The sequence below is a fragment of the Halichoerus grypus genome, chromosome 2 (assembly GCF_964656455.1).
Source record: "Halichoerus grypus chromosome 2, mHalGry1.hap1.1, whole genome shotgun sequence".
Taxonomy (NCBI): Eukaryota; Metazoa; Chordata; class Mammalia; order Carnivora; family Phocidae; genus Halichoerus; species Halichoerus grypus.
The window spans coordinates 63,124,271-63,246,166 of NC_135713.1; the positions used below are offsets into that span (position 1 = coordinate 63,124,271).

Genomic DNA, 121,896 nt, shown 5'->3' on the forward strand with positions numbered 1-121,896 from the left:
GCTGTTGAACTTTGAACAAATTCTTTCACCTCTCTGAGCCTGGAGATGGAGATGACACTTGCCTACCAGCATGCTTCCTCTGTGGCCCCTACTAACAGAGCCCCAATTTTATTCAGGTATCTACTACGCCCCTAGGTAGCCATGAGCTTCATGGAAGCTGATCCCAGCTCCAGAGGTGGCTTAATTGCCTTTCTCCCTTGCCAATGAGTTGTCCAGGAGAAGATGATAAACCAGTGTTGGCCACTGAGGCATGAGAGACATTTTTCGACTTCTAAGAGAGAGTCACTATAAATAATGTGCCTTTGTATTTGCCTGGATATTATTGAGTCCTGATGTGGTTCCTGGAACCACTGTAGCCAGTTGCCTCTGATGAAGCCTATGCTAATATAAGAGAAATGATAGATGGACAGACCCCTGGCTTGATGATGTTGTCGAGCTGCTGAATCAACCAACCCCGATGCTAACCCTACCTCTGTAAGTGAAATATGTGGGATTATAAATGTCCTTATTGTTTAAGCCTGTTAGAGATGTGGTTTCTATCACGTGCAATCAAAAGAATCCTAACTGATACAAACATTGGTATTTTATGTTAAGTAGCTACATTAATACATCCGCAAAGCAGTCTACTTGGTTTGTGATACAATCCTTTGCACATAAGCATCTGCAACAGAGGCTGTCATTTGCCAGCCTAGGTTCCTTCCCCCATTCTTCCTTGCAAACAAAACCCACACTTTATTCAGGGTAGCAATGTGCCCAGTTAAAAGACTACATTTCCCATCCTCCCCTTGCAGGTAGGTGTAACCACATGACTGAGTTCTGGCCAATGATGTGCAAATGGAAGCAAATTGTAAGCATTCCAGGAAGACTGCCTAAAGGGCATTGACTCAGCCAAAGTACACTCCTTTCAGCCCTTCCTCTCTTCTTCTTGGGCCTCCAGTGGAGTTGTTGAGTCCGGTTGTGATTCCTGGAACCACTGTAGCCAGCTGCCTGTGATGAAGCCAATGCTAATATAAGAGAATTGGAGCTCCAGGAGTCTTCTTGGGCCATTTGGTGGCCTTGAGGACAGAAGCTTTGTGGAGCAGAGCATAAAGATGGAAGGAACCTGGGTCCTTAATGAATTCCTGGAGCATCCATACCAGCCCTGCACGACTTTTATGCAATAAAGTAAACTCTGTATGTTTAAGCCTCTGTTTGGGATTTCCATCACACACAGCAACATCTAATCCTAACTGATAGTGTATCTAATTGGAAATTCCTTGTTCTTTATCAAAAGGCTGATGTCTGCAAATATATAAAGGTGTGCCTAGAATAACTTTCAGATACACAAAAGACCTAAGATTTAATATGATCTTTATTGACACTTGGATTCTCAAAAGAAACTTAGAGTTGGTGGGAGAATAAAAACAGGTCATTTATATAATACACTTAACTCAGAATCTAGTCCATGCAAAGCACCCAAATAACAATGACTTCTAGATTATTCTTATCAATTAGTCCAACCCTGTGATTTGACATGTGCAGAAATGGAGGTCCAGAGAGGAGAAGTCATGTAGCCACTCAGCAGTGCAGGCAAGACTAGAACTCTCATTTCTTCACTTTTGCCTGTGATCATTCCTGATCCCTTCTGCAAGGCAGTGAGGAAGTGGTCAGGAGGCCCTGGCTGACCACACCCCCTCTAGGAGCCTGCCTCTGGCAGCGATCCTTTGTCTTAGTCCATCTGGGCTGCTGTAACCAAATACCACAGACTGGGTGGCTTATAAACAATAAAAATTTATTTCTCCAGTTCTGGAGCCTGAAAGTCCAAGTTCAGGGTGCCAGCCTGGTCAAGTGAGGGCCCTCTTCTGGGTCACAGTGTTCTTGCTCTGTTCTCACATGGAAGAAGAGGATGAGGGAGCTCTCTGGGGTCTCTTTTGTACGAGCACTAATCCCCCAATCATGACAGCTAAGCCCTCACTGACCGAACCGCTTTCCAAAGGCCCCACCTTCCAATACAATCACCTTGGGGATTAGGATTTCCACCTATGACTTTAGGGTGGACACACACCTTCAAACCACAGCATCCCTCTCATGGGCAGCCATCTCAGTCAAACGGTCTCTCGGTTCTCTTCCAAGTTCAGGATGCCCTAACTTGTTCAGGGCCAGAATGAAGGGGAAGGATTGGGAGTCCTGTCCTCTTCCATCTCTGTGCCCCCTGTTGCTGTTCCTGTGATGTCTGCAAGTATAGTGATGCATAATAGAAATGAGGACAAAAGTGGGGAAAGGAAACAGTCTGAGCCTCTAAATTGTATTCAAACCTAGAACACGTGTAGGGGGTTTTACAGCTTTCTTCTTTCCTTCTTAAGGGTCTTTGTGTGCAGTCCTTTCAGCTGCCCTGTCTCCTGTAGGGAAGGTGGGAGCCATGAGACATCAGGGTGGCTAACACAGCCATGGAAGAGGGTCTAGAGGAGTCTAACCTTGCTGGAAGACCAAAAGGGAAGATTGGAAGTCTCCAGAAACCATTGTGATGCTGCCTCCCTGCCAGAGAAGTATCTGTTATTGGAAGAACCTTATCAACATTTTCTTAGTGCTGTTATTAAGACAGCCAACTTTCCCTAAGCTGATGAATTTTGAAAGAAGCATAAAAAAAAAAAAAAAAAACCTTGAAGCCGAAAGAGTAATGAATGTTTAAAAGCTTGGCTCATTTGAAGCTTCTCTCTGGAGCAGATTAACCCATTCACTGATTACAGCTTCCAAAAAAAAAAAAAAAGATTATTAGCAGATTCCAAGAACCATGTTAGATATTAAAATATCTCTCTGACCATTTAATCCTTAAAAGAACCCCATGATGCAGACATTGGTGTCATGCCCCCCCACCCAGCCACAACCAGGGGAGCTGGCCTGTGAGACCGTGGCAGCTCACACCCTGGCCTCCACGCTGGGCCCAGCCACGCTCCAATCCTCCACCGAGGTCCACCCTGGGACTCAGCCAGGACAGATGGCCCACTTAGCCTACCCAAGGACAACCTCTCATGCTTGCCTGCCAGCTCTCAAACCTTCCGGCCTGGCCAACAAGGTCAGAAAGCTCTTTAGGGGGGCAGGGGGAGGGGATGCTGCTTGGGCCATCTCCTCTGTTCTGGTTCTCCTTGGCTCAGAAGAGAAGGCCGCTAAGCAAGAAAGTGGAGGGGAAGCTGCTCCTGGTAGCCCTGAGGCAGAACTGGAGACCCCAGGGAGGAAGCCCACACCGAGAGAGGCAAGTGTGAACTCCACAGAAGATCGGCTGCTAGCAGAGCTTCCAACTCAATAGGAATGAGTTTCCTGTCACTAGAAGTATGCAAGCTGAAGCCAAACAACCACCTTCCAGGAATTCGGTGTGAGGAATCCCTGCCTTGGGTGGTTCTGGTGCTCAATGGCATGGAAATAATCCTTATTCCAGGAGCACTTACTACAACCGACATCATGTTAGCATGCACCAAGGGCCCGCTCCAGGTGCCCACCCAACCCCAACAGTTCTGCAGGTGGGGATCGTTAGCCCCATTTTCCAGATGTTCAGAGGTCAGCGGCTTCTCCGGGGTCACACAGCTTGACCCATATCCAGCTGCTCCCACACCTGTGCTTTTGTCACTCCGAATCTTGCCTGAAGTCAATCTGATTTGTGGAAAGCAATCTTCCCAGAAGGAATGAGGAGCTCCTCTGCATAATACCAAAAATCACTTTTACTGAAAGTTTGCTCTGTGCCAGGCACTCCTTTATGCACTTTTTTGCAGATATTACTGAATTTAATCCATCCAGAGCAACTTTCCCCTTCACTGTATGAAGAAACTAACCTGCAAAGGTGAAGTCACTTGCCCAGGGTGGCGGAGCCAGTCAGTGGTGGGGCAAGCTTTCTTGTTTCTTTGAGGTACTTACTGTCAGGGGGGCAGACCCAGCCACAAAGCATGTGGGAGAAGAGGACAGTGAGAAAGAAGAGGGAGTAGGTGTTGTCTAGGGCTGCCCTGTGAAAGAGTAGCATGCATAAAGGGAAGCTGGGGAGGACCCTTCCAGCAAAGGGGTTTGATGGCAGACAAGGGAGGCTGTCCCAAACCCGGGTGGTTTGTATGGATGGTTGTATGGCCTTAGTCAAGTCACTGCCCCTCTCTGAGCTTAAGATAGACCATGGCTTAAAGCAGATCTCTAAGTCCAGCAGGGATGAGAGGACAGTTGGAGAAACTGAGGCAAACAGACAGAGTTAGTTAAAGTTATGATTCCATAAGCCCAGATGCTGCCCGCCTACCCACCAGTTTCCTGGGCCGCGAGTGTTCATTTACTCCCCCCGCTCTGGGGGGAATTGAGAATGGAGATCCCACCACTCGAAAATTATTCGGTCCCCACTATTCGTAGAAGGAGCAGGGGTGGCTCTTGCAGGTGCTATCCCAGCCTCTTGCGTTCTCAGATCCCATTCACACCCTTTTCCTCTTCCAACCAGGACCTGCAAGGGGTCCGTCTCCAGCCAGATTCCAGGGAGCTGATCCTATAGGTCTCCTTCTTTCATTCGTTTATTCACTTAACAAACATTTATTGGGCGTCAGCCATGTCCCATCCTGGAGCTGGGCACTTTCAGGCCCATACCTTTGCTAGTCTGGGGCGGGGCTAATGACCCACCATGGGCCAGGAGAAAGGAAGAAATTCAGCCGTGGTCACACAGCTAAGAAGGAGTCGCATCCACACGCGAGCCTGCAGCCTTGCGGCCACACCCGCCCAGCTTGGCCCACTATGTCTGAGATAAACCCACAACTCAGGCCCTGCTGCCCGCACCATGTGTGTGCCTGTCTGAAGGTCCCGGATTTCCCACCGTCCTGGCACCTGTCACAGTTTAGCAGGTTACCATGGTATCGCTTCCCAGCACCCCGGGCAGCAGGGACCACCATCTGTTTACACGGCTGTCAGAGGAATTGATGTCATGCGAAATTGTCAGCTCAGCAGGATGGGAGGAGGAAGAGTGGGCGGCTCTGAAAGTTTCCAAGCCATCAACACTCATCTCGATCAAAGCCTGACCAAATCGCTGCTCCCCTGGGAGGAACGGAGAAGGGGGATTGAGAAAAGAATACCTCCTGAGAGGAAGAAGCAGGTGGCAATAGTAATAATATTATTATTTCCATTTTTATCATCATTTACAAGTCACAAGCTCATTTCAGCCTCTCGCAGCCTGGAAGGTCAGCATCACCATTAGCTCCATTTTACAGATGTTCCAAACTGCGAAACTGAGGCTCAGAAACATGAAAAGCCGGCTCAAGGTCAGAGGCAAACAGGATGGCAGGTCCTGTAGGAAACCGCGCCTGGTCCTCAGGCTAGGAGGCAGGGAGCTGCTTTTGGCCAGGATGGGAGGCAAGTGTGCCCCCGGTGGCCCTGCCCAGAGACGCCAGCACAGGGCAGTTTGTCCGCTGACCATGGGCGCAGAAAGTGGGAGGGAAAGGACATGAAGAGCACTGGGCTGAGAGCCGGGAGCCGCGGGTTCTAAGTTACAGCTCTGACACTAGCTACAAGAAGGGACAAGCAGCCGGCGTTCGCCACAGCCAGGGCACAACTAGGGGGCACTTAAATATCCCTGGAACTATCACTGGAGGGTGGAAATCCATTACTTGCCTGCTCAGCATCCATCCCCTTTTTCAGTAAGCCTACAGAGTCTCTCCTGGGGAGCCAAAACCCCTCTAGCCTCACTCCACGGGGGTATTGGAGTCACCCAAAGACCAATCGCCCACTGGTCACCCCAGATGACCTGGATCTAATCCAACCAGTGTATCTCAACTCCCAGCCATGATGATTGGCTCAGGCATGGGCACATGACCCAATAGGAGCCAATGAGTCAGGAAAGAGAATCTCGGGGGGGACCTGCGTGGCTCAGTCGGTTAGGCGTCTCAAGTCATGATCCCGGGGTCCTGGGATTGAGGCCCATGTGGGGCTCCCTGCTCAGCAGGGAGCCTGGTTCTCCCTTTCCCTCTGCAGCTCTCTTGTTCTCTCTCTCTCGATTCTCAAATAAATAAATTAAAAAAAAAAAAAAGGAAAGAGAATCTCTCCTGCTGGGCTCATAAAAGGAGAGCATACAGGCCAGAACTTGGCCACCATCTTGCACCATGAGGGCAGAGCCTGCCTGAGAAGGGAGCTGGCATCAGGGAAAGCAAGGCCAGGAAGGGGAGAACAACATATTTCCCCTGGATCCAGCCAATCCTGAAGGAAAATCTACTGGACTCACATCAACCAATAAATTTCCCTTTTTGTCATTGAATTTTCTGTCATTGAATTTTCTGTCAGTGCCACTTGAAATAGTCCTGGTTGGTTCACCCCAACTCATCTCAGGGAAAGAACCCTATGGAGTTCGGAGGAATCACTGAAGAAGCTGCCTGGGTTAAAAGTGAGACACCCCCTCACACACAAGGGCAAACTGAATAACAACAGATGGTGGCTGAACTGCCCTCAAAGGAGAGTGGGCGGGTTAACTGCAGGGTTTGGTTCTGCTGGGTGGGTTGTGCAAATTGGTACCGGAACAGAATTTCAAGAATAGGGACCAGGCTGAGGCTGCCACAAGAGTCTCTTCTCTCCATTCTTCCCCCTGCAGTACCCAGCCTCACCTCTAAATAAATGTTGACCAACTATTTAGAAAATATTGGCTCGAAAGGACCCAGAGTATTAGCCTGCCAAAGTGACCCACTTGTCTCTACCTAGCCCATGTACTATAAAACCTCGTAACCTTGGACAAATCCTGCTCCTCTCTGAGCCTCAGTTTTCTCATCTCTGAAGTGGGGATCAGGTTTGTATTAGCCATGAGGAAAGGGAAGCAGTGAGGGACAGGCCTTGCTTGACATGCACCGTGGAAGGGCCAGGAAGAGCTTGGAGTGTCTCATCCTGTGCTGTAAGACCAGTTCCCCATTTTCAAATAAGCAAAAGTCTCCAGTTGGGAAGGTTTTCTCCATTCAAAAATCTGTCTCTCCTTACTTCTTAAAAACACAAACTGAAATATTTATGGATGAAGTGCTACGATGCCTGGGATTTGCTTCAAGATAATATGGAAGGGAGAGAGTAGGTGGAGATATAGATTAAACAGAATTGGCTGGGAGCTGTCAGAACAGGGATGACGGACACAGGAAGGTTTATTATACTATTTCTCTACTTCTGTATAAGTTTGAACTTTCCATCATAAAATGTTAAAACAGGAAAACAAGAGCCCTGGCTTGCCATCAGTGTGGGCTGCCCTGACAGGTTTCAATGCGCTGCACCCAGAGCCTGGGACGGTCTCAGCCCCAGCGGGGAGAAGTGTCCCCGGATGACTGATGTAGATAATCATTTGAGCTTTGCATTTGTTGTGTTTTTTCTCTTCCTGCATCTCAAATGAGGTGGCAACTTCATGTTCCCTGACTTGCAGGAAGGCTGAGGCTGGGCAGGAAGGCAAAGATGCTTAAGTCTCCAGTGAAGAGCTGGGAGAGCTGAGAACAGTATGGAAATCACCAGTTCTGCTGGAGCTGGGACTGGGAACATCTCTGTGGGGACCAGTAGGCACTGCCCATGTCCGGTGATGGAGGGAACCTCTCGGAGGCTTTGGCAGGGCCTGAGAATGTGCGGCCTTTGCCTTAACTTGGAGGGGAGGCTACTTCCGTCATGGCTGACCCTGCCCTTCTGGTCTGTCAGGTCTGGATTTTGATTTAAGCCAATTTAAAGAAAATGAAGAACTATACATTGGTGGCCACATGACAGGGATGGCAAAATAATGTAGGAGGCTCTGGAGTCCAAAGAGCCACATCCCGGTCCTGGTTTTGCTCCTTAGAAGTTGTGAGACCCTGGACACGTCATTTCATCTCCTCAGACTCGGCTTCTCCGTTCGTCAGGTGAGGATGACAGAACCTACGTGAAGGACTCGCCGGGAGAGCGGGGATGAGGAAATGTCCTGCACAGCACACGGCCCTTCCGTTTCCTACTGTCTCTCCATCCTACCCACCCGCCACCACCCTGAGTTTAGGAAAAAGCTATTTAAATAGAACTGTAATTGATATGCAGTCAGCAGAGGCTAATTAAGAATTTATTTTTGCTCCTTGATTAAATGACAGTTTCAAGTCTGGTTTCTTATTTTCTTGGTTGGCTACATGGAGTCCCCTGGAGTCTTCTGCACATAGTGAGGAGGCCTGCATTAAATCTACACACAGGAGTAGGTCATCTCTAGAGCAGACAGCCCAGTACAGGATCACCTGGCCCGTTGGCCCCCGCCGTGCAGAGAGAATGAGACTCCCACTGGCAATTCTTGATTTCCTCCAAGCTCACTCTTCTCCTGGTCTACTCCAACTCAAGAAATGGAACCCCACCCCCCTGGACTATCCTTCATTGTCTCCATTCCTCACATCTCCCAGCCCATCCATCACTGAGACTGCTGGATCCATCCTGCCCCCGCCCTCTGCCCACTTCCCTCCACTTCCACAAGACCTCTCAATTCAGAGCACCATTTTCTCTTACCCAGAGCTTCCTCACTGGTATCCCTACTTTCCTTGCCCCCCACTCATCCTCTCTCCACATGACAGCCTGAATTTTTCCAAATATAAACCAGAATATTTAAAATATTAATCAAAATCCTCCAATGGCTTTGTACTGGGCTTAGAATAGAAATCCACTCCTTATTCTGGCATAGCAGCATCATCTGGCCCCGGCCCCCACCGCACCTCACCAATCCAGTCCCAGCTCTGCTCACTCTGCTCCAGCCCCTCTGGCCTCCTTCAGTCTCATGAACACACACGCTAAGCTTTTCCCACTTCCAAAGCCTTTGTACCTTCCCACAGCTGTCCCCTTGTCGTTCCTCTAGTGTCAGCTCAAATGTCACCTCTTCAGAGAAGCTCTCCCTTACTGTTCCATCTAAAGTAGTCCTCTCCCCACCCCCCATAATTCTTTGTTATATCAGTGACCCAACGATGCCCTTGTATATTGGCTCCTAGGTCATTTCTTCGCGGCTGGCTGAGACTCATTAGCCCAAAAGCCTGCCAGAGTCAAACTCAAATTTTACAGTAGTCTAAACAGGCAGATTTTTAGTCACTTAGGGCCTGCCTGTTTTGCATACCCCACAAAACCACATGCAACATTCGCAGGCCATGGGTGATAGAAGCCTGGGGTTATAAGACCCAGAGCTACTACTGCTCTTCAGAGTTCTCACCCAGTCTCCCTTCTGTGCTGCTGTGGGACACCACTTACACATGGAAGTGTCATCTCCGGGCCCCCACATCCTCCACCTCTGGATGCGGCCCCCTCCCCATAAGCCTCTGGACAGACTCACGCTCTGAGGGACCTCCCCCCTCACACAACCCTGGCACCACCCAATAAAACTTATGTGTTACTACCTCTCGCGGCCATATTTTGTTCTTTGATGAGCCCCAAATCCCTTGATCCCCCTATACTCTTACCCACTGCTTTGTTTTATTTTCTTCAGACTACTTATCATTCTTTAAAATTACCTGGCTAATTTGTTTGCTTGCTTTGTGCCCCTCTTCCTCATTAGAATGTAAAATCCATGTAATCAGTCAATAAGTCCATGGAAAGAATATTTGCCCTCACTAGTAATCAAAGAAATTGCAGCATTAAGCAATGAAATGTTATTTTTTCACCAAGTTGGCAAAAATTTTTAAATTTGACAATGGTACAGATTCAGGAGTATGGTGAGGGGGAGGACACACTCATACCCTGCTAGTGGGAGTACAAATTGGCATTTTGGAGGGTAATTCAAAACTTAAAAGACACATAACCTGTGACAGAGAAATCACTATTCAGTATCTACCTTAGAAATTCGTTTCCAGGTCTGCACAAGGAGGAATGTTAAATAAATCAATAAAAGAGGATTTGCATCTCCAGGAAAATGGAGTACAAGCACTTTTCCCTTGGTGTCATATATATGTGTAAGATAACATACATTATATATAACGTACATGAAAAGATTCTGAAAGGTGGAGAGAAGAAGGCAGAGTGGTGAGAGACCTCAGGACCCAAGGAACAACAGAGTGATGAGTTCCCAGGTTTTCTTTTAGCCTCATATATCCCAGACTTGGAGCTGAAGAACCCACCAACCAAAAACAAAACAAAAGTCCAACAAAAGCTTGCTTTTTCTAGCCAAAGGATCAGGAAATAGGCAACCTAGAAAGACAGAGAACTTTTAGATAATAACCAGTCTATTCCATAAACACTGTAGTCCTACCCTCACCCACACCAGCAAAGGCCAAGTAGGGAGCCTAGAGCTCCATTGTCACCAGTTTAGAAGAAGGTGTCCAACCCTCCCCCCATCACCCACCTTGATGTCAGAGAAGGCCACACAGGGAGCAGATAAGAGCCCCCTGTCTGCCCACGGTTCAGCGGAGGTGTCATGGAGACCGCATCGGGAGCCAGAAATCCCAAACCCACCCAACAGTAATGGGGAGTTCCCCCCACCTTGGGCATCAAAGGAAGCTGGATGGGGAATCTGAATTTCTACTCCCATCTGACATTAACAAGGCAGCACCCATCCCTTGCCAGAGAATCTTCGGAAGGCAGCTAAAATAGAAGGTTTAAATAAGATGCAGAGTCTCATAACATGATACCCAAAATTTCTAGGTTTCAATCAAATTATTTGTCATACCAAAAACCAGGAAGATCTAAAATTGAGAGGAAAGATGTCAACAGATGCCAACATTAACATGGCATAGATGTTAAAATCCTATGGCAAGGATTTTATAGCAGCTATCCTAAAAATGCTTCAACAAGCAATCATGAACATGCTTGAAGCAAATGAAAAAATAGAAAGTTGAGCAAAGAAATAGAAAGCCCTAGCAAAGAGATTAAAAGTACAAAAGAACCCAACACAATCAAGTGGAAATTTTTGAACTGAAAAACACAATAACTGAAATTTTAAAACTCAGTGAATGGGTTAACAGAATTTAAAATACAGAGGAAAGAGTCAGAGAACTTGAAAATATAATATAAATTACCTAATCTGAAGAATAAGGAGAAAATAGATTGAAAAATAATTAAGGGAACCTCAGGGACATACGGAACTATACACAAAGATTGAATATTTATATCATCTGTGCCCCAGAAGGTGAAGAAAAAGAAGGCAGGGCTGAAAAAGTACTAGAAGAAATAATGACTAAAAATTATGCAAATTCGGCAAGACACATAAACCTACAGTTTCAAGAAGCTGACCAAACCCCAAATAAGACACAGGAATGAAATCAGGGATATCACTTTACCTATAGAGGAGAAACAATTTTAAGGACAGTATATTTCTCATCAGAAACCACGAATTCCAGAAAGAAGTAGCACAACAGTGCTGAAGGAAAACTATGTGCATCAAAAATATTCTTCAGGAATGAAAGGGAAATCAAGACATTCTCAGATAAAGAAAAACTAAGGGAAATTGCCTCCAGCAAAACTACCCTAAAAGAATGGCTAAAGGTAGTTCCCTAAACAGAGAGAAAATGATATGGGGTGCCTGGGTGGCTCAGTCATTAGGCGTCTGCCTTCGGCTCAGGTCATGGTCCCAGGGCACTGGGATCGAACCCCGCATCGGGCTCCCTGCTCGGCAGGAAGCCTGCTTCTCCCTCCCCTGCTCCCCCTGCTTGTGTTCCCTCTCTCGCTGTGTCTCTCTGTCAAATAAATAAATAAAATCTTTAAAAAAAAAAAAAAAAAAGAGAGGAAATGATAAAAGAAATCTTGAAATATCAGGAAGGAAGAACAGGGTAAGCAAAACTATGGGTAAATACAATATAGTTTCCTTCTCCTGTCAAGTTTTCTAAGTTAAGCAAGAGTGGTAGTAGTAATAACAGGCAAAGTGACTTTGGAACAAAGAAAATTACCAGAGACAGAGAAGGATATTCTATGATGATAAAAGAGTAAGTCCACCAAGAAGATGGCAATTTTAAATGTGATGCACCAAAAAACACAACTGCAAAGCAAAACATAATAGAACTGAAGGGAGAAAAAAAATAAATCCACAATTATATTTGGCGACTTTAACATACCCTCTCAATAACTGATAAAACAACTACACAGAAAAGCAGCGAGGACATTAAAGAATATCACCAACAACAAAGAAGATCTAATCAACATTTATAGAACACTCTACTCAGTAACAGCAGAATATGCATTCAAGTGCCCACAAAACATATACTAATGCAGCCCATATTCTGGGCCATTAAAAAAAACCAACAGATTTTAAACAATTGAAATCATACAGAGTATGCGCTCCAAACATAATGGAGTAAAAATAGAAATCAATTACAGAAAGTTAGCAGAAAAATCTCTAAACATTTGGAAACTAAGCAGCACACTTCTAAATAACCCATGGGTCAAAGAGATAGTCTCAAGGGATATCAAAAAATGCACCGAGCTGAGTGAAGTTGGAAATAGAATATATCAAATTTGGGGGCACAATGAAAGCAGTGCTAAGAGAGAAATTTATAGCATTAAATGCATACCTTAGAAAAGAAGAAAAGTCTTAAATCAATGATCCGAAGCTCCTACCCCAAGAACTTAGCAAAAGGAGAGCAAAATAAACCCAAAGCATGGAAATAAAAGAAATAATAAGCACGAGAGCAGGAATCAATGAAATTGAAAACAGTAAAACAATAAATAAAAATCGGTGAAACAAAGAATAGGTTCCTTGGAAAGATCAATAAAATTGACAAACCTCTGGCAAGATTAACAAAGGAAAACTGAAAGAAGATACACATTACTAACAACAGGATATCCCAGACCCTGCAGATATCAAAAGGATAATAAAAGACTACAACAACTCTACACACATACATTTGACAACTTAGATAAAATGGATCAACTCCTTAGAAAACCCAAACTCCCCCCAACTCACCAAATATGAAATAGGCCATTTGAATAGCCCTAAAACTACCCTAAGGACATTTATTTCATAATTTTGAAACTTCCAAAAAATAAATCTCCATGCCCAGATAGCCACCAAATGTTTAAAGAATAAACTCCAATCTTACACAATGTCCTCCAGAAAATAGAAAAGGAGGAAAGACTCTACGATTTGTTTTACAAAGTCAATATTACCCTGATACCAACATCAAATAAAGACAATACAAAAGCAAAAACAGGGCGCCTGGATGGCTCAGTTGGTTAAGCGACTGCCTTCGGCTCAGGTCATGACCCTGGAGTCCCAGGATCGAGTCCCACATCGGGCTCCCTGATGAGCAGGGAGTCTGCTTCTCCCTCTGACCCTCCCCCCCCTCATGTGCTCTCTCTCTGTCGCATTCTCTCTCTCAAATAAATAAATAAAATCTTAAAAAGAAAAAAAAAGCAAAAACAAAAAAGTACAGACCAATATCTCCTATGAATATAGACACAAAAATTTTAATGAAATATTAGCAAGTAGAATCTGCGATCTATGCAAAGAATTAAACACCATGACCACATATTAGTCTAATATTTGAAAAATCAATCAATGAAACCCACCATATTAATAGACTAAAGAAGAAAAATCACATGATGTATCAATTGCTGCAAAAAAAAAAAAAAAATAGGTATTTGACAAAATTCAATACCCTTTCATAGTCAAAACTACCAGAAAAATAGGAATGAGGAATATCCTCAACTTGATAAAAACATCAACACAAAATCTACAGCTAACAGTATAACTAATAGTAAAAGGCCACTGAATGTTTTCCCCTAAGATCAAGAAAAAAACAAAGATGTCTGACCTCATCACTCTTATTCAACATAGTGCTGGAAGTTCTAGCCAGTGCAACAAAGAAAAAAAAAAAGGAAACAAAAGGCATACAGACCAGAAAGGAATAAATAACACTGTCAGTATTTGTAGATGGTATGATTGCATATGTAAAAAATTCTAAGTAACCTACAAAAACAAAACAAACAAAAAACCCTAGAACTAATATGTGAGTTCAGCAAGACCATAGGACATAAGGTAAACATAAACATGCAGAAGTTAATTGTATTTCTATATACTAGCAATGCACACATGGATGATGAAATTGAAAATACAATAATATTTAAAAGCACTCAAAAAAAGAGAGAAATACTTAGGTATAAATCTAATAAAACATGTATGGGATTTGCATGCCAAAACCTACAAAATACTGATGATAGAAATCAAAGATGATCTAAATAAATGGAAAGACATGCTCTCTTCATGGATTGGAAGACTCAGCATAGTAAAGAGGTCAATTTGTCCCCAAATTAATATATAGATTTAACACTATTACTTTCAAAATCCAAGCAATGCTTTTTGTAAATATAGATAAGATTATCCTAAATTTTATATGGAAGGACAAAAGAACTAGAATAGATGATGCAATTTTGAAAAAAAAGAGGAAGAAAGTGAGACAAATCAGTCTACCTGATTTCAAGAATTATTATAGAACTATAGGGGCGCCTGGGGGGCTCAGTTGTTAAGCGTCTGCCTTTAGCTCAGGTCATGATCCCAGGGTCCTGGGATCGAGCCCCGCATCAGGCTCCCTGCTCTGCAGGAAGCCTGCTTCTCCCTCTCCCACACACCCTGCATGTGTTCCCTCTCTGGCTGTCTTTCTCTCTGTCAAATAAATAAAACCTTTAAAAAAAAATTATTATAGAGCTACAGTAATCAAGACTGTGTGGGATTGGTGGAGGGATAGATACATGGATCTATGGAGCAGAATAAAGGACCCAGAAATAGACCCATACAAATCCACCTAGGTGATTTTTGACAAAGGTGCAAAAGCAATTCAATGAATTTCAACATATGGTGCTGAAGCAACTGAACATCCACAGGCAAAGAAAGAGAGAGAGGGGGAGGGAGGGAGGGAGGAAGAAAGATCATGGAGTTAAAAATAAAATTTAAAACTAACACTGTTTGGAAAAAAAAAATAGAAGAAAATCTTCAGGGTCCAGAGCTAGCTAAGCATTCTTAGACTTAATGCAAAAGTCCAATCCATAAAAGGGAAATTTGATAAATTGGACCTCATTAAAATTTAAAAAGTTTTTCTCCATGAAAGACCCTGTTACTGGGATGAAAAGACAAGTACAGACTAGGAGTAAATATGGCAAACCACGTATTCAACAATGTACACATGGTATATGTACATTCTAGTGTGTGTGTGTGCGTTCTTAGAATTTCTCAAATTCATTATGCTAAGTGAAAGAAACCAGACTCAAAATGTTGCATACTCTATGATTCCACTTATATGGCTTTTAGGAAAAGGCAAAAGCAAAATTATATGGGTAGAAAATGGATCAGTGGTTGCTGGGAGTGGGGTTAACTAAAAAGGGGAATTTGGGGGGTGATGGAACGTTTTATATATTGATTGTGGTAGTGATGGTTAGGTGATTGTATGCATTTGTCAAAGTTCATCAACCGTACACCTAAAAAGAGAATTTTTATAATCTGTAAATTTAACCTCAGTAAACCTAACCAAAAAAACCTCAGAAATTACCAGTAAAATTAAAAAAAAAAAAAAAAGAACTTACCAGTAAAATAATAAACAATCCAACTAGAAAAGAGTCAAAAGACATGAAGAGTGGTTTCACCAAAGAGGACATACAGATAGGCAACAAGCACATGAAACAATGAAACAATGTTTGACACTAGCCATCAGGGGATTACAGATGAAACCCGCAGCGAGGTATCACTAAACACCTCTCAGAACGGCTAAAATAAAAATGGTGACAATACCAAATGCTGACGAGGATGTAAAGAAACTGGATCACTCATTCACTGCTAGTGGCAATGTATGATGGCTCAGCCACTGTGGAAAACGGTTGGGCAATTTCTTTTCATAAACTAAACATACAACTACCATATGACTCAGCAATCACGCTCCTAGGCATTTACCCTGCAGAAATGAAAACTTACACTTGCACACAAACCCATACATGAATGTTTATTGCAGCTTTGTTCATAAAAGTCAACACTTGAAAACAACCCAGATACCCCTCCATAGGTGATTGGTTAAACCGACTGTGTTCCATACATTCCATGCAAAACTATCAGCGATAAAAAGGAACCAACTACACATACACTGATAAATCTCCAGAGTATTTTGCAGAGTGCAAAAGGTCAATCCCAAAAGACTTCATCCTGTATGCTCCCATTTATATCACATCTTTGGAATGAGAAATGCTATAAATAGGGAACAGTTTCTTGATTGCCAAGGGTTAAGGTAGGGTGGGGTAGCAAGGAAGTGGGTGTAGCCATAAAAGGACTGGTAGTAATGGAATGTTCTGTATCACAACTGTATTAATGTCAACATCCTGGTTTTGATACTGTATTGTAATTTTGCAAGAGAGTTACCCTTGGGGGAACTGGGTAAAGGATACATGATATCTCTCTGTATTGTTTCTTACAAGTGCATGTGAATCTACAATTATCTCAAAATAAATAGTTTAATTTAAAAAAGTAATGTGTTTGCAGCATTGCTCGTATTCAGGGGAAAAACTTGGAAACAGCCTACATGTTCTTAAGTAGGAGAATGGTTGATTATAATGCCAGCTCCATAAAATGCAGTAGTGTGCAGAACCAAAAGAAAAAGGGAAAAAAACTACTTCTGACTTGCAAAGCCATGTTGCAGAACCCTTTATGCAAGGTGGTACCATTAATGTTAAAATGCACACACACAGAGTGTAGTTCCTGGGTAAGGGCCCGCACCCCACATCCTCAATGGTGGTGACATGGCCTCCAAGTGGTAGAAAATTGATTCTTCAAGGCCTAAGAAATCTTGCCCTTCTTGTGTATAAAGCACAGGTATACACAGAGTACATAAGCAAATAAACAATATGTATATAGTATTAAAATACCTCAGGGGGACTGTGTTTAGGAAAAAAATTATCTGAAAAGACTCTTTAGGAAGGCAGTATTGATGGGAAAAAAAGGTTAAGAACTCCTCGACCAAAATTTCTCCATTTCTGTACTGTTAGCATTTGGGACTAGATAACTCTTTGCTGGGGGGGTGGGGGAGGGGGCTGTCCTGTGCTGTGGAGGATGTTCAGCAGCATCCCTGGCCTCTACCTCCTGGATGCCAATATCACCAGTTCCCGGTTGTGACCATCAAAAATGTCTCCGTCATTGCTAAATGTCCCTGGAAGGCAAACTCACTCCCAGTCGCGCGCCGCCAGACAAAGGACTAGAAGTAATACACCAAACCCCAGCCATGGGATGGGCTGCACAGCGGGAGTGATGGATCCCTAGTGCTTTCATTTTTGACAAGGAGAATATATTCAGGGCTTACTTGTGTCATTAAAAATTAATTTTTCGAAAATTGCTCTAGCTGGGAAATTCAGTCCTGGAATAGGGAAGAGACCCGGCTGGCCCCAGGCACTAGGGTCTAATCCCAGGCCTTTCCCTGTCCTCTGTCTGCTCTCGGACCACCAGCAAGCCCCCTCCATCCCTCAGTGGGCCTCTATTTTTCCCCTTCCTCTTGTACCCATATCCCCACCCTGACACCCCACTATCGCCTCCATTCTCCACGCTTTGCTCCCAACCCTTTGTGCTCAGGCAGCTCTCTGTCAGGGACGCTGTTCGCCTCTCCTCTGCCTGGAAAACTCTTACTCATCCCTGGACACCAATGCCCTGTCCTCCAGGAAGCCCTCACCACCTCCCACCCCCATTTAAAGGGCCCTCCACTGTACTTCCCCAGAGTTGTCCCTCCGGGGCAGCACGCGGACACCACACTCACCTGTCTACAGGACAGGCTGCCTAGTCCGCGTTTACCGCCCTCCTCACCCACCCCTCCCTCCCTCGCTCTCAGCCGCACTCCTTCACCCTCTGAATCCGGTTGGCTCAGCGCATGTCAGGCAGCAGCGAAGGATGAAACGGGGGAGAGTGAGATGGGGGTTGAGTCCTGGCTTCCGCCCTGCTGGGCCCCCCCTTAGGCAGCACCTCACTTCCTCTCCCGAAGGAAGCTTCTGTGGGCAGCCTCCCTCCGCGACCGCAGCTCTGGCAGGGCTCCAGTAACCGGGTGTCCTTCGTCCCCAGAGGGCAGTGAGAGCTTCCTTGCTGCCACACCACCGCCCGTCAGCACCTTGGCCTGGTCCCCGCCTTGGAAACGCTGCGTTAGCCAAGCCCTCCCCAGCTCTTCCTGGGGGGCTCCTGACAGGGCCCTGGTGTGACACACACATCTGTCCCTGCCACCCAAATATGAGGTCCTTGAGCGCCAGAGCTGTGTGCCTTTATGTCGTTTGGTTTTGTTTTTAATCTCAGAACCCCGGGGCTCAGCGCTGACAGGACCTGGAGCACGGATGGGCAGGGCTGAGTGAAAGCTCACTGAGTACATGGGTGAATGAACAAAGAATAGATAGATGGCAGGACAGATGGCAGGTGGACAGATGGATGAACACGGGGACGGTTAGATGATGGGTAGACGTACAGACTCTGATTTGCCAGGACTGATAACAGCTGCAGTTGCTGCGCACTGTCTGCTTGTCAGGCATGGCAGCGAGCCCTTCATCGGTACAGTCACCCGACGTCCATGCCCAGCCCGTGAGGCAGCTACGCCATTAGGAGTAAGGAGGACCTCAGGAGCGCTAACGCACTCGCTCAAGGCCACAGTTCAGAGGCTATCGGCCTCTAGAGCCTGCCATCCTGATAACATGGGGGTGGAACTGGATGAGTCCAGGACCCCAAGATCCACACTACCACGGGGGATGCTCTCCTGGGGCCTCTCCTGTCCCACGCCCCGTTCCCCCAAGGTCCTGGGTGGCCCTTGCTCTTTTCACAGTGGGCCTAGCTTCTGCACACTTCCCCCCGAGGCCACCGCCCCATCCACCCCGAGTGTCTCTGAGGATGTCTGCTTTACATGTGTGGGGCCCGGGGAGGCACCAGGCTCCTCTTGCTCCAAATCCAGAAACCCTTGTTTATCTCCTGAGCTGGCAGGAGCTCTGCAGGTCTGAGGGTTTCTGCTCAAAAGGAAAAGCTGCTCCCTGGGAGAATAGCTGGGCTTGTGAAGAACAGCCTCGGGGCCCTGCACTCCGTGGGTTTCCCCCACATGGGAAAGAGCGTCGGCTTTAGAGACGCGAGGTATGGCCCACAATCCCAGCTCTGGTATGTTCCGGGTCGTGTCCCCTCCAAGCCTCAGTGGAGGGACTGCTAGTGCTTCCGTGTTCTGGCGAGGGGCACCTGCCACGTCACCTAGCGAAGCTGCAGGTAGTCACCCGTCCTCACGGCACGCCCTCCACCTGCCTGCTCCACCTTCTCACATTCTCCCCAGCACTGGCTTTGGCCATCTCTGTGCTGTCAACTGCTTTTCTCCTCCTCTGGCAAATTAGGAAATCGGAGCACAGAGCGCTTAAGAGGCCTTCCGGAGGTCACACAGCAGGACAGAAGCAGGGCTGGGCTCAGACCCTGGGAAATCTCTGCATCTTCCCAGCCCTGTGGCCCCCGTCCTCAGTCCCCATCCCCAGTCCCCGTCCCCCACCGCACTGCCCGGGGCTCCAGCTTTGTTGTGGAAGCTGTAGGCGTTATTTAGTTCCTTCAATTATTTATGCACAGCACGTTTGGAACAGGGCCCTTGATGATTAAAGCGCCTGGGGACAGAAAAGCCAAGCTGAAACATTCGTGAAAATACAGAAAGGAAAACAAAGCTACAGCATCAACAGGGACATCCAGGGGGGGAGCGCAGGAGTGCTGCTGAGGACACGAACTCATCCCAGTGCCCCGGTGGCGGTGGTGACTGCTTCCTAGTGGGCCCCCCTTCTGTATTCCAGGTACCCCAGGACCAGCGCACCCATTCGCCGTCATTATCAACAAGAGAAGCATCATCCCTAGAGTTTGGGGGTCAGGCACACCTGGCTTACATCCCCGCCCTTCGAGTTCTGGCTGTGTGACCTTGGACAGGTAACTAGCCTCTCTGGGCTGCAGTGTGCTGGGCTCTGGTTCCCAGGACAGCTGGGGAGTATATGGAATGAAGTATGTGAAGCCACAGAGGAAGACCTGGCACCTTAGAGTCCTAATAAGCAATAGATTTCTGTTCTTCCATGACATTCTAAAAAGCCCTTCTATATACATTATACTGTAAGGTGAGCATCCAGACTCTGGAGCAGACTGTTGGCAACACGGCCCGGCTCCAACCGTGACTACCTGTGATTAGGGAGAAAGTTATAGAACATCTTAAAGCTGCATTTCCACGTCTTTCAGAGGGGGCTAACCGTAACCTCTTCCCCTAGGTGTGTGTGAAGTTTAAACGGGGTACTACATGCAGGGACTTATCACAGTAACTGACACAGGACAAGTGCTCCCTAATGGTCATTATTAATATTTGCCATCTTTCCAACATGCCTCCTTGGTAGTCAGGATATGCGTCATTGCCTGGTTTTACAGATGCTGGAAGTGAGTCTCAGAGAGGTAAAATGACTTGACCAAGGTCACTCGGCCAGACAATGGCAGAGCTGGGACCTCTGCACTGGGCCCCTGATTCTAAGTCAGGGCTCTGTCCAGTACAAGAGTCCTAAGGTTGTTCATTCAACAGGACCCTGTGGTCTTGCTAGCTCTGCCCAAACAGAAGGGACTGGAGGACATCTCGTGAAAAAGCTTCAGGCAGATCTGGGTTTCTAACCCTCTTCCTAGCTGTGTGACCTTGCCTGGAATTCAGCCTCTCTGGGCTTCAGTTCTCATACATAACCTGGCAGCACAATCACTGTCTTCCTGCTCGGAGTCAACGTGAGCAGGAAATGAGGATGGGTGTGAAAGTGCCCAGCACCGAGCCCAAAACACGGCAAGTGCTCAGAAAATGCCACCGTCCCCTCCCCTGCCCTGTCAGTGCATCTGTCATTGCCTCCCCAAGGGATCCTGGCACCAGCTTCGTTCCCAGTCAGAGGAAGCTGAGTGACTGACGGCTCCTGACATTCTGGCTGATAGAGCTGCTTTGTCTCCATCAGCCTGGCCCCGCTTCCCAGGCACCTGACACCCAGAGCTAATAAGGCCACTAGGGGGTGGGACAGGCCCAGGCCACTCCCACCAGCTCCTGCCTTTGTCCTTTGCTCTCCCCATCCTTCTTCCAATCCTGACTCCTTCTCTCTCCTTCCCCTCATCACCCCTGATGCTTTCAAGGAAGCAGCCAAGGCCTCTGACCAGGATCCCAAAAGTACCAACATCAAAAAAGTACAAGGTGATTTAATTCTACAAACTCATGCATTCTTACTCTGATTCAGGGGTGCAGAGAATGCAAGGTTGAACAAGATGCGGACCTGCCCTGGGGGAATCTCCAGAGGAAATTGAGGCATCAACAGAAATGTACCAAATAATAGGATGTTTCATAGTAAATGAGAATCACAAAGGCTGCCATTTATTTGTTTGGCACTTTACATGTGCTTCTGTTGAAGGTCATAGCTCAGGTTCAGAGAGGTCATGAGTCTTGCCCAAGGTCACACAGTCAAAACAGGATATAGCTGAGATTCAAACCCAAGGTTGTCTGCTCTCAAAACTTGGGCTCCTTCTACTTCATCAAGTTTACCTCTGCTGGGAAAGTTCAAAACTTAAAAAAAAAAAAAAAAAGTTACTATGCAATGTGAAAAGTTAAATAAAAAACACAAATTCCAGAGTGAATGACTTTGCCTGGGGAAGGGGCAGGAAAAATTTCACAGAGAATCCTTGTGAGCTGGATAGGGAAGGATGGTGATTATGTATGTAGAGATCCATACCTATACTTCTACTTCTTTCTCGGTCTCTGCAGACCTATGTCTGTAACCATCACCTGGTCTCCCCACTCCCAGACTCCTTGAACAGAACTGTCGCCCTACCCTGCACTATGTATGGTGATTATAATTGAATGCATACTGTTGGGGTTAACTGGTTAATCAAAAAAGTCAGGGACTCCTGGGTGGCTCAGTCGGTTAAGCGTCTGCCTTCGGCTCAGGTCATGATCCCAGGGTCCTGGGATTGAGCCCCGCATCAGGCTCCCTGCTCAGCGGGGAGCCTGCTTCTCCCTCTCCCTCCACAGCTCCATCCCACCTGTGCTCTCTCTCTCAAATAAATAAATAAAATCTTTTTTTAAAAAAAGTCAGTTAAAGTAGGAAGTGATTTCAATAATGAAATATATACAGGCTGTCTTAATCCATCCGAGCTGCTATAAGAAAATACCACAGACTGGGTAGCTTATGAAGAATAGAAATTTATTTCTCACAGCCTGGAAGCTGCAAAGTCCAAGATCAGGGTGCCGACAAGGTCAGCAAGGTCACCTCCCGGTGAGGGCCCACTCCCTGATTCATAGCCAGCCCTTTCTCGCTGTGTCCTCACTCAGTGGAAGGGGGCAAAGGAGCTCTCTGGGATCTCTTTTATAAGAACACAAATCCCATTCATGAGGGTTCCACATCCATGACCTAACATTACCCCGAAGACCCCATCTTCTAACACCATCACCTTGGGCATGAGGATTTCAACATATGAATCTGGTGGGGACAGAGATATTCAGAACATAGCATTGCTTAAACATCGTACTCTAACATAAAGCACATTAATGTGCATGCATCTGAGCAATATTTAGACAGAAGCCTCCAAGGCCTTTAAGAATGGGTCTGTTGATGGAATTCTGCATTCTCTTTTTTCCATAAACCATAGCCCTAAGACGTCTAACATTTACACTTCAGGCATCTTCAAAGTAGAGCAAGAAAACGCAGCCCGAGTGCAGAATCCTTCTGGATTTTTATGCTCATTTTCCTAATACTTTAGAGGTCTTTCATCCACACATAATTGGACAGAATTTTTTTTTAACATTGACCTTTATGGTGTGTCTTCAAAGTATTCAACTCAGTTCGCAGAAATAGAACTTTCTTTCCTGCATTTCACTTGTATTGAACTCATTATTATAATTACGTTATTTAGTTAAATATGATGAGAACTGATGAAACATGAGCATAAAAAAGAGAAGGTGGTTGTTCTGCTGAAAGCTCAGCTGAGTGCTTTGGAAATATCCCATACAAATGAGATCCTGCAAGATAACAAACATAACTGATGACTGTTCCCCGCAGCACAGGTGACAGGGCGTAAACACTGTGTCACCTCGACCGGGGAGTAACCTGCCGGCCTTGTCTTCCGCCGGCTACTGGCAGCAGGGAACGAGGAAAGGAGTCATTTACCAGGACAGGCAGGTAAGTGGAGGCCACACAGAGACAATTTTATATTTCTGAGCGCCCTCCCACAGTGTCCATGAGGGGTGGGGACCTGTCCATGTTCTAGCCCCTTCTCGTTCTCCCAAAAGGAAGGAAGGAACTAACTAGCAAGATCCTAGGACTCCGAACAGACTGTTTTTACTAGTGGGCAGGGTCGCTGTGCCAGAAAGGGACAGCTCATTGTCACAGCCCGTGGCTCTCTTCTCTCACGTCCAGTGGCTCTCAGCTCGTCTCGTGTCTCGTACCGGTGGCAGGAAGTTGTAAGAACATTCGCTGTGTGGGGATGGCAAGAGAGGAGGGTCCCGTAGACCACATGGCTGTGCAGGGGGCAGGCGTCAGTGTGTGAAGATCCTGGACTCTGGGCTGAGGCATTCAGACTTTATCCTACAGGCAAGGAGGAGTGGTTGAGGTTGAATCTGTGCTCCGGAAAACTCACTCGGGCAGTCCACAGAGAACGGATGCAGGGAGACCATGGAGGAGGCTGCTGCAGTCACCTGGGCACCAAGGTGGGGAGTGGGCGGGAACCCAGACCTCACAGTGGAGTAGACATGAGGAGTGAGGAAGAAGGGGTCTCTGATGATGCTTAGCTTTGTGTCCTGGCCCCACACTGTGAGCCAGGGAAGACAGGAGTGCGAGCAGGCTGGGGGCCAGGAAGCTGAAGTCCTTGGTGTTGGTCATTTGAGTTTGTGTCTCCAGAAGGAGAATTCCAGGAGCCCAGAGACATTCAGACCAACTGAGGGGATGGCATCTTGGAAACGGAGCTGCTCTTGCTGTTTGAATCAGGTGAAGAGCACCCTCTGCCCCGAGGATGTCTGATGGTTCTCGCTCGAATCAATAATTGGCAGCCGAGCAGGTCAGGTGGAAAAACCCAGGGCTTTGAGATCATCCCGATCTGGGCAGAAATTCCTAACTCTGCTGGGATGCATTCTGTGTGGCTCTGGATGTGTGGTTTAATGTCTAAGAGCCTCTGTTTCTTTACCTGTGAAGTGGAAATACATAAAAACACGTTCTCCGTGCACTATACTGAGAATCGAACGAGACAGGGGAGGGAAGCGGGAAGGTAGCGCCTGACACATAGTAGGTGCTCAGTAAATGACGCGGACTAGCACTAGCCAGGGTATCGGATGTGTAATTTATACAATACCAGCTAGTATTTTATTAATCCTACAGAAACCAAAGACTTATAATTCTAGAGTGGAAGGTCTCGTGACTCCAGGGGATTTGAGAGACAGATATTTCTTAATCTCACTTCAACAAGAATTTCCTGGGCTCTCCTGGGTGCTCAGGCCTGTGATAAGTGCTGGGAATTTAGGAGGCGCTTCCAGAGTTTGCCATGCTTCTCCCCCTCCTCCACCCCAAGCAGACAGTCACGATCACCAAGCGGGGGGGTGGGTCCCCCAATTGCGTAGGAGCTCTGAAGAGCTGACTTAAACAGACATTCCATGCTGGGCACCGGGCACATAGAGAAAAGTTGCGCCAACCCTGTGCCCTGGGGACCTAGAGCCCAGTGCTGGGCATCAGTGAGTCTTGAATGAGCTTTTTCTCCAGGAACCAGTGTCCACCCCCGCCCCAGGCTCCCTGCCCAGGCCCAAGGCTGCCAGCCCATCTGTGTCCTTGAGAACATGCTGGGCTCCTGACCCAGGCAGCAGCTGGTCCACTACCCACTGCCCCCGACCCGGCACCTGTCCAACTGCGAGGCAGGGAGGACAGAGAGAATCTGAGAGCTGGGAAGGAATGTGGCCCTCATCCAGGGCAGGGAATGTGCAACTCACTGAACCTGGAACCAGAGCAAGGCTTGATTTTCCGTGAGCTTGGCCCTCTGCTACCTGTGGGGGTTGCTGCCACTTTTCACTCTGAACCTCAGTTTCCTGATCTGTACAAGAGCGATAACAAATGTCTACCTCAAGGGTTTATTGTAAGGATTGTGTAGGAGATACACGATTAGGACGCTTTTGATTGAAAATGACAGACATTCACTGAACACCAGCTTAAGGGGAAAAGAATAAGGGGGCATTTATTGGTTCGAGGTGTGACTGAGAATTTGTGAGTGGATCTAACTTCAGAAACCAGGGGCTCAAACATCATCAGAAATCTGCCCCCCTTCCCTCTCCCTCTCCCGCTGTCCCACTCTCTTCCGCTGTCCTCCAGAATTGCTTTATTTTCAGGTAAACCTTCCTTTGAAGCAGCCTTCGGCTTATATTCTACTTCAGCAGAAAGAGAGGGCTTCTTTACCAATGGTCTACCGATAAGACTGCCTGGAAATGGGCTTTGCTTGGCCCCCTTTAGGTTACACGTCCGCTCCTCAGCCAATCACTGTGGTCAGGGAGATACCCTATTCCACTGGCCAAGTTGGACCACGCATCCATGTTTAGAATCCTGGATTCCATACCTCAATATCATAAAAGCCATCTATGAAAAACCTACAGCGAATATCATTCTCAATGGGGAAAAACTGAGAGCTTTCCCCCTAAGGTCAGGAACGCGGCAGGGATGTCCACTATCACCACTGCTATTCAACATAGTATTGGAAGTCCTAGCCACAGCAATCAGACAACAAAAAGAAATCAAAGGCATCCAAATTGGCAAAGAAGAAGTGAAACTCTCACTCTTTGCAGATGATATGATACTTTATGTGGAAAATCCCAAAGACTCCACCCCAAAACTGCTAGAACTCATACAGGAATTCAGTCAAGTGGCAGGATATAAAATCAATGCACAGAAGTCAGTGGCATTCCTATACACCAACAACAAGTCAGAAGAAAGAGAAATTAAGGAGTCGATCCCATTTACAATTGCACCCAAAACCATAAGATACCTAGGAATAAATCTAACCAAAGAGGCAAAGGATCTGTACTCAGAAAACTATAAAATACTCATGAAAGAAATTGAGGAAGACACAAAGAAATGGAAAAACGTTCCATGCTCATGGATTGGAAGAACAAATATTGTGAAGATGTCAATCCTACCTAGAGCAATCTACACATTCAAAGCAATCCCCATCAAAATACCATCCACTTTCTTCAAAGAAATGGAACAAATAATCCTAAAATTTGTATGGAACCAGAAAAGACCCCGCATAGCCAGAGGAATGTTGAAAAAGAAAAGCAAAGCTGGCGGCATCACAATTCCAGACTTCCAGCTCTACTACAAAGCTGTCATCATCAAGACAGTATGGTACTGGCACAAAAACAGACACATAGATCAATGGAACAGAATAGAGAGCCCAGAAATGGACCCTCAACTCTATGGTCAACTAATCTTCGACAAAGCAGGAAAGAATGTCCAATGGAAAAAAGACAGTCTCTTCAACAAATGGTGTTGGGAAAATTGGACAGCCACATGCAGAAGAATGAAACTGGACCATTTCCTTACACCACACACAAAAATAGACTCCAAATGGTTGAAAGACCTCAATGTGAGACAGGAGTCCATCAAAATCCTAAAGGAGAACACAGGCAGCAACCTCTTCGACCTCAGCCGCAGCAACTTCTTCCTAGAAACATCGCCAAAGGCAAGGGAAGCAAGGGCAAAAATGAACTATTGGGACTTCATCAAGATAAAAAGTTTTTGCAAAGCAAAGGAAACAGTCAACAAAACCAAAAGACAACTGACAGAATGGGAGAAGATATTTGCAAATGACATATCAGATAAAGGGCTAGTATCCAAAATCTATAAAGAACTCATCAAACTCAACACCAAAAGAACAAATAATCCAATCAAGAAATGGGCAGAAGACATGAACAGACATTTCTCCAAAGAAGACATCCAAATGGCCAACAGACACATGAAAAAGTGTTCAATATCGCTCGGCATCAGGGAAATCCAAATCAAAACCTCAATGAGATACCACCTCACACCAGTCAGAATGGCTAAAATTAACAAGTCAGGAAATGACAGATGTTGGCGGGGATGCGGAGAAAGGGGAACCCTCCTACACTGTTGGTGGGAATGCAAGCTGGTGCAGCCACTCTGGAAAACAGTATGGAGGTTCCTCAAAAAGTTGAAAATAGAGCTACCATATGATCCAGCAATTGCACTACTGGGTATTTACCCCAAAGATACAAAAGTAGGGACCCGAAAGGCTACGTGCACCCCGATGTTTATAGCAGCAATGTCCACAATAGCCAAACTGTGGAAAGAGCCAAGATGTCCATCAACAGATGAATGGATAAAGAAGATGTGGTATATATATACAATGGAATATTATGCGGCCATCAAAAGGAATAAGATCTTGCCATTTGCAACGACGTGGATGGAACTGGAGGGTATTATGCTGAGCGAAATAAGTCAAACAGAGAAAGACATGTATCATATGACCTCACTGATATGAGGAATTCTTAATCTCAGGAAACAAACTGAGGGTTGCTGGAGTGGGGGGTGGGGTGGGAGGGATGGGGTGACTGGGTGATGGACACTGGGGAGGGTATGTGTTCTGGTAAGCGCTGTGAATTGTGCAAGACTGTTGAATCTCAGATCTGTACCTCTGAAACAAATAATGCAATATATGTTAAGAAAGAAAAAAAGAAGAAGAAGAATGTAGCAGGAGGGGAAGAATGAAGGGGGGGAAATCGGAGGGGGAGAAGAACCATGAGAGACGATGGACTCTGAAAAACAAACTGAGGGTTCTAGAGGGGAGGGGGTTGGGAGGATGGGTTAGCCTGGTGATGGGTATTGAGGAGGGCACGTTCTGCATGGAGCACTGGGTGTTATGCATAAACAATAAATCATGGAACACTATATCTAAAACTAATGATGTAATGTATGGGGATTAACATAACAATAAAAAAATTTAAAGACAAAAAAAAAAAAAAGAATCCTGGATTCCAGTTTGGCTCACCCCCACCCAGATAACAAGGACTGATTGTGGAGAAAGAAGTATCCAAAGGAAAATCCAGATGCTATTACAGATAAAAAGGGGAATGGATACTGGGCATGTCAAAACAACATCCTAAGCATTATCAACACGCCTGTGATCACCATCATCCTCACAGGCGAGGAATAAATCTCACCTGTGTGTTCCTGTGAGCCACTGCTCCCTGTGGGGACCCCTTCCACAGCCATTCTGTGCCTATAGGCGAGGACTCTTGGCACTCAGTTGGGGTCTCTGAGAGCCCGAGGCTCCCCTGCTTGCCTGCTCCCCGAAATTGTCCAGCCCCTGCCTTTATCCTCTCTCTGCGTCCTGAGATGGACCTGCCCCGGTCATGGTCTCTGCTCTCACCCAGCATCAGACCCCCAGCCTTTACACTCTTCATCCTTTATAGCTAAGGCCTCCTGACCACCACTCTTTGGACCCAGCTCTGCTCCAATTCTGGACAAAATCAGGAAGTCTGAAAGAACTCCAGCCCTATTCTTTAAAACCCATCACGCAGAGTACCACACTTCTGCCCCTGACCTTAGGACCTGTTTTCATCTCTGGAATTTATCCTTGGCCCAATATCCTGCGTTCCTATCTGGCTATCTGCATTGGATGAGTATATCAGCAAACTTTTGGTTGCAAATAACAGAGAACCTCACTCAAATTGACTTTTAAAAACAAAAGAAATGTATTGGCTGATGGGCACAGAAAAAAAATCCAGAAGTAGTTCAGGCTTCAGGCAAAGCTAGATTTAGCAACTCAATGACATCTCCAAGGATCTGGTTTCTTCCCCCTGTTAACTCTGTCTTCTCAGTGTTGACCTCATCCCAAGGCTGTTTCCCTAGTGTTCCCAAGATAGATCCAAGTAGCTCCCAGGCTATACGTTTCCACTTTTATAGCCAGCAGGAAAGAATAGCTCTTTGTCCCAGAATTCCTAGCATAATTCTAACAGATTAATTCTGATTGAACCAGCTTAAGTTTTGGAGTGGTCTATTATGTAGCAAAAGTAACTGGAACACCATGCAAATGGATGCAAAGGCACTTCAAAAGAGAATAATTTTGATATCAAAGTATTAAGAGACACTCTTGGGGAAAATTTTTTAATCCATGAATATTTTTTCAAAAGAAGCCTCTTGATAAATGTATTGCAAAAGTCAAATGAAAAATAACAAATGTTGTAATGAGCTGTCCAATTTTACTGGGAAAAAAATACACTCTTAAGAAATTAAATACTTCATTCAATTCCTGTTTGTCCTTAAAATCAGTACATAGTTTCAATTATGACCCATGTTTTGTTAAATATAGGTTAATCATCAATTTTATTTCATTTTAAAACTCTTGACAAAGTCCAAATCAAAGTTACTAACTTGCATTTATGACAAAATTATAGTCCCTCCTTAAAGTGGTTCATACTGAGTGGGACTTTTTTCCTGATCCCCAATTAGTGTTAGGAAACTAAGATTCTCTTCTGTATGTCTGGACCATAACACGTCAATGTTGTATCCTTTGGCTGCTGGTCTTGCATTTTCCTTAGCACCAGAAGAAAGGAATGTTCCCCAACCTTGGAGAATCTCCTCCCACCCCATCCTGCCCCTCCTGTGGTAAATTCTCAGCTTCTCCTTGCACCCACTGAGAAAGGGCATCAAGGGTTACTGCCTCTTTCCACCGCCCCAGCAGGCCTGGACTACCTCGTTCTCCCTCCCACTGTGCTTTTCCAGGCTCTCCACCTCCTTGCTTTTCATCTTCATCTCCTTCCCTTTGCTGTCCTCAGCTCTCCTCTTCATGCCAGATGAATACTTGGATTTTCTCAGCCTCTTCCGGGAAATAACCCAGACCAATTCTATTCAGTCCCTGACACTAGCTCATGATGCTGGTGTTTCTGCCAGACTGGCCTCATTTGTCACCAAGAGAAAAAAGCAGCTGTTAACCATCCATTCTCAAAGAAAACTGAGATTGACAAACGTCACACTGCTTTGGGGCTGGGTCTTGGGGCAGGAAGCTTGGGGATGGGACTACACATCAGGAAATTTCAAATCCAACCTTTTCTTCATCGAACTTTGGGGCTCAGAAACCACTATATAGTGGTTAGAATTCCTTATGTCCAAAGTATCAGAACATCCAACTCAAACCAGTTGAAGCACTAAAGGGAATTTGTTACCTCATATAACTGCAAAGGGCAGAGGCAGGCCTAGCTTCAGGTAAGGTTTGCTCCAGACACTCATCTGATGCCACCAAGAATCCAATTTCATTCCATCCCTCCTCTCTGCCTACCTCTCCTCATTCTAAAGCTGGCTCCTCTCTTGGTCTCAGGACATCTGTCAGACTCTCCAAAGGTTACTGAAGTCCACTCACCAAGAGCTCAACACAAGTCTCGGCAATGAGTCGTTATCATTATATTAATTCAGTCTTATCAGAGGGGCCATGATCCTTCCCCCAATACTCTCTGCCCCCCCCCGTCCTGGCCCCCAGCATATGTGCACACATTCCCTGAAAAGCAAAATATAAACATCTGTCCCACCCTTCAGACAATCCTGATATATTAGTGTGTTTTTTCAGCCTTTTAAAAAGTATCTATATGTTTATATCTGTATGTGCTAGATATGGAGAAAGATTGATTATATGTATATATGTTTATACATAAAAATGTCATAGGTAGTTTATACTTCTCTAATTGAAGTATGGTTGACACACAATGTTACATTAGTTTCAAGTGTATACATATTTACACTTGAAAAAATGTTGACCACACACACTCCCTTCGAACTTCTCTCCATGTGAATTAATACTCTTTTACAATACAATTTCTAATGGTAGCATCTAAGAACAACCTAAGGCTACATCAGCATTTCTTTCAGGCTTCCCAACTGCCAGTGATTTTTATTTGGAATTCCGAGCCAATGCTTCAGTCTGCTACTGTCAAAAAAAAAAGAAAAAAAGAAAAACCTTTATAAAATTATTGTTAATTTAATCAGTTGTAATAATGACATTATGGTTTATTTAAAAGGAAGAAAAAGTCCTTATTGGTTAAGAAGTACTTACTGACAAGTCAAATGTGAAGATATTTGGGACTTGCTTTAAAATATTCCAGGAATAGGGGAGCCTGGGTGGCTCAGTCATTAAGCGTCTGCTTTCGGTTCGGGTCATGGTCCCAGGGTCCTGGGATCGAGCCCCACATCGGGCTCCCTGCTCCACGGGAAGCCTGCTTCTCCCTCTCCCACTCCCCCTGCTTGTGTTCCCTCTCTCGCTGTGTCTCTCTGTGTCAAATAAATTAATAAGATCTTTAAAAAAAAAAACTTTATAAAATTATTGTTAATCAGTTGTAATAATGACATTATGGTTTATTTAAAAGGAAGAAAAAGTCCTTATTGGTTAAGATGTACCCACTGACAAGTCAAATGTGAAGATATTTGGGACTTGCTTTAAAATATTCCAGGAATAGGGCCGCCTGGGTGGCTCAGTCAATTAAGTGTCTGCCTTGGGCTCAGGTCATGATCCTGGGGTCCTGGGATCGAGCCCCTCATCAGGCTCCCTGCTCAGTGGGGAGCCTGCTTCTTCCTTTCCCTCTGCCCTTCCTCCCCACTTGTTTTCATGCTCTCTCTCTCTGTCTCTCTCCCTCTTTCTCTCTCTCAAATAAATAAATAAAATATTTTTTAAAATAAATAAAATAAAATAGGGGTGCCTGGGTGGCTCAGTCGGTTAAGCATCTGCCTTTGGTTCAGGTCATGATCCTGGGGTCCTGGGATCGAACCCCTCGTTGGGCTCCCTGCTCAGCGGAGAGCCTGCTTCTTCCGCTCCCTCTACCCCTCCCCCCTGCTTGTGCTCTCTCTCTCTGTCAAATAAATAAATAAAAATAAATAAAAAATCTTTAAAATAAAATAAAATACTCCAGGAATAAATAAAAGTGGGGAGCAGGGGGTGTGATTGCTGAACAAGAAAGACAAAAAAAAATTGAGTCTAGGGGTGGCACTTGGCTGGCTCAGTCGGTGAAGTGTGCAACTCCTGATCTCGGGGTTGTGAATTCAAGCCCCATGTCAGGTGTGGAGATTACTTAAAAATAAAATCTTAAAAAAAAACAAACAAACTGAGTCTAATTGGCCCTGATTAGCTGGCGTGGATTATGTCGTTGGCTGATCCTCATGCAATCTCTGTGACGGGAGAGATGAGAGACACTATCTGGTTCAAGCTAGTTGGGCTCACTCTTTGGGGTTGGAGTCAATGCCAACTAAGCCACATGGATGAGAAATGCAAGCTACTCTTAGGAAGGCAGACATGGTTGTTGGAAGGCTAAAAATTAACTCCAGACCACAAGTCCCACATCCTTCTTGGATGGAGGGCAAGTTAACGTACCTAACTGTCCCCAAACCGGCAATAACAATATATGTCTGCACACCTTTCCACAATTTGCCAAGTTCCTTTCCATTCATTACCTCCTTCAAGCCTCATATTTTCTCTGAAAGGTAAATACTAGTAACCCTGATGTCCAGATAAGCAAACTGAGAGTCAGGCCAAGAACACATAACTGGTCAGTGGCAGAGACGTGACTTGAACTCCTAAATTCTGTATTTCTTCATGATAATGCCACTGACTTCTTAGGAGATGAGTTTCTAGAAAACCACATTCAAAGCTGCCCCCAAATAGCAAAACATGGTCTGAGCCCCAGTTCTTGATCCCTTACCCAGTACACAAATAGGCCCACCAGGATAGCCTGTTTTATGATGTTCTTGGTTCTGGAAATCCTGAATTCTACCATCTGTAAGCCTAAGGGATGACATTGCCCACCCTCAGGCCCTGTGACAGCACTATTGTTTCCCATCGGGCAGAGTCCCGGGTTGTATCCAAGGCAGCTCCATGGGACTCGAAGTCCTTTCCTCTTGGACTCTCTTCATCCAATGTGTGTCAAATAACTACTAAAGCTCAAAGTCCTCGCCATAGCTGTCAAGCTCCCCTACCTGTTTCTCTGACCTCCCCTCCAACCATTCTCCCCTCACTCACTCCACTTCCTTCAAGTTTCTGCTTAAATATCACCTTATCGTGGGGTCTTTGCTAACCTTCAAAAAAAATATCAATGTCCCCAGCACTTGTCAGTTCCATCTCTGTTTCAACTGTTTCCATAATAATTATACAACAAATGTCTTACACATTTACATCTGTATTGTGTGTCTCCCTTTCCACGAGAAGGTGAGCACCTCAGTCTTATCTGGTTTTGTTCATTGATGAATTCTGAGAATCTGGTACTGTTCTTGGCACGTAGCAGGTGTTCAATAAATATTTGTGAAATAATGAATGCTAGCAACACAGCCAACTAGCCATACTCTCTTGCCTTTAGAGTTTTCCAGACATGGGTGACACCAGCCTAAGTGCCCTCCAATGTCAGAAGACTCAGATGAGGTTTCCCAGGGGAATGTCCTCAGAGTCCTTCTCATTCTTAAGGTGTTCCTCTCCCCCTGACCCTCCATGACCGTGGGAGGCTGGGGTGAAAACCAGAACACCAGTAACTTCAAAGAAACCCTTTCTCCTTCTCTTTAACTTCAACCTCTTAGGCCCTCAGGGCTGGTCAAGCTAACTTCAAAATTGATAAGTAAATCCTTCATGGGTGGAATGGAGCCTCACTTTACCGAAGGGTACTTGGCACCTCTACTTTCTTTCTGGCTTCTGTGGCCTTAGCCGACACCGAGATAGAAACAATCCATTGAACCCTGCTGCACATATGTCATATCACTGAATGTTCGCGGTGCCCTGATGTGTTTATCTCTGTTGTGCAGGTAGGGAAACGAAGTCTCAGAGAATCCTTCTTCCCTGGCCTCTGAGGCTGGAGAAATGCTCACAAAGTACTTGTCTCTCGGGTGCCCCAGAGAGCTACGGGTATTGTTGTTCTCCGCCCCTGGATGCCACCCCCAGATAGTGAGTCAGGGTCTGGTCATCTGCTATTTGCTCTGTAGGACTCTGCTTCCCACCCAACTGTTAGAACATGCTCTACCCCCAACCAGCCAGCACCCACAGAAGCTGCTGACCCTGATCAGCTGGACCTCTGGTCCACTGCTGCGATAAGCAGCTTGGTGGGGAGATAAATGGATGTGATGATTAGCCTCAAATGAGGTCTAGGGATTATCCGTGGATTTTCTCTATCCTTGTGGCAGACACAATGAAGAGGGGAGGGGTTATGATTTCAGAACCCAGAGAAAGGAACCAAGCGTATTCATGAGTTGAATCGAATCGTACCAAATCTTAAGAATCAAATGGGTTCTGGTTTTGATCTATGTTCCATGACCTTGGACAAGTCACTTCACCTCTCTGAACCTGTTACCTCTCTCTGTACAAGAAATTAGAGACATGCTAAGAATGTTCTTCCACATCAGAAGAGGATCACTCTCCAAAGTTCTGGTTTGAAGGATCCTACATGCAGCCGCAAAGCTCTATGTCAATTTCCTCTAAGCACCTTATCTCCTATCGCATCTCCTCAGCAACATCTTGAAGGAGCAAACTGAATTGCCAGCTAAAACAACAACACTGATTCTAGCAGCCAACATTTGCCCAGCTTCTTCTATGCAAGCACTTCACTAGCATGTGACTATTTAATCCTCTCAAGAATCCTAAAAAATAGATTCTACTTCCTTCTCACTTTCCAGATGAGTAAATTGGGCCTCATGTGGCCTGCCCCATGTCACAAAGTTGGTGAGGGGTAAGACCTGGCCTAGAACCCAAGTTCTATTCCCCAAAGCCAATATTTAAATATCTCAATATACTAAAACACTCTGCTAAATGCCTCGATTGCACATACCATGATTTCTGTACACTGTTCTGCTAGAGGCTCGAACTGGCTTCATGAGAGTGATCTTTATGCATCTGATTGAACTACTTGGATGAGCACATACCATACTTGCCTCCTGCATCCCTGTTTTTTCATCTGTAAACTGGGGATGATAACACTTCCCTTTGAATGGCTGTTTTAAGGATTGAATGAAATATCATAAAAGTTCAAGAACTATCAGTTTTCCTTCTTTTCCCCTCAAAAATTAATATAAATTGACTTGCTGATATAATGACAGCTGGGATTTTTAAGAACATCAATAAAAACAGGAAAATAAGTCGGGTATGAAATTGATAATGTTGGAATTGTCTACCTACCTATCCAGCATGTGACATAATGCTCCAACTCTGGAGACGCTGTGCGTGCTGACGCTGAGAGCCAGATGACGCAGAAAACAGGGTGGAGAGGCTCTCATTCTCACTGATTCACTTTCTTTTCCCAGCCCTGCGGTTTCAGAGAAAAACACAATCGACATAGTCCTTGCTTTCATGGAGATTACATTCTGGTGAGAGAAGCAGAGAATAACAAATAAATAAGATGTTTCGAAGAGCAGCAAGTCTTATCAAAACTAAAGCAAGGTAATCATCTAGAGTGTAACTTGGGAAGAGAAGGGGCTATTTTAGGGAATGTGGGCAGATCAGCCTTCTGTGAGAACACATTTGTACAAAAGCCCGAAAGCACAGAGCTGAGGCCTCTGGCTGGGAATGAGAAGTGCATACTTAAGGAATGAAAAGAAACTTTGTGGCTGGTGTGGAATGAGCAACAGGCTAAGTGGTGGAATAATACCATCCGATAGATAGGTGGGGCCAGACCAGGCAAAAGCCTTAAGGAAGTTTGAGTTTTATTCTGAGTTCAACAGGAAAGATGCCATGAGAGGTTTAGCAGACCAATAACTTGATCGGTTTTATACTTTGAAAAGTCACATTGGACCCAAACACATATGGACACTTGGTATATAACAATGATAGCGTGCAGAACAATGCAGGGGGGGAAATGGCTTTTTTTTTCATTAAATGGTGCTGTGTCAATAGAGTAGCCATATAGGGGTTAATCTTAACCCCTATTCCACACCATACACTAAAATCAATTCTTTGTGGATTGTATATCTAAATATAAAAGGTAAAACAATAAGGATTCTGAAAGATACCAACAAGGATGTTTTCTTGAGCTTGAATGAACAAAAATCTCTTAAACAGAACACAAAAAGCACTAACTATAAAGGGAAAAAATGATAAATTGAACTATGATAAAATCAGCAACTTTTGTTCATCAAATGACACTAACAACAAAGGAAAAGAGCAAGCTACAGCCTGGGGGAAGATATTTACAATATATGTGCTTTCACGGCGCCTGGGTGTCTCGGTCGGCTGAGTGTCAGGTTTCCATTCAGGTCATAATCTCAGGGTCGTGGAATCGAGCCCCACACGTTGGGCTCCCCACTCAGCAAAGAGTCTGCTTGAGATTCTCTCCCTCTGCCCCTCCCCATGCTCACCCACCTGTGCACTCTCTCTCAAATAAATAAATAAATCTTTAAAATATATATATATTATATGTACATATTATATGTGTGTGTGTGTTTATATATATATATGTATGTATATGTATGTGTGTATGTGTATATATATATATGGTGGTTTGTGGCCCAAGTGTCTGGGCAGATGTGGAACCACTGGTTCAGATGAGGAAGACCAGGAAAGGAAGCAGCAACAGTTAGATGCCTTCATATGTGACCTCATCTATTTCCCCCAGCAAACTTTTTTGGTAGCTATTTTTATCCCCATTTTACAGCAAAAGAAACTGAGGCTCTTAGAGATTAAATTAGTTATCCAGGCTTACACGGGTTGGGGAGGAACCAGAATGGGAAAATTTTATCCAGGAGGCAGCCAGGGATAGTGTTGGAACCCGCAGCCTCAAGTCAGGCAGCCAAGGTTTAAACCTGCATCTGTCAGCACGCAGCTTTGGGCAAGTCTCTTCTTGTCTTTATCTGTAAAGCAGGGATAAGAGTTATACCCTCTTCATAGGGTTAATATATGTCAAGAGATTTAAAGGAGCCTGATGCAAGTCAGCCGTCTCTAAGTTAGCCATATCAGGGTCCATGTGGACTTCCCAGAGGGGTGGAGAAACAGAAGGTGGATTTTAGTTCTTGAGCCAAGACTGAGTTTCATTAGCATGGTGATGGCCCCTAAAAACACTGAAACAAATGATGGCATATAATGTTATTGCTACATAATAGAGACCATCGGGACAAAAATCCAGGAGCCAAAAGACATAAAGTGCATACAAAGGAGGGAATCCTGGCTTGGCTGGGTGTTGGCCACGTGGGTGCCAAAATGTTTTTCTGTATGTTGGAGAGGAAAATTGTTGCAATTACTCAGAACCATTTTGGAGGGCTAAATTCCAGCTTCCCCAAGGTGCTCCAAGGTAGAGGGCCATAGTGTTTACTTTCCAGAGTCAGGAGTCAAAGAATTCTGCACTCTTGGTTTAAGTGATGCTTCTCATCACTTCTCTCTTATTTCAATTATTGCAGCAGCCTCTAAACTAGACTCCTCCGATTTCTTTCCCAACAACAAATACTTCCTGAGCACCCACATTGTTCCAGGCGTCATTGCGAGGTGCTAGGGAACAATACCAACGAACCCACAGGTATGATGCCCTCATGGAGCTTTGGGTCCACATCACTCCAGAGTGATATTTCTGTGAGTAGAAAGCACCTTACACATTGTAAAGGACTGATCCAGTGTTGCTACTGTAGGATGATCAGGGTAATGATGGCAAGTGTTAAAGCAGAGCTCTTGCTTTTCAATGTGGCTCTCCACTGCCTTCAGGATAAAAGGCATAAGCCAAGTCCAACCTGGATTCCAGCCTCACTTCCCAGCCCCTATCCCTTCCATCAGCCTAACACTCCAACCACACCAAAACACTAGCAGTCCCTTTATTTCCACACCCCAAGGCCCTTGAATATTCCTCTGTCTGAAATACTCTTCACCTACTGTCTGCCTGGAAACTCCCACTTACTCCTTCAAGAGCCAATCCCAACCTCCCGTAACTCTGCCCCACAGGTAGGTTCATCCCTCCCGCGTCTCCTTTTGCAGCATTCTCTATATGGTTGTTTCTCAGTAGGCGTTAAGATATAACAGAACAGCCTGAGAATCAGCTTCAAATCTTGGGCCAACCCTGCTCACCAGTCATTGGGATTCAGCATATCTGGGGCGCATAATGGCTAAGAACCCAGGGCTCAGGTCAAACAAATTCAGGTTAAGCCCAAGCTTCGCTCTTTACAAGCCTCATGACCTTGGCCGGGTTACTTAACCTCCTTAAGGTTCTGTTAACTCCATAAATCGGGAATAGAAATAGGCAGGAATGATTCATTGCGACAAAGTACGTAAAACACTTAACACAGTAGCTGACACCTAGGAAATGCTGAACAAATTGTAATGGTTACTGAAAGAATTTTGGTTTATTCTGCCCCAGGCAGCCTATCCATTTCTTCCCCACCCCACCCATCTCCGGGTTTGAGAATCAAATTGTATTATGATCCATTGTTTATGTGCCTGTGTCTCTTACTAATATGAAACCCTGGAGGGCAGGAGACATGTTTTAGTTCTAGGTGCCCCGCACATAGCACAGTTCTGGGAAGAGCATCACCATTGGCAAGCTGTGTAATCTTGGTCAAGTCCGTCTGCCTCTTGTGGCCTCAGAGATTTTCAATGTTGGGGAGAATAATGCTTGCCTGAATAAGGTTGTTATGAGTACCAAATGAGATTATGGATGGGAAAGTGTTTTGTGTGTTGTGAGGTGAGTTGTCATTACCGTTATGCCATCCAGGGCGAGAAGGGGCTGTGATTTCACAGCCACGTGTCTGTGGCCCTCCATTTCCTCTTCTTTCTCATCCCATGGAACATCAGTGTGACCCTTTCTCCTCAAACATTCTCACTCACATTATACCAAACAGAAGATCCCACAATGACCTGCACAGTAGGTCCAGCCTTCCCAGGGAGAGAGAGACTACAGATGCCCTGGTATGAGGTAAGTCCCTGCGGCAAGCCGGACAGATGTGATCCCTGCCCCAGGAGAGTTGTAATGCTAGTTGAAGGAAAGCCGATGATAAACAAGTAAATCTATAAATAAAATCATTTCAGAGAGTAATAATTACTAAGAAAAATGAAGTAGAAAATGTTACAGAGTAATTGGGGGAGCGGACATTATACAGAGTGGCTAAAGGTCTTTTGAGGAGGTGACATTTGAGCCCAAATTCAAAAGACAAGAAGGATTCAGCCATGTGAAGATCAAGGTTAAAAGGGCTCCAAGCAGAGAAACAGGAAAAAAAAAAAAATGTTTAAAGCAACTTGGTACAAAATGGAGGTTACTGTAGGTGGAATTACTGAGTCAGGAGAGAGTTGGTGGTGATGAGGCAGGAGGGGTAGACAGGGAGGCCACCACGTGTGGCTTTACAGGCTGTGATTAAAAGAGAGACGGAGAGACAGAGAGATTGACAGAAATCAAATGAACAATCAAGGGAAAGGAAGTTACTTTGATCTCTGCTTCTCCTATGTGCATACAATTCCACATCTCTTGTGTGGGGGCGCCTGGGTGGCTCAGTCAGTTAAGCATCTGTCTGCCTTCGGCTCAGGTCATGATCCCGGCATCCCGGGATCGAGTCCCACATCGGGCTCCCGGCTCAGTGGGGAGCCTGCTTCTCCTTCTGCCCGCTGTTCTCCCTGCTTGTGCTCTCTCTCTCGCTCGCTCTCTCTGACAAATAAATAAATAAAAGCTTTAAAAAGAAACATCTCTTGTGTGTCAGTCCTCGTGTTAGAAGATGGAGATACAAAGAAAAATAAAATATGGAACCCGTTTTTAGGAGCCTGGTAACTGAGAATATAGATGCGTAAGTAACTATAATACAATATGAGAAGTCTCCTAGAGGGATGTAAACGCTGAAGGAGCTTAAGGAGGGAGTGATTGACTGTGCCTTAGGGATCAGGAAGTTCTCATTGAGAATGAGGACACTTGCAAATAAAGTGTAAATAGTAAGGGGAAAGAATGTTCCAGCCAAAGGGAGCAGCACATGCTAAGGCACTGGGGTGAACTTGCTCAGAATGAGTGGATATCTGTTCCGATGGGAACACACCTGGAAAGGAGACCCTGGATCTTGCTGGTGAAGGACCTTCAGTGCCACACCAAAGAGTTTGCATTTTATTATGGATGCACTGTATATATAGAAGGTTTGGAAAGCTCTCTCTAGGACTGGAATGAGATATTAGAGGCACTCACCAGAGGTACTGCAACAGAGCAAGTACAAGACCTGCATGTGGTTGTTGGTCACGGAAATGGGGGGGGGGGTGGCGGGGGGAGTAGACTTCCAAGGCAGGCTGCCCTTTGTCCTCTAAGTAACAGGACCCTGTGTTCTCAAACTTCAAGGCAGAACTGACTCTATGGGGAACTCCCCCCATGTCTCTTCTTGGTTTCACTGCTGGCGCCCTCTCTCGTCCCCGTCGCCAGCCCCCGCCTCCTATCTCAGGAAGCTTGGGTCTCCCTGGGAGCGGGTCTGCCCTTGGGGGAGGCCTCTCGGCTTTGTGCCCTGCAGCTTGGCTGACACTCGGGGTGGACCGAAGAGGGGCTGGGCGCCCCCCGCGTGCACATGTGCTAGCCCAGGCAGGAGGGAGCGCCTCAGCGGAGGAGTGCAGAAAGGGGGAAGGAGACGCGCGCCAGAATCTCGGTCCCGGGCGCCCTGGTCGGCCGCGGAGGAGCTGCAGCCTCCAACAGGTTCGTAGAACGCACGCTCGCTCTCTGTTGCTGAGCCGCCACCTCCTCGGCTGGAGCAGGTTCGCCGGAGAGACCCTAGCCATAGGCCCCGCGCCGCCGAGCTCCCTGAGGGTGGCTTCCTCCGGCCCTCCTTCCTTCTCCCGGTAGCTCTCAGCCGCCACCGGCTCTTCCGGGGAGAGGCGGAGGGCGCCACGGGCTCCTTCTCGCTTCAGCACCAGCTCGGGGACAGCTCCCGCGCCCGGCCGGGTCCTCTCGCCGGGTCAGCACTGCACCGGCAGACGACGGCCATCCGCCGGCTCCTCTCCTCCTTGGGTCCGGGTTCAGTGCCACGGCCTCCGAGGACAGTCCCTCGTCCCCGCGGACTCCGCTCCCCGCGTCAACACCGCGGCGGCAGGCAGCTCTTGCCTGCTGCCTGCTTCCTGGCGAGCCGCGAACAAAGCCGATGGGCTGGGGCCTCCCGCGTTCCTCGCGGGTGGGTGGTTGCATCCATCGGGGATTTCGGCTTCCCCCAGAGCAGTGTCTGGGGCTAGCTGGGGAGGGGAGCCCAGTCACAATCGCGCGTCTCTGGCTTGGGTCTGCAGTTCGCCAAGGCCTGGCTGTGCAATGGCGGGTCCCAGCTGGAAGTCGGAAAGAGGGTGGAAGGGCGGACGGGCACAGAAGGGTCTGGAGTCCAGTGGGGCGGGCTGGGCCTAGGCTAGAAGGGAGGAGTGCTCTGCCCCCTCCTCCCTCCAGACCCCCACATCCACCCTAGCTCAGGACAACGGACTTCCTTCGGAGAGCCTAACACAGATGCCCGAGGCTGACAGCTGCAATCACTGACTCAGGCTGTCCCTGGAACATCCCTAGAAAGTGTGAGGCTGAGTTTCCGTGGGGGGAGGGGGCCGAGAAACTGCGGGGAAGTCTCAGGAACCCGGCAGATACTTGCTTTCCCCTCCCTCCTGACCAGGGTTCCGCCCCCACCTCCGGAGCGTTGCCCGAGAGGAAGGAAGGGGGAAGGGAGGGACCCGGGCAGCAGGTTGTGAACGCCGGCTTGGCTCGCGGAAGCGGCAATTAGTAAGAAAAGAGGTTGAAGGAGCATGAGAAGCTGGGAGGTTCCCAAACTGGGAAGCCAGCTCCGCGGCAGAAAACCAAATGTGTAAGAGGAAAACCTTTCTCTGGGAGCTGAAGCTGGGAGGGCCCTTGCCTCACGTGACCCTCTCAATTACTGATAGTCTCTCCTGAGGAGTCGGCATAGGGGGCAGAGGTGATTTGCCCAAGGTCACTCAGCAATTTAGTAGCAGAAATGGGCCTAAAGCTCGGGCTCCCCCAAATCCTGGGCCTGTTGTGTAGCATTCATGGAGAAGTGTTTTAAAACCCCAGATGCAGGGAGAAGAGCAGAGTTGTTTCCATTCTGAGTCCAGATCTCAGCTCTGTCACTTACTAGCATGTGACCTTGGGACAGTGATGAGAAGACAGGTTAATAGTACCCACTTGTGGTGAGGATTTAATAAAATACCTATATAATGAGCTTAGGGCAGTGTCTGGCACATAATAAGTACTCAGAATATGAGCTATCCTTTCTGCTATTATTCCCTCTGCAAACATGCACTGAAGATCTCTTATGTGCACTGGCTGTGCACTGGGGAGACAGAGAAGTGTCCCGGGGAGGGCACAGGCCAGCAGAGGAAGCAGAAAAGAAATCAGTTGCAATATGATGTGATAAGTGCTGTAATCAAGGTGAGTACACAGGGCGAAGAGATCTCAGAGGCAGGAGTGATGAGCCCAGCCATAGGGATAGAAGGGGAAAGGTACCTCAAACACATGGAACTGTGTGGAAAGACCAAAAGGAGTGAGATCAGAGCCACCAGGGTGATGTCACTGTGCTGGAGGGTCCTCGAGATGGGGACTGTGAAATGAGAGTAGAGAGAAAAGCTGGAGCCAGTCTCCAAAGGGTCTTCTGTGATGAAATATTTCAAACCTATTTTAAAAAAATAGAAAGAATAGTATAATAAACCCCCACGTACCCATCATCAAGCTTCAACAGTTGGCCAATTTTGTTTCATCTATACCCACACCCACTCTCATCACACTCACTCACACACACACACACACACACAGATTTATTTTGAAGCAAACCCAAGACATCATATCATCTAGTGCAGAAGGATTTTAACATCAACAACAACACCCTGCCATTCAAATGTTCTTCTACCTTGGAAGTCTCTAACTCAAACTATGACTTTCCTTCGACAATCTGTTCTGAACATTCCTGTCCTTAGCAGAAAGTTTTGAGACAGGTTCATCCTATGGTCATGAGCCATGTGCATTATTAGAGAAACTATTTCAGAACAAATGGAGGGTACATCAGCTTCAGCAGATTTCACCAAGCCAGAATTGTTTATCTCCACTACCTACACTGTGGCCAGAGGCCAGTAACTATTTGCAAGGCTGACCCAAAGACAAATTGAGCTCCATCAAGAAAAAGACAAAAGTAAGAGCTTCCCTTTCAAACTAACCTGAACCATAAGCTTATGAGGACAGAAGGCTCGAAGTCATGAAATCCTTGACTTGGAAATCGTCAAACCCAGCAGCCTTTTTACAGATAAGGAAGACAAGGGTCAGACATAGAGAGGAATTTACCCATAGTTCCACAGTGCTGAGACCAGAGCCAAGACCTTTGAACTCATAATCAAGAGTTCTTGTCAGTTCACCATTCTGCCTGAAAGATTAGGTCTTAGAGTTTCTCAGCCCATAAACCTGGGATGCCATTTCCTTCCCAAGCTCAAAGTGCTGGAAGGAGGAGGGGGAAGTGGGGCAAGAAATGTCCTTTCTGGTTCTCAAGAGGAAGAGGATGACTATATATAGCAGTTGGTCTGTGAGACACGTTGACACGTGTTCCTTCCGTATCCTCCTGAAGAAAGTCTATGACTGTGGTGCCTGTATTCTGGCTACCGTGTGCATCTCCTGCCTCGTGCCCTGGTTCTCATTGACAAATATCTGTGGTCAGACACCCAGACCTCATTTCTGCAGGTTTTTGCCCACCCCGTTTGTCTCAGCCAGATGCATGTGAAGCCTCGCTTTTTCCATTTGCCCCAAACTGGGCTGCACATCCCTCTCAGCTACAGACCGCCATTCCTCTGATGTACGAGTAGTGTTTGGCCCAGGTCCTGGCAGGACTCAGAGCTCTTGTGCCTTTCTAGAGCATGAAGTCTCTCCTGTTACTGATGAAATGCAATGACTGTGACAGGTATGTGTGCTCCCATCAGGCTCTAGGCACTTCACAAGTCAGCATTTTGCTTTTCAGGGGTGTCCCTGCCTGCAAAATGGGGAAGGCAGTATCTCATAAGTTTCCCTGAGTCTTAGGTGGACAAACTAAAGCACATGTAAGGAGTTCTAAGCATCCCTGGTGAAGAGAAGTCAGCAGAGAATGGTCAATAAAATTACCTCACTTCTGGGAGTATGACTACAGGTGAGACGTAGGAAGGTGATAAAGATAGTGAATTTCAACTTGTGAAATTATCCCAGCTTTTAGCCTCAGATGAGACCAATTCAAATATATTATAATACATATATTACATTATTAGATTAGATTAGATTTTATTATGATGATATAGATTTTCCCCACTATCTGAAAGTTCACTTTATGTCACATCACTTTTACAGAAGACCTACATTAGTAGGTCACTTCACTAACCAAAAGAAATTTGAAGAGGATTTCACTTTTACAAAATGGTAATTGCTTCTTTGCTTTGCACCATTTTGGTTTACAAAAGGTTTCATAAGAACGCTCTACTTTCAGATAGAAGGGGAAAGCTGTATTATATTATACTGTCTGGGCCTAGTTGAATTGCAATAGGTAGGATCAATTCCAAAGGGACCTTGATGAACATTTATTCTTCCTCCAACATTTACTCACTGAGTGGCTATTCGGCGTCAGGCATGGTTCCAGGTATGGAACAAGACACCTCAGATCCCTGCTCCCATGGGGCTTACAGACTTGCAGTAGACACAGTCATTAATAACAATTAAAAAGTAAATATGAAAACATTTAAGTAGACAGACAGACAGATAAGGAGTTTCTGTCTGAAATGGCGACATGAAACTCAGGCCCCAATAACAAGAAGTCAGTCAGGAGAGGATGTGGGGCCACACATTCCAGCCAAAGGAAATAGCTCAGGAAGAGGCCCCAAATGTGAGCCTGGTCTCTTTGGGGGACAGGCAGAAGGCCAATGTGGCTGGAGCAGGGAGCGAGGGGAAAAGTGGCAGCAGAGGAGAACGGAGAGGGGGCAGGCACCAGTCCCTCGTGCAGAGCCTTCTAAGCCATGGTCAAGATTTGGGATTTTATTCTAAATGCCAAATGTAAATCACTGGATGATTTTAAGCAGGAGAGTGATATAAACTGATTTTGCTTTAAAAAGATGCCTCTGGTTACTGCATGGAGAATGGATAATATGAACACGCTGGGCTGGGCACAGAGCAGGCAGAGAAGGTGACACACAGCTTCAGCCCTTGAGGTGTTCAGCATCCAGCAGAGGAGACAGGACACAAACCAGAATAGCAGGACCCTGTGGGAAGGGCTGCCGTGGGGAGGGATGTGCAAGGCATTAACACAGAGCTAAGAAGAACCCATTCAGCCTGGGAGGCATCAGGGAGGGCTTCATGGACGTGGGCAATGGCTGTTGGAGTGCACCTGGGAAAGGAGAGAGTAGAGCTGGTGCCAAGGACAGAGAAAGGTAATTTAGCAGCAGTGGACTGCACGAGCTGGGAGCCAGGCCGCCCGGGTTCGGATCCCAGCCACACCATTTAGTACTGTGTGGACGCACACAAGTTGCTTACTTTTCTGTGTCCCAGTGTCCTCATCTCGAAAATGGAGATGATGAGAATCACAAAACTTATTTCAAGGGAGTTCTGTGAGGATCAAGCAAGTTAAATGTTGTGAAGCATTTAGACAGTGCCTGGAAAGTACCTAGAAAGTGATGTATGAGTGTTGGTTAAATAAAAACGGAGCAAATGGGAGTGGGGGAGCAGAAGCCTGTGCTGGAAGAGGTCAAGTAGAGCCCAGCTCTGAGGGACCTTGAAGGCCAGACCAGAGATGCCCATCTTTCTGTAAGCAACAGGGGGCTATCAAAGGCCTTTAAGCAGGGGGACCAGGGAGGAGAGTAAGCTAAACCCCAACAGCCTCGAGAGGGAAAGGAACCTACCCACAGTCACGCAGCCAGTTACGGGCGGGACACTGTCATCCGTTTCCCTACTGGTCCAGTATTGTAGGAAGGTAAGGGCCGGATATATTTTGTTCTCCCATTGCATGCTCAGGGTGAGAAGGATGCCTAGGAAACTCTCAGTAAGTATTTGTGAAACACACTGCTAAATCAACAGCCAAATCACGCAGGGAGTGTCAGAAACTTTGAATCCTCAAGAAGGTCAGTGCGTTTCCGACAGCGGAGAAACTGCTCTCAGGAAAATCAACCAAACTCCTAGAGATGTTCACTTGGGGGCCTCAAGCCCTCTAAACCCCAGCTCCTCTTGTGACAGAAGACAGTGCCATCCACGCTGCCTCAGACACCCACTCAAGCTGCAACGAGCATCGCTGCATAGGTTCAGAAGTTAATCTTGGTGAAGTGCCTGGAAGATGAAAAACGTTCCCCAGACATCCAGCGGAGTAATTGCCAATGCGGAGAAAATGTATCTCTACATTTGCAAGAGGCAGGCCTTTGTATTCCACAAGAAAACAGCCATTAGATTTCCTGTCTCTGACTCGTCAGGAAGCTGTGACAGCCTGGCGGGCAAGGAGGGTCTTGCAGTTCAAGCCGCAGATGGCAAGAGACTCAGAGGAACTCGGATCCAGCCATCCCATTCCTGAACGGCCGCTCCGGGCAGGGCGTGGGGCCGGGCGCTTCTCTGAACTGGAGAGAGCCCCAGCCCACGTATTTCCTGGTGTGACTTGAGGGAAGTCCCATCTTTCTCTGAGCTTCACGTTCAGCAGCTAAACAACGGGGATAATACCACTGGCCCCCAAACTGGGTCATTTTCCTTTTGATCCTGACCAGGTGGGGTTCAGGCTGCAATCCCATTTCGCAAATGTGGAAACTCAGGCTCACTGATGCCTCAACACTCACTGAACACCCACGGTGGGCCAATAACTGTTTGAGAGCTGGAAAGCCAATGAAGAGTAAGACAGACAAGATGAGGTCCATGCTCTCCCTGAGCTCACGTTCTAGTGGGGAGACAGAAAACAAGCAAGTAAACAATAAAATAATTTCACCAAGTTATGTAAGTGCTAGGAAGGAAATAAAAGAGGGGTGTGTCAAGGAGGCGGGGGTGGTTTGTGTAAGGCAGGTAGGGCTTGAAGAACCCGGCACTGAAGCTGACATCTGGACAGGGAGAAGCAGCTAGCCATGAGACAAGTGTCCGGGGAGAAAGTGCAAAGGTCCTGAGGTAGGAAGAAGCCTGACAAAGTTGCATGACAGGAGCTGAGGGAGGGAGGGAGGGAGGGAGGGAGGGGGGTGGTAGAGATAAGGACAGATGGGTTAACAGGAGCCAGAGCAGGCAGGGCCTTGAAGACTGGCTGAAGCAGAGGGGGGGCAATCGAAATTGTAGTGAAGTCCCTTTTTTCCCTCTCCTCACTGGTAAAGGGCCTGCTGGGGCAAAGCCCACATCAGAGTGATCACCCAGACCCCCGTCAGGCTCACAGTTCCTGCTGCCTTCGCTAGAGCAGGGCGGCCAAAAGGCAAGCCAAGTGATGGATCCCCCTGCTGGGAAATAAATGTATCGGCCGGCCAGCGGCTGGGTGGGCACCGTGGCACTTGGCAGGCAGCGTCAATGAGGCAGGAGGGGGCCAGAGAAGACATAGGGCTGGCGGGGACTGGGCTGAGGCAAGGGCCAGAGGCACCTGCCTCAGGTGCAAAATGTAAAGGGGTGCTAAAAAGCTCAGTCATCAAAATCAAGAACATTTTGTGCAATATTTTTTAAAAACAAAATTAGTGACCCCAAAACCCATGGTGAATGAAACATTAAAATTTTCAAATAAGGACAGGATTCCAAAAGAGCCAGGCTGGGGGTAGGACATACAGGGCGAGTCATACATGTGCAGGATCCCATACTGATCCTAAGATGTCCACTCAACGGCAGGGACACTTCCTGGGCCAGTGCCCTGTTCCCACTGGAAGCCAGCACCCAAAACTGGCCTGCTTGTGACAAACTGAAAGTAAGAAACAGGTCCTAGTAGGCGTCTCAGAGACCACTCTCTGCCTTGGCTATGGAGACAGAAGCCCAAGCAGGGACCACACAGCCAGGAGGTAAGGCTTGGCACATAACCCCTGGCAGTGCATACTCCCAGGTGGACAGAAGTTCAAACTCACCCCTTGTATGCTGTGGGACCCTGAGTCAGGTACATTGCCTCTCAAGCCTCAGTTGCCCCCATCTGTGACCCCCAAGCTAAAAAGACTTAGTCCCCAGGATTCAAGAAGATAATACTTGAAATCCTTTAGCACTTGGCTACTCAAAGTGTGGTCCCCAGGCCATCAACATCAGCATCTCCTAGGAACGCATTAGAAATGCAGAATCTCAACTGCATCTCAGACCCACTACATCAGAATCTGCATTTTAATGAGACCCCCCAAGGGATTGGCATGCAGGGAAAAGCCTGAGAAGCTGGTCAATTCTTGGCACTTTGAAGAGATGCTCAGTAAATGAGAGTGCTGCCCCTTTGCCCACCAAACTCTGAGTGAGGTCCTGACTTAGGGCAAGAGGAAAAACCCGAAATAGGGAGAAGAGATCTGAGGGGGCCACCCCATTACATTTTAAACGGTCAAGTTTTAAAGCCAGGGAATCTGGCTGAGCTCCTTCTATACAAAATCATATCGGCCCTCCTTTGTTCATCTGGAAAATGGGAATAATAATAGCAAATCCCTTACGTGGTTGTGGCGAAGACAAAATAACATGAGTAAAACCTCGGCACAATGCTTGGCACATAGTAAGTGTTCAATAAATGCTTGCTGTTGTTGCTGGTGGTGGGAGGGCCGGGGTGCGTTCAATAAATGGTTACTGAGCACAGCCCATGTGATGAAATAGATCACGCTTGCATAGCTTTTTGCCACTTATAAAGCACTTTCATTTACACCATCTCAACTGACTGTTCTCATAACCCCCTGGGTAAGATAGCATGAAATTCATTTTAAGGAGGGAAAAAACCTAGGCTCAGAGAGGTAGAATGATTTGGCCAAGCAAACCAGGATTTTTTTAAAGTAATTTATCTATTTGAGAGAGAGAGAGAAAATGCGAGTGGTGGGGGGAGGAGCAGAAGGAGACGGAGGGAGAGGGAGAGAAGCAGACTCCCCGTTGAGCCCCATGCAGGGCTTCATCTCATGACCCTGAAATCATGACCTGAGCAAAAACCAAGAGACGGAGGCTTAACTGACTGAGCCACCCAGGCGCCCTGCAAACTAGGATTTAAACCCCTAGAGTCTGACACTAAAATCTGTGCCAGCAACAGAGCATCCAACCAATAACCATAGGAAAAGGTCAAAAACGGAATAAGATAATATTAGACTCTAGAGATGGCGTTGTTCAACCTCCTTATTTTACGACAGGGAAAACTGAGGCCCAGGGAGGGGAAGAGACTTGTTCAAGGTCACTCAGACAGAGCGTCAGCCCTGGGGTCAGAACCCAGCTCACAAGGCTGCGAGTCCAGACTCCTGTCCTGAGTCCAGACCCACATCCTGCATCTGATTGGCCAGCCTCCACCTGATGAACCCAGGGCTGCGGGCTGTGGGTGGCCCAGGCTGGTTCCCTGAGCAGGTCTAGTGGACAGGAGGCATTCTAGCTAGGCATTCAAATGCACTTCCTTTCCAGCCCAATCAGGAAGAGCATGCAGAAGCTGGCGTTGCCAAGGTGAGGGCTGTGAGGTTGCTAGGACACAGTTTGGGAGCAGCCAGGTGGCAGAGGAGGGCTTCACTGGGGCCGGGGCTGGGGCAGAGACTAGGATCTGCCACAGAGATCTTCTTGGCTGGGGGAGGACCTCCAACTCCACACAGTGGCTCAGCCAATGGGAGAGAGTTGACTCTCATAGACCCTCCATCTCTATGCACCACCCAAGCTAGGAGGCAGAGTCCGATTCTCCCTCCACCCCAGACCTCATCAAGCACAAGTCCTCCTATCTAGCCTCCCATCCCCCCCACTCCTGCCCCTGCCCCTGGAAGGAGCCCTCTAGAGCATGAAGCTGTGCCTTGCAGTGGCTCTCCATCGTCCTCCAGCCTCTATAAAGCTCCTTATAAGGGGCCCCGACAACCTCCCAGCTTCATCTTTCTCCCCAAAGATCTGGCCAAACCACATTCCTCCAAGTGGAACCATGCTCCCCCCACACCTTTGCAGATGCTGCTCCCTCTGCCTGGAAAGCCCTTCCTGCTCCTCTGTCCTCTAAGCCTCAGCTCAAGACTCACCTTCTCAGGGAAGCCCTCCCTGATGCCTCCCAGCAGTGAGGCATCTACGACAAATGCACTTCTGGGGATGTCACACTGGATTTTAACTATCCTCTTTCCTGTTTGGGTCCCCATTAGACTGTGGGCTTTTTACATCTCACTCCTAGAGTGAGACCCAGGTTCCAACTGTGCAAGATCAAGCCTCCTCTGAGCCTCTGTGCCCTCCTCTGTGTGATGGGGATGGTGACCTTGGCCTTGCCAGGTGGATGGGGGTAGTAGAGAAGGTGGATGTGAAGGGCCTGACACATCACAGATACACTGAAAACACGGAGCATGCCCGCCCTGTTGTTTGCCCTGCTGTTGCCCTGTTGTTTGTGTGAATACCACTAGCGTCCAGCGCAGCGTGCTCGCTCATACATGTGTGTTCCGTGTCCTCCTCCCCTGCACGGGGAGAACAGTAACTGCCGTGTGAATGGGCTCTGAGAACAGCGAAGCCCCGTCAAGTGGACGTCGTAATAATTCTGAGAGTTAGCACTCTTGATTACCACCAGCCCCTAGACCTGAGTCATCCTGACACACTCTGCCCACCCAGTGAACAAATGGCTTCATTCACTGAACAAAAGTTTAAGATCTACTCTGTGCCAGGCAGCGTGCTAGCGGTCGGGGACTCGGCAGGTAGACGTTAAATACATAATTGCACCACCTTTCTTTCCTGGCCTTCTTAAAGGTCAGCCTCCCCACTCGGGGCACAGATGGCCCTGCCTGAGGCCAGGGAGGCCGCCTCTGGCTCCAGGGTGCTCCCCAGGGCAGTCAGCAGGTTCGCAAACATCCCCTCCCCACTTCCCCACCTGGCCAGTCGGGGAACAGTAACATCTGCCCTCTTTCCAATTCAGTTGCTAGTTTTAAATTAACATACTGTCAGCTCCCAGAGAGCCAGAGCATGCTTGCCCTTTTCCCTGCGGTGTCCCCAGGATTTAGAACACGGCCTGACACAGTCATTCAGCCACTATTTACTCGTTCATTCACTCACCCAACAGATATTTATCGAGTCCTGCTAAGTGCCGGGCTCTGGGGAATGGGCCCTGCCGAGCTCAGCTCTGAGTCTAGTGGTGGGACTGGGGCGGGAGGAGATTGCAGGAGGAGGTAAGAGTGCCTTGGAGCAGTGGAGACCGAGGGGTTAGGTGCTGTGCTCCCAGGGTGGTCCCAGAACACCACCCGTCCCGGGAAGGGGCTTGAGTCGGCTGATCGATTGGAATCCTTGCTTCCCCCAAACCGTGTCTATCATCCAGAGCACCTCCTCGGTCCCCAGCTCTGGAAAGGACCAGGATGTCCCCTTTCTTGAGTCACAGCAGGACTGTGGTTACCGGATGAAGGGAAACAGTGGGGGAGGCGGCACCAGGTTGGACGCAGGTGGCTACGGTTGCTGGGGCTTTGGGGTCCAGTCAGGAGAGGCCCTGACTGCAGGGCTGGGGGGGGTGGGGGTGGGGAGGCAGAGCGGGGACTGTGGGTTCTTATCCAGTCCATACTCGCCCCTGTGGGAAGCAGAGCAGATGACCTCCCCTCTCTGCAACCTGTGCTCTCCTCGGTAAAATGGGAGAACATCAACCTCACTAACCCTAACTTTGTGAAGGCAAACCCAGCAAACCTGCGGATCATTGTTCAGTCAACACATGTTCACTGGGCGCCCACCTTCGGTCAGGACCCGTGCAAAGCTCCGGAGACAGAGTCATGGAACGTGCCCTTGCCTTTTCAGGAGTGCCTGGTGCCTCCTAGGAGAAAGCAGGGGAAGGTAACTACAATTTGAGGGGCTATAAGTTAATAGACATCCTCACAGATATTCTTAGTCAACACAGACGACAATGATTACAACAAGCACTTATATGGCACTTAATGTATGAGATCGGGGCTGTTAGCAGCCCCATTTTACACACAAGGAAACTGAGGCTTGAGGAGATGTCATGGATTTTCCCAAAGCCAGAATTCAAATCCAGACATGACTGACAGTAAGCCCCACCCATTGACATGGGTCAGAAATCACATTTAAGTCAGGAAGCAGTGTGGTCAGCGGTACCATAAAAGCGTTGCCCGAGCCAGTGGCCAAGAAGGGCAACTGGTATCAGGGTAGTAGGTGAGGTGGGGCCAGGGGCTGGGTCTGATGCCAGGTAGGGTCCCATCCTGCCCAGTCCCTTGCTGGAACCCCAGGGATCTGTTGTGGCCTCAGGAGAAGCAAGGAAATGTCCTCCTTGGAGTCTGGGATTCAGTGCCCTTTCAGGGCACCCCAGTGAACTGCCCCAGAAGTTCTCTCCCCTCACCCCTGAACACCCTCTCTCCTCCTCCAGGAAGCTGTACATCTCTGGCATGCGACCTGCTCTGCTCGTTGACTGAAGGTCCCTACGTCTCAGCTCAGCCAAGAAGCAAAGGTAAGGGTACTGCCCAGGGTCATTCCCATGGGCGGTGTTCAGGGCCCCCACTCCCGGGGCCCTGGTGAAGGGGGTCAGGATGACATTTCCCCTCCGTGATCCCCAAGAACACTCCTAAGTGGAAAGGAGATGGATCAACTGGGTAATGTGGTGGAATGGTGCTAGCCATTTACAACAGAGAAGCACTTTCTTGTGCATTAAACCTTAGGGGGTATTATCCCCAGTTTACAGATAAGGAAGCTGAAGCACAGAGATGGGAAAGCACTTATAGCTGGCAGGTGGCTACGTCTGAATTCCAACCTACATTTTCTTGTCTGTATCCCCATGTGGCCTGTGCATATTGTCTGTGCTTGGTACATACTTGATGAATGAATGAGTGAATTAATGAACTGTTCAAGATCAATGGCAGGGCAGAGCAGGGCTGGAACCTGGCTCTCCCCCCAGTTCCTATATTCTTTCTGCTATCTGTGGCTTCCTGCACTGATGAGCTCAACAGTACCCCCTCCCTGTACCTTGACCCCAGGATCTCAAGCATCTCATGTGCGGTATCCGTTACCCCTCCTGCCGCAGACAGAAGGATGAAGGTGGAGGGGTCGGCCTCAGCTCCTCTGTCAGGTGGCCCCCAAGCTTGGATCACACCCAGCATCCCTTCATCCACATCGCCTCTTCCCCACCACCCACTACCAGTAATCCAATGTGCATAGTTGTAAACTTGTTTCTTTAAATAAACAGTCTTGAGTTTCATACCAAATAGTCTTTTAAGAGGAGGAACGTCTCCAGGCCACCTCGTATTTAGCATACAGTGAGCCACATATTTGCACAGAGAGAGTGTGTGTGGATATAGAGATCGCTTGATCGCTATAGATATCATTGCTCATCCAGATGGGAGCTATTTATGATGCTGAGTCACCCGCAATGAATGCCACTGAGGGATTCCAGGCTGGGCTCTGAGCCCCAGCATCACAGACCTCATGGCTCTCTGCCTCATCCTCACTGTTCACAAATGAGAGAGACAGAGGCAGAGTGGTCCCCCATCTCGGTGCAGGCACAGAAGGAGACATTTTGGCTACGGGAAATAGAGACTTTCTCATAATCAGGTTCTATTTCAGATCCTTGTCCTCCATCCAGAACACCACACCCTTACAGAGCATCTAGTCCAATTCTTTCCTTGTACAGGAGAGGAAAGTGGGACCCAGAGAGGGAAGGACCTTGCCCAGTGTCCCACAGCTAGTCAGTAACAGACTGGTCCTAGAGCTCAGATCTTCAGATTGCTGCAAGGGGCTCTTTCCTCTTTCCTGGCCACCATCTTCTGTTTTATGTCCAATGTCTTGGCATTTCAGCCCCTCCGGAGCTGTCTGTCTGTCCTCTGAACACTTGGAGATGTCACTGAGCACTTCTTTCTCTGGGCTTCTCCAGGAGGGGAGCTAAGTTTGGTTTTGGGGTATATCCCCCCTACTTACTGCAGGAAATGCATACACTGGGCACTCAATGCATGTGCCTTGGGTGTTATATAAGACCAAACTCAGCACCAATTCCTGGGGAACCCTAGTTCTTCATTTGAAAAAGCACCTATTTATCCTCACCCTCTCTTTCTTTTCTCTAAGCCAGTTCTCTATCCATGCAAAAATAGACTCCCTCCCACTCACCACCCACCTCTGCCCAATTCTATAATGAATCAATTTTATTAATAGGCTTTGGGATGGAAATTTGACAAAGGCTTTTTGTGAAAGTCACCCTTTATCTCCCTATATAGTTCGCTTCTCAAAGAAGTCTAATAAACTGGTCAGGTGAGATTTTGCTTTACATAAAATATTCATTAATCCACTCTTTCCTTCCATATGGAATGTGTTTGTTTAAACATCCTTTATTATGGATTCTATCCAATTGTTCTGAGAGACAGTGGGATGAGATGGAAAGAACATGGGCTTTGGAATTAGGGCTGGGTTAAATTTTAATTGGCCATGTACTGGTTCTGTATCCGCACTGCTGGTGTGAGAATTAAATGAGATAATGTCTGTAAAGTGTCTAGCATATAGTAAGTGCTCAATGCAAGTTTGTGAATAAATGAATGACTTGGGACCCATATGAACCACATCCTAAAGGGTAAGGGACCAACTGACTCTGCAATCTGAAGTCTTGAAGTCATACAATCTCAGGAGGGTAGTTTGCGAAGTCTGGGGGAGCAGAACCCAGGAATTATGCTGCTGGTTGGGATGTCTCCAGGCCAGAAAAGAGCCACCTCTTTCTCTTGGAGAAGAGAAAACTCCTTGAGAGTAAACATTGTGTCTTATTAACTGTTGGATTCTACCTCTCCCAAAACTAGAGCCTAGCTCAGGGTAGGCAAAAAGATACACAGTAAGTATGGATTGAGTTGAAATGAGTTGAGTTGAGTTAAGCTGAGTAGAGCTGAACTGAGTTGACCTGGCTTGAATTGACTTGTTTTGAGTTTGCTAATAGACCCAATTCTAGGACCTACCAAGGGAGAAGCTTCTTAGAACTCAAGCTTAGCTTAGACCAGGTCCCATAGCATGGGGGAAACCCCAAGGGTGATGTTCTGGGGACATTCGGCACCTTCCAAAGATGGAGGCACCTTGGAGAGAACCAGGGCCGTAGCCAGGGCTGAGGAAAAAGGGTAGAAATCTTGGCTTGGTCAGGGGGCACCACAGGCTGAATGTCTTTCAAACTTATTGGAACAGTGACAGGATCTTCCCATAATTTTAGAGTGACAGATTTCTTCTCTTCATGGCAGAGAGGGCCCTTTAAGGGTACCCACTTCAGTGGGAGATCTCTAGGTTGGGGCAGGGGGCAGCCATGAGGGGAGAAAGCAGGCTGAGGCCAGGAGCCAGTCAAAGCTCCATACTGCAGATGCTGGCACGATTGTAAATTGGTCTTCCTGTTGGAGTGAGGCTTTGGGGGTCTGAGTAAGGTATGATTCTAAGTCCAGACTTAAATCAGGCATTGGTTGCTAAAGGGAACAGTGACCCAGGAACCATAGTGGGGAATCAGACAAGACCTCTGGCACCACTGGGGTCCCTTCACTGGCTCCATCTCAGGCACTTCTCCAAACTGAATGCAACCAGCCACCTAAAGGAGGCAGGAACTGAGACAACAATGAGACTCAGGTGAACAGGGGCTGCTCCAACCCTTTCTGTATTTGGCTGTGTCTATCTGTCTCCCACATGGGCTTGGGAACCCATCAAAGACACTACATCTATTCCTCTTGTGTCATCTAAAAATCTGGGTACAGGTTAGACATCCATGTTTGATGAATGAATAATTAGGTCAGAGGAAGGCTTACAATGCCAGTGGAAAATTTCAAGATTTCAAAATGGCAAAGGTCCAAGGTAGAGATGCCCAGCCAGGAAAGATAACATAGACCCAGAAGTTGCTCCTCAGGAGTTTGGCTCATGGGGAAAATGGGACTAAATGAAGTCAAGAGATAGGGTGGTGCCGCATGGGTTCAAAATAACATCCCTCAGAGTCCCGGGCTTCTGAGACAGGTTCTCAGGGGCCATTGTAGGATGGGTTAGGGCAAGAGAAGTTTCAAAAAAAGAATCTCTGCACCCAACAATCCCATTTAAATAATTTTTAAAAGCTCCAACTTTATCTGCTTTCTATGTTGGATTTCCAAACACATTTTCATTTTTAACAGATTCTTTGGATTTTAAAAAAAATCCATTTGGAAAGCACTAGTGTTGAAAGAGCCTTGGCATTTGGAGTTAGACTGTCTGGATTCAAATCTCAGCCCCAAGCCTTTCTGCCTGTGGGACTTCAGGAAGGGAATCCTTTGAGCCTCCACCTTCTTACCTATAAACCACCCTTCCAGAAACATGTGAGAATTAACTAAGGAGTTACAGTATTTCCCAAGGGCTGGTACATGGGTGATTGATGGTGTGTGATGATTTTAGGTGGTAGATGGATGAACATTTATTACTTTAATAGCTCACAAATGATGCATGTTAGAAAAATATAACTGGCACACCAAACTCTCTGATTTATGGGGAAAATATAGCATTTCCTTTTAAAATGAAATTCTGAGCTTTTTAAAAGACAAATCAATTTAAAGAAAACTACAAGGTAAATGAATAGCACTGATATGGCAGAAATCATGAAGGTGGTAGATGAATGACTAAAATGTGGGGAAAACTGAGATAATCTGAGTAAAATACCTATCAGTGTCTGTCACTTAGGATGGGCTCTAAAGACTTCATTCTTGTATTCTTCTCTCAATTCCCTGAGATGGCTGGACCTAGAACCAAGCTCATCCACTGGGGCAAGGTAGACACCCAGGCCTGGTCAGCCTGGAATCCAGTGAGGTCGGTACGAGTGGGGAGGCGTGGTCAAGGGCAGGTGGGCAGCTGGGGTCAAGTAGGGAAAGGCACCTAGCCACAGGATCTTAAAACAGGTAGATGCTACGGAAGCAATGCTTTCCACAGAGCGGGCACCAACCATCACTGGTCCATGAGGCCATTTTAAGAATTATCCAGGCACAAGTTAAGTAGCACTGGGAGAGAGTTACCTCCTTTTCGGTTGATTACATCAAGGAGGAATTCGCAATTGGAGGTCAGCATCTACTTAACGCCTCTGTAACACTTACTGATCTTCCTTTTGGACCAAGAGGCCCAGCTTTCCAGCAACAGTATCTAGCTGAAATTAAATAGCAGTGTTGTATTTTCCACATCCTTATTTTTACCATTACCTGCCATTTATAGAATATGATGCAGGTTTCGTGTTTATGAGAATGATCTCATGTTCCCTTTAGAAATATATGTATTAAAGGTTAAAAAATGAGTGGATTATTTTTGCTTGGTGTAAAGTATTGGGTAATAGTACGGGAGGATATATGCATGGAAACAAGATAAAGGTGGTCTTGACCGAGAGAAAAGCCAGTCTGGCAGAAGCACCACAAGGACTCGCACAGCTCCAGAGCCCGTGCTGGGCCCACAGGCAAGATGGCTCCAGACTCATCCACAGGCTTAAGTCAAGCCTTGTCCTGGGGAGGCCAAGGAGGCCCCATCCTAATGAGCCAGATTGCTTGGACAGGTGACCCTGAGCCTCCAGGCTAAGCGGGGAGTCCAGGGATCACGACTGGCCCAGCAGCAGTCAGGATGGTCAGGGCTACCCCCAGAGGGTGTGTCTGGAAGAAATTCCAGCCCTCTGGTTTCTGGCGAGGCTGGGACTGCAAGAGATGACCCAATGGCTCCAGAAGGGAGTGGGGGGGGGGGGAAGGAGCTGAGGGTAAGGAAAAGGCAAAGCCTGCCTCTGCAGCCTGTGTAAGCTTGGCTTGGCATTCAGAGAAATCCAGTGTGAACCCCAACAGTTCACACCTACCTTTGAGAGGGGCTGTGTATGGGTGTAGGTAGCAAACAACAGAAACCAAATCTGCCCCAATCAAACAGAAGCAGGGGTTATTGAGAGGTTATCAGCACCTAGAAGCCAAAGGAAAGCAACAATCAGGCCCAGGAAAGGGCAGGAACCAGAGCAGACCAGGGGCCTGGGAGCAGGAACGGAGGCCAGTTTTTCTGAGATCCCCCTGTGGGATGTATCAGCCCCAACGTCTGTTCCTCCTTGCCTCACTCTGCTCGGGACTCCCAGCCCCAAGAAGGGCACCAGCTGGCCTGGCTTGGGGCCTGTGCCCTCCTCTTGGCCAGCAGAGAGCAGGAAGCTTGAGCAGACTCCCTCCAAGATTTGAGCGCTGAGGAAGGGGTGATCCTCAAAAAGAAAATCAAGGGACTGTTGCTCAAAGGAGGAGAAATGGATTCTGGGCAGCCAAAAGCAGCAGATGTCAACCATGAGGAGCCAAGGGAGGATCAGGCAATGTGGGCCCCTGGGCCTGGCTCTTCGGAGCCATCCCTGGAGCTTCTTTTCTCCCACACTGGCTACACCAGGGTCACTGTCCTCATCTGGGGCCAGTAGTCAGTCATAGTCAAGACAGGAGCCCCTCAGACTTCCAGCGAGGGGCTCCTGGATCCTCTAATGAGCTGAGGGAGGGAGAAAGCTGGATAAGGCTCTTCCTTGGCCCCAGAGCTGAAAAGGCTCTCTGGGTTGAGGAAGTCTAATTAGGATTACTCACTCAAGGGCTGCAGCCCCAGCTGTCTGCAGGGCTGGCGGGAAGCAAGCACATGAAAGGAACTACGGTGATCTGGAACATGCATGCCTGTCGAAGGGGGCAGCTCTGCTAGCTCCAGACAATTGTTGCTACACAGACTCATGGCCTCAGTGTTGATCAATACCCTGATTTTTTTAAGTAAATCCTCACATCCAGATTTTTTGTGAGACTCCTCCATTTTAAGTATTGTTAACTACCAGAAAAAGTTTAAATATTGTGCTGAGCAAACAATACAAATCACCAGTTTGTGACCACTGAACTAACTTCTCTTCATCCACTACAACCCAGCTAAGAAGTCACTTCCTCCGGGAAGCCTTCTGTGACTTGCCCCTCCGTCGGCCTTGCCACCCTTTCTTTGGATTCCCGCAGACCCTCTATTTCCTCCCATCACAGCACTGACACGCTGCATTATAAAAACTCAGCTGTTCCCATCTGCTGCTCTTTAACGGTGCTTCCTAGAGGGTGAGGGTGACCACCACGCCTTCCATCGATGCCCCACCGAGTGCCTGACACATTCGAGCCACTGCGGCATCGATGGAAGGGGAGCTGAAGGGACTGCCGTGGTCAAGATGGCCACGAATTAATCCAGGAACCTCTGTGACTTAATACAGCAAGGACGTGTGCCTCCCTCACGTGACGTCCGCTGTGGAGCCCAGCAGTTCTCCAGGTAGCTTCCTTCCAAGCGGTGACTCAGAGACCCAGGCTGGCTGCACTGTTAGGTGGCCGGGGAGGAGAGCGAGCGGAGACCCCCACCCACGCCAATTCCTCAGCCTGCAAGGGGCATTTGTCGGCTCCCTTCAGGGCACCTTGGCCAGAACTGGTCCCGTGAGCTGTGTCATTACAAGGGGCTGGGAACATGGGTGGAGCCCATGGGTTGACTGAGTCCATGTCTCCGCAGCACAGAGCCTGGGCTGCAGCTGGCCGTGCGCAGGAGCCCCGGGTCCGACAGGTAGGCTCAGCTGCTGGCGGGCAGAGGCCCCAGGGCCCATCGCGCACGGGAAGCCACGGGGCTCTTCACCCTCTTCACCGTCAGCGCGTGGAAGCGCCTTTTAATTTGTCCGTTTAACACAAGACATCTGGAAAAATGGGAAGAGAGTGAGGAGAGAATTCCATTCACTTTGAGCTTTCCACCTCTCCTTATTTTTCCAATCAGTAAACATTAGGAAATGAAAATCAAGTTGATGGAAAATGGAGGTCAAAGGCCAATGAGCAAACCATTTAGAGTGAAATCGCCACCTGGCCCCTTAGCATCTCATGTGAGGTCCATGATGACTTGGGAGTGACTGCAGCTGTTCACAGGGCCTCTCTCCTCTGTGATCAAATGCCAGTGCACTCAGGGATCCTGACCCCTGCCATCAGCCTTGCCCAGAGCCTCGGCCAATGGCCGGGGGGATGGGGGGACTCCGGGGCATTTGCCAGGCCTTCATCACGTGGGGCGCAATACAATAGCAGATGTTGCCTTGGAATAGAATCACAGACTCTTAGAGATGCTCTAGAAACAGGGCCAGCTGGGGAGCCAGGAAGACCTGGATTCAAATTTCAACTCTTTCCTGCTAACTCAAATTCCTAGCAAGACCCTGCACTTCTCTGAGCCCCAGTTTCATCATCTTTAAAAAAGGCACAGTGATAACACCTTCCTCCCAGACTAACTGTGCAGAGTCTAAGAGATTACGTATGTAAAGGGCCTGCTGCACAGAACCTCAGTTGATGTCCTTTCCCTTCCTTTTCCCCATTGGGCTGGAGGGACTAAGTCTAACCTCCCACCAATAGCACCCCCAACTTCAGTCAGCCAGTTTCCATTTGCATGCTTCTGGTGACAAGAAGCTCACCACCGCATGCTCACCCCCCAAGTGTCCCACTCCACTTCCAGACCACTCCCATGGTGTTTGTGGTGAGAGGATCTGATGTTCCTAGGGTCTAGGGTTTGAGGGAAAGCTGCCTGGCCCAATTCTTCCCTTTGGCTGACCAATCACTGCCTTGGCCCCCAGGAGTTGTCTGGGGAGCTGCGTGTGGTAAGAATGAAGGAGGTGAGGCATTCAGGGTAGGGGAATATGTGTCCATTTCTGGTTCCCAGAGAGAAGACAGAGAAATCCATCACAAGAGAGACAGGATCACAACTGGAGACATTTATCCTGGAGAATAGAAATCTCTGAGAGACTGTCACAAGACAATGATGGAGGTCCAGCCTGATTAAATGAGGGGAGCACCAGAGGGGCACATAAGATCCCTTCTGTTCCTTCATTCATTCTGCAAGCATTCAGTTTGTCTACATACCAGGCCCCATGCTGAGCACTGGGGACAGAGGGACTAATGAGCCATAGGCCCTCATCTTGCTGGAGTGGTCAGGCATGTAATAATAATATGAAAACCATATGGGGATTGCTGAGATAAAAGGAAGTGTGGGATGAGGACCATGGGAGATCAGAGGAGGGGTACCTGGCCCACCCGGGGATGGGGTGTTCAGGAAAGGATGAGGAGGCAGACAAAATGGGGAGAAAGGGAGGCCTGGCCAAGGGGCAACATGGGCAAAGGCCCAGAGGTGAGAAATAGCCTGGCATGTGGAAGACCTACCCACTGTCCCATTACTTAAGGTAGGAAGTGATGACAAGAGGGCCGGAGCAGGCAGCAGAGGGCCTTGATGACACCGTGGAGCTGGGACCCAGTCTGAGGCTAGGAGGGAGCCATGGCAGGGTGGAGGTTTTGCAGGAAACTGTTCATAGTCTACATTCATAAAAGTGCTCATATCATACATCTACAGCTCAATGAATTTTCACAAAGTGAACATGCCCATGTCACCAGCCCCAGAGCTAGAAACAAACTTAGCAGCTTCCCTGAAAGCCCTTTGTGCTCCTTTTTCATTACCGCCCCCCAGAAAAGGACCCACCATTCTAACTTCTAACCTCATTGATTAGTTGGCTTATTTTTGAATGTCACATAAATGAAATCATGCATTCTTTAGTATTTGACTTCTTTCACTCATTATGTTTGCGATTCTTTCATAATGTTGCATTATGTTGTGGCACTCTCTCATGTTATTCGTTCTCATTGCTAAATTATATTCCCAATATAATTATATTTGGAATTACATATAGTATATTATAATGTTAATACACAATATATTTGACTATACCAAAATGTATTCATCCATTCTAGTGGTGATGGACATTTGAATTGTGTCCAGCTTAGGACTCATGAAAAATGCTATTATTAAGATTCTTGTACGTGCCATTGGATGAACATAAATACAGATTTCTGTTGGGTTTATGCAAAGGAGTAGAATCAGTGCCTTATAGGGGATGTGGGTTCATCTTTAGGAGATACTGTCAAATGTTTTGTTTCCAAAATGGGAGTCCTGATTTACACTCTCTCTGGTACTGTATGAAAGTTCTAGTATTTCCACGGCCTCACCAATATTTGGCATTTTCTGTCCTTTCCATTTTAGCCATTCTGGTGAGTACATAGTGGTTACAGTTATAATTTGCATCTCCCTGATGACTAGTGAAGTTGACCACATTTTCAAATGCTTCCTGGCCATTTGGACATCCTCTTTCCTGAAGTGCTTGTTCATGTCCCTGGAATTTGAGGAACAAGGTCTACATTTCATTTTAGAAAGTCATCTCAGGCAGCCAAGTAGGGTGACTGGGAGTATAGAAGCAGATTCTCTGGAACCTCTGGCTAACTCCCATGGCATCTCACTTAGGCACAGAGCTTCAGCTACTCCCTCTTTAAATTCTTACAGCCTCCTTGAGAGGTCAAAATTGTTATCAACATCTCAAAGATGAGTGAGGGAAATGACTTGCCCAAGGTCTCATAGTTGGAGCTAAGTGTAGAGCTCCAGCATGGAGCTAGGTTCATTTCCTCATCAATCTCGGGCAGAAGCAGGAAGCCTGGGAAGGAATAGAAAAGAAAGGAACAGAAAGAAAAGTAGAGGGGTGCCTGCGTGGCTCAGTCAGTTAAGCGTCTGACTTGATTTTCGCTCGGGTCACCATCTCAGGGTCGTGAGACTGAGCCCCACATCAGGCCCCACACTCAGTGCAGAGTCTGCTCGAGGTTCTCTCTCCCCCTTCCTCTCCCTCTACCCCTCCCCCTGCTCACACACTCTCTCTCTCAAATAAAATAAATCTTAAAAAAAAAAAAGAAAGAAAGGTAAAGAAACAGTTCTAAGAACATCTATCTCACTATTTTATACAAGAGGAAATTTTCCCTCCCTTTCCTCCCTTCCCTCCCCTCTCCCTGCATCTCACCAAAAGCCCCAGCCGAGGTGAGCAGCCACCAGAAGCCTAGTGACTGACCCCCAACCCCATTATTGTGTTGGATGTCCGGTGACGTGAAGGGAGGAATTGGGCCAACCTGAGTTGCCTGGCCTTGCCACCACTCACTCTGTGGCCCAGAACCAATCACTTTACCTCCCTGGGCCTCAAACTCTTTATCTGCCTCAACAGCCCCCTCCTCAGAGCCTTATGGAGAGAAGCCCATGAGCCAGCATGGCACCTGGCACAAAGCAGCCCCTGGTTCGGCGGGCACATGCTCCTTCCTTCCCTGGCCACTTCCAGGACTGGTGTGGCTCCATGTCCTGCCTCCAGCCCAGTCCTTCTGCTGTCTCCTCCCCGAGTCGCAGGGGCAGCATCCTCTTGTCTCACGCAGCTACAGGGCAGGCCCCTCGCGGCTTCCTCCCCGCCGGACAGCAGGTGCGTGGCAGGGGCAGGAAGAGCGCCCCTCCCCCAGGACCTCCCCGCAGCTGCCTGCACGCTGGCTGCCAGCCAGGCAATTAGCCCAGAAGGGCCTTTCTCTTCTCAAGGGCTCTCATCTCAGAGCCCAGACGCCTTTATTTTGGGAGCCTTGCCTGGTAAAGTGCTTCGTCAAGGCTACCGCCAAGCAACAGCCCCACCCCCACCGCACACACCCCACGCACGGCCATCCTGTCTGCTCTTCCATGCACGAGCCCACGCAGCCTTTGGGGAGCCTTCCAGGCACCCTGCTAGGCGCTAGGAGACCCACAAGGTCCCTGTCCTCTTGGCGATCCCCCCGCAGGGGGAGAGATGGATGTGAAACCAGCAGATGGATACAATAGATCGGATCACTTCTGGATGGTGCTCGGGGCCATGGATGGTGAAGGCCAGAGCTGTGAGGGAGAGAGGGGCAGCTGGGGGACCACGCAGGCCCAGAACAGAGTGGAGCAACTCACAGGCCTGCTCCCTGCAGGGCTTGGTCCTTCTCTGGTTTGGGGTCCAAAGGCAGCTCCTGGAGGGAAGGGTCACAGCATCGCCACCACTGGTGGGGAGGTCCCAGGAGGCTGCACGAGAAGGTTCTAGGTGCCACTGACCCCCAGCTATCTTGTTCCCCCTTTCCCTCACAGTGAAGCCCTACCAGCTCCTTCAGGTGGAGTAGCTCACAACTGGCTCGGCTCTCCCGGCCCCTGTGGCAGTGGGAGGGGGTCACAGGGACTCTTCCTTAAGTCAGCAGCGACTCTCCATCCATCCCATAGGGTTTATCTCTCCAACCCTCCGGGGTTCTGGGCCAACCAAGTCCTTTCCAGATGGTTCCCTTACAACACACCAGGAGTAAGGTCATATGCACCCCAGTCAAGGCTAGCAGGCCCTCCCAGATCTCCACACCCGGAACATTCTCTCCAATTCTCCTTCTCAGGCCTGCCCCGTCCCTCTGTCTTTCACTTCCTCACTGACTCATTCTCCTTTTCTCTGGGTGTCTCTCTCTGTCTCTGGGTCTCAGCTCAACTTTCCTCTCTCTGGCTCCCTGTCACTCTGATTCACATCCCAAATGTACTTCTTATCTGGACATTAATTTACTTCAAATACTTATTTTAAAAAAAATACATTGAACCCCTACTGGGTGCCAGGCATGGGGCAAGGAGCTTGGGTCTAATCAAAGATGAGTAAAGCACAGACCTCCCTGAAAGGGAGATGAGTCATGCACTGACATAAGTGAAATGGGGAGGCTGAAAGTGACCGACGCTATAAAAGAGACGTCAACCGCGGCTGAAGAGCATCAAGAAGGGGCGTTCCTGGGGGCTTCATGGAGGAGGTGACGTTTCAGTCAGACCTTGAAACATGGTCATGTAATGGAACGTGGGCTGACTGTGAGGAGGAAGGTCTTCTCCTGTGGACCAGTTCTTCAGTGCCCAATCCGCTCAAAGCTAAATCCTATTCTCTAGCATCCTTCTTGTTTAATCTCCAAAGTATCCTTAATAAAACATGGGCTTTAGTGTCTGACAGACCTGGGCTGCGTCCCACTGACTCAACTCTCTGAGCTTTCATGTCACCATCTGTAAACAGACTTCTAGGGCTGTTGTGAAAATCAAATAAGACAAAGGATGTGAAAATGCTTTCCTACTGTTAATGAGACTCTTTACTGTTAATGAGAGCTCTTTCAACTGCAAGTGACAGAAACCTAACACAAAAATGACTTAAAATAAAAAGAAAAGTCTGATGTTGCTGGCATCGGGCACACCTGGATCCAGGGGTTCCAATGATGGCCTCAAGACTCCCTACGTCTCTCGACTCTGCTCTCCTCGACATTGGCATTGCTCTCCGGCAGGATCTCCCCCTCAGGAGGGCAACACAGCAACTACCCTTCCACAAGCTGGGCAAGTCCAGGGGAAATAGGATGCCCCAAACCCAAGGGTTCCAGCAAAGTTCTGGGGTTGAATTTCAGTGGACAGATCCCTAATCCATCCCTATAGCCAGGCCTGGGTCACACACCCACCCCTGGAGCTGGTAATAACATGACCCTCCCACCCAATCCATAAGGACCATGAGTAGGAAAGGGGTAGGTGCTCCCGGAGAGGTGCTGTTCCACTGTTACAAGAAGAAGGAATGGGTGCTGGGTGTCAATCCCCTTGGGTAATGAAGACAGGAACACAGAGGAAAAGAAGGTTCACTCTTTTTTACCTTTTAGGTCCAAAAACATCTCCAACTTCTCGTCCAAAAAGTCTCTATTCCCCCAAGGCTATGTTGGGTACCCCCTTCTGTGCTCCTGCAGGACCTTACACTTCCCTTATCATCATCTATCATCATCCTCATCACCTTTATTATCCTCTTCTGTTTACCTGTCTGTCTCCTTCACAACAAAGTATTGGGAGGGCAAACACAGTGCCTGTCTTGTGTGTTGCTGTGCTCCCAATGTTGACAAATGCTAGACACTTAGGAAATGGTGGATGGATGGATGGATGGATGAGTGGTTGAATGGATGGATGAGTGGTTGAATGGATGGATGATGGATGGATGATTAGATAGATGGCTAAACGGATGGATGGATGAATGAGTGGATAAATGGATGGATGAATAGATAATGGATGGATGGGTGGATGGATGGACGGGTTGGGAGAAAACTGGTGAGATCAGTTTGAGACAAGCTAAGCCTAGGCTGTCTGTGAACACACAAACAGAGCTAAGCCGTTGACAAGTGGACCTGGAGTTCAGGAGCGAGGTCTGGGCTGGAAACAGAGGTTTGGGAGCTATTAGTATAGAGACTGTAATGGAGGGCAGGGGAGTGGATCAAGATCACCTGGGAGGGGGCAAAGTTGTGTACTCAAGGTCACACATCATGAAAGTGACCCTTGAACCCAGGGCTGAGCAGTGTCCAAGTCTGATCTCATTCTTCATTCCAAGGCAAGCTGGCCACTACCTGAGTTGGCAGTACACGGTTAATGTCTCTCCCTTCTCCCCACCCTCCCCCTCCTCAAACCACTCAGCCAGAAGGGAGCAGCTGCCTGGGACGACAGAGAGACAGATTATGTAAACTGTGATTGCCACCCACAGGAGGAGGAGGAGAGTGAATAGGTATTGAAATGCGCTTTCAATAATGCATGTCCTCCCCCGCAGAGGCCTGGGGCTTGGTTGCAGGGAGAAGAGCCTTAAAGGGACCGAGCCTCCCATCCCTAGTGGCAACATCCACAGGCCCCTGGCCACACAGGTCTTTTGTCCACAATTGGAGGGCTCCAAGGACATTCACCACAGGGGTCTCCAACCTCTCTCCATCAAGGACATCTTTTTTTTCCCTTCCTGGCCCCAGTGGATTTGAGTTTTTAAAGATTCTGTTTCCCAAACACACTGCATTTAAGTCATGATTAATTCATTTTCCCCATTTTTTATTAATCAAAGACACTTAACTGCCAGTCAGAGCTTTGATCAGCAAGAGGTAAGCCATGAGGTAATACCACTCCAACCCAAAGCTGAGAAATACGACAACACCGTTAGCCAGGCCCATCTTGCTCCTGGAAAACGCCCTCTCTCCCTATCACCCACCCATTACTGTCTTTGGAAGACCCCAGGTTGGGGAAGAGTGATCCTGCCCAGCACTCTCATTTCACAGAGAAGAAAACTGAGCCCTAGAAAGGTGAATGGACTTGCCTGGAGTCACAGGATCAGCGGGATCTGAAGGCTGAGATCTGACCTCTCCGGTTTCAACTGACTTAAAACTTGACAATGTGATAGGTCATCCAAGGGATCTGAAAGTCCAGAGCAGGGCAGGGAAAAAGTCATCGTGGCCAGTACCTTCCCTGCACCCCGACTATGAGCCAGACGCAGTAGACATGTTCTCCCACTTTGCTGTCACACAAGGGCCATGGACTGTCATTCCCACAGAGCATATGAGGAAACTGAGCATCAGAGAGGCTTCGTGGTTTACATAATCCACTGGGCCAAAAAGTGGAGGATCAGGATTCCAGCGGGTTCTCATAGGCTGACTGTTTCCCTGCACTGGTCTGGCTGGAATGAAGGGGAGGTGGCCATTTAGACCAGATTCGAAGTTCTGCTCACCTCTTACCAGCTGTGTGAATTTGGCTAATGATCTCACCTCTCAGAGCCTCCACACCCTCAGCTGGGGAATGGGGATAGCACCTCGTTCCTTGAGTGGTTGTGGAGTGTAAGAAGAGATGATGGGGTTGAAGCCCCCAGCCCAGAGCATGGCGATGGCCTCCTCTCCCTCCCTTCGCCCCCTTCCTTGTTAAAAAGCTGACAGAAGCCAGGGTAAGAGATTTGATTGCTTAGGTCTTTGGGGATGTCCTGGGCTGGGGATTAGGAAAACATTGCCCTGTTCTCCCTCTGTTATTAATTAAAGGGACTGTCCTCTTCTGGTCTGGTAATTCTAAGACAAGAGCCAAGAGTGGGATGAGGCTCTCTCCCTCCGCCAGGAAAGCGCTCTTGGTCATCACCATCTGCTTCCACATCTGTTTTTGTTGGCATTGGGACCAGGATACCGTGAAAATTCTCACCACCCTCCTGGAAACCCCACTGATTTCCTCAAGGCAGCCTATGAAGGTGGAGTAGAAATCTCAGCTCCCAGTAGCTAGAGAGGGTGACCGCCTGGACTTGCCACAGGTGGAGGTTGAATAACTAACTGACTCTCTGGGCCCCTGGACACGATGCATGATGTATCAGAGGTCTGTGAGGCACCTCCCTGTGCCAGGCGCCGGGGACTCAGAATGAATGGGCCCTGGCTCTGCCCTCAAGAGCTCCCAGCACCGATGGGTAGAAATGGACACAAAGACAGCCTAGGACCACTGGGCAAGGTGGAGGCTGTGACGGAGGGATGTGCAGGGTGCTGCGGGGCCGCAGGGGCGGGTGGGACTGATTGAGTAGGGAGAGAAGCATGAGGTAGCTTCAGAGTTGAACCTGGTGAGAAAAGATCATTTCTGACAGTGGGACAGATGGAAAGATGGGCCCTTGTGATAGCGTTTTCAGGAAGGTGAATGGATTGAATTTGGTGGCTGATCGGATGTGTGGATGCAAGACAGGAAGGACTCTCCCAGGATGGCACCATGCTTTTTGCGCCCTACCGGCCCCTCTACTCTGCGTGCGTGGGAAGAGAGAAGGCCCTGGTGTGCAACCCCACCCAGGCTCCAGGGAAGCTCGGAGAGGAAGGGCTTCCTATTAGCTCTCGCTCTCAAAACTGAAAAGGAACTTTGCCTCTTGTACGCTCCTACTGGTCAACATATTTTCAGTTAAAGTGAAAGAAACTCTACTCAAAGTGTCCAGAGCAAAAGGGGCAATTTATTGGCATACGTGATGAGCGCGACTCAAGCATGACTGGTGTCCACCACAGCTCAAGTGATGAGAGCAGATCTCAGTTTCTCTCCGTGTCCCAGCTTTGCTTTCCCGTGTTGGTTTCACGTTCAGGCAAGTTCTCTTCTCACGGCCGGCCCCGAGGTGTCAGACTTAGATCCCACTCGCTTAGCAACCCGCCACGAAAGGAGGCCTCCCCACAGCTCCCGCACAAGTTCTCATTGGCCTCTCTTGGGTCACATGCCCATCCCTGAGCCAATCACTGTAGCCAGAGGGATGGACTGCACTGATTGGTAAAAACCCTGGTCACGTGCCCTCTGTTGGGGGCCCCGGGCTGGGGGTTCAGTACCACCTAAACCCCATGGAAGGAGGCAGGGGGAGGAGCGGTTCTCCTAAAGGAAATTGGGTGCCATTGTTAAAAGAAAGGAAAATGGATGCTGGGAATGCAAACCCACCAGCTATCCTCTCAACCTCCTTTCCACGGTAGCCTGGGGCTGTCCAGAGTGGCTGCCATTCCTTCCAGCGTTAGGCATCCCTGTCATGGTCTTAAACCCAGGACTGCTCAATGCACCTCTAAGATCCAGAAGATGAATGAGCTGGGAGAAGCACTTGACCTTTTGCACATTAAAAATAACAACCGACTGAACCAATTCATTTCTGCACTCATTCGCCTCCTCTGTGTCCTGGCCAGCTCTGGCTGCTGTGGGTGATAGAAAGACCCAGACTCTGACCCAAGGGGTTCACAGTCAGTAGAATCTATTTTCGGTATAATTCTCTGATAATTTAGTAGAGTCAGACTTACTCTCCAAAAAAAAAGAAAAAAAATACATTTCACTGCATCTTTTTTTCTGGCACTCAGACACTTTTATTTGCTTTTAGATTAACTGCCTCACATGAAAATCACAAATTGAAAAGGCCTTTAAAATTCCCCTTTTACCTCTGAGTCAATTTTGTCTTCACTAATAAAAATTCCTAATTGTTATTGCAGTTATTGAACATCCTCAATGAGGCAGCCTCTGGTATTTTCATGGTTTATTCTTTGGAAATCTGGATCCGAGTCCTGAGAAGGTATGGCAGTCCCTTCACCAACCAAGAGGGTGAGGGTCTGGAACCTTTACTGTTAGCACAGGGAGCTGCAAAATTGCGAGTCCTGACAAAGGAAGACTCAGGGCACATGATCTCTATTGATGACTAGCTACCTGGGGAAGAAATGCATATTGATCCTGAGGGCCGAGGTTGGAGTGATTGGGAACAGACGTGCAGTTCAAGGTGAAAAAGAAATATCCAAGGGCCAGAGCTATTACAAATGAATAAGCTGCCACATTAGGTGGTGAGCTCCTTGTCCCTGCAGATGTGTAAGCAGGCGCTCTTGGGTGGGAGGTTGGGCCAAATGATTTCAGCCTCTTCTATCCAAGAGATACCTGAACTATGGGTTGTAGTTTTGGCTCAGTCGCTATCTTGCTGTGTGAACAAGTCATTGTCTTGCTTGGGTAAGCCCTGTCCCTCTCTGAGCCTCAGGGACCTAGATAACCCCAGAGCTCCCACCTTTTCTAAATGCCTCTCCTCAGGCATTCATGCCCGCCTCTGCATACTCAGACGATTTCTGTCCCGTGCGCATTTCAAGGCTCCCATGCCTGAGTATAGCAGCCCAGCAAACCCTGAGGTGTGAGGCACCTTCTGTTCCTAGAGACACTGTGATTCACAGCCGTGGGGATGCCTCCCCCATCTGACAGGTGGAGACAGTGAGTTCTAGGGAAAGAAACCAGCCACGAAGACAAGATGCACCCACACGCACCTGATGGGGCCTCTCGAACTGCATCATCTCCCAGCCCTGGGATTGGCCCTTGGTTCACAGATGATCTTGGGAACTGCCTCGCCTCACTGGGTCAGGCGAAGTGCAGCAAAGGCAGATGGAGATACCAACATCAAGGAGGTGGAAAGTTCGCTTCCCACAGGTCTTTTCAGGAGTGGCCTTAAGACTTCACTCATTTGATTTCTACAACAGCCCTGCAAGGGAGGCATTACCATCCCCAGCTTGTCAGAGATCTGAAGCTCAGAGAGGCGGGTGATGGCCTGAGGCCAGCCAGCAAACAAACAGTGGAGAGGGCATTGGACCAGGCCCATCTGCCCACACCGTGGTCCCTTCCCACGATGCTCAGAAGCCGACCTTCTGCAAAGAGGCATCAACGCCTTCCAGGAAGTTGCCCTATTGCCAGGACAGTTGGCCAGAGCCAAAACAGACCCTCAAGTCCCTCTGTCAGTGTTTGCCAAAGGACAAAGAGGATGAGGTGGGCCTAGAGCTCCACCTGCCCTCTGAACCCTGCTGGGGCTTTTGGAGAGACCACGGGCACCTCCAGGTTTCATCTGGGTGGGGATGATGCCTTCGGGCCATACACAGGCTGACAAAGCATCTCCCACCATATGTCCCCCCCTGAGACATGAACAACAGAGGTCCAACTCTACAGTTGAAGAACAAGAGGCTACATCTTGTGCCCAAAGGTACCCCGTCAGAAAGTCACAGAGCCAGGGATGAGGCCCAGACCCTTAACATCCTGAGGGGGACTGCCCAGAACTCCCGGAGACTTAGCCCAGGGCCTGCGGCCACAGGCTGCATAGATGTAAGGTTTAGCCGGTGATGTGCTTATCAGCGCGGGACCCCACCAGCTACCAGCTCCCCCATCCCAGAGCTGTCCTGAAGCCTGGTTTCTGCACCGTCAAAGCTGCTATGCTAGTCCCATGTCACTGCCTGGTGGTCCCTATGACCTCCCTTCTGCCACACACACACACACACGCACACGCACACGCACACAGCTGCATCCTGCACTGTGCTCTCTGGGGTTCCGAATGCAGAAACACACTGTTCCTGGTTATCCAGAAGAGAGGCAACTTGGGCAGAGGAGGCCAGGAAAGAAGGACAATGAGGCAGAGCCGGCCTGGAGATGCCTCCATCAACCAGGCCCCTCCTTACTTAGGGGGTGGGTGGAGGCCCACAGCCGAGCAGGAGAGAGATGTCTGCACCTACCTTCTGTGGCTTAATTTTCACAACTCAAGAGAGAGAGGTGATTAGCCCCATTCTTCAACTGAAAACACTGATGCTCAGAGACATTAAGCAACTTGTCCCAGGTTCCAAAGCCAGGGAGTGGCACAGCGCATGCATAAACCACTAAGTAGGTCGTGCTGCCTCCAGGAGGTGCGTGAGGCCCCCACCCAGGATGGCCAAGCCAGCAGCCTTCCTCTGGGACGGGAAGGGTCAGCCATGAAGCAACCCCTGCCCGCCACCACCTCCACCACCCAGCCACCTTAGGTACCATCCCCCTAGCCGCAGGTGACATTGCACAACCAGGGAGTCAGGGCGGCTCCGGTGGTCTCTTGGGGGGACCCATGCACACAGCTCCACGGGCAGGCAAGGAACAAGTAAAACCCAGTCTCTGGAGTCCTCATTCCCCAGAGCTTTCCTGGAAGCAGCAGGAAGCTATTTTTAAAAAGCAGCATCTGTGGGCAGTAAGCTGGAAGATGAGTCCCCAGCCCCATCCTCGCCCCTGCAGACCCAGGGTGGGCTTCACCCTGCTCACCTGTCAGCCAAGGGGCCAAGCAGCTACTCTGCCCAGCCCCAGCCTGGGAGAGAGGCCAGGGAGACAGGTCAGCTGCCAGAGCAGAGATCTAGGTCTGCTTCACATCCTCCCCCCGATGGCGGCAGCTCCGATGCCCAAAGGGAATGTGTGTGCTTGTGCTCACATGCCTGCAAGCACCCGTGAACTGTGGATCCACGCAAGTACTGAGAAGTCTGGTCTTGTGTATCTGCGGGCATGTGTGTACGCAGGAGCCTGAGGGTCTCAGATCCCGGGCAGGTGCAACATGTAGGCACATGTGGGTCTCTGTGTCTCAGAAAGTCCGTATGTTGATGTGAATCTGTGTGTATGTATGTGTGTGTGTGTGTTGGTAGGCTGTGTCTCTTCCTGTGTGTGCGTGTGTGTACACATCGAGTTTATGTGTGTCTATCAGTCTCTAAGAAACCCGGGAAATAAATGAATAGAACTTTAGAAGTAGCAGGAGCACCAGCTCTCTCTAGAGGACAGTCTCTTCTGAGAAATCAAAGCTCAGAGAGGGGAAGGGACGTCCCCAAGGTCAGGCAGCGGCAGAGGGAACTGGAAGCTAGTGTGCGTCTTGGCTGTTAGAGTCCCCGTCTACCCAGTCACCCCACACCCCACACTTCCAAGGTCAGCAGCTACGGCCCCCCTGCACGCCGCAAGGAAGGCCAACTGGACCCGTCATCTCTGGTGGGCTTTGAATTGGCTGCTGAGAAGGAGGAAGTATCCAGACATAAGTGCATCTGTTCTGGGCTCTGAGCAGAACATTCACTAGTTCGACAAACCTTTGCTGTGGCGAAGAGCAGGAGCTGGGCCTACTAGTTGCAGAGTCCCAGAGCCATGGAGATCTCAAGAGAGGCCAGACATGGTCCCTGCCCCCAGGGAACCCACAGTCTGGCAGGAGGTCAGTCAGGTAAACCAAAAATTGTGACATGGGTTAAAGGTGCACAACGGAGGCATGAACAGAATCCTGAAGGGCACCCGCTTCTGCCCAGAGGGTCGAACAAAGCTAGTGAGAAGGTGACATTTGAATTGAGATTTAAGAGACAAGTATGTCAGACATTGAAGAGAAAGGGAATTCCAAGCTGGGGACATGGCTTAATCATAAGGCATCTTATCCACTTCCTGATACTTTGTTCTAGAGAAATTCAGCTCCTCCCTGGTCTTCCCGTAACACTCTGCTTAGTCTGCCTTTCGTACCTGTTGTCTGTGCTCCTGTTCTTGCCACCGTCTGAAATTTACTCATTCCTTCAGCAAATGTGTCCTGCAGGCCGAAATGGTACCCGGCCCCAAAAGTAGTTCAGGGGGTACAGATGGCAATCAGGCACAGGCTCCATCTGAGGGCAGGGGAGGGTAGTGGGTAGTAGCCAGCCACCCACAGCTCCTGATGTTCTGTGGGCCCGGCCCTGTGCTCTGTGCAGTGAGGGACGACAAGACTGTGGGGAAGAGGAGGGAGCTCTTCAGCGCCTTGCTGGGCAGGCACAGGTCCTCACGATACAGAAAGGTAGGTCCTGATGGCCCCATTTCCAGAAAAGAAAGTTGAGGCTCAGACAGATGAACTAACTTATTCCGAGTTGAGCCAGGTGTGTAGGACTCCAGAGTCTGGGTTCTTACTGCTGGGCCCGGCTGCCGACCTGCACGATCAGAAACATGGGCTTTGGAAACTGCCATTTTTGCTGTTCTTTTGCCCGTAGCTGTGTATTTACTGGGGTCCCAAGCTTTCGGTTATGCTCCTTCTGGAAATGTCAGCTAAGTTGGGGGGGCCCTAGGCAGCAGAAAGGCTCAAAGAAAGCAGGTCCAACCTCCCCTCTCTGAGGAGCCAGTGTGGACCCAGCAGGTTTGAGTCTGAGTGTGGGGGGATTATGGGGACATGGCTGGACCCCTCAGTCTTCCACACCTCCCAGGTAAGCCTCTCTGCCCAGAACTCCTCACCACTCAGACCAACAGAAGGAAGTGTGTACTGAGAGGATCCAACGAGGTCACACACAGGAAACCTTTAGCACTCCTTAACGTTAGCTACAAGAAAAAAATGACTAGGCTACATTACACGTCAGCTGTAACATTTTAGAGGTTTTTGAAATCTCACTCACGATTGAATCTTCACAATCCACCCCGTGATTAGAATTGCCACATCCAGTTTACAGATGAGAAGCATTGCCTACTACAGATGTGGAGATGAGTAAAACGGTCCTAGCTCTCAGAGTCAGAGTCAAGAAATATGAACACACAGTCAGCCTCTAGGGCATTCCAGTCTACGCTAAAAGGAAGCATGGACGAGAAGGTGGGACTCCTTTTCCGACAGAATCAGGGAAGGCTTCCTGGAGGAGGGGACATCTAAGCTGAGACCTGAGAATGAGTCAAAGTTAGGCAGGCAAATGGACAGAGGAAGGAATGGAAAGCAACAGAACAAAGCTTTGAGCCCAAAGCCCAAATCGCATTCAGTGGGTTCTTAGAAGCCTTGGTTTAACACATGCATTAGATCGGTGTGGTCGGGAAAGGTTTGGCAACAAGGATTTGGGGTGGAGATGGGAGGGCTGGAGAGGGAAGAGCTGAACCCACATCCAAAGTCAGTTGGTCCCCAGACTGGAGGGGCCTCTGTCGACCCCTGCCTGCCATAGTCAGCTCCTGCTTTGGAAACCCCACCCAGACCTCAGGCGGGGCTCTTGTCTGCCTTCTGCTGCCTTCTGCTGCCCAGTCCAGTTCCCCTGCCTCCCGTCTCCTTTCCTGGTAAGCTGTGGACCCATCTAAACTGGAAGCCCCGGCTTCTGCAGGGCACTTGGCTCCAGCCTCCGTCATGGCTGGCCAACACTCCTCCTTGGAGCACAATTTCGGCACCAGATTTCACTGAGGGGTAAATCCTAAAACATTTTTCAGATAGCATCCTGCCATGTAACTGGGCGGGAGGGGGTCGCTGGATTGGGAGTCAGGAAGACCCGCCTCTGCGTGTCAGCTCTGCCGTTTACATAGCTTGGCAAGTCACTATGCTCCTCTGGGCCTCAGTGTCCATGAAAATAGATAATCAGGTGGTGACACCAACTACACAGAATTGTTATGAAGGCTCAGATGAGACGAAGCATGTGACAATGCTTGTAAACTGTTCAGAGGTGTGTGTGTACACGTAGGTGGTTATTGTTGCTATGGTTGTGGGCATGAACAGCAATAGATGTTCATTCACTCAACGAGGGTTTGTCAAGAGCCCACGTGCCAGGCTCTGTGCTCAGAGCTGGGAATCTAACAATGAATGGAGTAGATGCGGGGTCCGCCCTCAAGAACTCCACAGTCTGGGACAGAAGCAAACACAGACAAGTTCACTATAAGATGACTCGAGGGGGAAGCCCAGGGAGTGGGCAGAGCCAGGGAAGTCACCTAGGCCAGCCTGGGAAGCCAGGGAAGTTTAGTAGAAGTGGTATCCCAATGGAGTAAGCCAGGGCAGGGCCAGGGAAGAGAGCTCTGGGTAGAGCAAAAGCATGGACAAGCCTGGGAGGCGGGATCGAGGGGTAAATTTGAGAGAGGAAGCTGAAAATTAAACAGGGCACATCAACTTGAAGATTAGATAAATATTAACTGTATTGTGTCCATTTTTTAAAAAGATTGCAAATAATTTGTTGATTTTTTTAGTAAGTAAAAACCACAAAACCATGACACATAAGTTTAGATCAGATGACAGTTATCAGAGACTGGAGCAGCTCAAAACAAGAATTCAGGTCACAAAATGTTGGGAAATAGTCCAATCAACACATAAGACAGAAATCGTGAACAAAACAAATCCTTGGTTTTTTAAGGTAATTTATGGCAGCACAAATCTGTGTCATGCTTCCCTGGTGAATGCCACCAAACATTTAAGGAAGAAATAACACAAATTCTGTACAAAATCTTTCCAAAAACAGGAAGGAACCTTCCCAAGTCATTTTACAAGGCCAGCATTAGCTTGATCCCAAAACCAGAAAAGGCATCACAAGACCAATATGCCTCATGAAAACACAGAACTTTTCACAAAATATTAGCAAATTAAATCTAAATAAACATCTTCACCTTATTCCCAGATGCTCAAGTCTATGATATCCCCATTGTCAAAATCAAAGGTTCTGTTAGAATCAAATCATTTATTGTAGGTGAGTCAGTAAAAAAAAAAAAAAAGAAAGAAAAAAAAAGCCTGTCAGTGGTTTCTGAACTGACCTTAGGTAAAAAGAAAAAGGTAAAGTAGTGGTTCACGCCACCGAAAGCGCATGCGCCACTGGGTCCAGGTTCTTCATAACATCATCAGGAAGCTAGTTCTCTCCCCCTCTCTCAGCCCTGCCCTCCTCTGGGTCGTCCCATTCTCAGGCTGGCTCTCCCCACGGGGTGGCAAGATGTTGCCATTAACACCACTTGTTCGTCCAACTGTTCCAAGTCACCTGGAAAGGCAGGACCTCTCTCCTGGGAGCACCGCAAAGGTCCTACGTTTCTCTCTGATTGGTTTGGTTTAGGTCACGTGGCCTCCCTAAACTAGAGGAGGGCAGTGATCCGGCCCCCCTCCCCCCCCCCCCCCCCCCCCCGGGAAGCAGAGTGACAGTAGTTCCCCAAACAATAGAATGAGGGGCTGTTACCAAGAGACAGGAAACAGAAAATGGGAGGTAAAGATAATGAGAGGTCTAGATGATCCACCAAATGGGTAGTCCTTTCCCTTTCTACTCTCCTTTGAGAAAGTTCAAAGTCATCTCAGGAGGCCTAGGCGCCTTATGGCATTGAGTTCAATCTTTTCTCTCATTTAATTTGATCCTTGCTATGGCCCTTCTAGAAGAGTATTATCATTCCCATTTTACAGATGAAAAAACTGAGGCTTAGAGAGGTAAAGCCCTGTGCCCAGGGTCCCAGAGATAAAAAGGGGCAGATTCCAGATCTGAGCCCAGGTCAGCCTGACTCCAAAGCGCATTCCCTGCACGTCACCCTCCTGTCCCATTGGTCCCTCTGCTCCCCCGGTATTTCGGGCATATGAGCCTTTTCCCAGCCCCGGGGGGAGCTTGAGTGGTACAGCCTTGTTGGCTGCACTGCTCTTTCCTGCTCAGGGTAGCTCCTCTGTTTCTTAGAATCCAGAGCCCACTTGTGAATGTTTGTGTTCTGGGTTCTGGTCCCCTAACTGAATGGGGGCAGGAGGAGAGGCATGGATGGAACCCAGAACTGGGGTACAGCCAGACTGGGTTACACGTGGGTTTTGTCCCAGCATCCTCCCTTCTCCATACAACCCCCCGTCCACAGCCCGAAAGACAGACCATGGGGGCAGAAAAAGGAAGGAATCAGAAGCAGTCATTCCCATGTGTACCGCCCTCTACAGTTTCCAAAGCCATCACCTCAGCTGATCCCCACCCCGCAAGGCGGACTGAGCAGGCGCCACTGTCGTGCCCATTTTGCAGATAAGGAACATGAGGAATGAAGGAGATCACGCAAGTGGTGGAGCCATGGCTAGTGTTCGGATCTGCAAAAGTCCACCTCCCAGGGTGTTTTCAATTCTCAGAAGCCCTCTCCAGGGGAAGCCAGCCCTAAGCTTGGGTGTCCGAAAGGAGTCCGGGAGAAGGAGTCACGTTCATTGAGCACTGACCATGGCCAAGGCACCGGGGTTGGTGCTTTCTCGGTTGGGTCTCGTGTCCTCCCCACTCCAACCCTGCAGGGCAGATATCCTTGATCTGAGACTGAGAGGAGCCATGACCTGCTCAAGGTCACGCAGCTAGGAAGGGGAATTCAGCCCCCAAGCTGTGCTTTCCTCTGACCTTCACTTGGCTTTTAGGAGAAAGACCTCTCTCCACAGCCCCACAGCGCCTGGCGCTGGGCTCCCGCATCAGGCAGGGGCTAACTGGAAGCCCGATCGCTGAAAACTTCCTGCTGGTGCTGAGGGGCCCCGCCCTCCCCTTCTCCACCTGGAGCTAGGGCCATCTGTTCCCTTTTGTTGGGATGCAGGGGAAGATGAAACTAAATTTAAATACTAATAATACTTAACATTTGTCTGGAAAGTGTTTTGCACACTAATTGCTGATTAATCCTCCCCAGGCCCCAGAGAGATCCTGTCTTTGTGTCCCCATTCTGCAGACAGACGGATGGGACCTGGATGGGGAGGCTGGAGAGTGGATTCGGGGCTTCCTGGGCAAGAGTCTGGTCCATCTCCATCTCTACTCAGCAGGATAGGGGTGGGTGAATAAAATGCATCCAATTCATTGCTGCTCCACAGCCAACAATAAAGCCAGAAGCTGGATCTGATTTGTGGCTTGGCTGTCTACCAGCCACTTAATAGTGCTCAGCCTCATGTCTGTGAGCCTTGGTTTCCTGATCTGTAAAATGGGAATGATGTTCCCTTTTGTTCTGGTCAGTCATTCACCAGTGCATACTGCGCGCCCACCTTGTGCCTGCCGCTGGGCCAAGCCTTGGGAGCCCGCGCTGAATATGACAGTCAAGATTCCTGCTCCCTCGTGGCCCACAGTCTAGTTGGCGAGACAGATCAGACAAGATAATTGTCGCTGGTGATCGTGAGGTTGTTGGCAAACAATTTGTAAACAAAATATTAAAATATTTTTTTAAGATTTTATTTATTTATTTGAGAGAGAGAGAGAGAGCAAGAGAGGGGAGAGGGTCAGAGGGAGAAGCAGACTCCCCGCTGAGCAGGAAGCCCTATGCAGGGCTTGATCCTGGGACTCCGGGATCATGACCTGAGCCAAAGGCAGTCAGTCGCTCAACCCACTGAGTCACCCCAGCGCCCTAAACATATTTTTTTAAACCACAATACCCCTGAAAAATACTTCTGGGTAATAGAGTGACTCTTAACTTTATCGCAATGTTCATCTAGAAATCAGAGATATGTTCCCAAAGTGGAGGGAATGGCTGCAGCCCACAGAATCCCAGGCCCAGGAATTTTGTTGGGGAGGGGGCAGCCTCCCACTCCCACGCAGGAGTGAGCTATTTCTCGCTCCTTTCACACCCCCTCTTGTCAGTCGCCTGGCCTCTCCTGTGCGGTCGGAGGCTGGGGCCGCGGGGTTTTCCAGCCGTGCACCGCGAAGCCCCGAGATGCCACAACAGGACCCCAGGACCACCTCAGGGGTGAGAGGGGCCCCAATCAGGGGTCTCCAGGCCCAGCACCCTTACCCCAGCCAGGACAGCTTCATTCCAACCTTCTTAGATTCCATTTCTTTAAAAGGTGGAAAACTAGCTGTCTTGGTGGAGGTGACCTGAGGTTAGAAGGCCAAGACTCAAATCCGCCTCTCTTGCTTAATAGCGAGTGGTCCTGAGTGGGCTGGACGCCTAGCCTGTAATGTGGGGCTGCCGTCTGACCAGAGGAAGTGAGTCCACACGGGGACAAACCCAGTGCCACTCTTGACTGGCTGGAGGCACCGGGGCATTTTGTAATCTGAATCTTCTCCTGGGTATTCAACAAAATAGAGCTGGGTTGCAATGTCCAACTTCACCACCAGGTGGACCCTGCCGAGGAAGACCGTAAGATCTGCAAAACACACTCAACACCTTCCTTTATAAAGCCTACAGCTTCAAAAATTCTGTGCCTTCCATTCATTTTAAAATAGGAGATGCCTCCCTTTTTAGTTTAAGAGCTTAATGTCTAGCTTTCCACAGAGGGTGAAAAATCAGCACAATTCATCTCAAGGCAAAGTCTAGAAAGCCCACACAAGCCATGCTGTCCCGATGCCAAGGTGTGCAGTTATTCTGAGTCATGCAGCAGGTCTAAGAGGATCTCGCCTCTTCTGCATTAGTTGGTGCCAGAGAAGAGGATACACATGGCCAGGAAGGAAGGAGACAGCCTTGCAATGATGTCAAGGAGATATCCCCTGCTTACATCCATGGGTTGACAAGACGTCGTTCTGCAGCAAGCTCAGCTCAAAGAACCAACCTCCCGTGCGCTGGGCACACAGGTGTCATCTCCGGCCATTACAACAGTCTGACAGAGGAACCCTGGGCCCGGGAAAGTGGGTAACTCACCAGCCTCCCGCACAGCAGATGGTGGAGCTAGGATTTGAGCTGAGAACTCTCTAACTACAAAGTCTGTGCCAGAAATGTTTTAAGGTAGAGGCAAGGAAAGCATTGAATTTCATTACATGAATGATTCTGGAAGCAGAGATCTCGAGGGGGACGGTGAGGCTCAGTGGCTGCTGGAGGCCCCTGTCCCCATATGTCCCCTCTGACAGCTTCTCACCTTACACCCCAGCCCCCCCCACACACACAGCTACACACATTCCCCCCAAACTGCAAACTTGTACCTGGATACAAACATTCAGATGCACAGCCAGGACTCATGGCTGCACAGGTGTGCGCTATGTGAAACTCCCAGCAGGTGCACACGTAGGCTTACACACGTGCCTAAGTGGGTACACACACAGTGACGCACAGAGGCCCCCCCAGGGAGCAGTTACACGTAGGGCACCTGCACACTCCCGATGCAGCAGGAGCACACAAGCTGAGCCTACTATGGTCCTGCTCCGTGCTCCAGGCTCCTCAGGCCCAGGCTCCCACTGCTGACAAAAATCCCACTTCTGATCCCTAGATTCCAGGGATCCAGATTCCCCCAAGCCTCCTCCACCCTACAGGCTCTGGAGGATCAAGGTCCCGCCCCGTAGGGACACATGGGCACCTCTATGCAGAGGTGTCCTGTGAAGTGGCTCTCAGACACGTGGGAGCACCTTGGTGCCCCCACTGGGGGGGAAGGGGGTGGGGGGCGGTCACCCTTCTTTGCCTCAAACCAGAATGGAACAGTGACTAGAAACACAGCCTGGGTGGGACTCCTGCCCAGCTGTGAGTGAGCGTGAACTAGTCCCTCTTCTCTCTGAGCCTCAATTTTCTCATCAGCAAAACGGGGGTATGATGCCTACCTTGCAAGGTTTTAGTGAGACCTGAGATAAAGTATGTAGAACATCTTGTAAGAGCTGAATAAATGTTATGTATCTTCCCTTAACCTTGCCCTTCCAGTGCTCACAGCTCAGTGCAGCAGACAGACAGACCAATACCATTCAATCAGCCACGAGCATTCCTCCCCAGGTCCCTCCCCTCCAGGAACTCTGAGAATCACGGAGAAGACAGAAGTAGGGACAGATAATGATTGTCCAGCAGACTGCACTGTGAAAGAGGGGGGCATGGACACCGTGGGAGCCCAGGGGAGGAAGTGGCAGGGCGGGCTGCTCGAGCAGGGGGGGTGGAGCTGGCCTTGAAGGATGGGGCCCCAAGGCCAGATTTCCATCAAGAACAGTGGTCTTGTCGTGCCCTTCGTAATCGCTTCCTCAACCACTCCCGATGTTGACGCTTACTGAACACCCACTATGTGCCAGACACTTCACATACACGTCCCTGTCTGATGAATCACTGCTCCCAACAACACAGCCAAGAAGTTAGTACTAGCTCATCTTACAGGAAAGGAAGCTCAGAGAAGGGGCGTGACCTACTCAAGGTCACGGAGATCGGAGTCAAGCCAGATTCCAAACTCCATGCTCTTCCCCCATGTTCCCCTCTCTCGGCCGCGGCAACAAAGGGCCCCCCACGACCTGACTGTGCTTCCTCCCCCAGTTCACCGAAAGCCACACTGTATCCCCCCAACGGACAGCTCTTCAGACGCTTAATGCCTCGGGAAGGGGGCCTGGGGTCAGTGTTCCCCAGCTCCCCAGCCCTCCTCCTCTGGCCCTGCCTGGCCTCAGGGGCCCGGCTTGCGCCCCTACAACTGCAAGATGGCTCTGTGGCGGCCACAGGCTTGCGTCTCTGGGTGCGGAAGCAGCCCTTCCAGAGCCCGAGCATCTGCTGGCCCTGCCCTTCTTAAACTCGCACTACGCATCCACCCCATGACAACCATTTCATGGAGGGACTGAGAAAGTAAGACCAGAGGCCCCAGAGAGGGGGGCCAGAGGCTCTGAGGAAGCAGTGAGTCTGAAGGCCTAAAGATCCTTCTCACTGCATCCAAGGAATCAGGAGTCATGGCTCCAAGCAGCTAGTAGCCCCCAGGCTGAGCTAGGATTTAGGCAGGCTTTCCAGAGAACGGGTTGCCGAGAGAGAGATGAGTCACCCAGCCTCGCGGGGTCCGCCGGCCAGGGGCGGGGAGGGTCAGCCAGCCGGGCAGACCTCATCAGCCACCCAGCGTCCAGCGGGCAGCCTGAGTCAGCCACGCAGGGTCAGTTGGTCAGACTACAGCAAGCTGGCCCTGCTCACACCCTCCTCCAGGCCTCTCTCTCCCCCCATCCCCATCTCTGCCTCCCTGGGAGCCTTGGGGGAACACACCCAGCTCAGAGGCATCACTGCGATGGCCTGAGCTTCCTCAACACAGAAGCAGCCAGAAAGCCCCAAGATGTAAACAGTGAAACAGTAGCCCCTGGGAGCACGCATAGCGTTTTCCCTCTCTCTCTTTAAAGCTCTCTCTCACATGCACACACATACACAAACACATGTGTGCTTATTGTGTAATGTTGCACGTAGGCACATACTCAGACTCGTGCACACCCACACATGCACACACCCATCACATACACACGTGCGTGTATTGTATGCATGTACTCAGGGTGGTGCACGTCCACACATGCACACAGGCAGATACATACACACACATATACACACACACTTACTGCCTCCTTCCTGCTCACATTTTGTGATGAAGGCACTCAGGTTTTCCCCTGGGTGGGGGGGGATGGCTCCTGAGCAACGGATCACCCTAATCCCTGCCTAATCTGTCACCTAAAGGGCTGAGGAAGGCTTCAGGGGACAGAAGGTGATTCCTCACCAGCAACGGGATAACGAGGGAGTAGGTGGCTGGCTCTTTGAGGCCCAGGGTCACACTCTATGTGAGCTAAGCAGTGACCCTTCAAAATCAGGCATATTGCTCCTCTCGTGTGGGCCTGGCAGACCAGCGATGAGGAGGGCTTTCTGGAAGCAGAGCTGTGGGGATCCCCCCCACCCTTGGAGACCTCTTCTACCTCTGAGGCCTCCCCTCACCATTCCCGGCACAGGAGTCCCCATTCTACTGTGTCTCTTTTACTCTGAGGCCTTCCCTGTGTGGCACAGATTTGAGGGCAGAGGACCTGTGTGGCTACCCTAGAAACGACCCTCACCAGCCTCCTGAGCTCAGGCACACTCAGCATCTCTCTTGACCTTGGTTTCCTCGTCTACGGGACAAGGTTATTGAGTCTTGTTAAAAGGAGGTGTGGGGTTATATGCAAAGCTGTCTGGGGAGCAGTTTGCAGGTTTCTCACGAAGTCACCAGCCAGGTAAAGAAAAAGAACAGCCCAGGCATAGCAAATGCAAAGGCCCTGATGCAGGAATGAACTTGTCATCCCCAGAAGAACAGAACGAAACCCCTCAGAGCTGAAAGAACATGAACGAATTAAAAAGAAGGGGGAAGTAGAAAAGTACCTTTGCAGAGGGAAAAAGGAACCAGATTATGTAGGACATTTAAAGAGGACCGAGTGGGATGTCTGTCAACCACAGGCGCTGGGAAGATGAGCCTCTGTTTGGGGGCTGGATTGTTCTTTAGGAAAGCACGTTTCAATCAGGAGCCCCTAGGAGAGAAGGAAGAAACAGAACCCCAGGGACACATGTTGGTGGGCTTCCAGCCACTACTCTGCCCAGAGCATCCCCTGACGAGGATCAGCTCTTAGAGAGGGATGCCCCGGGCAGACCCGAACAGCACCTCCCGGGTATGTGTGCATACCCAGCGCCCCTGGCAGGGCATGTCTGCAGTTCCACAGCCAGCAGCCCACTCTCCTGTAGGTTTGCTCACTTGATCCTCACAACCATCCTGTGTGAGAGTCCACGGCGGACCCCTTTTCCAGAACACAGAGCTTAAGCTCCAAGATGTTAAGAGGCCGAACACTTCTTGACGTCGCTACTGTCTGGTCCATACCATCACCTCTCATGGGGGAGCAGCTACAGCCTTCTAGCCCATTCCCTGCTTTCAGCCCTCTCCCCTAATCTGTCCTCCACACAGCAGCCGGGGGGGTCTTCTTAAAAGGCAATCGAACTTGCTCCTCAGCTGCTTACAGAGATCTACTATTCTCACACTAAAATCCACAGTCCACTCTAGGAACCTCAAGGCCCTGGGTGACCTGGCCCCTGCTAGCCTCTACCAGCTCATTTCCCCAACTCTCCCCCTGCTTCCCTGGCTCCAGCCATGTAGGCCTTCTCTCTACTGCTCCAATGCACCAAGCTCATTCCTGCCCCAGGGCCTTTGCACCTGCCTCTCCCTCTCCTCGGCAGATTATACCAACATGCAAACCCCACCTCCCCGTGGGGGCTGCTCCCTCTAAGTAATCCCTCCCCTCACCTTGTGTTATTTTCTTCAGCATATTTACTGACATCTGAAATTATTTTGTCTTCTGTTTGCTTAAGTATTGTCTGTAGCCCATTCTAGACTGTAAGCCTCCTAAGGGCAGGGATCTCATTAACACTGGTCCCTAGGGCCCAGCACACGGCCTGGCACAGAGTAAGAGCCCAGGGGATATTTGTGGAATGAAAGGATGGGTGATGTGCCCAAGGTCACATGACTGTTAGATAGCAGAGGCACGATTTCCACCCAGGCCTTCGGCCTCCTAGAGCTGGAGACCTCAGGACTCCAGTCCTGCAAGGGAACCCAGGGTAGTCCTGGTATCAGGAGAAGGGAGTCACTTGTGAGCTCATCCTCAGCCATCGGACTGGTGGGATGGCCTGTCTCCTCACCCACTCCTCCCTCTCTTGAAATCAGGGGGCCAGACCTGAGACAATCACTCCTGCCACGTGGCCCTCATGGCTCTTTCCTTCCCTCATCCTGAGGCTCGCCTTGTAGCCGTTTGCTACTGACCATGCACACACACACACACACACACACACACACACACACACACACACCTGGACTGGTGTCTGGCCAGTCCTCCTTGGGGGTAGGCACAGGGCCACTGGAGTCCCAACCCGCGACTCTTCAGGACAAGCACGACACACCAGTTGGCCATGCCTGTTGGTTCCTAGGAGCTCAAGGGCACACACGCGTGGTCAGTGGGCCTGCAGCAGGGTTAAGACCCCGAGGGCAGGATGAGGAAGCTGGAGACAGGCCCCAGGCCTCTCCACCTGCCTCTAGCTGTGTGACCTTGGGCACAGCACTCCCCCTCTAAGGCTCGGTTCCCTCATCTGCAAAAGGAAAGCAGGGTGGATTTAATGATCTCTGAGGACTCTTCCAGCTCTGAAGAGAAAGAAAAAGACTTTTTAGATGCTAGGCATTTATTAAACACCTGCTATATATCACCATCATGTTTTATTCTCACACAAACTGACGGCTACACTCGGGGACGCAGGGGGCCAGAGGCCTGCCCTCACAGCCCGTGGGTGGCGCAGCTGGGACTTTGGGCCCACATTCCCCTTCACCAGCTGCTCTAAGAGCCTTCACGGCCTCGGGTCCCCCTCAGTGCCTGTAAGCTGGGCCTTCTGCCTTCTCCTGGTTCGCTTCTGAGCTGAATTCCTCCAGGGCTGCCGGGGGTCCTCAGAGCAGCAAGACTAGCTCCACCCTGCAGGCCTAGCTGAGCTCAGAGCCCCCAAAGTTCAGGGGTCTCTGGGTGCAGTTAGAACCCACCTGGGTGACCTTGGGCAAGTCGGTCAACCTCTCTGAGCCTCGTCTTCATCATATATAACACACGAAGCCTACTTCTTATCTTTGGGTGACACTCAGATGACTCAGTGAGGTGCTGGCGCCAACAAGACAAAAGGGACGCTCTGGACTGGACCCTGAGCACGTAAACAGACAGATGTGGGGCTGAGGCGGGGGGCTTGGGCTGTCAGCGAAGGAGCCAGGCTCATCCCAGGCAATGTGAGGTCACTGCAGGAAGTTTCTGAGCAGGGGAGTGATATGATGTGGGGAGTATTTTAGGAAGATTCTTCTGGCAATGCAGTACAGGTTGGCTGGGAGGAGCTGTGTGGAGGAGTGTGGGCAGCATTTATGCCTGGAAAACACTTGCAAATGAGGCCCCCTCTCCCAGCCCTCCAGCATCTGAGGCACTCTGAGAAGTGGGAGCTGCGTCGGGAGGTCCGTCTCACCCCACCCACATCGCATCCACGACCCCAGGGCCATCAGCACGCTCCAGAGCAACACAAGCTTGCTTCCTCCCCCGAGCTGCAGAGCACCTTTGCCACTAGAAAGTGCTCGCTTGCATGTCCCATTTTGTCACACCCGTCCAGCTCAGCGTGGCAGCGAGAACAGGAAGCTGGGACTTGAACCAGGTCTGCAGGGACGCCAAGTCCAGTGCCCCTCCACTCGGAGTCAGAGATACTCTGGGAGGAAACAGGCTGTCCCCGGGAACCCTGTCTGAGCCTCAGACGGGCACCCTCTCCCCCACCTCGGTCCAGGGCAGGATCAGAGAGAGGCTCAGCCTTGCTCCGCCTGAGCCCTCTACCCCGGGAGGGGCCAGAGAGGCAGCTGCATCACTTCCCAGACACAGACAGGGCCCGGTACCTGGTACCAGTCACAGAGGAGTCAACCCCAGCTTCACCAGGCCCCACGAGACAGCAGAGGGAAGAGAAGGCCACAGGCAACCACCCTGGAGGAGAGGATGCCCCCCGGGCCCACCTGGTCCCTGCTCCCTGTGGCTGCCCTGCAAGGCTCACTGGCAGAGGGCTTTCTGGCCATGGGTACAGGCAGCATCACCCTAGTCCCCACCTGGCGGTTGCCTCGCAGGCCTGATCATCACTTCCCCTTCCTTCAACAAATCCTCTTCCATACTTGCTTTTTGCCAGGCCCTGGACATTCAGACATGGCCCTGTCCTCAAACAGCCCACAGGCTGGTGGTGGCGGCCAGGAGCGTGCAGGGCTTGCATGGGATGCAAGCAAACACAGCCAGATGCAGGAGACGGAGGGGGTGGGGGTGCTCAGCCAGGTACAGCGGCAGGCAGGGGCGAGACAATACCAGCTGGACAGATTGTCACCAACGGGGCCAGCATACCTGCTGGGGTCAGGACAGGCATGAACCAAGTGGCGCTGAACTGAGTCTTGCCGGGGATGTAAGAGTTAGCCAGGTGACAAGAGGAAGTCAAGGTGCTCTAGGCCAAGGGAGGGGCAGGCACACAGGCACAGAGGCAGGAAATAAGGAGCTACTTCCGGAAAATTGCAGGTAGTTCAGTATGCCTGAAGGAGAGGGCTGGAAGGCGGCTTGGAGGCGGTAACAGAGATCCTTGTCCACTGTGTTGAGGAGGTAGGGTTTGTGAGTGCTTTGTGTGCCCTTGGGTGACCTTGCACAGGTTACTAAACCTCCTGGTGCCTCAGTTTCCTCCTCTGTAAAGTGGGGATGTCATCCACCAATAAGTGGAAGGGCTGGGATCTGAACCCCGGCCATCAGCCCGAGTCTGCATTCTAAAGCACCTCCTTGTCTTCCTACTCAGAGAGCAAGTCTCCTGATTGTCCTCTCTGTGCCACAGTGGGTGTTACAGCAAGCAGGACACGGCAGTAAATAGGGGAGATGAGGTTCTTCTCCTCATGGAGATTTTCTTCTAGTCGGAAAGACAAGCAATAAACACATAAGCAAATATATTTAAACAAATAAGATAATTTCAGACAGTGCAAGTGTTATGAAGGCCATTAAACAGAGTAATGAGATAGGCGGTGACATCCTCATTTAAATAGAATTTGGATAAAAGAGGGACAATCTCTTCAAGGAGGGGACATTCAAGCCCACAAGTAAACACCAAGAAGGAACGACCCAAGTAAGGATGTGGGGGGGGGGGGGTGTTCTAGATGGAGGCAACAGCAAGTGCAAAAGTCCTGAGGCAGGAAGAAGGTTGGCAGCTTGAGAAAGACCAAGAGTCCTTGTGGCTGGAGTGGAGCAAGGAAGGGGAGAAAGGAGGGCAAAGGAAAAAGAGGGTTCAGCTCATGTGGAGCCTTGGAGACCCAGGAAATGACTTTGGATTTCATTCTAAGTGTGGTGGTTTTATTCTAAGCTAATAGAGGGTTTTGAACAGAGGTGTGACATGATCTACTTTGCATTTTTTCAGGATTCCTCTGCATACTGCAGGGAGACTGTGTTGGTGTGTGTTTTAACGCCAACTAGTATTGCCGTGCAGCTGTAATGATGCACACATTTCAACATTTAGTCAGCTGGCTGGTTTGGGTAGTGCTGGCCCGTCCATTGTCACCAGCCACCTCCTGTTGGGTGTTTGTGGCTCAAAATGATGCTTAGTCATCTAACAGGCCATTCACCCTTGAACGAGAAGAGAAGAAGAGGACTTACTGATTCCATAGGAATGCATGATGGTGGGTTTCAAAGTACTGGATCGCAGTCCGTATCTTCCTAGGGCTGTTCCCACAAAGACCTAGAATCTTCCTCATGCCAAGAAACATCTATGCCTCACTTCATACACACAACCTCATGCATGCAGCCAAACTCCATACTAGATATTGGAGGTGCAAAGACAAGTAAGACTTGACCTTGAGGGGCTCCCAGCCTGATGGGGATGATAACTCACAAGCAGAGGCTCTGCCCCAGCATGGGAGTGCCTCGCTGGGTGGGGGCAACGCCCCGGCATGGGTAGCCCTGTGCAGAGGTGAGGGAGACTCCCGGAGGAGAGGTCCTCTGACCTGAGTCCTGACTGGGGTCCAATAGGAGAGGCAGGTTTTGGCACCGCACTCAGCTGAGTTCCTGTCTTGGTGTTACCACTTTCCTGCTACGTGAGTTCAAGCGGGTCCCTCAAGCCCTCCAAGACTCCAGCTCCTCCCCGGGGCTCCCATCTGGCAGGGCTCTGGCCATCAGGTGACATGAGACGTGTAGAGCATCAGATACAGTGCCCTGCAGCTAGCGGGTGCTCAGGAAACATGAGCCCCTCCTGCAAATGAATGGAGTTGTCCCTTTGCGGGCAACAAACATGTGACTGAACATGTTCATCTATTTCAGCTTCGGGTGCTGTCCATTTGCCACTGACTGGGGGGCCCCTTGGGGGATGCGCAGTCCACGTAGCAGGCCACAACTATTGCGTCAAGGTATGTCAGTGCTAAGACGCCTCATGAAGGAGGGCCGTGCACTGATGCTGATTAAGATACTCAAGTTTACAAACGACTTTTTTTTTTTAGCGAATTAGAGTGGATCCAAAGATTTCTCTATAATAATGTCACATTCAGAACGACCTAACATTGGCCAGACTGGGACTCAAGGGGCAAGAGGAAGGCAAGAGGTCTCCCATGCTGCTATCACTTGGGGAGGCTTGAGGAGGGGTTACATTTGAGCTGGGCCTGGAAGGAAAAGGTGGCTTTGGATGGAGGGAAAGAGTGAGTCTGGCAGGAGGATGAGTGGGTGGCAGACAGAGGCAGGAAACCCACAGCAGGCACAGGGAGCATCCGGAGGTTCTTTTTGGCTGGAACTTTCTGGATATTAGTGGACTGGCCAGAGCAGCCATTGGAAAGGTAGGCTGGGCCATGCTGTAGAGGACCTTGTCCACCAAGGTAAGGACTTTAGGCTCTGGCCACATGCCAGCATTTCCCAAAGTGCATTCTTCAGAACACCCCTTTCCTTGATTGAAAGGTTCCCTGATCAGATAAGTTCTAGAAACGCCACACGCTGTGTCACCTCTCTGAGAATCATCATCCACAATAGCACATTAAAGGCCCTGAAAATTCCTGAAGAGAAAAATCCGTTTGACCTCATTTAGCCCAGCAATCCCCACTCACCTGACAAAGGGCCCCCTATTCACAGAGCCCCCGTTCTAGCTACGGAATCCACTTCGAACAATGCCAGCAGAGAAAGGGGTGAGCTGCCCACTGTTTCGAGCAGGGTCAGAGCCGCGTGGTCAGAGCTGAGCTCACAAAAGATCTATGAGTCAGCCCCATACGAGGCATGTGAATGGAGATGGGGCCCAGGGCGCCAGGTGGAGGCTGGGCCGTGGTGCAGGGGGAGCTGGGAAGGCCTGAGGAACCCACAGGCAGCAGGGAAGGAGGCAGGAGATGGCTCGGGGCAAGCAGTCTGAACTCGGACCTGCACATCCACAATGACCAGGGCTTTGGACTTGAGGAACCAGGGAGATGGCAGAGCCCACCTGTGACAGCTCTGGTGGGAGATGAATGAGTTGGCTTCAGGGCATCTTGTATGAAAGAAGCCTGGGAGCAGGTGGCCGTACCACTCTAGAGCCACGAGCCTGTTTTCGGGTCTCCCTGGAGCTGCCCTCCAGTCAGGGAGCCTGAAAGAGGTCCTATATCCTCTCTTCCCTGACTGAGCGCTGAATCAATCCCTGTGGTTTGAGCTGGGGAGTCCCTCCATGAAACACTCCAGTGCCATTCACTCCTTCAGTAAACACTTGTCAGGTCCGCGCCGGGCAGGCCCGCACTTGACCCTGCACCAAGAGATGACTCTGCCCTCTCTGACCAGCAGCTGTGCCAAGTTACTGAGCAGGCAAATAAGGGCCATCACGAAGCCCGCACAAAGTCCTGATGAGGCAGGGACCGACTCTGCTGAGAGGAAGAAACGTGCGTCTGGGGTTGGGAATGATTATAAGAGGGAAGAAGAGCATCCTAGGCAGAGGCCACAGCAGCTCAAAGATGCAGAAGAGGGCTCCGAGAAGAGGACCATGTGGCTGGGATGAGATCTCATCACCAGAAGTCACTTCATGGACTAGGCCTCAGCTTTCCCACCTGTGAAATGGGTATAATAACCCCCACTGCAGCCTCCTCTGCAAGTTCCACAGAGGAAGGGCTGTGGACACTCCCCCTTCCACTTGCCAGACCCTGCCAGGCCCTGGGCCAGCCATGGGGACCACCGGGACGAATAAGCCTGGAGACCAAGCGGGGCTCCTTCGTGCCACTGACATAGGACATCTAGTTTTCGCCCTCTAGTGCTTGGAAGGTGGTTATTGTTGGAATCCAAGCCAGGGCTGTCCTTAGCTCCCAGGGGCCGGGCTCCAGATGTGCACGTCTGGCAGCCGTCCTCTGGTCCTGGCAGGAGTCTGAGGATCGTGGGCCGCTCAAGAAGAGGCAGATGTATTCTGACAAGGCCGCCACAGCTTCTGCAGCATCCTGAGTCAAAATAAGCCGTTCTCTTGGGCAGCCCCTGGGACGGGCTATTTCTGCACCACGTTCCTTTTTTCCACATGGGGGGCTGAGCCGCAATGATTCCAGCTAAAAACAGAAGCTGCCTCAGCTGGAGCCCACGACATTCCCCTCAACGACAGATACATCAGCACACAACCGGTCGCGAACTCAGGAAGGCTTTCTCGGGGACTCAAACTCGGATCATTTCCCCTGAGGGCGTAGGCAGTCCAACCCGAGGAACACTCCCATAACCCTCCCATCCCAGAGGATTACAAATCATAAAAATACGTCCTTACGTGTGTACCAAACTTTACCAATAACAAAGTATTTCCTTGTCCATATAGGAACTTGAGGAGGTGGCTGCTATTGTTCCCATTTTTTTTTTTAGGATTTATTTATTTATTTATTTGACAGAGAGAAAGCACAAGCAGGGGGAGTGGGAGAGGGAGAAGCAGGCCTCCCCGCCGAGGAGGGAGCCCAATGTGGGACTCGATCCCAGGACTCTGGGATCATGACCCGAGCCGAAGGCAGACGCTTAATCATCTGAGCCACCCAGGTGCCCTGTTCCAATTTTTAAAATGAGCAAACTGAGGCTCAGAGACGTGATCTGACCCTGGAGGAGATGGAGGAGAGAAGATTTGAGTCCAAGGCTGTCAGAATCTCTAGGTGAAAAGAAAGAGCCTGCAAGAGAGGACCTGAGGTGAATGTGGCTGCGAGCAGAATTTCTAAATTTGAGCAGATCAGGATCAAAGGGCAGGAAGGCTCACTGCCCGAGTCCCTGCTCCCTGTACCAGACACCACACAAAGTCCCTTTGACACATAGCATCTCATTCTAATCTTCCAAACAGCCCTGGCAAGAGGACTCATTATCCCTGTTTTCTAGATGGGGAAACTGAGGATCAGAGAGATGAAGGCCTTGTTTCCTTGGTGCTGGGGGAGCTGAGGCCAAGGAGAGCTCAGGTGGGAGGGGAAGTGAGGCTGGCCCCATAGAGGGGTGGGGTGGGGTTGGGGGGCAGGCCAGGTGTCTGCCGGCATTTTCCAGAGCATGGAAGCCTCGGTACCTCAGCTGCTTTCGACGGCAAGTCAAACACTGACACACGTAGATCTCTTTCCCAGTCCTTTTCCAGCGCTTCAGGGGCTGGTGCCAGGGGGCCCTTCCCCCTTCTCTAATAGTAGCCCCCTCCCTTTCAACGACCAGAGGGCTAGCCTTGGACTCAGGGTGGGAGCCAGGACCCCAGAGCACTGAGCTGCACATCATCACGCGTTTCCTTTTCACCGCGTTTATGTGCATTATCACCCTCCATTCTAGCAAGTGACACTGGTTTTCCGGTATGAAGTGGCAGGATGAGGTTTCCTTTTTAAGTAAACGCAATGAAGGGTTTTATTTTTGCAAGTGAGTGAAATTAGAGGGCAATGTTAAGTAAATAGCAGAGGTGGTGTGTAGATGTGGCGAAAACCACAGAGGAGCGACTTCTGTGTGCGAGGCGGAAGTGCGGGCTCCTCCCCTCTGGCCCAGGCCTGGCGCTGGCCCCGCACCGCACCCCCACCATGGTGAAACCTGGTGCCCACGCCCCTGCTCCCATCTCCTGCAAGGCAGGCTGTGCCCCACTGCCAGCCCGGGGCCACCACAGGCTTGCTGACAAATGTCTGTCCACTGCCCTCTGAGATATGCTGGGGCAAAGGGGAATTGTCCCTCGAAGGTAAAACCATGAGTACAGAGACTTGCCAAAAGAGGCAAGAGCACAAAGTGAGCAACTGCCTCCCCCAGCCCCTTCTCTCACTGAGATCCAAGTTCAAACCTTGAGAAGAGCCAAATGATAAGGCAGAAGTTCTGGAACCACACAGCCAGAACTCAGATCCAGCTGCCTTGCACGTGCTGAGTGACCCTGAGCAAATGGCTGCCCTGCCCTACCCAGTCTCCTCCTCTGCAGAAGGGGATCATCAAGGGGCCCTCATCCTCGGGTAGTCGAGAGGATGAGCCAAGTTCATGCAGATGAAGCATGGCAGCAGCTTCCACCACATACACAGGACCTGTTACTCTTTGTCAGACACTGGCTAGGCAGTTGCCAGGTGCTATGTCACGGCTGGCCTCAGTACCGCAGTGGGCTCAGAGAGGTACAGTGCCTTGCCGCAGGTCACACAGCCAGAAGTACTAAAGCCAGGGTAGGAGCCCGGACTCTCCAGCTTCATGCCTGGTGCCCTTTGTCCAACACCCCTGAGCTCTCCTTTCCCCCCAACCCTGCTCCCTCACTCTGAGGGTTACCCTCTCTCCTGAATGCTTGTCCCTCCTTTGACCCTCACAACAAAGACTCTCTTCCTTTCAGCAGGGCACAGCCAGGCCTCCACCAGCTGGGTCAACCTTTTGGCTCGCCTTCAGCCTTTATGCTATTCTTACTGGCCGTCCTCCATTAAAGTCACTGGAAAAACAAGTTCTCTTTTGATTGCATGAGGCAGCCCCCCTTTTGAAGCAAAAGAAGCCACATAACCTCTCTGAGCCTTAGTTTGCCCGTAAGTGTAATGGGGTCATAACAGTACATTCGCATACAGTTGAGATCAAGATTCACTAAGGTAATGCGTGTAAAGCCCTCAGGGCTGTGCCTGGCAGATGGTAAGTGCTCCTAATTAGTATTATTCCTTGTATCATTGTTTGTATTATTACTACTATCAAGGGATGATGGTCGGAGACCCTGCTTCAGTCTTCAAAGAACTCACTGCCTAGTCGGCAAAACCATCTGTCCGTATTTCCACAAAGATAAGGAAGCATCCAAGATCACAGGGACCCTACAATACAGCAGGGCACAAGCGAATTCTGCAGTGTCAGAATGATACAACACTGCAGTCAGACAGGTGTACAATGATGCAGGGCCGCAGTGGGAGTGAGAAAAACTGCACACTTCATTTATTCAGCAAACATTTCCCAGGTGCCCACCACGGTCCAGGCACTACGCCAGGCTTCAACACTGCAACACTGGGCAAACAGACGTCATCTTTGCCCCTGTGGGACTCCCACCCAGTGGAAGAGATAAACCTGGAACAAATCATTATTGAAGCTCAGTCGAGCTAAGATGAAAAGTACCTTGTGCCATAAAAATGTCTACCAGGAAACAGAGCTTAGTCTGAGGGTGTAGCCAGGGAAGGCTTCTGAGGAAGGGGGGATTAAAGGGGATGAGAGTAGAAGCAGGGGGAGCAGTCGGATGTGACCTGGAGAGGAGACATTACAAGAGGTACTCGAGGGGTGGGGAGTGGTAAAACCAACCTCCTACCATACAGCAGAGTGATCCAGCTGCAGTCTAGAGTCAAAATGCCTGGGGTCTAATCCTTGCTCTGTCAGGTACTAGCTGTGACACCTTAACCAATATAAGTCTCTCTGAACCTCAGTTCCCTCATCTGCCTAATGGGCACCATATCAACTACCTCGTTGGATTAAATGTAATAACATAGATGGAGTAGTTAGCACGATGCCAGCCAACCCAATCTTAGGATTGATAGAGGTCATAGAAAAAGGCAATCAAAATGCCTTAAGGGCAAAAAAAGGGTTGTATTAGTTAGTGTAACTAAAAAAGTCAAGGGCAGATTCTGGATTTCAGGAAGAGCTTGATCCAGGAGTCATGCAATATCCTCAGGGCTCAGTCTCTCTCTATCAGTTCTGTTTCAATCTGGATTGGCTTCCCCCTTACACAGGCTCCTTTCACACCATGACCTTGCAGCTCCAAGCTCACACTTTCTTAGCTCAGAATTTTTCTAACATTTCCAGAACAATTTCCATGACTGAGTCTTACAGGACCATCTCAAGCCATATGTCCATACCTTCATCCTAGGCCTGGATTATGCACCAGTTCCAAGAGCTTGAATGAAAGAGGATTGGAGGACTCCATCCAAACCACATGGCCAGAGAATAAGGGAAGGGTAGATCGCCAAAGGAATATTAAGCTGCTGTACAGAAGAGAGGCTATAGGGCAACCTAAGACAACCTATGTCCACCACAGCAAGTACACAGAGACACAGGGTGCCATGCGCAGCAGTCAGTGACACACTGAGATTGCTGAATGACCACTTAGGGCCTCCTCACTCTACACCCAGCCGAGGAGCGAGCCCCATCTCCCATTCTGACCTTCTGGTCCCAGAAGAGCAGAGAGGTGAGTGCAGACCCAGGGCCAGACAGCCTGGATGCAAATCCTCAATGGCACCTTCTAGCTGTGTGATCTTGACAAGGTTCCTTGTCCTCTCTCTGCCTCTTTCCTCATCTGTGAAATGGGCATAATACTAATTCTTCACCTCATAAGGTTGTTGGGCAGCTTAAACAAGGTAGGATATAGAGAGCACATAGCACAAAGTAGCTCGATGAAGGGAGCTCCTGTTATTATCATCATTCCACAGGTTCTGGACATCAAGGGTCACGTTGATTCACCCCACCCCACAGGTAAAGCCCCTTCCCATTCCTTCCAGAAGATCTACCAAAAGCCAGGGAAAGGCCACATTTGACTTCTCCCTTCCACTTGGTGAAATGAAATGTAAATATGAAAGTCTGGTTCTTGAAATCTAAGTAAATGAATCCTGCAATCTGGGGGAGCTCTAGGAGGAGGCATCAGAGACCCCTGGACAACCCAGGCCACATCATCCCTGGGACTGGCCTCCCCCAGGTCACAGGCTCTGTGCAGGTCTGCTCCGGAAGCTGGCTTCTTCCCATGCCCTTACCAAGGAGTCCAGCAGGGACCCCTCTCTGTCACCTGCCTGACCCTGCAGGCATCCCAGTGTATGGACCCGGACCTCCCCCCAAAACATCTAGGAGGCAGAACGGATTAGGGAAGGAAAAAAAGGAAAGGAGAACGAGAGAAGGATGAAAAGAGGAAACATTTTCATTAGGCACCCGCGTGTGTTCCACACTCAGCCAGGAACCTGTGTACAAGTCCTCATCTAATCTCCATCACGGAAGTGAGCCACTACCCCCCCCCGCACTTCCGGTGAGGAAACTGAGGCTCAGAGAGGTGAAGTGACCTACCTAAGGTCACCCAGCTAGTGAACAAAGGCGCCTGCCCACCCAGGTCTTCAGATGCACGTTGCCGCCAGGCTCCGCACTGAGCCAAGCGGGGAATCTCACAGCCCTGCAGCCGGAGTCCAAAGAGAAAGCAGGTTTCCAAGGAGAAGGAGGAGAGGTGTTGGGAACATGCAGTTATTTACAGGGTGCCGTGTGGGCTGCTGCGGGAGGAGGGAGCCACGTCCTGAGGTGAGCAGGGAGTGGGAGATGCTGGGTCCTCAGTTTCCTCATCTACAGAACCGAAGAGATGGTAACAGCAGCCTACGGGGAGATGGGGCCAGGAAAGGAGATAGCGCATGCGCAGGGCCCGTGACGCCTGAAACACAACAGGCTCTCAGGGTTGGGGGGAGGGTGGCTGTGGTCACCCTCAGGTGGATCAGGGCGGGACCCCTGGGGTGGTGGGCCCCGGTTTTCCTAGAATTGAGGAAGGGACCTGCTTGGATCTTTGACAGAGGCTCTTAACTCTCTAAAAATGGCAATTTGTTAAAGAAATTGTTGGGGCGCCTGGGTGGCTCAGTAGGTTAAGTGCCCGACTCTTGATCTCAGCTCTGGTCATGATCTCAGGATGGTGAGTTCAGGCCCCATGTTGGGCTCCAGCGTGGAGCCTACTTAAAAGAAAAAAAAGAAAGAGAAAGAGGAAAGGAAAGGAGAGGAAAAGAAAGGAAAGGAGAGGAAAGGAAAGAAAAAACTGTCTAGGCAAACGAGGTCAGAGGAAGAGGACTTGGGACTGGAGACAGGAGAATTCAACCAGAGACTCGCTGCAGATTGCACCCGCTCCTTAAAACTCCTGATGGAAGGCTCCGTTCCAGTTCGATAACATCCAGGCCCCTCCCCCTGTCTGACAAGGACCCACGGGACCTGGACAGCCCACCTCTCTGTTCTCGGGTACTACCACTACGACTCTCCCCCTCATTCCCCACACTCCCCCTTCCTGGGCTCCATTCTGTCCCAGGAATGGGCCAAGTTCTCACCCAGCTTGGGGGAGCCTCCTTGAGGCCAAACCTTCTGCCCCAGATCTTCACACAGGCCTCTTCTACTCTTTCATATCAAGCTCAAATGTCATCTCCAGGAAGCTTTCCCAGACACCCTGCTCCATCTTTCTTTCTCACATCACCCAGTTTTATTTCTTCAGAGCACTCACCACTCTCTGAATTATCTATTTATTTGTTCATTGCCTGTCCACTCCCACCAGAAACACTGTGCAAGGCAGGACCTCCTCTGCCTTGTTCACTCTGTCTTCCAGCACGGAGACATGCCCAGCCCAGAGCAGGTGCTCAGAGAACAGTGTTAAATGAGTGTATAGACGCTGATCTGTCCAAGGCATGGATGTGATGGTTAATTCTAGCTGCCATTTCCTGCAAGCCTCATGTGCCAGGGCCTGTGTCTGCACTGTCTAAGCCCTGCAGGGTGCCTGCCACAGAAGTACAATATCCTTTTGCAGATGAGTGAAACGTAGGCCTAGAGAGGGAGGCTGGCTTGCCCAAAGTCACACGGTGAAAACCCAGCCAAGTCGGTGCAGGAGCTCCTTGCATTCTGCCATGCCCCGGAAGAGAAGCTCTGAAGAGCAGTATGCCATAGGAGGTGCGGGAACTCAGCAGACCCCCAGAGTGCTCCAAGCTGATGACTGGGAGCTGTCTGCCTGTGGTGGAGATGGCCGGGGCATGCCCACACCTGTCCTAACTCTCTCCCTGAGCACAAGCAGCTCCGCACTCCCCAGCCCCTTGCAATCGGCTGGCCCAAGTCACTAGATCTGGCCAGTGAATGGTGAGCAGAAGTGTCAAGACCAGTGAGAATCCTGGCAGGAAACATGGAACGTTCCATGTGGGCCATTTGAGCAGAGCTTCATGAAGGGGTGGGCAGAACAGACAGATTTCACAAGGGATAGTACAGTTCCCCAGGGCCAGGCTTAGTGCAGAGCCATTACCACCTCTAAGCCTGAAGGACAAGGAGGGAGTGGTTGCCAAGCCTGCAGAGGGGACCTGTGTAGGAAGGACCGCTGCCAGGAGCAGTGGCCTTCAGCCGAGGGACACTCTGATCTTGTTGTCCTCCTGCCTCCAAACCCTGCCAGGACCTCCCGTTGATAGAACCCAACCAGAAGCCAACGAGAGGACAAAGGGAACCTGTTGACTGGTCCACACAGGCCAGCCTCCGGGGCACAGATATGGTAGGGGGAGTGGATCTGGAGGAGCAAACAGAAGCAAGCCTGCAAGATCACCTCCCAGCTGGGGCTGCAGGGAACTCTGTGACACTCCAGCTATCCCTTCCTACCACAGTGGCCGTAGAATCTCCATGTTGAGATGGTGGCATCCCAAGATAGCACATAACCTCCTCCCTCCAACCTCCGCCCAGCAGAGTCTGACCATAACAGTGAGAAACAAAACAAAACAACAAGCTAAGGAGAGGCTGTTGCAAAGAGAGAGGAATCTTTTGGGAAATGTTTAAAAACTGATGACTTAGAATCAGAAAGCCTACCTGGAGCCATGGGGCCTTGAAAGGATGCATTCCAAAGACACCCCAAAAGTCACCTTGAGATGGACCATAGGGCCCAGGATCAGAGGTCTTTCAAATCCATCAGATGGAAAGCAGGTCAGATAAAGGACCAGTGAGATGTTTGATGATCGTAGCTCTGGGAGAGAGCTCTGAGATGAAAAAAAGATATCCGGAACATCTGAGAGCCTCAGCCTCAGCCGTGACTGAGGAGGACCTCAGGGCAATTCCTGCTCCCAAACTGTCTTTTGGAAGTAGGGGCGCCAAAAGCACTGCTCTGGCAGTCAAATGTTCCAACTCCAATTGACAAACAAGATGCAGACAAATTGCCAGGAATGGATGGCACCCGCCCAAGAACGCTGATGCCACTCAAGGGTGAAATTGCAGAGCTGTTGGCAAAAAAAAAAAAAAAAAAGTGTGCATTTTTGAGGGGCTATGGATACATCAACTGGGATCTGTGGATATGAAATTTGAACTTGGGCAAAGCTTTGAGTAGGGACCCACAGTGTGAGCCCCTTCTCTCCCTTAAATCAGCACGACGTGGGACTGTTCTGTGCAAATGAGGAGGCGGCTTCGAGACAGAGAACTGGGACCAGGATGATCAGCTCCTTCTTGGAACATGAGAATGTTAAATGAAGGGTCCTTCCGGAGTCAGGTCCTGCTTGATCAGAAGTTTTCTGCAGGAAGGGACACACAGTCCCAAGTTACAGATTCCAGCAGGTTTCTCCTAGGTGGCAGAGACAGAAACCTCATTCAAAACAACTCAAATAGAAAGGCAAGCTTTATTGATCACACAACGGAAAAGTACAGGAGAAGATGAGGCTTAAAGCCACATGAGGAACTGGGCACTCACACGCTGTCATCAGAAATTTGTCTCCTCTCCTCCCCTTGGCTCTGTTCTTCTCTGTGTTGGCATCACCCTCTGGCATGCTGTCCCTGGGTGATGGCAACACAGCCCAGCTGCTCAGGCCCACATTCTGCCAGCTCTGCAAATCCTATAGAGATAGAAAGTGTCTTTCCCACTGGTTCTAGCTAAAGTCCCAGGGCTGGCTCTCATTGGCTTAGATGTATCACTTGCCATCCATGAGTCAAGCACTGTGGCCATAGCTAATACCATTCTAATTGGCTGCTATGGGTCTAATGCTCACCCTTGGAAGTGGGGCATGGAGTTAGCTCCACCCAGACCATAAAGCCTAAGAGTAGGGAAGGACAGGACTCCAAAGAGATAGCAAACAGGCCAAAAATGTATGTCAACACAGCAAATGACACCAAAAACATCCCAGTGACAAAATGCCACAGTGATGAGGCCAAAGCACAGAAGGAAATCATGGGGCTATATGTATGGATTAAGAATGCAAAAAAAAGGAGTGGGGGACAAGTACAAGATTTAAACAAGGATGCCAGAATTACTATTGTGGTCTCTAGCCCAATAAGGAGACTAAGTCTGCCCCTGAGAGGGGGACCTCAAGACTCATGGGCCAGGACAAGCCATTTCAACTGCCAGCAGGTAGGGCCATGCCATGTACAGATTTCACCTCTGGCAAGATTGGTGGAGCGTTCATAATGGAGAAGGCTTTGGGTTTGATGTTGGTGACTCGGGGATGAGCAAGACATGATCTTTGCCCTCAAACAGTTTACGATCCAGTGCAAGGAGACAACCAAGGATGTGTAAATTGATAGAGGAATAAAATGAACATCAGAGGTGCCGAGTGCTCTGTAGCAATGAGCACTATGTAGGAGAGCAGTGGTGGTAAACAGGTTGCCAAGGAGGCGGAAGTCAGATCAAGGGAAGCCCTCATGGGTCTGGACTTGATGCCGTAGGTAATAGTGAGTCATCGAAAGCTTTTGAGCATGGGAGCAACACAAGCAGGATGAAGCTTCATCGTCTTAATGGAGCCAGATAAAGCCCAGAAGAGAGTCACAGAGATGATCAAAGGGCTGGCAACAGGCCTGTGGAGGAGACAGACAAGGAGCCTTGATCAAAGTCAGGCAGAGGAGCATACAGCTTTCCGATGCTGGACCAAGGCAGGGATGGGCCGCACCATAAAGTCAAAGAGAACGTGGCTCTTGTTCAACTCCCATCAGGAAAGGTGAGTGTCGTACACATTTAAAAAATGTCATTTATATAACTATACCCCAAGAGGGGGTGTAGGCTGCAAACAGGCAATAAATGACTATCAAAGAGGTTCTGATAGAGTCCGGAGTTACTGGTAGAGTCATAAAGAAAGGCTGAGGGGGTACCAGGGGTGTCTGGGGATGTTCCTTATTCATTCATTAAATGGTCATTTCCTGAGGGCCTGTTTTGAGCCTGGCCCTCCTCGAGGCTCCAGGCCCAGAGACAGGAAGCAGGCATCCCCTTGTCTAATTATGTCATAGGCCTACCACTCTCTGAAATGACCTGGACCCCATGTGGGTTCCTCAATCAGCCTCTGCTTCCCCTGCCAGACAAGAGATGGAAATTTGTATATTTTTTTCACTGTTGTTTCCCCAGCACCTAGAGGGGTCTCTGGCATGTAGTAGATGCTCACTACGTATTTGCTGAGTGAATGCATCCCTCATCCTCAAGGAGTCTCCATCCTCAAAGAGACCATAATCTAGGGAGGAAGTCAGACAAGGAAACCAACCTTAAGTGCCAAGTTGAGTTTCGTTGGTGCTACAAGGTAAAGGTCCACGTGGGAGCACGCAGGAAGCCTCTGTTTCAATCCTGTGTCCCAGGAGGGATTTCTTTATGCATTAGCTGAGCCATGATAGGCAACATAGAGGCTTACCAAGTGAACACAGCAGACAAGGCTATTCCTCCAGGAGCAAACAGCATGCGCAAATGCTCAGAAACACCAGGTGACAGCATGCCCAGGAGCAACATGGAACACAGGTGGCTGGAGACAGAGGTCAGGGTCGGATCATGGAGGACCCTAAAAGCCAATCTATTTAAGCATCTACTTAAAAGCCAATTTAAAGGATTTGAACTTTCTCCTGAAGGCAACAAGAAGACATCAAAGGATTTTTGCATCAAAAGTAATTAAGATCCTTTTGGTTGCTTTAACAAGAACAAAGGGGAAGGGGTAGTTATTGGCTTATAAAAATGACCAGACCTAGGAGAGCTGCAGGCACAGCTTGATCCAAGGTGTAAACGATGCCACCAGGCTAAGATTCCCCGCTCTCTTTTTCTGGACCCTGCTGGCTCTAAGCTGGTCCCCATTCTGAGGCTCCATGCAGTAGCTCCTGAGAACCTCAGTTCACATCACAGTGGACCTCAAAGGAGAGTCCATTTCCCTTAGCTCAAGCAAAGTCCCAGAATCGAGTGTCTCTGGCCGGGACTGATCTGACTTTGGCCCTGTGCCTATTGCCGAACTGATCTGCTGATTGGCTCAGTCCAGGTCATGTGATCAGCCCCTAGGTTCAAATGAAATACACACCTTGGCTCTTCCAAAGCTGGTGCCACATGAGGGAGGAGTGGGTGCTAGGTGGCAAAATAAGCTGTGACCATCACGTGTTTTAAGCATGGGAGTGATATAGTCAGACCCAGGTTTTAGACAGCTATGATTCTCCTTCAGATCTGGAATTCCAATTAGAAAGTCAGTCTGAAGGCAGGAGCAGTGGTTACACAGCTGGTGTTAAGAGCTAGACTGCACCAAACTGAGCAGAGTGAGCAAAGGGCTGCCACAGAAGGAGACTTCTTGAACCATGAGAGACGATGGACTCTGAAAAACAAACTGAGGGTTCTAGAGGGGAGGGGGGTGGGAGGATGGGTTAGCCTGGTGATGGGTATTGAGGAGGGCACGTTCTGCATGGAGCACTGGGTGTTATGCACAAACAATGAATCATGGAACACTATATCTAAAACTAATGATGTAATGTATGGGGATTAACATAACAATAAAAAAATTAAAAAAAAAAGAATACATTTTTCAAAGAAAGAAAAAAAAAAGAAGGAGACTTCTTATATAAATCCACAGGGCATAATTTAGGGGCCCTGAGCTACAGCCTCAGTCCAATTAAGGACCAGCCTGTGGCAAGGTCCTCATACAGGTGTCCTAGCAGGGTCACCCAAACTCTGGGACCAGTTGCCCGGAAGCTACACACCCAGGCTCAGCTCCCAGAAACCCATTTAATCTCCCTCTGGAAATGTGGCCAGCTGCAGAGACACACCACGCTCAAATGCTGATGCCATTACTTCTGGGCTGTGTTACCTCGAACAAAGTGCTTAACCTCTCTGAGTCTGAATATCCCTATGTGAATACGAAGTGGAGGTGATGACATTTAAGGTAATGGAGGCGCTGGTGTGGGGATTAAATCAGATAAAGATTATGAATCACCTACTTCGGTGAGAGGCGTGGTGAATGACAATGTCTTCCTTTTCAGCCCTTTCCACTTTTCCCTGGCTTCATCTGCCCAAGACGTCTCCAACCCTTTGTTTGTTTGCCAAATAAAAAGGTGGTTTCGTTTTATTTTGTTTTCCTGCCAGAAAGAAACAACTGGAGGTTGAGTGGCACAGAGCGGCTGTTTTTAGATTTGTGGGTGGAAAATTCCTCCCGTTCTTAGGCCTGAAGCCTAAGCCCCCTCTGGACTTCCCTCAGGCGGTTCCCATTTGGGAACACCATATCCCGGTCCCTGGTGTGCCGCACAGGAGGGGAAGAAGCCCAGAGAAGGGGTGAAGAGGTAGAAGAAACAGCTCCCCTATTTCCCTCTAAGCTTCAAATTCTGTTCTTTCTCATTCCAACTTAAACAAACTCAAGGAAATCGTGAAGCAGAGTTCTCTGACCAAGATCAGGAAAGGGAGGTCTTGTCTAATGGTCCCATTGCCCCAAACGCCAGATGAAACTCCCACATTACTAGGGTGCTGGAGAGAAAGAGAATCAATGATACCTGAGGCTCGGCAGCTGTTTCCTAATCGGTGTCTTTATGTGAGCCTCACAATCGCCCTGGGAGGACGGGATCATCCCCCCACTTTCACTGAGGAGGAAACTGAGTCTCAAAGAAAAGTCACACCGCCTGGCTTGGGGGGTGGGGGCAGGACAGAGGGCTGCTGAGCTTGAACCCCATCTCTAGGTGGCTGGAGCCCGAGATGACGTGGCCCCCCCAGGAGGCAGCCACCCTGTCCTTTCCCTGCTTTGGGCTTCCAGTCCCATCTGGCTTGCAAGCTGTGTGTATTTCATTCTGCTCCCCAGAGCTGCCTCTTCACTTAGACAGCACTTAGCATGTTGTATTATCGTCAACTGTTTGCGGCCATGTCTCCCCCGCCTGCTTCTGAGCGCTTCACATCGGAGGCTCCAATCTGAAAGGATCTTGAGTGCGTGAACCGGTCCACGCGCTATCCCTCTATGGAGCATATGCATCTCTCACTGTGGACTAACGAGGGGAAGAGAAACTCTGAAACTTCCTATACATCTTTGTCTGCCTAGGAGAGTGCCTGGCGTGGCGTGGGCTCTCCACACATGTTTGATGAATGAATGACTGAGTGAAAAATACCTGCCACACAGGGCTGTCGCGCAGCTGAGAGGGCTGACGTCCGTAACATCCCTACAACAATGCTTGGCATGCCGCACATGTTTTAAGAAGTGTGGAGCTATATGCTGAGTTGTGACTAAGAAGGAATTCTTACCCCGGAGTTAGGAGTTTCCTTAACCAGCTGCGTGGTATTAAAAAAAGGCCCTTCCCTTTTCTGGGCCTCTGTTTCCCCACTTGTAAATTGGGAACGCTGCGTTAGATGACCAGAAAGTTACATTTCATTGCTGATTTCTTATGCATGTTTCATCTCCTCCCTTCACCCCACTTGCCTCCAAACACACACACACACACACACACACACACACACGCCCATCAATCTCCAAAATAGCATTCTGCTATTCCTCGGCGGGCGTTCTCTCGCTCTTTCATTTCCTTGACCAGAAGCTCCAGGAGCTTATTAATCTCTGTTGTCTTGTCCACGTTCCTCAAATATTCCCTCAGATTCATTTTATCAAAGAGCAAGATCTGTTCTGTGGGCCAGGGTGTGCTGGTCCTAAATGGAAAGCAGAAGTCATTTCCAACTCATTCGCCCCAAAAATGCAGGGGTTCTACCAGCTGCCTTTGCACCAAGACGGAAAGAACATTTATCTTCACAAATGTAGGCGACACCGTGGAGGCAGTCCTGCAAGGGACAGGGGAAAAAGCCTTCCATTCCAAAAGGAGTGATGAGGCTGAAAAGGAAAAGTTCCTCCTAGAACAGGAACAAAATCGCACTCCAGGGTCACTTCCAACTCCCTAATCCTAGGTGTTAAGATTCATGGAATTTAAGATCCTAGAGTTGTGAGCGAATGTGTGTAATTAGTTGAATCTAAGCTTCTGTGAATCCTAAAATATTCTATGATTTCATGATTCAGTACTTTTTTTCTATAAGAACACAGCCCAGAATCACATGAGTGTCAGATTTCAGTGGCCCAAGGCAAGGGTTTTTCAACTAGTGGGTGTATCCAAACCACCTGGGGGCTTGATACTGATGCAAATTCCTGGGATCCCATCTCAGAGATTTTGGTTTGGTCCACATGGGAAGAGGCCCCAAAATCTTTTTTAACAAGTCTCCCACCCTGGAGGTTCTGAGGAAGAGTGGGCCACTCTTGGACATACAACGTTTAGAGAGCCTGTCATTCTAGATTCTGTGATTCTAAATGTTATCCTAAAAAGGTCTTTGCTTATGATTCTAGTATTCTGGAACTCTGTTATTCTGTTTCCATGTGCCTAAGGAGAGGATTCTAAGATGTAAAAACTGTCTTTCTGAGCATGAGCTTCACATGGGGGAGGGGAAAGGGGACCAAGTGTGACGAGGATGGAGGGACATTCTGGAAGGGGGACCTCTTGAGGACACGGGGCAAACTCTGATGCTCCACCCATTGTGTCTGAGCAAGTCCAGGGCTAGGACTCAGATGAGGAGGCTTGCTGGGATGCAGTGTCTGGCTCTGGGCTGACATGAGCATCTAGGGTCATCGGAAGAATTCCTGATGGAAAGGGTGGTCCAACCACGTCCTGGAGAGTCGGAAGGGCTTACATTGGAGAAGGGGAGGCAGAAGCCCCAGCAGAGAGCTCGAAAAAGAACCAGGCAAGGGAGGAAGGATTTATCACCAAAACATCCTCCCTATGCCGGATGGTAGGGGAACTACAGACTGGCGTGGCAGACATGAAAATGTAAGGTTTCAGGAAAGCTCAAGACGAGAGGGAGCTAACAGTGTGGGGATATCCCAGGGTACACCGCGTGGGCTGCAAGAGGACTGCTTTGACATGCTAATGAGTGCCTGGATCTGGGAGGGTGGGGATGGGATGAAGGGTAGCAGAGGACCTCTGAGGAGCTGGTAGGAGGATGCTGGGCTGGGGAGGGGCTCTGAGTTGGGGGCAGGGCTCTGGGATAGAGAGGGGCTCCTCAGGGGATTCCCACACACACACTCTGTGCCACACCAATGAGTCAGGGTTCAGATGCGGAGCCTGGAACCCTCTTTCTGGGAAACAAAAGTGGATAACGGAGAATCCAAAGGTTTATACAGCTTCCCAGGTGGGGCAGAAGCTAGTAGGTTGGGCTGCCAAGGGCCGCTGTGGTGGGGGGAAAAAATAGAAAAGGAGGAATCAGTCACACTCAGTGACACATTTATGCCTGCACAGTGGTGATGACACACTCCTGGCTGCACATACACACCCCTTCTGTCCCACAATGACAGTGACACGTGTGCCAGTCCGCTGTGACACACTTACACCTTCACCCTTGCCACCGATGATGGCCCCGTGTCATACCGATGGTAGCACCCTATCCCCTGTGTCATCTCTCGTTGACAGTGACACTTAGACATACACCATTACACAGAAATGGTGACATGTCCAGAGCCTTTGCAGCTGCCACAGTGAGTGGCACCCTCTGTGCTTGTACCCTGCACAACCTGCCCAGCTGCCCGTGGTAACTTTGCCTTACACCCAACCCATCGCACAATGCCATTAACATACTCCACTGTAACAACAGCCCACTTGCCTTTACACCTGGTGATGCACTCACAGCGGAGACCCTCCCCAACAGGAGGGAGACACCACCACACGCTGTGAATCACACGGCGACAGACCTACACCTGTGTCCCTCCACGTGGATGCCGCCCACTGCCCCCGGCATGGCCCCACACCGGCGGGCACACACACGTATGCACCACTACACACCAATGGGTTTACCTTCACACTGCCATTCCATGTTGAAGGAGACAGGCCAGGCCCTTGGCCTCACATCCTGACCGTGGCACCCTAGCCATTATCAGTGACAAGGAGGGAGGCGCTCATCAGATGAGCAAGGTGGCCTGGAGCCCTTCCCTGTGCACCACCCCCACAGTTCTGTTTCTGCATCTGGCACACGGGCAACCCCCTCAAACCAAGACCAACTCTGCCCCTCCAGGCTCAAGTTAGAATGGCAGGTTGTGGAGTCAGCATCTGGAGCATTCAGATGCCTCCCTGCACCCACCAGCTCAACTCCCAGCTGAGGCCAGCCTGGCCAGCAGGCTCTTCTTCACATCCCGCATTGCATCCAGAGTGCCCTCTGGACTGAGACAACTGCAGTAAAGAAATGGGCTGACCTTTGGACAAACACCATTCTCACTGATCACTGCATTTATGGGCTCTGACAGTTGTCATTCTTCACACACTGTTCCTCAATCCGCACACAAAGTACTGACATTAGCTCTCTTGATTGCTTTCCTAGTGAACATTCAAGGCATGTATGTATAATTTTAAAAATCTGTTCAAATCTGGCCTCCTGCCCCAGACCACAGGGCTTATAAATAGAAGTGGAGATTCAGTATGAGCCAGGGTAAGACACCTTTAGCAGAGCCACATCCATATTTTACCAGGTGACTCTTAGAAGCTGTCTACAGAGCAGGCTCGGCAAGGACCTGAGGCTGGCTGGGGGAGGGGGGACTCACAGCGGGCTGGATTAGAGATGCAGGAGATAAAGGAGATGCTGACAACCCACATGACATGAGGACCCCAATCTGGGTGTGAATTCAAGACAGGCTTGGGTTTTTTTGTTTTTTGGGGGGTTTTTTTGGTGAGAAACTGGAGAACAGGGAAGATGATAAATGTCAACGTAAAAAAAAATCTGCAGAGCAAAAGTTAAATTTCCATAGGCTGTGGGATGTGTCAGAAGAGAAACAGCCCAGGGGGGTGAAAGGACCCCGGAGCTCAGCGTCAAGCAGGCCTGGGCTGGAATTCTGGCTATGCCAAATACTCACTGTATCTCCCAGGGGATCGACTTCCCCGCTTGGAAATAGAGATTTGTGTGAACTAAAGGAGAGAATGTAATTTATGCAAAGCACCAAACTAAGCACCTGAGACATAATGGGGGCCTGATGGTTGCTATGATTAGTAGGATTATAATCATTAGGAAATGGCTAAAATATTTAGTGACTTTTCTACATGGACAGTATTTAGGAACTATGTCTAGGCTGGCAAGAGTGAACAGGGAGCAAGTACTCAGGTCTCCATCATCTTTCTTCAATGGAAAGCATCAGTGGCTACAGTGCCCTGATTTACCTCTAATCATTCAACAGGATGAAGCCAACAAGGCTTGACTGAGCTGTCCTTTTATCCACCAGTAAGATTTTCTGCAGCTAGACATGATTCATGTCAGCTCATACGATTTTTTATAGGCTCACAGAAGCTTGAGTTCAAAGGGGGCATTAGCTGTCACCTGCCACCCAACTGTCATTTTCCAGGGAATGGGGAACTCACTACCTAATATGAGGCAGTGCATGCTATGGCTGGACAGCTCCAATTGACAGAAGATTCTTTCTCGTAGAGCTTCTGACTGCCTCCCTTTACCTTTCCGCCTTTGCTCTAATTCTGTCTTCAGGACTGGTAAAAACAATAGTACCCCTCTTTCCCTGCAGTGGTCATTCATTCATACAACAAGCATTTCCTTAGCACCAACTCTGCCAGGCACCATGCTAAGTATTGGAATTACAAACTGAGCAAGACTTGCCCTTTAGCATCTTCTCCTCCAGGTGAAACATCTTCAAATCCTTCAACTCTCCCTCATTTGATCTGATTTCCAGACCCCCACCACCAAACTACCCTTTCTCTCCTAAACATACACAAGTTTATTAAGTCCATCTTAAAGTACAGTGTCCAGAAATGAGCTCAGTTTTTTTCTGAAGGAGAGTTGGATTTTTAGCCCAGCTTGGTTGATGTCTACATTAAAGATAAAGCCCATTGTGGAAAAACCCCAATTGTAACTAGAGTGCTGCCAGCCAGGTCCCATTCACTGAGCTTCTGTTCTAGAAGAACAGGGAGAAAGGAGGGAGAAGGAGAGAGAGGAGGAGGACTGTGAGTCTTGAAATGGCATGATGTCAGATCTCCCTGTCCAGAACTCCCCTCAGGCATTAGTGGCAAGTCTAAGTCACTCTAATCAAACAGCCTCCCCTCTGCCCCTCCTCCATTAGTGTCTGCCTCAGGAAAGGAAAGAAAAATTAAAAATAAGCATGCTGATGGACCAACACAGTGTTAAACAGAACTCAGCCATAAATGAAGGGCCTTCCCTATACCAAACCCCATAGCCTGTAAGGGGAGAACAGAGATGAGCCGCAGAAGAGGACTCTACAGGCGAGGAGGGTGGTTCTACCAATGGCCTCTGACCTGTGGAGGTCCCTCGCTTTAAGGTTTCTGCTGTGAATTTGTGCAAAGGAACAGTCCCCTCCTTTTGGAACAAAATCATACCTCCTTCCTCCCCGAAATCCTGTACCTCTGCAGTTCTTGCTGCCCCCTCCTTGGAAGGAAGCCATCCCCTTACAGAGGCAGAAGTCATCTCCACTCTGACATAACCCTGATTGATGCATGAACTCCTGCAAATCTTTCAAAGGCCTGATGCAAGGCCCCTCCTCTCCTAAGCCATTTTCTTACACATTGGTCTGGATTAAAGGAAGCATTTTAGAGCCAAAAGATGGCAGGCAGAATGGAGAGGCTCATTAGGAGCCAGTAATAAAATGAGAAATGAGTGTGAGAGGAGGAGGAAAGTCCTGGAGGATGGGGGCAGATGTTGCCCTGCCTCTTGGAGGTCCCTCTTCTTCCCTGGGCATACAAGAGAAAGAAATAGGCTTCTAGAATAAAGTTTGCCAAAGGATTCCTTATTCTTCACAGGATATCAGCTCTACAAGGCATTGGCAAGTGAATTTTACACTGAATTTTGCAGCAGTTTCCTTCCTCAGGGTCCACATGAAGGATTCCTTACCCCCTGCTGGGGCCTTACCCACATGATCCATCAGTGTTTCTTGAGTAATCCTGTGCCAGGACATGATGCTGAGGGGCTGTAAAGATGATCTGATGGTGGTCTGTCCTATAGGAGCTCACAGGCAAGAGACAAGCAAATAAAGGAACCAGAGCCTCTGAAACGGGTGTGTCTAGGGGTGGCAGAAATCCCGAGAAGAGTGTGACCAATTCTTCCTGGAGGAAGCAGGAGGGCTTTCCTGAACGGGTGATCTTTGAGTTTTGCTTTAAAGAGCCCTCCATCCTCCCCTCAGTGCAGTGAGGCAACAAGCTTGTGGTCTTAAGAGCTCTGGCCAGGACAGGCGGCTGCAGGGGGGGATTGGCGGGAGGGGGGTGGAGGCGGGGTGGGGGGGGATGTCTTGTGGGGAGAGGACAGCGAAAGGTGGAGGAGGAAGGGGACTGGAGAGAGAAAAGAGAGGGGATTAGGAGGAAGAATGGGAAAGGGAGAGGAAGGGGGAGGAGGAAGAGAGAGGAGAGAGGGAGGAGATGGGGGGAGAGGAAAAGAAGAGGGAGAAGGAGAGGGAGAGGCACAGGGGGAGAGAGAGAGAGAGAGGGAGGGAGAGGGAGAGAGGGAGAGAGGGAGAGGGGGAGAGAGAGAGAGAGAGAGAGAGAGAGAGAGATTTGAATTTCCCATCTGGAAGGGGAGCGGTAGCACGTCAGGGCCTGGCTGAGGGGCGTGATTGGAGGGCGCCTCCGGCAGCCGCCCGCGGCAGCAGCCACGGCCCCAGCTCGCCTGGTGGAGTTGCACGAGGCGGCGGCGGAAGCTGGAATAGCAGAAGGAACCGCCTCGCTGAGTACGCCCGGAGCCCTGCAGTGGCTCAGACGGTTTCGTGGACCGCCAGGTCGGTGCTGACCACGGGCCGGGAGGGCGGAGTCGGGCTGTGGACAACAGGGTCCCGGCTCTCGCTGTGAGGCTGCAGGGCAACCTGGGAGGCTGGGGAGTACGGCTTTCGAGGGGACAGCTCCCCAAGACTGGCCGGGAGCCGGAAAGGGCGGCTGCGCGGCAGCAGCTGGGACTTTCCTGGGCGCGCTCGCCGTGGTGCTGAAAGGACAGCTCCCCGCGAGGGTGAAAACGAGCGGGCGGAGGGAAGGGAGTGAAGCCGGAGCAAACTGGGAAGGGGGCGTGGGACCCCCTGACCCGGAGACCTCCGGGCAGAAGCCCGAAACAGCCCGGCTCCCGGGGAGCCAGGACCGCCTCGAGGGCGGCGGGAGACTCAAGTCTGAACCTAGAGAACAACTTCGAGCTCAGGGGTTGGGGATGGGGGGGGACGTCGATCTAAGCTACTTCAGGCTGTGGTTAACCTGGAACCCTCCAGAGCCCTCTTCGCGCGGGAGGAGGGAGCCGCCCCCGAAGGGGTTCCGGCTCCCGGAGTGAGTCAGAGGGCGCCGGGAGGGGGGAGGACCGGCCGAAGGTGGAGGGGAGGAAAGCCTAAAACGTCGATTGGAGGTGAGGGACCAAGGGGACTATTTGTCCTCGGAGGAGGAGCAGCCAAGGTTTGGTCAGCGCACGTTCTCTGCCTAGGGTCATTAGTTACCGTCCCATCTAAGGCCCTCGCGGGCCCCACTCTGCCCCCTCCCCCATCAAAGTTTGATACCTGGCTGTGTCTTGGGGTTGGAGCTTTGTGTGTTGGGGGAGGGGCGCTCTCAGTGGCCAACCGGGAGCTCCGGGGCAGAGCTGCTGGCTGTGCTGGTCTCCGAAGGGGACCGGGAGAGGGTCCCCAGGATTCTTATCCTCTACTGCGGGGGAACCGCGAAGCCCCCGCCACTTTCGCTTTTCGGAGGGAGCCCGTTCCCTACCCCCTCCCATCTTCCACTGCCCCTTCCCCTCCCCCAGTGCTTCTCCTTTCCAGGGGCGTAGAGTGGGGGTGGGGCGGGGGATAAAGGGACATCCCCTGTCTCTGCCACCGCCATTAGCCTTAGGGTCCCCTGTGAAAAGCAGATGAGTGTTGGATTGAGTTGCGGTGAATATAGCCTGGACTTGAGCCATAAGAACAGAAAAACAGCCACAAGGACAAACACTGCAGGTGCCCGAATCTGCTTGTCGGATGGCGGGGCCCAGTCCCGAAACCGCTTGGGGCTCAGAAGGCCAAGCCTGAAGAGGTACCTCCGCTGCCTTCGGGCTGGGACAGGCTGGAGGAAGTCGGGAAGGGAAAGCTGAAGATGTGTCCTAGGTCCTGGATGCTCTAAAGGCACGGAAACGTGCTGCAGCAGCACCCCTCCCTCTCCCCCTTTTTGTCTCCCCTCCCCCAGGCCAACATCACAACCACCACCACCACCACCACCACCACCACCCCACAACCACCACCACCACCACCACCCTTCCCGCGCAGGGATAAACCAAGGTTTCCCGCAGAACCGCTGAGGAGCGCCTCCTGGCGGTCTGTCCAAAATTCTCAACTGCATGCAACCTGCCCGACCTCAGCACTCCTACAGGCATATGGCAAAATATCTACACACACGCCTGCACACACGCTCACGCAGACTCACACGATGCCTAAGTTCAGAGTTAGACACGCAGGATCATACTCTGAATGCGTATACTCACATACTTGCTGATACACATTAAATTCAACCCAACAAATATGTCATAAGGCTCTACCATGAACCAGGAGATGTTATAGGCTCTGGGATAAGGGAAATGAACAAGATATAGGCCCTCCCCTGAAAGGAGCTCAGAGTGATCAGGAAGGGAAAGACACATAGCTGGACAGAGCACCTGAGCTGGAGGCAGGCAAGGCTGCCCTAGAAAGTACCATGGGTCTCAGAAGAGGAAGACATCATCACATCTCACCCAGGAGATCCGGGATATTTCATAGAGGGAGTGATGTTTGAGAGGGAGCTTTGAAAATTAATATTGCTGCTGTTGCTGCTGACAGTGATGATGACGACAGCTAATATGTACTGAGCACCTACTACGTGCCAAACACTAGGCTGAGCACTTTATTTGTATTATCTCATTTAATGCTCACCTCATGCCTCGGACATAGGTATTATTGTCTCCATTTTACAGATGAGAAAAGATTAAACCACTTGGTCAAGGTCACTTGGTAAGTAGTGAAGCTAGGATCTGAACTGGCAGAGAGGAGGTGAAGAGGCTCTCAGCCTGTAAAAACAGCATGAACAAATGCCCAGTGGTTTTCGAATAGAATGTGTTGGGGGATAGCTGAAGCAGAGCCACATGCGAGGGATGGGGAAGGAATGGCAAGGCAGGCAGGTGCTAGACTGTGCAGGACTTGAAGGTCAGCACAAGGACTGTGGTCAGTTTAACAAGGCCATGGGGAGCCATTGCAGGGTGTGTGTGATGAGCAGATCTGCCCGTTAGGAAGATTAATTGGACAGCCACGTGGAGGATGGATGAGAGCTGAGGGAAGGACAGAGGTAGAGGTTATGCACAAATCCAGAACCTCGAGGCCCTGAACCAGGACATTAGCAGCCGTAGGAGAAGAGGGTGTGGATGTAGGATGCACCATAAAGCTACAGCCTCCGGACTTCTCTCTCAGCACCCCACCTCAGTTTTAACTCACCAATTCCTTGTGTGGTCTTTTGTCCAATGTCTATCTTCCCAGCTAATTGAATGCTGTGAGAGCAAATGTGACTCCCTTGTTCCCTGCCACAGCCCAGCATCCAGAACAGTACCTGGCAGAGTAGATGCTCAAAGAATATTGGTAGTGTGAGTGAGTGAGTGAGTGAGTGAGTAAATAAAGAAATCACTGACTCCAGAGTTTTCAGCTGAGGTGATTGGAACAAGGCACACTAGAAGAAAAGACCAACGGTTGGGTGAGGGAAACAAGGGTGAGACTGATCGTTGGGCAGATTGAATCTGAGATTATCCATGTGACAATATCCAGCAGAGAGTTAAATGTGCAAGTTGGGGGGGGGGTGTCTGTGAATTAAAAAGGGCATAAATCAATAGGATTAGGTGATATTCCCAAGCGAGAGAGTGGGGGAAGGAGGGACAGCAGGAGGGGCAAGAGGGAGAGAGATTGCTTGGGGAACATCTACATTTTAAAGGAAAGAAGTCAGCAAAGGAGAGACAGAAGACTTGTCTGAGAAGGAATCTGAAGACCACAGGAGTACTCTCTCACAGGATTCAGAAAATCCAGGAAGAGGGATGAAAAATAGAGGGATGGGAAGAGAATAGGGCCATCATCAACATCTGAGGCTACAGAAGGATGGGAGAGCTGGAGAGCTGTGAAAACACTCCAGGGTCTGGCATCTGGGAGGCCTCTGGTGACTCTGATGAGGGCAATTTTGGTGGCAGTGCAGAGGCAGCAGATCTCTGCCTCACAGAGCCGCAGGGCTGACCCAGTGGTGAAGGAGTGGAGACACCAACTGGAGACCCCTTCATCACAAAGGTAGAGGGCAGAGATGAAGGGAAAGGTGGTTCAGAGCAGGAGCTAGAGAAGAAAGGGGATAAAGAGACCTATAGAGAAGAGACTGAGGATGTGAGGAAGAGGGAGCATGAAAGGCTCTAGGAGGAGGTGTAAAGAGAGAAGATCTGCAGCACAGGCAGATAGATTAACTTCAGGAGGAAGGAGGGGGACCTCGTCTTCAGACGCTAGGAAGGAAAGTTGCAGGAGCTCATACCAGCTGGCATCAATCATTTTGATAATGATAATAGTCACCATTTACTGAGCCCCCCCATGTGCCAAACACATTGCATACAGTATTCCTAACCTTTCAAAGTGGTATTGTAATCCTCACTGTATAAGGGAGAGAGGTTAAGTCAATTACTCACCATCACAGAGCTAAAAAGTAGCAGATTCAGGATCAGAGTCAGGTATGCCTGACTCAGAGCCCACAAGCCTTCCAATGCACCACATGAACTGGGAGGAAAGTCACCTGTTGAAGGGGATAGGGTAGGATGACACTGGGCCTTGAGAAATTGGTTAGGGAAGCCTCAACAGGATGAACAAGAAATTACTGGAGAGCTGAGAGAGCCACACTGGGAGTGGGCAGTAGGACTCTGGGGGTGGACCCAAGAAGCTGCTAAATAATCCCAGCAGGCTTCAACAAGGGGGGCACCTAGAGCAACAAGGATATAAGTATCCAGAAGACTCAGCCCTCAACTGAGTAGATGTACTTTGCAGATTGGGGGGTGGGGAGGGGTAGTAATCAGTGTTTGCTGAATGAATGCTTAGAAGCAGAAGAGTCCAGAGAAGGAGATGGTGTGGTGATAGAGAGATGGCATGTTGATTTTGAATGGTGCCATGGGATACCCAGAGGGAGGTGTTCAAGAGGAAGGCAAGCGTATTTCTTGACTCATTTATTGCCTATTTCCCTACACACACACACACACACACACACACACACACACTCACTCACACCACACACACTCCAGAATATAATCTGCATGAGGGCAGGATTTTGTCTGTCTTGTTCACTGTTATACCCCAGTGCCTAACACATTGCCTGGTACATAGTAGGTGCTCAATTGAAACTTGTTGGGTAAATGAATATAGGGGTCTGAGAGCCCACAGAAGATGTCTAGGTATCATTAAAGCCCAAGAAAGGATGAGTTCCCCCAGGGAAACATTAGAGAGGAAAAAGAGGCACAGGCTAAAGTCAGAGTCCTAGGGAACACACTTACTGAAGAAAGGAAAGGAACAAGAGGAGGCAGCAAAACTGGGGTGGGGAGGGGAGAGGGAGCAGTAGGAGAGGAGAGAGTACGGTAGGAGATGGGGGAGAGGAAAGAACTGAGTCACAGAACCAAGACAGAAGAAGGATTTGAGGATACAAGGGGCTGGCCGGCAGTTCAAATGCTGCAGAACTGCTCCAACAGAACCGCTGGGAAGAGGACCCAGAAGATCATCTGGTCCAGGAGAGAGACTTGCCAGAGCAGCAAGTTAGGGATGAGGCTGGACCTAAAGCCCAGGTGCCCTGTGGACCAATTTGAGACATCTCAAATTAGAGTCCTGCGTCCTCCAGCACCACCTGCCAATTCCTTGAGCTGCATGGAAACACAGAGGAGGAACCCAATAGTTCCTGAAATCATTTGATTATTAAATTGTTCATTTCCTGTTCTTAGAAATGTAGTCTCTTCGCAATGTTTTTGAGTCAAGTGAAAACATCTTAATTGACTGAGCTGAGCTGCCTTCAAACTCAGAATTCTGGGTCAGGGTGGGTTCTCTTGCATTTCCTGGAAATCCTGCTCCTTTTTTGCATGTCCTTACAAATATGCAGTCAGCAATGGCCAACATTAACGAGCAGCTGCTACACACCAGGCACTTGACCAGTACCTCCTCTTCTTCGAGCATCAGTACAAGGGTAGGCTTAATACTCCTCTCACTGGCAAGGAGCACACTGCTTTCCCAGGGGGCCACAGGCAGGGAGTATTGGAGCCTGGACTTCTAACCACGTGTGTCTGATGCTAAAGCCCCTGGCGATGTTTTTCTACTCCATTATGATTTGCCCTCCTCCAAACAACCTGTCAGGTGGTATGATCACGTAGAAGTCCTCAAATAAACTCTTGGGCCCCATTTGATAGAAAGATCTCAGTCTGCTGATATGTTTTCTCATTTTGAAAGAAATGAGGAAAATCCATCATCAACCAACAGCCAGTGACCTTGAACTCAACCTGGTTGTGATATCCAGCCTGCTTCTCTGCCGCCATTTCCCTTTTTCCTCCTAGCAAATCATAAAAACCCCAAGGCTGTGTGGGCTGACGGGCCCGGTGGGGGGAGGGGGGCGGGGGGAGGCCTGGCCCCAGGTGACTACATCACACTTTGGATAGCTCATGCATGTTCCCATCCATACCCAAAAGGGGATTTGTAATGGATTTGTCTATGAGAAAAACCAGTGAAACTGAATGGTGAAAGCAGAAAGGAAATCTAAGAGTTATATCAGGGTTCAAATTCTCAGGGATGTGGGGGGAACAAGGTAGAAGGAGGTCAACAGTGGATGGAAGCTCCAAGCTCTCTACCCCTCCCCACTAACACTGGAATACTTCCACTTCTACGTATTTTGCATATTGAGATTCCCATTAAGATTTTATTTGGAGAGGGTGCCTGGGTGGCTCAGTTGGTTAAGCGACTGCCTTCGGCTCAGGTCATGATCCTGGAGTCCTGGGATCGAGTCCCACATCAGGCTCCCTGCTCAGCAGGGAGTCTGCTTCTCCCTCTGACCCTCTTCCCTCTCATGCTCTCTGTCTCTCATTCTCTCTCTCGCAAATAAATAAAATCTTAAAAAAAAAAAAAAAAAAAACAGATTTTATTTGGAGAAAACCTTCTGAGGCCAAAAAAAAAAACCAATAAAAAAATATAATAAAAACTGAAGGTAACTGAGAGAGAAGGGGAGGACTAACATAAGCTGAGTGCTTACAAGGCCCATGCTTGGTACTTTAAAGGCCCTAAGCCCCAAGAAGATTATCATGTCTCCAAGCCCCCCATGTGTAATTCAAAATAAAAACCAATATGAAGCTATAAAACACAAAAACTTACATGTTTGTTGCAATAAAAATAACTTATTTCTACATTTGTCTAATTTCAGAAGTCTGGATATGTTCATCCAAGCTGACTGTTTTTTTTTTTTAATGGGCCTCTGATTGGCTGGGGCCCTAAGTGTGCTCATCCCATCTCGGGGTTGACCCAGTGGGGCCCAGGCTGAAATTGTCCCCAGTGTCCACAGTAGCCTTGGGAAAAGAGGCACTGCCACTCTTTCATATAGTCGAGAAAACTGGGGCTCAAAGGGGGTTCAGTAACGGGCCGAATGTCACATGGCAAATAAGGAATGAGGGAGGCATGAGAACCCAGGTCTGTCTGCCTGACTCCAAATTCCAGGTTCTTTCTAGCATGCCTGAGTTCTTTCTAGCACTCTTGGCTTCAACCAAATTAAAGCAATATGGTCAAGATGAACGTTTTACAATCGGAATCTGGAGATATATGACCACACATATGTGCCTGGCCTACAACAAGCCCTCAGGAAATTACCCCTTTCCACCTCCTTTCCATGGGCGCCAGGGCATTGGGTCTTGGCTTTAGCTGACGGGGCCTGGGGCCTGAACCAGGGCGAGGCTGCCATCTATCTGTGCAGAGGCCTCTCACGTCTGATCCCCGACTCCATTTTGCAGGTTGACACATCTCTCTGAGCCAGGCCTTGCCAGGAGCCCTGCATGCAAACTCGGCTGCGGGCTAGGGCACGCTAACTGGAGCTGGCATCATGGACTTCGTCATGAAGCAGGCCCTTGGAGGTGAGGCCCGAGCCCAGCACCCCTCACTCCCCAACCTGGGTCCCAACCCAGGTGGGAGGGGTCCGCAGAGCACCAGGCCCCTGTATCCCTAGCCCTGTCCCCCCCTGACCCCCCCTCCCCAACCCATCCACTGTAGGGGCCACCAAGGATATGGGGAAGATGCTGGGGGGAGAGGAGGAGAAGGACCCAGACGCGCAGAAGAAGGAGGAGGAGCGACAGGAGGCTCTGCGGCAGCAGGAGGAGGAGCGTAAGGCCAAGCATGCGCGCATGGAGGCTGAGCGCGAGAAGGTCCGGCAGCAGATCCGAGACAAGGTCAGCACCTCCCAACTGCCCAGAGAGTAGAAGGCACCGAGGTCAAGCCGGTACCCCCCAAAACCCGGCCTCGGGCTCCCCTGAATCCCTCCTCTCGCTTTAGACCTAGCTCTCTCTGAGCACCACTCTCCTCATAGGGTACAGCGAATGTCACTGGAACAGCTCCCTCAAAAGAGCGTTATGGGGATTAAATAAGATAATGCACATGAGAAGTGCTCCCTAAGGTTTGCTGCTATGGTCCACAATCTTGTACCTAAGACAGTGGAGACCAAATGTTTGCAATCCAGAATTTGGGAATTTTAGGAAAGTACCGTAGTGCCCTGAGCACCTGTTATGGTTACATGTCACTCTCAATGGGTCTGAAGCTGCCACCCTAGGCCAAACAGTTCAGTACATGTCTAGTCTCGCCACTGCAAAAAATCAAGGCTATTAAGTAGCCTCCCATTAACTCAAATCAAGTTTTGTCATCCCAACATAGGGGAGGACTTTCAGATGTCAAATCTTGGGGGATTTCAGAAGAGCAGAGAAGTTATTACGGGCAGGTATTAATTTTAAAAGAAACCCCATGCACAGACTCTTATGGGGCACCTGTTAAGGACAGGCACAATCCCATAAGGAAGGCATCCTTATCCCTATTTTATAGATGAGAGGACTGAGGCTTGGGGAGTTTCCATGAGTGCCCCAGCTGAGCCTGCATGACCTTGAGACCCACCCAGCTCTCTCCTTGCCCCATTCGTGCTCATTTCTGCTCTCCTCCTCCCCAGTACGGGCTGAAGAAGAAGGAAGAGAAGGAGGCAGAGGAGAAGGCAGCCCTGGAGCAGCCGTGCGAGGGGAGCCTGACCCGGCCCAAGAAGGCCATCCCTGCAGGCTGCGGGGACGAGGAGGAGGAAGAGGAGGAGAGCATCCTGGACACGGTGCTCAAATACCTCCCGGGGCCACTGCAGGACATGTTCAAGAAGTAACCGGCCCTCCTGCCCTGTTCCCACTCCACTTGTTCCTTTTTTTTTTTTTTTTTTTTTTTTGGTTCTTTTCCTTTTATTCAGTTAAGTCTCAGTTCTGAAGGGGAAAACCTCAGTTGACCTCTACCCCCCTTTCCCTGGCCAGGGACTCCTCCCTCTCAGCACTCCCTCACACCCCCTTCTTCCCAGGGTATCCAGCCCCCACCTCACTTCAAGTTGCTTGAAAAAGGGAAGGCAGCTTCCCCCCAGAAGGGGGCATTGAACCCAGTGCCAGGGGCACTGAGGGCCCCCTCCAGAAGCCTAAGTTCTCTGCTAGTGTGGTAACCCCCATACATTCCTTCATGCACCCCACTGCCAGGAGGACCATTGTCCCCAGCCAGCCAAAGTAATGACACATTCCAGCCCTGCCCAGCATGTCGACCTTTGGCCTCTGACCCACAGTGGGCCTCCAGGTCAGGGCAGGGGCGTTGAGTGGCCTGGCTCTGAGGAAGGGAGTCAGGGTAAGCCTGCCCTGTGAGGGCCCCGCCTGAGAGGCCCCCGCTGTATTCTGGCCAGGCCTAGGTCTGGGCAGGAGGCTGGGGCTCTCCTTCTTCCCTCGCCCTGAGATGGCACCCAGCCCAGGAGCACTCCTCTCCCAACGCCCACCTGAAGAGGCATAGGCCCTGCCAAGCCAGTCCCTCCAAATGGATCCACTTTGGACTTTAATCTGTGGAGAGGCCCCAGGGTAGAGCAGCCCCTTATTTCCCCCTCCTCCACTTGGGTCCTGGGGCCCCACTGCCAGGCCGGGCCCAGTGTGCCCAGCCAAGGGGCTCCCCAGGCCTCCCCAGAAAACACTTGGAGCCATTGGGCAGTGATGGCCTGTGCCATGGGACCACCATTGGTACAGCCAAGCTGCCCCCATTCTATCCACCCCTCTTTCCTACCCCATCATGTCCATGTGCTTCCAGGGCCCCATGGTCCCCAGGAGGACCCTTCCTGGCCAAAGCCCCAAGGCTTTGGGAAGAAGCCAGTTCCCACTTGACAGAAGGCATCTGTCCATTCATCTCATTGGCCAAGAACAAACTCTCCTCTGGGATGTGTGAAAATGACATTTGCTCCCCCCCAACCCCAAACTGTCAAGGCCTCCTGCTCAGTCAGTTGTGTAGAACTGGGGGGCCATGGAGCAAATGAGAGAGGAAAGTGTGTGTCCATGCACGCACGAGTTTGTGTGGCAAGGACGGCATCAGCAGTGGTGTGTCCAAAGACCACCTATAGGTGTGTCGTTAGAGTGCAAGTATGTCTTGAGATTGTGTGTGTATGTTCATCACACCCCTGTGTTAGATAGAGATCGGGTATGGTAGGCAGCCTTGTGTTTGTGCGCTTGTTTGAGGGGGTGCGTATGAATTGAGATCGTGTCGTATCTGTTTTCTAGCCATCTTGTACGTGTGGTAGAGTTTGCACACACAGCTTGTGTCTGCCTGTGTTTTCAAAATGGCATGTGTGTCTGGAGAGAAGGCTGTGTTAGATGTGGTGGAAGTGTGTGTGTGAGAGAGCGTCAGAGGTGCTGAGACTGTTGTGCGCATGTGCGTGGCTCTGAATAGGCAGCTGTGTGCAGGATGTGTGCTTGGGGAGAACAAACATAGGTGAGATGCCCCCGTCGGCCCCAAAGCCATTGGTCCCGGGTGGCCACATCCAACAGGAGACCTTGTCCTTGGCCTAGAGTCCTCCCGCCCTTGGGGGGTTCCTGCCTGAGGTCCTCAGAAGCCCACTGTGACTGACCCTGGCAGTGCCCCGAGAAGCCATGTTGGGCCCCCACCAGGGCCTACCCCAAAAGCAGGGCCCAGGGAGGGGGCGACTTGCCTGCTCCCGAAGCTCCTGCCCCATTGACCCCAGTTTGCATTCTGCAGGTTTTCCATTTTAGTGGATTTATGCTTTTATTTCAGAGAGAGACATGTGTCTTCTCTGTCCGTTTCCAATAGTTAAAGCCATATCAGTTAGACTGCAATACTTTAAAGACGAGACAAAACAATCCATATGTTTAGGGAACCAGAAAAATCCCCTGGTCTGTCCCTTCTCTAGGGAGCAGGGCTTCAGCAGCTCCAGCTCCCTGGATTTGCCCTTCTCCCCCGCCCCCGCCCCCTCCCCTATGCCCCTGTGTCCTGCCCCCCACCCAGGGGGCCTGTGTCTGTGCCTGTGTCTGTGATGGGGAGCCACCTCGCACCCCTATTGTCTGCTTGTCTGTGTCTCTTTTCCTGGGCAGGATGGTCATTCTCTAAAGCCCTGGGGTCCTGGGATAGAGACAGGCAGGGCCCAGTCCAGGGGCCCCAGGCCTCCCCAGACCCTGTGTGTGAGCCCCACCCAGACACAGATGTGGATCCCAAGTGTTCAAAAAGGTCTCCCCCTTGACAGGGGCCCACAGATCTCAAAGGTAGTGCCAGGGCACAGAGAGTGCCAGATGGGCAGGAGAGACCAAGGCTCAGGAAGCTTCAGATGAGCAGAGGAACCCAGCCATGCAAGATATCCCGGGGCCCTCAGAGGATGTCCCTGGTGGTCTCCACAGCCCCTCTGCACCCCCAGAGCAGGCTCAGGGTTTTCCCCATATGAGAGTACCCTCCAGGCTGGCTGGATTAGTCTGGTGCATGGCCTAGACTCCTCCAGACTCTTCAGGCCTACTCCTGAGAAGCAGGACTAGA

At 49.6% G+C, this 121,896-nt stretch overlaps 1 protein-coding gene and 1 long non-coding RNA gene across 3 annotated transcripts; one reads left to right on the forward strand and one right to left on the reverse strand.

Moving 5' to 3' along the window:
* Positions 1–21,920: 21,920 nt before the first annotated feature.
* LOC118550537 (uncharacterized) lies at positions 21,921–40,185 on the reverse strand. The gene is made up of 3 exons (XR_004924613.2): positions 39,993–40,185; positions 35,039–35,223; positions 21,921–24,037 (listed from the first exon to the last, which is right to left on the reverse strand). It is a non-coding gene; the product is annotated as an uncharacterized LOC118550537 (long non-coding RNA).
* A 138-nt stretch (positions 40,186–40,323) lies between these two features.
* On the forward strand, positions 40,324–121,632 carry CPLX2 (complexin 2). 2 transcript variants are annotated; one of them, XM_036115711.2, is made up of 5 exons: positions 40,324–40,484; positions 52,219–52,299; positions 117,834–117,953; positions 118,090–118,265; positions 119,030–121,632. In XM_036115711.2, exons 3-5 carry the CDS (start codon positions 117,923–117,925, stop codon positions 119,225–119,227), a joined length of 405 nt encoding a protein of 134 aa, XP_035971604.1. In that variant the 5' UTR covers positions 40,324–40,484; positions 52,219–52,299; positions 117,834–117,922; the 3' UTR covers positions 119,228–121,632. The 2 variants fall into 2 exon arrangements, with proteins under 2 accessions (XP_035971604.1, XP_035971603.1); XM_036115710.2 differs by lacking the exons at positions 40,324–40,484; positions 52,219–52,299 and adding an exon at positions 110,403–110,607.
* Positions 121,633–121,896: the final 264 nt, after the last annotated feature.

Coding starts and splice junctions, on each gene's coding strand:
- CPLX2 (XM_036115711.2), top strand. CDS start 117,923: ATGGACTTCGTCATGAAGCAGGCCCTTGGAG. Junction 117,954..118,089: donor CATGAAGCAGGCCCTTGGAG/GTGAGGCCCGAG, acceptor CATCCACTGTAG/GGGCCACCAAGGATATGGGG. Junction 118,266..119,029: donor GGCAGCAGATCCGAGACAAG/GTCAGCACCTCC, acceptor CCTCCTCCCCAG/TACGGGCTGAAGAAGAAGGA.